Raw genomic sequence first — 144,179 nt, 5'->3', positions numbered from 1 at the left:
GACGCTGTTTTGACGTTTCACCCATAAGCTATAATGGGGAAGCACAAAACTGCCTATAACTTTGTCACTTTTTGGCAGATTTGAGTAAAAAGAGCAGGAATGGTAGCCCCTTCTGAGGGCATGAATTCTGCCAGCTTTCAAGGAGATAGGTACAGGGGTGGGCTTTCTGGGAAACTGCACCTCAAGCTGCTGACAAGGAAGACTCATGACATGTGACCTTGTATGTGCTATGGCATACTCTCGCTGGCGCTGGGGCCTCTACACAACACAGCAGCATGCCCCAATGAGGTCTCCTCCTCCCCTACAGCCTCAGTTCAGTCCACCACTTTAAATGACAACAGGTAATAGCTTAGTAAGCAACCCAATAGCACCAGCAGCATCTCAGGCAGCCAAACAGTCACAGTCAATTTCAGAGCAGTCCTTCCCCCCTCATACCTGTTCCTCTCCTTACTTTCTGTTTCCCTGCAGGCAAGCCCACCTCTGAAATTTTCAAAATGTTTTAACTGCCATTGTTTCATTTCAAGCCTGTTTTGAAGTCCTTTGTTTCATTTTGATTTCACTGTTCTGAGCTCAAAACAAATCTAAACAGTATCAAAACAAAACAGCAAACAAAATTTCACACAGCCCTGGAAGATAGGGCAGGAAGCATAAAGCAAAGCAGCAACTCAGGCATGGAGCAGAAAACAGAGCAGCAGATTGGATAGGAGATGAGGATCAGAGTGGCACTTGTGAAGGCTCAAGAATTTCTGGGGTCTGCTAAAAAGGTTGGCCCTACTATTCTAATTTACCTTTGCCTCTGATTCCACATTAGGCCAAGGTATTTCTGAATAAGATAACCATACTGTTTTAGATAACAAGGACATTCTTTATAACTCTAGCTCTTCAAATTTATATTTCTACAAATGATTCATTGCACAATGTGTAGATCTGTTCCCATGTTGCATTCTCATCTTGGAATGAACTTCTTTGTCTTAAAATATGGCTCCTGGTATTATTGTGATCTATTTTCTACTTATAAAAAGCCTAAATTATCTTACATAAACATCTTATTAAAAACACTGCTTGATTTTGCCTGTCATTTCTAGAAGTTGGTTGCATGCTACTTGAATGCTTCTATTTACATATTTTAAAGCACTGGAAATGTCCTTAAGGTGATATTAAAATTAAACTTTTTCTTTTTTAAAAAAATGGTTTTTCATTATTTTCTATTTCCAAAAGCAACAACAGTACAAGGAGCTCTATAAACAAACAATAATGTGCAAAATTTATCTCAAATGCAAGCTCACTGAGGTCAGTTATCTCTGAGATAACTTTAGTCTAATATTTGCCACTATAAGAAGAGCTGAGTATTATTAATTATATGTATTACTATTGTGCCTGGAGATTCCAAATGAGAGAAGAACCCTGTTCTAAAGAGTTTATATACTACAGAAGCCAGATAAAGGGTGGTAAGAGAAACAGAGGTACATAAAGATGCAATGACACATCCGAAATTACACATTTGTCAGAAATAAGAGTATAGTCTACGTTTCCCAAGTCCCTGTTCAGAATTGTATCTGTTAGACAAAGCTGACTTTCAAGTTTATCATATAAGGTCAGTCCAAAGGTCTTGAATTTTCCTATATTTTACATACTATTTCATATTCCAGTTCTCAGAGATTTTGCCACATGATGCATTCCCCCACTGTTCATTTATTGGTGGCCCTCTGGGCTTTCTGCTTTTGGGAAATGCAAAGTTTGTCATAGGAAAATAATACATGAAGCAATTTTGTCATGTTAGTACACTAGTTATCTAAATTACCTGGCACACTGCCTACCAAACAGTGATATCATATTTTGTTCTGTCCTCCATTCCCTAACAAATGTCACATCTGTCATCATCATCTGGTACCAGTGACAAATCTTGGCTTCATTTTCATCAGAATTTTAAAAAGAATCTGGATCTGGAAAGAAAGGAAGATGAAGCACTGATCTTTGTTCTCCACATTAATCAAAATTTCTTTGTAATTACTAGAAATTTGCTCACTACCATCCCCTTTCCTGGTTACAGTCAGAGTAGTTTGACAGCTTGGAGGCTTCTGCTGGATTTTATTTAACCATTTTGAGTCCTGTGCACCGCAAGAATTGAGTTTAAGAAAAGATGTGGGGCTGAGCAGGGATCCTTTTGAAGTATGGATTTTCCAAGTCTCAGTTCTTTTCTGAGGTAAACCCATATAGCTCCATTCAAGGAAGGTAATGCATTTTTTGAAGCAAAAGAATCTTCTGACATAACCAGAATTTAAAACCATTCTTCCTTGAGGGACTAGAGTCATCTCTCTGTGGTGGTGGTGGTAAATATCTTCTTCTCCATGTGTGTCAGATCATGTATGCATATATATGTATTAGATTCCTTACATCTAAAAGGAGGCCATGGTAACAGAGCAGATAAGGGGTTTTGTGACAAATCCAGAAGTGTGAGAAGTGTGAGTAAGAGGCTTACTCTAGACTTGTGCCAAAGGCTACACTTAACTATGAAAGAGTGCTTGGCCCTTTGTATGGAAGAGTTCAAGGCAGCCAAACATGAAGGTAACGACATAATTCCATTGTGTGCTGCTGGCTACAGAAACCAGTGTGTCATAACATGCTAGTCATTGGACCTTGGCAGGTGCAGTAGTGAATCTGTCCCAATAATACTGCACAAGCTTAACAAAGGTGAGATTTTGTTCCCAATTCCTTTTCTGAAGGTCTGTTCTTTGTTCTAGCCTGAGCTTTTATTTCCATGGAGAATGTTTTGAATGTATCTGTTTGTGAATGACTTTCACAGGGTACATGGTAAAGGTTAGCCAATTTAGAAAAGATCTGCATATTCAGTTTTCCAATGAATATAAACATTTTTGATACTTTGTGAGACATGCTTTTAGATGAGTCAGGAGGGAGCATTCTCATGCTATGGAGTCATGCCCATAAATAGGTTATTCGATTCCGATGTTTTACCTAGACTGGGTGTGGCTGGCTGCACTAAAGCAATTGAGAAACTATTTGGAACAGATTGGTGAAACAGAAATTTCAGTGAAAACCATTTTCTCATCATTTGTTTGTTACCATATCTATCATTTGTAATCACAGCCATATCAATATTGTGGACTTGTGGTCTTGATTTTTCCCTCCCCTTAAAGCTGAGTAGTTCCATATAGAAAAGGCCTCCTGATCTTATTTTTATCTGACATTATAGAGGAGTCTGCTATGTCCTTTCTTTGAGGAAGTAATTGCTCATTTCAATTTGAAAGAAAGTTTATCCATTCTACTTTGGAATAGTTTATCCTTGCTTAATATTTTATCCATCCTGCACACTTTACTGTTCAGATAGGTTCTTCTGTTTTGTGGTCTGTGTGGCTGAGAACCATACACAATGCCTCATAAGAAGTAGGTTCAATCAAAAGGCTGATTTCCCATAAGACTGTGTATTGACTACATAAAAGGTCATTGCTGAAATTGTCTATGGATCAAAGGTATACTCAATGGAGAAGGATAGAATGCTAGTACTATTCATTAATAGTCAATGATTCACTACAGGAACATAGGACAGCTAAGACTTAGCACAATGGAACCTTTGAAGAAAACTTGATACAATTGATTTCAGAAGAAAGCCTGTTTGGCCATCTGAGGTCGTATGATCACAAGTAGCAATTTAAATGGTGCAAAGGAAATGGAACTGGATTGAGACTCAAGCCCACCATCTCACCAGAATCCCTGATATTATTGGTTAGTTTAATCAGTTAATTACTTATAAACTTGGGTTCATATAAAACCACATTTAACAGATATATAAAAGACAATATCTATTGGACAATATTTTAATCATGGATATAAGAATAATATCAATTTGTCCACTTTAATACATGAGTAATAGTGCTAACAACAATACACAAATAAATAAATAAAGCCACACTTTAAAGAAAATCTGCAATCATGACTACAGTGACCTCTCTGTATAGATTATAGATTTATATAGTTGTAACTGGAATACTAGCCCAGCCTTCAATTACAAGCACATAGGGTTTGATTCTCATTTCACATAGGGTTTGATTACTCATTTTAATGCAATGTCTCCATGTTCACCAGTGGATTTACACAAACGTAAAGCAAGGTGAGTGAGAAGATAATCAGTCACCCACAGGATTCTGCTACACCCACTGATATTTTAATGGCTGTTAGAATACAGTGTGCTTAGGAAACGAATATCCACCAATCTCATACAAAACTGTGTAGCCAACTGTTACAAGTCTGGGGCCAAATGGCAGGCTGGCACCCTCCTCTGGTTCCTGTCCCCTGAGTGCTTCCTCCCACTCTCCTGCCACCCTTTGCTGTTCTTTTAGACAATGGGTGGGAGGTTTTCCAAAACTCAGGGACATCTACCAACAGATTCACTTTTCCTATGGTGCCTTATGGGCTGAATTTGGGGCCTCTGACCTCCCCTCCCCTACAGCTGTGCCCTTACCTCACAGTCTTTATCACTGCAGTGCTACTTCCTGTCGCGATGAACCCGGCAGAGCTGGCAAGCCAAGCTCGGGGTCGCGGTCACGGTGGATTGGCCAGGTGGTGGCTATTGGCATGGACAGGCGGGATTAGCAGCTTTGGAGTCTGAGAAGTACCCAGGCGTAGTGATTTAATAAAGATGGTTTATTTTACTCACGCTTTGAAGCGGAGGCACACAGTTGCTTCTTCAGTTACAGTGATAACGTACAGACAACAAAGGGGTCTGTTGGCCCATGAGGTTCAGTCCGAAGACCTAGTCCCAGGGCTGGTCAACAGCTCATAAATGGGTATAACATAAAACAAACTGTAACGTGTAGATAGTGAGTCGCGTGACGCCAGTCCACAGCAATGGACAATCAGGTGGTCGAATACGAAAAGCCAGGGTCAGTAGCCAGGAGGTGATGCAGCGAAGACGTCAGTTGGAGGGATAAGCAGAGTCGTAGTTAGTGAGGGAAGCCCAGGTCGATGATCCAGAGCCAGGTTAAACAAAGTCCAAAGGGTGATCCGAAATCGTAAGCCGTTAAGTCAGTTCAAAAGGTAAATCAGGAGCCAGATAAACGTAGTCAAAAACCGCAATGGTAACGAGTGATACAAAATACTAAGCGAAGGAGGCGAAGGAGGAGATTAATAGGCCCTAAAGCCTGACTCAGAGAGCAGTCCCTGCAGCAGCAGCCTCTGTCTCTAGTCCACGCGATCTCCACACACACCACACCGAGGGAGGGGCTCACAGAACTTTTATATCAATTTGGTAGCCAATCAACGTGCTCTCCGCAGAGAAATTTCTAGTCCGATTACCTCATGTCAGGTTCTGACTGAGCATACTCTCAGTCAGGAGCTGACCCAAGCTGAGCATGCGTCTGTGGGGAAAGTAGGTCAGCAATGATTGACAGCTCCGCAGGTCGCCCAGGGGGCAAGGACTGGGTGAGCCTTGGAAATTTCCACTCACAGCTTCAAACTGCGCATGTCAGTTTAACCTCTTCTGTGCTGGCAGCACATACTCAAAAAATTTCCATGACACTTCCCTGCTCCTGAAAGTACTCTCCATCCTCTAAGTAACTGTGAGTGCCTCGGCCCTCTTGGCCTGGGCTTCTTTTACTTGGCAGATCCTTTTTACCACAGGCCCACACAGCAGTTTTCTACTTGTTCCTAACACCCCTGCCCCCTGTTCAAAGTCCAGTGTGCCTTTCTGGCTCCCCACGTGGCATCTTCCTCACCATCTTCTGCCACACCCTTACCTCTTGTACTGCTATACAAAAAAAAGAAAGAATGCAAGCTGCTGCTTTGCAACTCAGACCCATCCCTCTTACTAGGGTAATAACTCTCTGTGAGCTGACAGCAGGATGCTTTAAGTCCCATTTTCTCCCCTTCTGGAGAAGTTTACTGTCTTTCCTAGGCTTCCTCCACATAGCTCCTGGAGTTCTGGCTTTCACCTACATCCGTCTGAGCTGTTGCCTTTCTGGGTCCCTCTTTCTCTTTGTCTAGGCAGATGTACTTCTAGCTCTTCCATCCTCCCCTCACTCCAGAAGTTCCCTCTTTTTACCTATCTCTGGATTGTCTCTGGTGACTCATCCACCTCTGCTGTCAGTCCTCAGAGTTAATGAATCACTGGACTCTGCCTCCTGCCAGCTGTGTTCACAGCTTATAGCCCTCATCTCTGTCTGAGTCTCACTCCCATGAAGAGTGAGAAAGAGAAAATGGATGGGAAAGAGAAAACTGAAGCACTTCAGCACTATTTTCCTTTTCCCATAGCAGGGCATTCAAAGCCATTGTTACGTACTTCCTCTTCTTTCAAACTGTTATGATTTAGTTAGGGTCCGTTTTGGTCTGTACTTCCCCTGCTTGTTGTCTGAGCTATGAACACCCTCCAGCTAAAATGTGTCTTTTGGTAATTATTATCCTCCTATCCTTCACTGGGGCCAGGCAGGAGATCTCCATTACCTGATCTTGTTTTTTCCCTGTGACCGCCTGGCCTCAAACATCTGGATGGCCAGTGATGTTCACCCTACCATCTCCTGCAGACTGTTGAGTAGATGTTTACTCCTGGAGTGGTCTCCCCCAATCTCACCTGCCATGACTTTAACTGTTCTATCATTGGAGGGATCCAACCACTTGGGGTCCCTCGGCAGTGTGTGGTCCATCTGGTGGTCATCTGTGGGGCTCCACCTCCCCTACACCCCGACCTCACACCAAGCCTCAGCAGATCACTTTGGTTTTCTGGCCATAATCCTGACACTGTTGTGCCCCCCGGTTATCGGTCTGGATAACCCTCTCTTGTCTAGAGTATTAGCTCTCAAAGGGTGACCCACTTGAAGAGTCCTGGATTGCCTGTGGTGTTTAACTTGGGTCACAGGGCTGACTCCCCTTCCCCCAGTGAAAAAAGCTTGACCCGGGTCCCAAGCAAAGATAGGGCTCAAAAAGCTCTGCGACCATCATCCCACCTGCATCACCTGGCCCTATTCCTCAACCCCTCCAAAAGGGGGAAAAACAAATACCAACCGAAAAAACCCTGACTATTGTTTCAAGGGACCTGCGTGGTCCCCTTCTGCCAGGGTACCAGTACCTGATTCTCTAAGAGTCTGTCAGGGGCTAAAATCTACATGTGACCGGGGTAGCTGGTGGTCTTTCACCCAGGTCATCTCCCCCTTTACCCAACCTTCTATGGATTATAGCCCCGCTCCTTGTTTCTCCTAATATTAGTGTCTCCCTTTGGGTGCCTTGCAGCACACCTCCGGGGACACCTGGTCACTTCTCACACTCAGGGTCAGCACCCCATCTCTCATGACCTCTCTGTGCCACCCTTCATGCTGTCCTTGCCCGGTGTCTTCCAGGGAGCGTCTCTTCTGCCTCTCCAGTGTCCTTGGTGATCCCACGTGTTATGGTGTTGAGAGCCACGTCTGGCTCTCCAGTCCTTCCATTGCTGGTGCTGGTGTCAGGCTCTGCATTCCCTCTGCTGCTGTCATCTGTGTCAGGAGCAGCTTCTAGCTCCTTGCTCCCTCTGCCACTGTTGCTAGAGTAAGGAGCCACTTCTGGCTCCCTGCTCCCTGTGCTGCTGTTGCCAGCATAAGGAGCAGCCTCCACAAGCTTTTTTCCCTGAAGGGACTTCCGGTGCCTTCACTGGCTCTGATCTCCCCTCCTCTCCACCTTCACCGGTGGTTTGTTTTATTCCCGCTGGCCGGTGATTGCTGATGACATCACTGGCTGGTCTCAGCTGTATAAAAGTGTGGCTGACATCCGTGTTGGTTTCTTCTCTTGTTTCAGCTGCATCACAGGTCCTGCTGCAGGTAAGTACTTTCCTTGTTTATTTTTCATTTTCTTTTCCTCAGGGGGGTCCTCATCCCTGGCAGTCTCCATGTGTAATTTGGGGTTCTTTCTCCCATTCTCCTCCGGGACATTCCCCAACAAAGATGGCATGTTCTCTTGACCCTCTCCTTCTATCTTAGACTGTTGGGAAGAGAAGTCTGCACTGGCATTTTCTCTCCCAAGACTATACTCTATAGAAACAATAAGGTTGTAGGCTCAGTGCCCCCCTCAAATTATATTTTTGATGACTGTAACCATCATAGTGGAGCGTGGTCTGTAACCAAAAGGAATTTGCTGCTTAATAAATTATATTGGAATATTGCCACATCCCACTTGGTGGCCAAGCACATCTTCTCAATGGTCGTATATGCCAGCTCTGGCAGGCATAACTTCTGACTTACATAGCTAATAGGTACCTCCACTCGCCTTCTTTTCTGAGACAGCATTGCAGCTACCATTATGTTTGAGGTGTTTATCTATACTACAAATGGCTGGTCGAAGTTAGGGGTGTTTTAATACTGGGTAGCAGCACGGGGCTTCCAAAGCCTTCTGGAATGCATGTTGTGTCTCTTGGGACTACTGTTCTCTCTGTGGTGTGCATCTTAGACAAAGATGTGGTTATTTCCAAGAACTGGGGAATGAATTTTCAACAATAGCTTGCTAGCCTCAGAAATGTTCAGTCCTGTTTCTTCATTGCAGGCCATGGATATGTCTTTAGGGTCTCCATTTTATTCCCTAGTGGATGTATATGCCCCTTACTTACCTGAAGCCCCAGGTACTGAGTTTCCTCTTTCCTCAGCATGCACTTCACCACCAATCCAGCTCTCCTCAGCTCCTGCAACATGGCCCTGAGCATTCACATGTGATGCTCCCACTAGGTCGAAAAGACAATCACATCATTACATCATCAGCAGTGTAAACCTGATGTGTAATCAATAACTGATTTTCAGGGATCCTGGTTTTCTCTGATTTAAAAATATACCGATTTTCATCTTAAAAAAAAGTAACCCCAAATCCACATTTTTCCATGTTTAAAATGAAACACCACTATATAAAAATATAAATATAGTGGTGTTTCATTTTAATCATGGAAAATGTGGATTTGGAATTACTTTTTTAAGATGAAATGTGGGGATTTTTTAGTCAGAGAAAACCAGGATCCCTCTTTATCAGTCTTTGAAAAATAGCCATGACCCTGTTGCTGGCACAAGGTGCCCGAGGGAGGCAACAATTGGGTTCGTTGCCTGGTGTGCGTCGCGCCAAATACGGGGGGGGGGGGGGGGAAGAAGTAGACAGAGTTTATTTGAGCTCAAGTAAAAGGCTCAGGGAGACTGTATTGTCTCAAATCCTGCGCACTTAGCTCTGCAACAGAGTACTTTTATACTTTGGTCAGTTCTCCACTAGTTGGCCCCCCTCTTCCTCCCCTTTCCCTCCTCCCTTCTCTCTCTGAGCAGTGCCTTTGCATTCCACAGATAACAGTTTTAGCTCGCCTGTTTTCCAGAAGGACAGGAGATTACAGGCGCCAGAGAAAGGGTTACAAAGGGTGGGCAAGGGGAGGTCCTGTCTCATCTGAGCCCTGAGCAGAAGGACTTCATTGACACTCGTGGTCTTCCATCCCTCTGAGTTACCTAGGGTTATGCCCAGTGACACCAACAACCCCATGTATCCTGAAGGGCATCCTCTTAAATTCAAATAATTCATGAGACATGCTAAATGCTGTTTTTTTTCTTGGTCCTCCATAGCCAGTGGGATTTTCCAATAACCCTTTGTCATATCCACAGTGTATATATACCTGAATTACCCTTTCTTCTCCACCATTTTGTCAATTGGTGGCACAGAGAACCAAAATCATTCCTGAAATTGCAACATAACCTGAGGTTCTCATCTACCTTTGGCACTCCTCCACTGGCTCCTAGATTCAGTTATCACCCCCTTTTCTATCATCTGTCTGGTCTTCATCCTAACAAACTTGTTCAGCTTTTGTGGTTTTTGACTACATGTTTCTCTCACTACAACCCTGGGTGGTGTATGTACCCAGTGTTTTCCTGGGAAATTCCAGGTTCCTCTCAGAACACATCCTTAAACTCTTCTACCAGCTGCCTCATTTGATCTTTCTGGGCCTCTCTTAGCTGTGCTGCCACCTACTTGCCCCCTTCTTTGGGGGTCTTAGCTCTAGTCTTGGCATGGTGCTACTTAGAGGCCCTCCTGCTCTCACCAAGTCTTTAGCAATGTCACATGATAAACTTGTCTTTGTTTCTTTCTATCAGGTTGAAGGTTCTCATAGTCCGTGGGGTCCACTTGCCAGCTTACCTCATAAGGCTATTATGACTTCAAATTTCTGCTTGCATGCTTTCAGATAAAAAGGTCTGTTTTTTGACAGTTTACAAAAGGCCCAAGAATATCACATGCCATCTTCTGAGTTACCTCCAGCCTTTTCCTTAGCTGTATTACCTATTCCATTGGGGTTTTTGCTTGAGTTACCTGACCATCCCATCCTTTTCTCACCACATCCAAGAGTTCTTGTGGTTGCTTCTCATAAAGCAGCTCAAAGGGTGAAAACCCCAAGGATGCCTGGAGTGCTTTGAGTGAACATTAAAGGAGGTATTCATTGGCTCCATTTCTGTGGCTCATCTGTTATGAACTCTTTCCGCATTCCCTTCAAAGTACAGTTGAACCACTCAACCTATCTGTTGGTCTGTGGGTGATAGACCAGTATTTATAACTGCTTTATCCTCAACATTTCATACAGGTCCTTCAACAGATTGGGCATGACATTAGTCCCTTGATCTTTTAGGATGTCTTTCAGGAGCCCTACCCAAGTGAAGATTTTCAGGAGTTCTTCATCATCCATTTCCAGTATTGACACTCAGAGTTAATGAATCACCAGACTCTCCCTCCTCTTGCCTTTGTTCCCAGCTTATAGCCCTTATCTCTGCCTTGGGGGTGGGGGAGGGGAAAAAGAGAAAACTGAAGTCCCTCAGCAGTATTTTCCCTTTTCCCATAACACAGTGTTCAAAGCCCCTGTTATACCAGCATATCCCTTGACTATAAAATAAATTATACCTGGTATGGTTTCAAGGTTAGTAGAACAAACCATTCCAACAAAATATATTTAATACAAAATATAAAATAAATCTATTGTTTCCTTTTATTTTGGATAATTTTATGCAATTGTAATGTCATTTTGGCAATTACAGAATTAAAAGACCCTGCATGTAATTATGCCCATTCTGTATGTCATAAGCTAATAAAAAACAGCACTGACAGAAATGGTTAGCATTAGCAGAAGATAGTTTTGAACAATTCAGTGCTTAAAAATTATAAATCCCTAAATTGATATTCTAATTGTGGCTAGAAAAGTGCTCAGTCCATTTAAACCAAGAAACATCAAGCCTAACAAGACCCATCTAAAAAACCTAACACCCATTTAAGAAATTATGTACTTGAATATATGCATTGGATCGCAACAGTAGTGATGAAATATAACAAAGGAATAAGCAGCGTAGTATAGCTTGCACATTAAACCCAAGGGTTACCATACAGATACCATCTTTCCCACACTTTCTTAGAGAAAGGAGATCTCCATGAGAATCTTAAAATAGGTGTTCTGATGCTGCGCTACTTAAATGATAACACTGACCTTTGGAAAATGATGCAGAACTTACTAGGCTAGGGACAGACATTCAAAAGGCCTGAGCCTGAATTGATTCAGTCTTTGCAGGTTAGTCTAACCTGCAAAGAGTGAAACAATTTGCAAGTGGATAGACATTCAGCACATGACTGCAGTGGCTGAAGCCACAAGCCCTGGGGTACTAGAGCAACCTTCTCTTCCATAGAAAAACTGAGCTGAGGAGTGTGGGGCATGGCCAGGCCCCAGCAGGCCTTCCCCTGTAGCTCCCTGACAGCCAAGATTCCCGGCACACAGATGCCCAGAGGGGAACTCGTCCCCAACCTCCCTCTCCCCCACTGCCACTGGGCTGGGAGAAGGGCCCTGTTTGGTGGGGGGGTTTCTCTCTCTCCTCTCTGTCCTGTGATGTGGTGGTATGGGGGCCTCTGTGAGGTTGCCTGTCACCAGAGGGGAACTCTTCCCCCCTACTTCTCCCCCATCACTGTGGAGTGGGGAGGTGGGGCTCTATGGGATGCTGCCCAGCCCCAGAGGGAGACTTCCCCCACTTCTCCATTCCCCAGGGCAGGAGGGGGCTCTGTTCCATGCTGGGGGGAACTTTTCCCCCTCCTCCTCTTCTCCACAGAGGGGCAATGGGGGTGTGGATCTCAGCTGGGCAGGGTGTATGTGTGTGGGGTGTGAGGGAGGGTGGGGGGGGTGTAGGGGTCCTCACACACTCCCCACACAGTGTGCAGCTCCTCCTTCCTGGAAGCAGCAACAGGCAGGGAGGCCAGGGCTCTTGTGTCTGGCTCAGGCGTGGCTCTAGCCAGTGCTGCATGGGGAGTGGAAGCAGAGCCTGCCTTATCCCTATGACTCTGCTCCCTGAGCCTGCAGTTCCAGCCCTCTCAGTGAGGAAAGACTTGCACTGGAACCAGTTGCTTTCCCCACTCCCTGCCATGTAGGTCCCCCCACTCTGCTAGTAGTGGAGGGAGCCCCGTTCCCTGCTTCCCCACAGAGTCCAGTGTGGGGTTTCCCCTATGTGAATGTCAAGCTGCAGGTGTACAGCACAGAGTCATGATAGAGGCAGCCAGCCCTGGACTGGGGATAAGGAGCACAGCCCTGTGTAGCCTGCCTGGCCACTTCTATTCCTGGGGCTCCATGCTGAGCACCTGCAGCTCTGCACTCACAGCAGGAAGCCCCCTACTCTGCACTGGACTCTGTGGGGAAGTAGAGGGCAGGACTCCTGGCAGAGTGTGGGGCCCTGAAGGCTCAGAGAGCAGAGCCATGGGGATAAGGCAGTCTCCACTATGTCCCCCTGTGCAGTGCTGGCTGGAGCCACACCTGCACCAGGCACAAGTGCCCTGACCTCCTCATCTGCTAATGCTGCCAGGCATTGAGAACTGCATGCCATCAGGGAATTTTGTGGGGGTCCCTACACCCTACACCCTACCTCACACCCCACACACCTACATCCTACCCAGCTGAGATCCATGCTCCTCCTGCCCCTCTGGGGAGAGGAGAAGGAGGTGAAAAAGTTCCACCCAGCATGGAACAGAGCCTCCCCCTGCTTCCCCCGTTAGCTCTGTGGCCAGGCAGCATTGCATGGAGCTCCCCACCTCCTAGCCCTGCAGTGGAGGTGGGAAAGGGAAGCAGGAGGAGGAGTCCCCATCCAGCACCTCACAGAGTTCCCCTCAACACCTGGGAGGAGGAGGGGTAAGACTCCCACCCAGCATGGAACAGTATCCCAGCCTCACCCTGCGGGACAATCAACTCAACATGGCCCCATTAAGGTGAAGGGAGCAGGGAAAAGGGTTAATTCCTCCCTCCATACCTTCCCTCCAGCTGGGATCTACCAGTTCCAGGGATCACCATTACAGCCCCCTCCTCTCAGCTCCCCAGAAGACAGGCTGAACCGGGATATGGTAGGGGAGAGTCATAGATTCATAGACATTAGGGGCTGGAAGGGACCTCCCAAAATCATTGAGTCCAATACCACTGCTTTAGGCAGGAAGCCTACTGGGGTCAAATGATCCCAGCAAGAAAAACATCCAGACACCTTTTGAAAGAGTCCAGAGTAGGTGCTTGCACCACCTCTGGAGGGAGTCTGTTCCAGACCCTGGACACGCAGACTGTAAAGAAGTTTTTTCTTATGTCCAATCTTAACCGGCCTTCCAGAAGTTTCATAGATTCATAGATTCATAGATGTAGGGTTGGAAGGGATCTTGCAGAACTTCTAATCTGACCCCCTGCCCTGGGCAGGAGAGAAAATGGGGCTGAAATGACCTCAACTAGGTAATCATCAAACTTCCTCTTAAAGACCCCCAAGGTAGGAGCCAGCACTACTTCCCTTGGAAGTTGGTTCCAGATCCTAGCCGCCCTGACCGTGAAGTAGTGCATTCTAATGTCTAGTCTGAACTTATGGCCGTTATTTTTTGTTACTCTGGAAGAACGTGGGGAGTTCTTGGGGGGAAAAGGTCTCTCCCATTCCCTGCTGGTCCCCCCTAGTAAGTTTATAGATGGCCACCAGGTCCCCTCTCAGCCTCCTTTTGTGAAGGCTGAACAGGTTAAGGTCCCATAGCTTCTCCTGATAGGGTCTTCCCTGCTGGCCCTGGATCATGTGAGTGGCCCTCCTTTGGACTCTCTCAATGCTGTCCATATCTCTCCTGAAGTGCGGCACCCAGAACTGGATGCAGTACTCCAATTGTGGCCTGACCAAAGTTGCATAGAGGGGGAGGATCACCTTCTTGGCCCTGCTTGTGTTGCAAGCCATTTGTGACCATTAGACCTTGTTATCCCTTGGAGAGCCCTGGTGAACAACTTTTCTCCCAAGTCCTGATACACCCCCCTTACATACTTGTTGGCTGCCTACAAGTCCCCCCTGAGCTTTCTCTTCTCCAGGATGAAAAGTCTCAAGTCCCTCAGCCTCTCCTCATAAGGCTTGCCCTCTTGTCCTTTGATCATATTCTCTCCTTTGCACTCTCTAAAGCTTATCCATTTCCCTGCTGAAGTGGAGGGCCCAGAACTGGACACAGTGCTCCAACTGTGGCATCACTAAGGCTGAGTAAAGTGGGAGGATGATGTCCCTGGTTTTGCTTGAGATGCATCTTTGAATGCATGCCAGTGTTTGGTTTGCTTTGCTGGCCATGATATCGCATTGATGGCTCTTGTTCATCTAGTGGTCAATCAAGACCCTCAAGTATCTTCAGTTGTGCTAGTGAGCATAACACTGCTGAGCCTATTAGTATGATGCTGGTTCTTCCTCCCAAGGTGGATGACCTTGCAGTTCTCTACATTGAAGGCCATCAGGTTTTGGTCTGTGCCCCTTGTGAGTGTCTCCAAGTCAGCCTGTATCCCCAGCCTGTCTTCCAGTGTGACTGCCTTCCCACATAGTTTAGTGTCATCTGCGAACTTCACCAGTCTACATCTGATGCCTGAACCGAGATCATGAATGAAGATCTTGAAGAGTACTGGCCCAAGTACTGAGCTCTGAGGGACATCACTGGTTACCTTGCACCACATTGATTTGCTCCCATCAACTAGTACTCCTTGGGTCTGACCCTGGAACCAGTTTCCCAGCTATTGGTAAGATGGTCAAGGCCATAGCTCCTCAGCTTAACCATGAGAACATCATGACAGACTAAGTCAAAGGCTTTCTTGAAATCCAGATATATGACATCAACCTCGTCTTCCTTGTCCAGGGAATGTGTCACCTGGTCATAGAAGGAGACGAGGTTCCTCAGGCCAGACCTGCCAGTAAAAAAATCCATGTTGGCTGGCATTCAAAAGTTTGCCTTCCATTAGCCTGTTGCTGATGGATCCCTTGATGATTTTCTCCAGGACCTTTCCAGGGATGGACATCAAACTGATTGGCCTGTAATGCCCTGGATCTTCCTTCCTTCCTTTCTTGAAGATTGGGACCATATTGACTCTTTTCCAGTCTCCCAGAACCTCTCCCAAGTGCCACAGAGTTTCAGATATCTTCACCATAGGGTAAACTACCATGCCCACCAGCTCCTTCAAGACTCTGGGGTGCATTCCTTCCGGGCCACAGACTTATGGTTGTCTAGCCTCTTGAGTTGTTCCCTCACCTGATCTACATCATTTGTGGGCCCATCACCTGTTTGCTGGGTGTTTTGTGTCCTGTCTGACAGTATGACACCCTTGGGAGGGTGGAAAACTGACACAAAGTAATCATTTAGGAGATTGGCCATTTCTTGGGCATCAGATGTCAGCTGCCCGATTTCATCTTGCAGGAGTCCAATGTTGCTTTTGTGCTTTCTGTGGCTTCCCCTATATCTGAAGAAGGACTTTTTGTTGTCCTGGATTCCCATGGCAAGTCTGAGTTCAGTTTATGCCTGGCTTTTCTGGACTGCTCGCTACACGTGCAGGCTAGTGCTGAGTAGTCCTCCTTGGTCATGCTTCCCAATTTCCATCTGGTGTAGGCCTCTCTTTTAAGATTCAGGAGTTCCCTGTTTAGCCAAGGTGGCATCCCTGCCTGCTGACTGCATTTCTTGCGGGATGGGATGGGCTTCCCTTGTGCTTTGAGGACTGTATTCTTAAGGAATAACCATTCCTCATGGACTCCCCTTTCTAAGGGGGCATGGCCTCTTGGTGCCTGACTGACCAATCTTCTGAGTTTGTGAACATCAGCCTTCACAAAGTTGAGGATTTCCATTTTATTGAGGGATTTGCCCACCCTGCGTTGGACAGAGAAAGTGATTAGTTCATGATCGCTGTCACCAAGCTTTCCCTTGATCCTCAGATCGCTCACCAGATAATCCCCTTTGGCCAGAACCTGATCCAGCAGTGCATCTCCCCTAGTAGGCCTGTAGGCCTCTTGTGTTAGGTAGAGGACATGAATGCAAGCAAGAAAGCTATGCAACCAGTCAGATTTGTCCATGTGCTCTTCCCTCATGATGTCAGGGAGGTTGAAGTCCCCTATGACGATAATTCATTGGGAGCGTGTGGCCTCAGCCAGTTCCCTATTGAATTCACGGTCCAGTTCTTCTCCTTGGTGGGGAAGTCTATAATAGACTCCTATGAGTATATCTCCTTCCCCGTGCTCTCCCCATATTTTAAGAGGGGAAGGAGGGAAGAATGACCCCCCTCCCTGCCCTCTTTGCCTTAACAGGGCCATGCCAGCCAGTGTCTCCACCAGGGAAGTCCCTGCTCTGGCTAGAGAGCTTAGGGGTGTGGTCAGTCCTGTGGCTGGAACAGAGAGCCCTGCCCAGCCCAGCCCAGACAGCATGCCAGGATGCTGGTGGAGTCTGGTTTATCTTAAAGCAGCAAGGGGTCTGGGACAGACATTACATTAACTGGTTTGAGCCAAATCAGTTAAGTGTGATACTACATTCAACCAGGTTTATCTCAAATCAGTTTTGGCCATTTTGAAAATGGTTTATGTGCACTGAATGTTCTGTTATGGGTTTAAACCAGTTACTGATCACTTAAACCAGTTCATATGTGTAATGTCTGTCCCTAGTCCTAATGAAAAACATATGTTTAAGAGCTAAGCATCTATATATATAAAGGGCTTTGTCTGTCTGTGTTTATGTCTTAAGAGAAATTTCATTGCTAAACCTTAGCATCTGTTTAGTGACCGTGTCAGGATGATCCCAAGTTCCAAAATTGGGGGAAAAAAGTCAGGGGCCAGGGCTGTTTCTACTGGAAATATAGCTGCTAAATGTGTAGGAGAAAGGATTAGACTGATATAGGCCTCATTATAGTGGTCAGAAGAACAGGGTCAAATAGAAGGTAACAAGTTCAAGCTAATATTAATTACTGATATGGGTGCCACCCAACCTGAAATTCTTCAAAAGAATTTTTTTTTCAAATGTGCTTTTGCAATTTTGAAACTGAGTGCCTTTAATATGCTTCATGCTGATTTCCAAAAATATATCTAGAAATACTACCAATCTCTTGACTATGAAAGCCTTGGCTACTATATCCAAACTTTTCTCAAAGAAAAATTAAGGTCAATGAAGTAATTTTTGTTTCCTTTGCCCGGAAGTGACAATTCACATGGTAGTTTTGCACGTCTCCCTGGCAGAGGCATATAACATTTTATGTAGTGAAGTTAGCTTCTTATCTAAGACAGTATTTCAATTGCCTTTTCAGTTACAAAAGTAACTCTCTCTGTGAGAGACATATAACAAGATGTTGCTTTAAAAGCTAAGAATTTGGATCTATAGGCTTTTGGCTTTTGACATGCACATTTGCACAAAACTATTACTTTCACAGCCCTGGAAACTAAATTTTCCATCTACTCTGCAGGTATACTATAGGGAACCTATGTTGATTCTCAACACTGGCACAGGTGAACTTTCTTTTTAGAACTGATAGGAGTAATTCAGTTTCTAACCTTGTCACTGTTACCATTCATGTCTTTGGCAGGGTGGTGTCCTTGGATGCGTTTGAGGGCCAGTGGCTGCTAGCCAGTGTATTCTGCTCTGTGTCCTTGCTTGGACCTGTACTCCTGTCCCTATTTTTGCATTTGTTTTATCCCAGAATCAGTTGTTGTTTCCCCTGTAGCCTCCCTAATTAAGGTAGTTTCTTGGTGGACTTAGGCAGTATGCCATGGTATAACAAATAAGCTTTCTCTGCCACCCAAAAGTTCCTCCTGGCTTCACCCAGACTGTCTCCTGGGGTGCCACACTTTCTGGAGACTGTGTATCCAGGTGGACTTTTTTTGTCAAATAAGGGACAGATTGTGCAATTTACTGCTTATCTGTCTGGATAAGAAGTTTCTTCCCTCATTTTCAGGTTGGCAGGGTATGTGTATATGCTGTTCCCTTTAGATGGAAGAGCACTCTAACTCAGGCCTCTGAATCTTCAGGGCTGCATGGAACTAGAGGCCTACTTACTCAAGGCTTTGCAGTTGTCTTGTTACTTCAGTAGTATTAGGAACAGCTCTGTGCTTCCCCAGCATTTTTCCCTATTTCTTGACTTATGAAAAAAAAGGAGGGGAATTAAGTAATCCTATCAAACAATGATACAGAGTTGAATCCATCCTACAAGTGTCAAGCCATTTTGGTAACTTTAAAACCTTCATTTCTGTGGAACATTTCTTATACAAGTAGAGTAAAATTAAGCCCCTTAAATTAGAGGCAAGATCAAAAGCTAACAAATAAATTGATATTCCACTGCCTGGATCATGTACAAACTTACTTAGTTTAGATTTGTGAAATCAAAAGACATGCACAGTTCTACTGCTGCACACAGTATATATTACAGTGACTAATACTGACAGACATCTACAAAGCATTGTTTTTTCCTTTTATTTGCAATCCAAGCAAAGTAGGCCAAGTCCTAGTTGAGGATTCCTAGTTCCAGTTTTTGAAGGAGTTCAACCAATAGCTAAACAGGAACAATTTATTTATTAACATATAGGTGGAGCTCTTTCTTTCTCTGTCTTTCCTCTAATGTTTGACAAGGAGAATGTAACATTTTTGCATATCAAGAAATGGAAAACTAAGAGGAAAGTACAAAAGGATATACCTGTGCTTGCTGAAAGAACAAAATAAAGTTGGGTCAGCTGTTTATAAAATGGCTACCTAAGGACTGTCCCTGCTTGTCTCTGACAAATTTAAAGGGACTGTATGCAAATAAGTATACTGGGGAATAGTTCCTTAAAAGGGTCATGTACTGGTGAAAATTAATAGGGACCAAGGACCAAATCAACAAAAGGACTTGAATAGCATAGTTCTCCTCATAACCCTCATTTAAGACATTTTAGTCCAAAATTGCTGTCTCTAAAATCCCTAGTCAGATGTTGACTAACCATGGAGACACAGAATCCAGAAGTGCATCAGCTTTCAACCTTTAAGTTCTCCAGAAATATAAATTTGTAAGTAGATCTAGAAGCACCTCAAGATTGACAGGGCAGATACTGTGTTTCCCCAAAAATAAGACACTGTCTTATATTTATTTTTCCTCAAGAAGACACACTATGGCTTATTTTCAGGGGATGTCTTATTTTTATTAAGTATACCGTGTTTCCCCAAAAATAAGACACTGAGAGAGACCCACAGTGCTGAGTAAAACAGCAGCCACAGCTTTATTCTTCCCCCTGAGGACACACAATACCTAAAGCAGAACTTCCTGCTCCTCACTTCACTGAGGAGACTTTTACTTTCACTTTCTATTTCTCCCTCTCCGGTCACCTCCGAGATAGCAGCTGTCACGATGGGGCAAATGAGAAGGGCTGCCCATCTTATTTACCGCTTCGCGCCGGTACGCTTAGCCACGCCTATCACTATGTCTTATTTTCGGGGTATGGCTTATATTGCGCAAATACGTAGAAATCCTGCTACAGCTTATTTTATGGGTATGTCTTATTTTCGGGGAAACACGGTAGGTATCTTGCTGTAATCTACAGCCCACAAAGATCTTAAAATATCCCTCCACTCATCTGAACTGATATGTTTGATCCAGTAGACAATTTTCAGAGAATACAAGGCAGATTAGACTCCACAGAAGATGAAACTCAAAAAGGAGGTCATGTTCTCCTTACTATTATTTCATAGCTCATTGATTACAGCTCTCACCTGGGATGTACCTTGGCCCTTAAATCCCTCCTCACCGTGTGAATGGAGTTTGAATTAACATCAAATACCTCTCCAGAGAATGCCCTGATTACCAGCTTATAGGCTTGTTTTCAGAGGGTAATTCTCTATTCCTTCTACTGAAGCTGTTCTGCTCCAGAATAGGCTGTAAAGACAGTGCACCTTAGCAAAGCTCTGAAGTGTGTTGGTCAGGCCATCCAATGAGGAGAGAAGAATCCTGGATTCCAAATCTTACTATTAACACAAGTCCTTGCATTTTGTTCAGTGACTTGTTAATGTAAAATACAAAGGCATTGTTGGGAACAAGGCCTGCTCCTCCCAATTGCAAGCAGTCTAACTATTTGGGCCACAGAGTCATTCAGTCTATATCAGGAACAAAGCAGCCTAAACTCTTTACAGCAGAGTGGCACAGCTTTAGCATGAGGGGCAGAGAGCGCTCCTTTCCCCATTCAGCCAAACTTATCTGGTGATTAGGGCACTCTTCTAGAAGAGGGGGGAGGAGGTTTTTTATCTCCTTAGGATGAAGAAAGTATCCTACTTTCTAGGAAAGAGATAACTGTTAGGCCAGTATCGAAATGATGGATGGTACCACCAGTTCCTCCTCCTTGGGTGGCTATATTTTTAAGTGAAAGGAAAGAAATCTGATCCATTTATTGAAAGAGAGGTAGACAGAAGATGCCTAAGCTCTGGACAGCTTAGGTGCCTCAAGTTGAGATCCAAAAATCAGCATACTAAGCAGGAAATCACTGACAGCTAGACAGTCAGAAACACTGATGACATGGGTGTTTATTAAATTCCATCCTTCCCTGTTGCTCAAGCACCTCTCTTGGGCCACAGGGAGTTGCCATTATTTACCTGGGTCTACATCCTGGAACCTCTTACTGAAAGCAGACACTCACTTCCTTTCCATTAGCTGGGAAGAGAATTGTATTTGGGTCTCCCATTTCCTGCATAGCTTTTGTAACTAATAGAAAAGGGATGAACCATCGCTAGTTGTATTTTAAAACAAAGCAGAAGCTTCCATTGCATTTTGTGAGAAGCTCAGGCTTTCAGTATGCCCTGCATTGAATCCCTCAAGGGTCTTAGGCAGAGGAATGCCTATTTCTTTTCAGGCTTAAGTGTAGAGTGACCACCCGTCCCTAATTGGGTGGGGCAGTCATAGATTTATAGATGTTTGAGTTGGGAGGGACCTCAGTAAATCATTGAGTACAACCCCCTACCCTGAGTAGGAAAGAGCGCTGGGGTTAGATGATCCCAGCCAGGCACTGTCTAGCCTCCTCTTAAAGACCCCCAAGGTAGGGGAGAACACCACCTCCCTTGGAAGCCCCTTCCAGATTCTGGCAACCCTTACTGTAAAGAAGTTCTTCTGATGTCTAACCTAAATCTACTCTCTGTTAGTTTGTGGCCATTGTTCCTAGTTACTCCAAGAGGCACCCTGGTAAACAGAGCATCTCCTATTCCTTGCTGCCCCACCTCCCCGGTGAATTTGTAGGCAGCCTTCTCTTGCAGAAGCTGAAGAAATTCAGGTTCCTCAATCTCTCCTTGTTCAGTTTTGCCTGCAGGTCCCTAACCATATGAGTGGCCCTCCTCTGAATCCTCTCAAGGTTGTCCACATCCCCCTTGAAATGCGGCACCCAAAACAGGATACAATACTCCAACTGTGGCCTGACCAATGCCGGACAGAGGAGAAGTATCACTTCCCTGGACCTATTTGTCATGCACCTGGTAGTGCATGATAAAGAGCGGTTAGCTTTACTGATCACTTTGTCACATTGACGACTCATGTTCATCTTGGTGTCAACAAAGACTCCAAGATCCCTGCTGTGCTTCTGAGAAGGTCCTCCCTCAGCCTGTAAGTGCATTGGTGATTGCCTAGGTGCAGAAATTTGCACTTGTCTTTGTTGAACTGCATCCTATTCTGTTCTGCCCACTTTTCCAACCTGTCCAGATCTGCCTGGATTCATTCCCTACCCACTATTGTGTTAACTTACGTGATAATTTAGTATCATATGTGAATTTGGACAGAGTGCTCTCTACGCCCTCATCCAAGTCACTGATAAAGACATTGAACAGCACAGGTCCAAGGACCGGGACTTGTGGGACTCTACTGCCCACATTTTTCCAGGTTGATACCAACCTGTCCACTCCTACTGTCTGGGTGTGACCCTGAAGCCAATTTGCCACCCAGCTGACCATGTAATCATCTACGTCACAGTCTCTCAGTTTATTTATGATAATAGGATGAGATACCATATCAAAGGCCTTCTTAAAATTCTAGTAAATGACATCTACCGTGACTCCTGTGTCAAAGCATTTTGTGACCTGGTCATAAAAAGAAATGAGGTTAGTCAGGCAGGATCTACCTGCTATGAATCCATGCTGGTTGCCCTTCAACATTATGTTTCCCACTGGACTCCCACAAATGTGATCCTTAATAATTTTTCAAAGGTTTTCCCAAGGATAGAAGTGAGACTAAGCTGTCTAAAGTTACCTGGATCTTCCTTCCTCCCCTTATTGAAAATAGGGACCACATTGGCCCTTTTCCAGTCCTTTGGGACTTGACCTGAACACCATGAGTGCTCAAACAGCCTTGCCAGTGGCTCTACTATGACACTGGCCAGTTCCTTCAGCACGCTTAGATGAAGATCATCCAGGCCTGCTGACTTAAACACATCCAGTCCTTGCAAGTGCTTCTTCACCAAGTCAGTGCTAACAGTTGGTGGGATGGTGTCCCTTTTGTGCCTGTCTGTTACCCAGCTGGAAGATTTGTCTTGATCTATGTTCAAGAATACAAAAGCAAATAAACTCATGGAAAAGCTTAGCCTTGTCCCCCCTATAAGTCACTGTTTGCCCTTCTTTGTCCTGTAGGGGTCCTATGCTACCCTGTGCCTTCTTTTTACTTCCTGTATACCTGAAGAAGGAATTTTTGTTGTCTTTAATTTTTGTTGTCAGGCTAAGTTCCATTTCTGCTTTGGCCTTTCTAACTGCCTCCCTGAAAGTGTGGGCCAAGTAGGTATACTCCACCTTGGTAGCTACTCCTTCCTTCCACAGCCAATATACCTCTTTTTTGCCCCTAGGCTTTCCTGGATTTCCATATTCAGCCAAGAGGGTTTCTCAGCCCCTTTTCCCCCTTTCTTGCCCAATGGGATTGTCTCATAGTTTCATAGTACCTAGGGTCAGGAGGGACCTGAACAGATCATCTAGCCTAACCCCCTGCCACAGGCAGGAATGAATGCTGGGTTCACAAGACCCCAGACAGGTGATCATCCAACCTACTCTTGAATTTGCCCAAGGTAGGGGTGAGGACCACTTCCCTGGGAAGCTGGCTCCAGATTTTGGCCACCCTAACTGTAAAAAATTGCCTTCTGATCTCTAACCTAAACCTATTCTCCATCAGCTTATTACCATTGTTCCTTGTCACCCACGGTGGTGCTGGGGAGAAAAGAGCTCTACCTATTTGCTGTTGATCTCCCCTGATGAGTTTGTAGGCAGCCACCAGGTCCCCCCTCAGCCTCCTCTTGCTGAGGCTGAACAAGTTCAGGTCCTTCAGTCTCTCTTCATAGGGCCTGTCCTGCTGCCCTCTCATCAAGCGGGTGGCTCTCCTTTGAACCCTCTCCAGGTTGGTCACATCCCTTTTGAAGTGCGGTGCCCAGTACTGGACACAATACTCTAACTGCGGTCTGACCAAAGTTGCATAGAGGGAGAGTATCACCTCTCTGGACCGGCTTGACATGCATCTTTGGATGCATGACAAGGTATGGCTGGCCTTGCTGGCTGCTGTCTCATTGCTGGCATTGGCGGCTCATGTTCATCTTGGAGCCAATAATGACTCCAAGATCCCTTTCTGCCTCTGTGCTTTCAAGAAAGGAACTCCCCAGCCTGTATGTATGCTGTGGATTCCTTCTCCCGAGGTGCAGCACCCTGCATTTGTCTACGTTGAACCCCATCCTATTCTCATCTGCTCACTTTTGTAGTCTGTCTAAATCTATTTGCAGCCTCTCTCTACCTACAAGTGTGTCCACCTCGCCCCACATCTTAGTGTCATCAGCAAACTTGGATAGTGTGCTTTCTACCCCCTTGTCCAAGTCGCTGATGAAGATGTTAAACAGTGTGGGTCTGAGGACCAAGCCCTCGGGTACCCCACTGCTCATATCTCACCAGGTTGAGTACAACCCATCCACCACTACTCTCTGGGTGTGTCCCATCAGCCAATTTTTTTACCTATCCAACTGTGTAGGCATCAATGCCACACTTGCTTAATTTATTGATGAGGATGGGGTGAGAGACAGTGCCAAAGGCTAGAAAGACTATGTCCTTGGTGACACCATCATCCAAGGATTTAGTCACCTGGTCATAAAAGGCAACCAGGTTGGTCAGGCAGGACCTGCCTTTGATGAACCCATGCTGATTGCCCCTGAGCACGATCTCCCTTGCTGGCCGTCCACAGATATGCTCCTTGATGATTCTCTCCAAGAGCTTCCCAAGCACTGCGGTGAGGCTTACAGGCCTATAGTTACCTGGGTCCTCCCTTTCCCTTTCTTGAAAACTGGGACCACATTAGCCAGTTTCTAATCCCCCGCCACCTGGCCAAATGACCATGAATGCTCATTCAGCTGGGCCAAGGGCTCCGCAATGACCCCTGCCAGCTCCCTCAACACACTTGGGTGGAGCGCATCTGGACCTGCAGATTTAAAAATGTCTATCCCTTCCACAAGATCCCTAAGTACATCTGTGCTGACTGAAGGCCTGACAGAGCTATACCTGAGATTGTCCCTACCTCTGGTAGGTTGGATGTCCCGGTCCCTGTTCAAGAAAACAGAGGCAAAGAAACTGTTAAAAATATCAGCTTTCTTGTCTGGTGTAGCCACAAGATTACCGTTTGCATCTTGTGGGGCCCTACATTGCCTGGTGCCCTCTTCTTGCTCCCAATGTACTTGAAAAAGGACTTTTTGTTGTCCTTAATACTGGACGCTAGCCTGAGTTCCATCTCTGCTTTGGCCTTCCTAATAGCCCTCCTACACTCACGGGCTGAGGAGGAGTATTGGTGATAGCTCCTCCCTTTCGCTGATTGTACGCCTCCCTTTTAGTCCTCAGGCATTGCTGAATGCCCTTGCTGAGGCAAAGGGGTTTCTGAACACTCTTACTCCCCTTGCTTCTCTCAGGGACTGTTATCTTTTGGGCCTGGACGATCTCCCCTTTAAGGTATGGCCATCTCTTATGGACTCCCATCTCCTCTACCTTCTGGGCCCTCAGTGCCTCCCCCACTAGTCTCCTAAGCTCATTGAAGTTGGCCCTTCTGAAGTCAAGTCTCCTCTGCACCTGAAGGATTGCTCTCTTTAGGAATGACCACCCTTCCTGGACTCCCATTTCAATGTTCCTGTACTTCAGTGCCTCTCTAACTAATCTCCTCCGCACACTGAAGTTAGCCTTTCTGAAGTCGAGCACTTCTGCCCTACTGGTTATCTTTCCCACTGTATGCCAGATAGTGAATTCAATCAAGTGATGGTCACTGTTCCCTAAGTTACCTTGTGTCTGTAGATCCCCCACCAGGTCATCCCCTGTAGCCAACACCAAGTGCAGTAAGGCATTTCCCCTAATAGGACCGTATACCTCTTGTGCAAGGTGAAGGTCCTGTATGCAGGTTAAGAACCTATGTGAATGGTTGGATCTAGCTGGCTGCTTCTCCTAGCAGATGTCAGGGTAGTTTAGGTCACCCGTGACAACCATGTCCCTTGACTGTACAGCCTCTGAGAGCTGCCTTGAGAGTTCCAGGTCCAGCTCATCCTCCTGATGTGGTGGCCTGTAGTATACCCCCACTATCAAGTTCTTTTCCCTCCATATCCTTGTATTCTGACCCACCATACCTCATTTTGCTCCTCCTCTGATCTCATCTTGATTATGGAAGATGTATATTGCTCCGTAGCATCGAGAGCAACACCCCTCCTCTTTACAGTCATGAAATGTAAAGATAAAGTCCCTGTCCTGGACTGAAGGACTCTGAGACAGCAGTTGTCCCACTTCCCCTTGACACAGTCAAACCATTGCAATATCATTGGCAGGGATCCAGGTTTTTTGCTTGCTTCTTGGGGGTGGAGGTCATGGGATGCAGGGTGTGCACATGCACATGTGTATGTGGCCGGTAATATAGCCAGGCAGTGGAGAGTAGCCCCCTCAGCTGCCTACAGGTAAGTCTATGGAGGGGAGGGAAAGGGAGAGGCATAGGCAATGCAGGGTGGGTTAGGGGCCAGATTGAGGTCCCCACAATGAGGGAGGATTGGTGGCTGGGGTCTGGGGTGAGGGAGGGAATGCCAGCTGCAGAGTCCAGCTAGGGAGCAGCAAAGAGCCACATGTGGCTGGTTTAGGGGGCAGCTGAGGGGCTGGCTCCTCACTGCTGTGCATACTCCTGGGGAGGGGGAGCATGGGGGGCATGTGTCCCCCAGATTTGTGCATAGGGTGGAGATGGATGAGGGCTGCCCACTGAGAGCTCATGGCTCCCCATCCTGCTGCCCTCCCCTGGGGTCTCCATGGCTGATCAGTGGGATCTGACATGGAGGGCAGAGTAGGGTGTGGGGCTCAGTGTCCTGCTTTTGCTTTTAGGAAAGGTGGTCACCCTATTTAAGGGTGAGTGAGGCTCTTATATGCTCAGACCTGTCTGAAAATTGTCAGAAGTGGAAATCTAGGCATGGGAGAACTTTAAAATGAAAAAGGAATGGGAGTCCTTTATGACTTTTGGGACCACATCCACACCCACACCCAGGTAGGCAGTAGCTGAAAAGCATATTCCAGGATTGCAATTTTTGACTTAGGCACCTAAATTCCACCTAAGTTCCTCATAAAAATCTATTTTTTAAAAAATATGGCCCATAAGTACATATGAAAATCCCACTATAGGTATCTAACTGTATCATTTGAAAACCTGGCCCTAAATTCTGATCTGATGCCACACAGCAAGACTGTCGAAGAACTAGGAGCTGGACCCAGATCTCCTTAAAATACCACCCTTCCTGAAAATCAGGAAGCAGGATTGGGTCTCTCTCAGGTATACCTCTGGGTATCATTTGTCCCTGTGCTATTTTGGTGTACCAGCTGGAACTTCTAATATTAGCTGGAAGTTGGGAATACATTATTAACTACATTTTACAGGACACAGAATCAAGGTCATACACAGATTGGGGTTTTTTTCTGTATTCATCTAAAAAATTCTCAGTATATTAAGGCAATACACAGCATTTCCATGATAAGACAGTGATTCAAAAGAGCATATAATCAAGTTCCTATTTTTCCTTTGTTCTTCTTATGATAATTGTCCTTCTTATGCCTCTGTCATAGTCAGATTAAAACCAAATTAATTATATGTTTTTATGTACCATTTATTTCTAATTGCTTGCTTGCCAAACTAAACCTCAAAGCAAACTTCCCATATTTAATTTTGGAAGCTGTTATAGGGACATCTGAAATCCCTGAGCTGTTTATTGGCGTTCCCTTAAACTGAAATCATTCAAGAATTTTGTCAGGTCCTTTAAAAAAGAATGCTATTCTATGGACTGTGAATTGTATTTGGATAGTAAAGCAGCTTTGGAAAGAGTAGCAGTTTGTACAGCTTAAGCAAATAAATAGTCTGTTATAGTCTTAAAACTTCATACAACCCCTACAAACACTGGTATGCAAGTGGTGCTAGCCATGATTGCTACTGAATCAGCTGCTACTGAAGCAGTACATAAATCTCAGTGTGTTGGGATTGGGCATTTCTTTAGGAAATTAGTGAAAATGAAGACTTATATATGCAAAGGTGACTTAAGCAGCAAACAAGCATTTATTTCTTGTGGTAAAAAATTTCCACCACTGGAAATGATTGTGGGAGAGGGAATAGTGTAAGTGTTCAACCCACTTCTCACTCCTCTTCCCCTGCTCCTCTTGTCTTCCTCAGTCCAGTGTGACAGGGAGAAAGTATGGGAAGCAGGACTGCAACCTCCCCCGACCTACTTCTCAGACCAAGCACCCTACTTTAAAGAGCTAGTAGGGAGCAAAAAGCGGCTGCTTCTCTGCTGGCCTCCCAGTGTCTGGAAGCCAAGCAGAGTGAACAGTATGAGAAACCCTCACCAGATCCTCAGATCAGGGATCCCAGTCAGAGGAGCAGGCCCAGAGACAGTGCTCCCAATTCATTCACCTGACTGGACAACCACAGGGAGCAAATAGGAGGCATTGTCTCATTGCTCCAGGCCACTTCTGCCCTGCCGCTTCATTTCCCCGCCTGACCAGGCCAGGAGAGAAGTGTACAAGTGCTAATTCTTGCTAAGAGGAGCTCTCTTGCAAGGGAGATCTTCCAGGCTGACATGGAAGATTTTCTTCTTGAAGTAGTATGTTTTCCCCAGGACAAATTGTATGAACGTTCCTATGCTTGTCATTGGTGCTATCCAAACTGAGATTCTCCTAGTAGAAAAGTCACACTTGGACAAAGCCTTTGTTACACTGAATAAGGTTTATGGAGCATTCGTGTTAAAGAATCTACAGAGCCCCTTGCATGGGTAGGTTATTAATAATTAAGCTTTGTTTCAGGGACAAGCTTGACTTTTAGACAGTGTGTTTTCATAAATAAAACTTCACCCCTGCTTCAGCTAGAGAATTTACAAATAATTTTCCCCCTTAAATTTTCTGCCACCTTGAATTGCAACTCTAAAAATATCACTGGACTCATAAGGGGTTTCTATTTATTGTCTCTTTCTGATATTTAAGTGCAAATTCTCTGTTCACAAAAACATCTTTTTGCCAACAATAATCTACCCTGGAATGTGTTGTGTGGCTTTGTGCATTGCTATGAGTCATAAAGATCTTGGAAAAGAAATTGCTAAGTATTTGGCTTGGACAGCACAGAATTTAGATCACTCAGGGCATTTATACATGTGCTCCAGGAGTCAGGGGGAGGCGCTTTAATTAGAATGACTTTAGAGAGGCTTGTAGCTTTTCTTTTTAAAAACAATAATTGTGCTCAATATGGAAAACTTGTCTATACTTCCTAGTATTTTACTTGCAATCATAGCTTCCTTCATCCAAGTGCTGAAAATTTAGCCTCTTAATTGACAGCAATTTGAAGTGTATTAATGTACACTTTGCTTTCCTCAGGCACTTGGGAACACCATTTTTTTCTTTTTATGGTAGTTTTCTTTTAGTTAAGAATGCTATAGAAGTGTATCTAACTATTGTGGTATAAAAACTCTGATCTGAATTTTTTCTTAAATTAAAATATCACATGAAAATTTTCTTTAGAAATAAATTCACTCTGTATAACTGATATTTCTAGGATAAAATGTTTAAAGCATATAAAGAATTAGGCCAAGATTTTTGAAAGGCATTCTGATGGCTAAAGATACAGATAGGCATATACTGGAAATTTCAAAAATGTATTGGCGCCTGAGTCCCATAAGAAGCTGAGAACATTCACTTTTAGATGCATTTTTGAAGTCTAAATACTTTTAAAAGTGTGCTGTTATCTGTCTGTGACTTTTGATATTATCTGTGATTTTTGTCTGACTTTTGGAAATGGAATTTAGATCTCTAAATCACTTAGATACTTTTAAAAATGCCTCAGATTTGGGAATAATGGTGTTGTAATTTCTGCTGCTTATTCTCTTTTTTGGTAACAATAGTTTATGGTAACAATAATACATTTAAAACAGGCCTGTTTTTAAGTGCTGGACTTTCTTTATGGAAGTGTAAAGCAGCCTCATGTATTTAGATTTTGGCTTATAGCTTCCTTGATATGGTTTGATAGTGCTTGTAGAAGTATATGTAATTAGAAGACTAAATTGGATTTGTGCAGCCAAAGACCAACTTAATTTACTGATAAATTTTCAGTGTCATTCAATGTACATGGTTATAAACAATTGATATGAAAAGAATGCACACAAATTATTGGCTTCTACAGTGAATAAAATATTGCCTGTTAACTCCAAGATTAATGGCAGTGAATTCTACTCTAGGAAATTTCTCCCTATAGAATTTTATAACACTCTTGAATCTGATTTATGTTTCTGGTAGTGATCAAGCTAAAAATCTGTGTGACCTTCTAAGTTAGGCAAGCCTAGGCAATATGATGGATACTAGCTCTCTCTAAGGCTGTCAGGAAAAAAGGTTATCCTGATATAGAACTTGTTCTATAAAATGCAAAGGGCCAAATTCCATATACAAGTAAATTGCAGTGCAAATGATATCCTCTATGTAAGTCAGGTAAAAGACAAGCATTATTGGTTGCAAGTAGCTTGTACCCATGCATCTTTCAATGGATATGTAAAAGAGGAGGAATAACCAAATGAGGCTATCAAGAATGGATGGAGGTGACATTATCTTTTGCTCTCCCACTAATTTCTTATTTTGCGTTCTTACCTCTTTTCCCCTTATTCTGTATGTGAGGGATATATTAGGGTAACAGCAAAGCCGATATTCTGTTAATAATGCCATGAAATTCAATGTTACATTGGTTGAAGTGGGGGTTTTTTGCTCCAGATCTGCACATAATATATGACAAAATTGTACCAAAGTAAGATAAAAATCATGCCAGAATGGAATCTCTACTTCTGCAGCCTGTAAAGTAATACAGAAATCTCTCTTGAGAGAATATAATTGTTCCTTTAGATGCAAGAGTTTTAATGCTAGGCCTCGTTGGTGATCTCAAGAGTCAAAGGACAGCTCTGTTTTGACTTTATTTTCTAGTACTGTTCATTCATAAATACATCAGGACAGGACAGCTCCATAGTGGATCAATTTGATTGAGGACTACATGCCTTTACAACAACTAGTGATTAATTCCTAGCTGAGCTCTTGAGGCTTCAGTGCAAAGTAGTGTTTCCATCTGAAACAGAAGGAGGAAACAATTAGATTTTTGCATTTGTTCTTCCTTGTAAAGCACTACTCAATGTCTGCTTTCAGTTTTGCTATCTGGTTAGTGTCAATATATTTATTCTTATACATGCACTTACGTTTGCTTGAAAATTATATGAAGGTGCATTTGAAATGGAATTTCCTGTCTGAGAGATCCGTTATGCTCAACCAAATAATGGTTTTTACTAGGGGTGTGCAAAGCTGGCCCTATTCAATTCAGATTTGGCCCAAATCAGGAATACTAATTTGATTAGTTGATTTGGATCACTGTCCTTGATTTGATTAGAGAATCAGCAATTTGGCCATATACACAGCTTTAAATGGTTTTTCTTACATACCTTGAGGTATCAGCACAGATTGCGAATGCTGCAGTGCTGGGGTGGATGGAGCATCCAACAAGAGCGCAAGGGACCACCCCCTCCCTGTGCCCTCGCGTACCCCTCCTGGCTCAGCAATCGGCCACAAGGATACCCCGTTTGTCCCCCCCCAGGAGATACCAGTTGCTGAGCTGGAGAGAGATGCGAGGGGGCCCCTGGCACACTCTCTGGCAGACCCGGAAGTGGACCGGAAATACTACTGGTCCATTTCTGGGTCTGCAGCTGAGTGCACTGGGGAGTCCCCTGTGCTTCTGTGGGGCACTCCATGCACCCCAGCATCACAGCATTCACAAACCGCCTGCTACCTAGAGGTATGTAGGAACAACATTTAAAGCCGCATCTATGTCTGAATGTTTGAATCTTTCTGAATCTCTCCAAATTGATTTGGTGGGCTCCGATTCAATTCAGAGAGATTAAAGGGTCCTCTGATTTAATTCTGATTTGGAGATTTGGCCACTGAATCAGGCCGAATCTCTGCTGAATCAAATCAGGGACCAAAGCTTAACACAGCCCTAGTTTTTACCCTCCACCCTTGATTTCTTTCATGTTTTCAGTAGGAAAGAACTTATGATCATGTGGGAATTCATGAGTTGTTCTGGCAGTGTGACCAAACAGGCCATACATGGGCTACTTTCTTAAATAATATAAGTTATCATAGTTCCACTTACTTCAGTGAGATTACACCAATCTACAGAAGCTGAAGACCTGACCCATGTGGGGGGATGAGATGCTCTGAATGAGGAAAAGAGCCTTGCAGAATGGCTGCTGAAGTAGTTGATTTTGATGGGTTTGAATATAACTATATAATTATATTTATGGTGAATATACCAGTAATGATAAAATATTTACAGTTACTTTTATTGCTAGTAACCATTCACTACGTGTGTTCATTACCAGAAGGTGAGACCTAAAACACCAGTATATTTCACTGGTTGTCTTACATAAATGGGGTAGTAAAGGCTGGCTATTTTGGGGAGGGGAAGGGGAAGGAGTTATGAGAACAGTGATTAATATGTTAAATTAATCTTAAATTAAGGTCTGTAGAATGATCAATTTTTGACTCATCTTGAGGAGGCCTGATTCCCAGCTGATATGTGCTAAGCACGTTCTGAAAATTAGGACTGAGTTCAACTACCTGAGAAATGAGATGGCCAAAGTCATTCTTAATGTTTGAACATTTCAGGAACTGACACCAAAGACATGGGAGTTAGAAGACTTTGGTTATATCTCTAGCCCTGCTGGAAATTCACTGTGAGATCATTGGTAAGTGATACCTATGCTTGTTTCTTCATCTGTAAAATGTGCAAGGCATGCTTATTAATAACACTGTAAAAGGCACATTCACCTACATAGAATACTTTGAATTCTAAGCATTTTTATATCCCTTCATCTGGATTTTGAGCAATAGATACCCAGGGAGATTACATGGTCAGTTCATATTAATTACATTGTTGTTTAATTTTATTTGAGCTGCTGTAGAGTAAAAAGATGAAAACACAGAACTCTGCCTTGAAGAATTTAGTCTAAGTTAAATTTGATGCTAGTGAGAAAATTTTAAAAAAGGAGAAGAGAAAAGGTGGGGCAGGAGTTACCGGTTTAAATTCATATGCGTATTTTTAGATACCTACATGGGGACACAAATACTGTGTGTGCATATACATGTAAACACATGTGCACAAATAACCATTGGGATGTGGTACATGCCATAACCAAGTAACTACCTGATTTTATTTTATTAACCTTGTTTCTGTCTCTTTCTTTCCTCTCCTCTTGTTCATTTTCTTCCCATTAAGTCTAAATTTAGATCACAAGTTCTACAGTGAAGGAGACTGTTTCCTGCTTGCTTCTCTAAAGCAACTAGAACATATTTAGGATTTTAAATTGATTCCTCATTAGACCTCCTATAGGAGTGCACACTCATGCACAGAGAAACTTGTGAAGCCATTTTTTGTAAGCAACCTGACAGAGGTACGGCTTTTGAAGCAGTTAAATGGGGAGAGGCTGCATGTGATGCAAACCGATTTTGAAAAGGCATTTTATATAAAGGGCCAGAAAGAAATTTAGTGCAAATGTGGAGGTGGAAGAAGGAAAGAAAAAGAATATGAAGGCTGTCATCAGTGTCAAGGTGGAATTAAAATAATGCAAAACAAAACTGGAGATATTATAGGAGCAGAAGGATATGAGGCCCTAGCATTAAGCACAGAAGTTGAACATAGTTGACTTCATTGATAACTATGTTTGATTCTTGATATTTTACATTAAAATGATTTAATAAATCTTCAGTCCTGCAATTCACCGTAAACAGGTGGATTGTCAGTTCCAGAGGATTCACCACAGAATTCAGGGATGCTCCATAAAGACACAAGGATCTGCTGACATACTGTAAATTGCAGGGAGACCCACTGTACCATAAATTTAGTAGTGATTAAATAAAATGGATGGAAGTTTCTGCCCCACTGGAAGCAAAGGCACAGGGGAGAATCCAAGGCCACATTCAAATGTGCTGTAGTCACATATGTGATTACCTGGTGATTTGCATCTAGTATATATGTAAGGAAATAGGATGCTGTAGTATGTTCTGCCGGTATTTTAAGAGAATACTCTGATGGAAATACTTCTTCCTAACCTGTGCTGAAGTGACCTGTACTTAAAAGAGACCTGGCATAAATTTTCTCAACTGTACCTAAGTAAGGAAGCAGCACCAGTTGGCAAACATATGTAAGGGCTATTTGACTAGAAAACAATGTTTTTTCTTGAAAAATATTTGAATTTATCAATGATATATTTCAACATTTGACTTGTAGAATATGTAGGGGTGGAGAGAAATCCAGGGACTCTTTGGAGGGATTTTCAATTTAGATTCTCCTTTAGGAATGTTTGTGTAAAACTTTTCAAAGTTTCAATACATTTAGGAGCCCAAGTCCCATCATTGACATTGATTTAGGCCTTTAGGGGCCTAAGTTGTTTTGGCTTTCAAACATATCAAGGATATTAAGGGTGCGGACAGAAATGCAGCTCCCCACTGTAACAGAATGATTTGCAGGAAGCATTTTGAGTTATAACAATCCCCTGGACAAAATAAAAGTTCACTGTTGGTTCCAGTGGGGAGGAGAATCTAGCTGCTGGCTGGGACCCTGCAGCTGGTTTCCCCTAGCAATGGCTCCTTCTCTCTTCCAACCTGTCCCAGTTTCAGAATGGGAGGGAGGAAAGGGAGCAGAGGGAGCTCATTCTAAGGGTTCCCCAGCCAGTGCTGGAAGGTAGGGTGGGTTAATTGAAGCCCTCCCCCACCATGGGGGGAGGAGCTCCAAAACATCACCTCATCCCCAGCGGGGACTGAAAAAAACCCAAACCAAACTCCCTCCCCTCACTTACCTTCCTCTCATTCTGCAAATAGCTCAAGGCTGGGAGGCAGCACAGACAGAAGTTACAGAAGCTGTTCTGTTTTGAAATGTCTTCATCTGCCCCTTCATACAATGAGGGGTCAGATTTTCACTTGATCAGCCATTTTTGAAGCTGTCTGCAGCTGTGCACTTGTGTTTGGCTATAAACTGCTTTCTGTGGCCAAATTGGGTGAAAATTGTCACTTCTGTCTGTGCTCTAGGTGCCTAAAATATAAAAAAAATTGGTTTTAGCTAAGTCACTTTGGCTAGGTAACACTGAGTGAAGCAATGCCAAAATACTTTTACAAATTTCAGTCCTAGCACCCCTATTTTTAGGTACTGAGTGGTATTGGAGTTAGGCCTCTAAATTAATTTTAAAATCTGGGCCTAAATTATTTCTGGAAATGGGACTTACTTTTAAAATTGTTACTCTTTATGCCAGATGCATAACTAAAGAGGGGCAAGTGATTGGGGCTGGAAAGAGGAGCAAAAGTAGCAGCTGTTGCAGCTGCTGATCAGTTATACCAGCAATGCCTAGCAATTGCCACTGCCTATGGTGCAGAGCTATCCTATTATGCCTTTGCTTCAGGCAAAAGAATTTAAATCCACTGACTTCAATCAAATTACTTCTCACTTACATGGTCATGTAGAAAATCAAACCCACTTCTTCATTTCTCAAAGTATTTTATACAAAATGGAGAAAGCTCACATTTTATCTGTGCTGTGTACTAGCAGAAATTAAAGGAAGTCTAATCCATTTTAAGATACCCCAATGAAAAGAGAAGGAAAAAAACCAAACTGAACACATTCCTTAAATTATGTGTAAATCCTTACCCTTTTGTTGTTTTTTTTCTTGGGAATTGAATAAGAAAAGATTTGGGTTTATAACTAATTGGTATCTTTGTGTAGAAAACTGTAAGTAATCTCAACTCATAAAGAAGACTTTGAGAAATCTGTGCCTGAAAATAAGGAAGTAGAATGGAATGCATTGGCATTATGGTGTATATAATATAGAAGCTAATTTTTCACCACTTATATAGTTCAAATCCCTCTGAATGGGATGTGCATATATGTAAAACAAGTTAGAGAACTTAGCTGAAAAGGCCTGATTTACCACTATGTCACTGTAGTTGAAGTGCGTTTATGAACCCGGGGATGAACCAAACCAACATGAAATACAGTGAATATGAAAAATCCATTTACAGCTGGTATAATTGTTTTATTGATCTGAATGGTTTACTCACATTTCCAATGGCACAAGTACATTATGCACATGCTCCCACAAGTGGTAAGAAAACATTCATATTACCACACTAAATATATGACAGTTTTTGCAGAAAAACTAAGAGGATTTATTTTGCAATTCATTTGATGTGGTTTAACAGGGTTTTTTTACATTATACCTCCTTTTATCAACTAGACTGCTGTGCTAACACATTAAGAAAACTGTAATAGTTTAGAAAACTGTATAGTGATAAAATATAATTATTCTGTAAAAGGTATTATTTTAAGGCCAGAGCACTTCGCTCCTGCTAGCAAAGGACAATGCTTACCATTATGAATTATGCCTTTTCTCTTATCCAAAGGAAAATAAATTATTTTAGCCTCTGGAATTAGACCATGAACCTGCTGCTGGTCTAAATTTGAATATTTGATTTAGGTTAATTCTTAATTCCTTCCTATCCTGGATTCACATTTGAAAGGGTAACAAAAGTAATAATTTGGAGGGCAAGTTAAATTAAAGAATAACCACAACATTTTGCAAACTGCCAGGTAGTAAAATGTGTTTATTACAAAATTGATTAAATTAAGCAATTTCTTCAATCAATATTACGATGATAAATCTGGTGTGTTTACTTAATAAATATATGGCATGCTTATTATGTATAGAGTTTGCATTTATTAAAGTAATGTTGGTTACCTCACCTCACTCTGCCCACATCTCTCCCCTGGGGTTTTTAATGTTCCAAAACTTTGATCAGCTTTCACATAACCACAGTTTTATATCCACTAATTTTAATCCAGCTTTAGTTAAGATGGAAATGACACAGTTTTTTTATTAGTACCACAACTCCCAAGCCATTGGGCTAAATGGTTGTAGTGTTCAGCAGTAGTTATTAGTTGGAAAACTGGAAGAACACTAGGAGGGAGGGAGGGTGTGTGTGTGTGTGTGTGTGTGTGTGTGTGCGCGCATGTGTGTGTGTGTGCGCGCATGTGGAGTGACTAATAAGGTGTGGGTCTATCAAATGTTTATAGGATTATACAAAAGTAGGACTGGAAGAGACCTCATAATGTCATCAAATCTAGTCTCGAGCCCAAGGTAAGATCATCCCTGACTACTACCCCAGCCATGCTAACAATATGCTTGTTCCTGGGAAAAGGAAAAACAGAGGGAAACCCTTGTAATGATGAAACTGTAGTACAGGTGGTATTGTTCCTTACAAAATTTGTCCTATGTCTATGCACATCCCCTTTCCCCAATCATCTCTTCCTTTTCCCTCTCCTAGGACCTGATCCAAAGCCTCCTTTTCCCATGGAAGCTTGGATTTTCTACATGTGCAAATAAGGCACCTCTGGTAAGAGCGGACAAGCATCCAGGCAGGTAATCTAGAGCTAACAATATTGGGAACGCTCATGTTGTGTTAATGCTTCTGCACAGGGGGTATTCCAAAGGCAGATGCAGAGTGGTGAGTCTCTGGTATCACAGACCCCCATAGAAGATCAACCTTTGTGAAGTCCATCCCTGTTCTAAAACACTGATGTCAAGTCAATAAATGTCTGAACCTATTTCCATTAAAGTCAAAGGCAGCCTTTCTCATTCACTTCAGCTGATATTGGTTCAGGCTATAATGCAAGGTACTGGAGAAATCTGAGTAGATAAACATCAGTTTTAGCATGAATGAAACCTTTTTTGATCCATTCAACGATTATGAACAGGCTCTCATACTGAATACATACATATATTGTATTTAAACCTGAAAAGGGATATCTATATCATGTTTCAGTTCTAAATCCAATATACATACAATAAAAAGATAAACATCTAAGGTCTGCTAAACATTCAGGACTGTAATTTTATTGAGTACAGTACTATCACTAGTTAATAAATCTGCTTCTAATAGTAGAAAAAGTAAAATATTTCCCCAAATGCATAAAAACAATACCCTAAGAATCTCTGCAAGTGTGTACAAAAAGATCTACCACTTTTAGCACCTAAAATGGAAACCTCCAAATGAAAATATGAGTATTTCCTGGAGGTATGCTGCAAAGTTGTCTAGGGCAAGAAAAGTGTAACGACTGACTTTCCAGTTACACCTGATTTCTACCAACTCGGGAGCTTGTGTGTGTTCCTGGAGAGTCCTGAACAACTTTTTCTCCCAATTATAAAAGAATGACTACTTACAGCAGAAACAATGTCAAATAATGGTGCTGCTCTCTAGGGAAGTCTGCCAAGTCCTAACTGACTAGACTTCTAATATCCCGAGGAGGCATTTTTTGTGTTGAAAGAATCAAATTTGATGTCTTCTCCATGGCAGCTCGGCTTACAATGAGCAAATTAGCACCAGTTTTAGTGAAGCTTATGTGCACTTCAAGTACCACAACTAAAGAGGAATAGAAAACTTTTGGCATAGAAGGTGATAAAGATCGCACCAACATATGATCAAGACAGAAGAGCTTTAGTTTCTACTAGCTATAAATATACCATCCCCAATATGTAATATTTATTGCTATTTTGCATTATTTTACTTAATACTGGGCATGTTTACACATGAATTTAAGCATAACTACATTTATTTTAACAAAATTTAACAAAAAATTTTTTGCCAGGTGTCTACATGTGCAGGGATTTGGCACTGAAGTTAGTGCCAAGTCCCTGCCATGTGCCCCTAGTGGCTGGGCAGACCCAGTGTTAAAGTTAGTGTTGGTCGCATCTACACATGCGTTAATGTGCTTTAACTAATCATGCCTAAATTTGATACCTGCATTTGCAGGTATCAAATTTAGGTGCAGTTAGACTAATTCCAGCATTTATAATGTGCATTAAGGGCACATACATGTAGATGTGCACCCTTAATGTGCATTAAATTAGAATAATGCTCATTAATGTGTCTCATGTAGATGTGCATGCTGTTCCCTGAGGTTTTTTTATTGTGTTTTAATTAAAGGCCTGATTCTGTCATTTGAAGGAGAACAGGACAGAGTTCTAAATGAGGCTTACTACATCACAATACAAAGACTCCTCCAGATTAAAGGTGGGAGGGTTTTAGCAGAACAAACAAGCTTCTGACCAAGCAGATGAACAAACTAGATCTAAAAAAAAAAAAGGATGAAGCCAGGGCCTTCAAAGATCCTTATGGGAACTTTTGAGACGTAGGATGAGGTAATGCCTTCCACATCAACCAGTGATGTTTTTAAGTCATCATTCTGACTTTATGTCCCCATCCATTGCCTCTGAAAATATAGAAATTAGCCAGGCAGGACTTGTTACCTTTGGGTTATATCTCCTTTACATTTCAAAATTACCAGTAATACTCAGTTAACTCCTAAATAATCATCTCCATATTAAATTGTAGAGGAACATAGGGCCTGACCCAAAGCCTAATGGAAAGACTTTCAATGCCCTTTGGGATTAAACCCTGAACATCCTCAGTCCTTACATCCTGTTATAATACCCCATAAAGTTTAACTGCTGTATAAGTGATAGAGCTGACTTCACTATGAAGAAGAACAATACAGGAGATGGAAGATGAATCATAAAGACAAAATTTAGCTGACCAAGACACTGATTTCCTATGTAGGAAGGAGAGTTGCCTCCTAAGGAAAAGCAACTATTCTCTGAATAATCCTTAACTAAAATGGATTGACCAAAAATGTATCTTCCTGGTTAGATTCTTGTATGATTTATGCTGATATAAATCAAGAATAATTGATGGGACTTATGGTACATGAATACTACAGTGACAGAGGTCCTATTTGTTTTGTGTCAGGCAGATAAAGCTTTGATCAATGAGCTCAGAGTCATGACCTCTCTGTCAATGCAATAGTGGTAATAAAGTTGCTGCATTTTTGAACATGGAATTAGTTATTAGTCCTGCTGTTTGGAAGGCTGCTACTCTGTACACCACTATAATAGTCTTGTTAAAAATTTCTCCCGATGAAAAGGAAATGGAATCAAGAAAATAATCCTGCTCTCATCTAAACAATTGGTTCAAACATAGACATTAATAAAGGGATGTGAATATTAAAAGACAGGATCACTCACGTGCCTAAATCTAAGACTACTCTCCACAAAAACACCGCCTCATTTCACAGGGACCTAAGTTTTTATTGGTAAAGTTTCCAAGCACCAAAAGTTGTGCTACTACACAGAGAGGGGTGTGACCTCATTTTGGGCAGAACTGAACATCCTCCTGCCATTCTCACACCTAGGTAGTTTTGAAATTCACAAATGAATATTTCTGTGCCTAAGTCACCTGGCAGTTGTGCCATGGACATGGCTAATACACACTGGGCATGTCCACACATACATTTATGTGGTCTTAAATTTACTGCACAGTAAGTTACTGCACTGTAAGTGGGAACAGGCCAGCGTCTATACATGCAAGCATTAATGGTATGTGTGGACTGACTTGGAAGTAAGGTTAGTGTCAAGTCAGTCCACACACAGTGTTACTGCACAGTAAGGCACCTACGTGTGTTACTTTGCTGCAACTAATCAGGCATAAATTTTATACCTGCATGATGCAGGTATCAAATTTACATTCAAGTTGGCATAAGTCACCATACTTACTGTGCAATACAGGCATGCACATGTAGACATGTGCCTGTACTGCACAGTAATTTCAGTGTAGAAGTGCCAAATGACAGCATTTACTACAGCACAAAACATAGCAGCCACAGTCACTTTCCTTCAAAAATGGCCCAGCTGTATTATATATAAAAGCCTAGGTGTTAAACAGTCAACTTGAAAGTAGGAAATTTGAGTTAATTTCCCTCCGTATGCTGATAGGGTCAAAACACACATCTCACACCTCCAGGGAGAGTGCCCAAACCACCTGGCTGGAGTCAAGGTGCAGTGGAAGCAAAGGCCTCTCCACCTCTTCTGCTGAAGCTGTGCCACTGTGAAGCCAAGAATTCAAGATACATATGGACAGAGGAAGAGCAAAGAAGAGGGAGTATAACCTCAGAAAGTTTGACTTAGATTCTAGCTCTGAATACACTGTATGAATTTTAGCGAATGCTTTCTAATGCAAAATGGATAAGCACTTAGGGCTTCTATGCATGTGCAGGGCAGTTTCTCCAATGCACTGTGCATTGGAGCAGATTTGATTAATCAAGTCTGATGGAGCATGGTAATTACCACACACCAGCAGACTCCAGTGTCATGTTTATAAGTGTCCTCATGCTGAAAAATGACAGCACAGTGCTTTAAACAGAAACTTGTTTGATGAACTTTAGTTCAAAGTACCCCACAGCCATTTTTCAGTGCTGCGACGCTGATACATGTGATGATCTGGGCACTTCAATTAGCATGGCTCTCGGAGCTGCATTAATTAAAGTGCCCACCCTCCCCCATCTCCTGGACCATATCTATACATGCACTTAGGGCACAGACAGAAGTGGCAATTGCTGCCCAATCTGGCCACAGAAAGCAGTTTATAGCCGTGACCAAACACAAGTACACAATTGCAGACAGCTTAAAAAATGGCTGATTGGGTGAAAATCTGGCTCCTTGTTGCATGACGTGTCAGATGAAGAGATTTCAAACACGGTGTCTTCTGTAACTTCTGTCTATGCTACCTGCCATCCTCAAGCTGTTTTCAGAATGTGAGGGGGGAAACAAATGCAGGGAGTTTGGTCTGGGGGCTTTCAGGTGTATTGGAGCCCCTAGAATGAGTTTCCTCTGCTCCCTTTCCTCCCTCCCGTTCTGAAACTGGGACAGGATGGTCATTGCTAGGGGAAACTGACTGCAAGGTCCCAGTAAGCGGCTAGATTCCTCTCCCCCCTGCAACCAACTATGAACTTCTGTTTTGTCTGGGGGATCGCTGTAACTCAGAATACTTCCTGCAAAGTGTTATCAGTTGCAGCTAGGAGCTGAACTTCTGTCTGTACCCTTAAGTACTCACTATCCCCTTGAGAGTCAATTTGTAAGCTGCAACCTTCTCTTTCTATTGGGTAGTTTAGACAACTTCTTACTTGGTGTGCTGAGTTTTGTGAATTATTTCCTTATTTGTCCTACTCTCTCAGTTATTGTATTAGGAGCCTAGACACCTCAACTTTGAGTTGTGAATTTTACAAAGTGGCAAGAATCCCCAAAAATCAACACTAAAAGGCTGAGCCTAAATCCCATTTGTGAATAGAGATGTCTACAATTTTTTAAAGCATATTACTGAAGTTCAAATCACAAATACATCTAGCAATGCTTACATAGAATTATTTCATCCAGAACTTTCTTAAATACTTATACCTGAGAAATGGAAATTCATAGACTAATTTTCTTGTTTAAAGCAGCAAATTTAAAATGCAGCAAAACTGTTTCTAAAGACACAATATTTGCAAGTGTAGTATAAAGTTAATTATATAGTTCAGGTGAAATTTCAACTGTCACCTACTTTCAAGGAATCCTGATATATCAAAGTTTTTTAAACAGCTGACACTATAGTCACACAGTCATAATAGTTTAAAAATATAAGTGGGTACATCATATCCTAGATAAAGTTCATTTTGATATTTGTGGGAATAATAATATACAAAGATTAAATGCAATATTTGCTACATTAAGTAAGGTTTTCCACTGTTGCCTAACGTTTCCATACTGTCTATGGAAAAAATTAGTGACAAGAAATAGCCTGTAAGAGGCTTTTCTAAATTAGTTTTAAAAGCTAAGTAACATGTAATGGATTGACAAGAGCACATACATGCTGAAAATACACAGCAGGCCATTTATCTCAGGACCACTCTAATTTTAAAGGACATATTTTTGAAAATATTATTGGCTGAAGTTTAAAAATAATCCTGCATCCTTTTCATACTTTCTTACAACATACTATACATACTTTTTGTTATACAGAAAGTATTTCAAAATAATCTTACAGTATTTATGCTATAAATATCTCCTTTAAAATTGACTGTAGATACATATTATCTGTAATGACTTAAGTGTAATAATTCTTGTGTCATCATGTAAAAACATATACATTAATTACAATGTTCTAACACCTGCAGAAACCCAAGTACAAAAGTTGCTCATTGATCAATTCCAGTTAAGTATTTACAACCTTGCTGCCCCGGCTATTTTACAAATAATCTTCAGTTCATTTAGGTCATTTGTTTTTGTGTAGCAAACTCCCAAACTTTTGCATAAATCCTCGGAGCTTGTTTTCATTAGGCTGTAATGGATGGTGTGCAGTTGAGTTGTAATTAACCATCTGATTACCCCTGGCATGGCTGTTCTCTAAGGGTTTGTTTTTCATTTCTGAGGGATATGAACTGCTATTTGTTTTGTTTTCTGAAAGTTGACCAGATCTTTCCACTTTACAGAATTGCTCATAGCGACTATAAACACGTCTGTCATTCAAATGAGATCTTAATAACTCCTCTTTGTGTTTTGCAGTTGTAAGCTGAGGCATCACTGTATTTACTCGTTTTGAAGGGGTTGAAATAGGTGCAGTTTCATGGGTAGCATTTGTTATCAATTCTTTCACATCTTGGTACTGGATCTGCTCAGTATTAAATCTAGGAGCAGATGCATCTCCTGCAGTTTCTATGAACTTATTTTCTCTGGGGCACAAAGGAGGACACTTTTTATTGCTTTCATCAGGTAAAGGTGTTGGTGACTTTGGTGACTTTGGAGACTTTGAAAGGTTTACAGTAACATCTTCTTTACTTTTATGCAAGCTTCCTTGTGAATTTGAAGATGTAGTCTTTTTTCTTCTTGGGAAAGTATCAGTTTTAGTCTCAGACTTTTTTGGCTTTTGATTCTCTTCACCTTCAGAAGTCAGGGTATCAGAACTGCTACACATTCTGTAAAAAGCAGGAGCTTTGTTTTTTGACAAATTTTCCGTCTTGTCTGGTGTGAGATTGAGAAATAATTTCAGTTTCTGGGATCCCTTTTTCAGGAAACTCGGGGAATTTTTATTTTCTTTCTTTGAAGTGAAATCTTTGCTAGGCTCCTCTCTGCTAGCTTCAGCAAGAGCAGCCATAGAAATTGCCTTGGCGGTAGTGGGGCTCTTTGATTCTCCTTTGATGCTTTTATCTTCAGGAGGTACATGGTTGGTCACATTGTGTAAGCTTTTGGAACTTTTAAGAGTGTCCTCGGGAGGCTTCATATTGACTGGTTGTTTAATTCTATGCCTAGTCAGTGTGCTATATACATAGCTACATTCCTGTTTTTTGACACCTGGATCCAGCATGAATTTTGAGTTGTCAAACATAGGGAAACTTCGCCTTTTTAATATATTTTCATTTTGTTGGCTCTTCATCTTTTCAGCTTGTTTATCTGCACACAGGGTTGTGTACAAGAACGATGATGAGTTCTTACTAATGTTTGGGTTTAAACTAGGTTTTTGGTCTTCTACAGTTTGCATTGCATGGTTTTTTGCTGCATCTGGTTGAGGTGGGACTTTTGTGCTGAGTTTTGGTGAGCTTTGGTCAATCACATTTTTCAGACTTGGGGCATGGTTGGATACTGCTTTAGGTGTTTCACTTCCCTCTGAATCAATTATAGTTGAATTTGAAGAACTTGCACAGCTGCTTACTTCCTGCTGCTCTGGCAAAGTTGGCTTAAATACCAATGATGACCTCAGACGAGAGTGAGAATAAAAGGCATGAGCTTTAATATTTTCAGCTGCATCATAACCATTATACCGGTCTCCCACTGCTGATCCATTAGAAGCTGCTGAATAATCTAATTGATCATTTAAGTATGACTCAATTCGCCAGTTACGTAGAAAAGACTTTGTAGTGTGTTCAAGGGTAGGCATTCTCTGTTGCAGATGTCGGATCTGATGATCTGTTCCATTGAAAGACCTCCGTATGATTGAATTTCTTTCTACAAGATTAATCTTTGGTCGGGCAAAATGGTCAGCAAAACTTTGTTGGGGTGTATTATGGTTATTTGTATAGCCTTCTCGTAATGAAGACACTATACTAAGGTTTTCAGGTGGCATATTCCAAGTATTTGGTGGATTATTAACCCAATTAATTGCTCTGTTGAGCAGAAAATAAGGAGTCCTTTCTGGTTTCTCTCCAGCATAACTATGTCTCTTCCAGTGCTCAGTTATTTCATTGGGTTGACACTGGTTGATTTGATTTTGCATATTCATACCTGAATGAAAGGGTAGCTTATTGTAGGTTTTATTTCTCAAACCGTATTTATCTATTTCATTAACTGCATATCTTCCTCGAGTTTTCAAGTATATTGGGTCTAACTTGTGAATTTTGTCTTGTCTACTAAACAGGTTTCTCTGGCTAGAAACTGAAGCTAAAGATGACAGTGAATGCTGGTATTTGTCATTCTCCCAGAGTATCCTGCGACTGTTTATCCTAATTAATTCTGGTGTGAATGAACTAGGAACAGATGATCGAGCATACAGTGTCCTAAACTCTTCATCAAAAGATTCAACCAGTTGTCCTGTGATAACTTGAACCATGCTGAGGTTGGTTTTTTCAAATGACCACATAAAGCTGAAAGCACAAAAAATGACAATTAGCAATAATGGAAAACTTTGGCCAAGTGGATCTTACCACCGCATCAAAAAACACCCCTCCGATTTTTCAAAAACAAGTTTGAAACATGCAAATAATTGTTCACAAATTAATTGTGGACATTTACCAAGGCTTTTGAATAGTGGAAGTCCTGTCTTGTTTGAATTTATTAGGAAATTTGCTTGATTTAGTGGGAAATGTATACGGCTTATACCTACTCATTTATACCTACAAACACTTATGCACAGAAAAAAGTATCCATCCATAAATCTGTTAAACTATGGGCACATTTATATGTGTGTACAAAATTATCCATGACAAAAAAGTCAGAGTCCATATTTGGAAATTAGCTCCATATATTTATCTTTGAGAAAGAAATGTAATTGGAGTTTACTCTGAAAAAAATAATTAGGAATATATACAGAAGTGCTTAAACAGTTCTGAATAAACTAAATAAATTATTATTTTATATATACAAAGAGAAAAAAGTACACTTGAGCTACATAGGCTCATTTTTGTAGTTAGGATATAACAAGTCTTATGCCATAATGACATTAATAAAAACAATGTCCTACAGATTAAATTTGTAACAAACAGATTCTTATTTTATGATTCCATGCCTGGTTTTGCTTTTGCCAAAACATTGCAAGAAAACTGAAACCAACATCATAAAGAATTAGGACTTGTATAATTGTATTTGTTCATCAGTGAAAAGGATTGTTGCGTAGCTTAAATATTTTACTATTTAAATCAGTTACTTTTATATATTCCAAGAAGAAATTAGAAAAATAAAATATGTTTAGATTTAAAATAAAATTATAATAAAGCAATATTTAAGGCTACTGCTTCTTGAAACATTAAATAACGTCTTTAGTTTGAACTGAGTTTACGGTGCAGAAATTGAAAAAAAAAGGGTAATCAGCTGTTGTAAAATCTATTCTTTTTCTTTTTTTTTTTAAAAAAAAAGATTAATTTCTGAAGGATTTGATGATGGGGCCTCCTACATAGCAGATTGAAAGAAGAACTATCTTCCAAAATGCTTCAAAATTACTTTCTCTTAGAGAAAGTTGCATTCTCACAGTGCGTACAGCCACTTGCCACTCCTGGGAACAGCACAGGGACACTGGTGTAAGAAACCTGGGTGGGGGGGTGGCCACAATGCGGGGTGTGGGCAGTGATTCCACAGTGGGGTTGGGTGTTGCCTGGTCTGGGGAGGGTTAGGGAGTTAAAAAGAACCCAGTCAGGGTCAAGTGGTGGGAATAATGCAGCTTTAGGCCTGGGGTGAGTTGTTGGGATTCCCAGCCCCAGGATTGTGCTGCAAATATATACGGACACGCATTCATGAGATCAGGTTAACCCTTTCCTACACTGAATTAACCAGATTTGAATTTAAGTTAGTGCACCTATTGTGGTAAATTAACTTAAATCATGTACACCATTTCATAGGTGTTTCAAACCCTCTGAGCACCTGCACAATCTGGCATTTAGATTGACCTAACCCTAGTTTGACTGATCTAAATGTAACACCTGTGCATACCCGCAGAGTCAAACTTACATTATTAGTTGGAGATATCAAACTACTCAGAAATCCTGTGACCTGGGTTACACTGACTCACTTAAGAACTTGTAATTTACCTTAGCATGCTTTATACATCTTTCCCACACTTGTCTAAGTATTAACAGACACAAATTACCTTCAAATAGTGTACATCAGAGGAACTCTATTGATATATAGTAGCATTTCCCCGACTTTTGATACCTGAGTCATATACTCTTTTTCTGGATTAAAATGGATGGTACACTTCATTCACCAATTTGCAAGTTGGATAAAGTCAGTAGGCCCCATGCCACCACACAGACCCTCTGCCCCCATCTCACTCATTTTTTCATGGCACACTCCTGCCACTTTCATGCCACATTAGTGTGCCATGGCACATCTTTTGGGAATGACTGGTATTGGGAATTAAAAAAAACAAAGGAAGGAAGATAGCAAGAAAGGTAAGTAAAATTTCTAGTTATGTGTTAGACAAATTTAGCCATTCCTCCCTAACTTAATTTACCACATTTTTACGGTTGTTCAGTATAAATTATGTCAGTTGACATGCTCTTAAGCATGCTTATATGTTAGTAAGTAGCTACAGGGAGATTTAAGGGAATCTACCTTAAGGTGAAAGACCCTACCTGACTTATACTATAGTTAGGCGGACCATATGGAATTCCTGGAAATCCAGGACATCATCTTGGAAATCCACGACACTGCCCTCCTCCCCCCATGCTCTCACAAGTTAACAGGGCATGTACCCATGTCCCTGCATTTCCAAGATGCCCATCATAATTCTCAACAGCCAGCTGGGACCAACTTCTGAAATCTGGGATTGATCCAGCTAAACGGGGACATATGGTCACCCTAACTACATTGTATAACACCAAATGTCAAGAACATTTTAGCAAAACACGTTATTGAAGGACTATTAGAAATAGAAGTTTAACAAGAGGGCTTACAAAATATACCTCGGCAATCTTCTTGAATTCACAGAACAATAGGAATAATTCAAAAAGTTTCGTACAAGTACTTAATTTTTACTGAGTTCTTTTAACTGAAAGAAAACTGAGTCTGCTTAATTCCCTGTTCATAGCCTCATATAAGATTAATTATTCAAAAAGCCCCCATGCCTTCCGTACTAAATAATGCATGACGTAGATGACATCAAGCATTACAATATGATGAAAAAAATAAAAAAAAACAAATTACTTATAATGAAGGGATGAATTCATATTGCCTTGATTGTATAGAAATATATTCTGCTGATAGCTCTGATCTTACCTGTAAGTACCATACATTACTTTCTTACAGTCAATTAGAAGAAATTTCTGTTCCATCTTTCCGTGGAATTTTGCTCCTGTTTTGGAATAATAATCTTGTCCCTTTACTGTTCGTACCCTCATGTTCTGAAAAAGATTACAGAAGACCTTTAATATCTACATATAACAGTCTACATTTAATATTTTATGTATCAATACTAAGGGGAAATAGGGAGAAGGGATTATTACTGCTACCTGTAGCCAAACTCCCACCTTGGAGCCAATTCCAGACTTGAACACTGAATACTGTTCCTTTGTGTCTCTGTGGAAGACTTTTGAGACTTCCTAAGCCACAAATAATGTAAGCTTCCTGTTTGGACTGTGCATAAATCCCCACTGCAAGAGCAGTCTGTGATACATTAGACCTTGGCAGGTAGAAATAGAGAGAATTTCACTAATGGCACTTACTGAAATGGCACTCACCTGCATACCTGCTGCTTGGGGCAGGTATGCACTGTTACAGGTGCATGTTCAAACTTCCAGGGGCTGGTGGGGAGGAAGGAGTCAAGAACCTGGTTTTTCATTTCCTGGGGAACTGTCCTAATCATTGAGTTACTGGGTTAAAACCATTAGGCTATTGGGCCCTGTAACAGGAGACCCCTACTCCTGTTACTGAAAGCAAGAGAGCAGGGCAGGATAGAGCGAGCAGAGCCAGTGGAGCTTGCAGAAACCCAGGATGCAAGGGATAGCAGGTGCAAGCAGTATGGGCCACAGGGGCAGTGGAATGCTGGGATGTTGATTAGGAGGTAACTTCACCTGGGAGCTGTTAACAGCGAGCTGGGTCACATGAGCAGATCAGAGGGAAGAAAGGGGCCATACAACCCTGAGCCCATGGCTAGAGGTTCAGACTGGTTTGGATCTTCAAAAGCTCTGTTGGTAGCCTCACAGTGACCCATGGTTTTGTGTTATGTACTTGATTACCATTGGCTTTTTGCTTACCAGAGGCTTCAGTTGTGGCTACAGGGGTGGTTTGAAGGCCACAGAGAATACCTGAAAATCACCTAGTGCTTTAAGCACTGCAAGAAGCAAGGAAAGGAAGGGAATAACTCTGCAAGGGTTAGAGGCCTGGGGCTAGGTAAGCTGACCTAAAGAGAGCCAGGGGCCCATTAACTGAAATCAGAGTAATGCATGTGAGACATGGATATAACTATGGGGGTGACTGAAGGCCACAAGTAAGCCCTTAAGGCACAGTGAGGGTCAGGAAGGCCAGTAAGACCAGGACTCAGCACGAAAGAGAAAGTACTAGAAGGGCCAGAGGTCAAGATGCCATGTTTGGGAGCAGAGATGCCCCGAGAGTCTGTGTTTGGGGACAGAGAAGCCCTGAGTACTTTGCCAAGGAGGAAGGTACCAAGGTAAAAGCTGCTCTGGCATCTAGAAGCAGTCTCTGCAGGTAAACACATTAACATCAAAGTGTAGCAGAAGGTCTGGTGAATGCGGTATTATCAGTGGGGCTGTTAGGGGTGCCACAACCACCTTGGAAACTAGGTCCTGTCACAGCACCATCTTCTTCTCTTCCTCCATTCATGGATTGTTACCCTCCTAAAAATTTGGACTAAAAAGACAGTTACATGGCTATGGAAATATAACTTGGGAACATTAAGCAAAATAGGATTCTACCCAGAGTTTGCAAACAAGTATAGCTTTTTTTGGTTTCTATTGCTTTTTCTCAGTAATTTAGTTTATCTATGATACTTGAGTGACTTTGTTTCTGGCATTAGATAGGTGACTAGTACTTGGACAGGAGGCGTAATAGTCAGTGAATATTAGATTAGAGAAGTAAAAATCACCAGAAAGATTTTACTTGGTCCAATCAACATTGTTGAGCTGAGAGATGGAAATTAAAAAAAACACATAAGTAGTCATAATTTCAAATACAATTTTCACCAGTGCATTAAAAAATCCAAACATTATATTTAAGGTAAAAAAGCAATATTTTAAAATCACCAATTTCTACCCATTATGGTCCCTTTATTCTTTGTCTTCTTCTCCTCTCTCTTGCTCTTTCTCCACCACTTTCATGCTGTTTCTCCTTTCCTATCCAAACATCACAATTCCTTATTTGACCACTTCCTTATTTAAAAAATAAGAAGATGGAGCTAAAGATAACTTAAGAATTATTTAGTGAGGGGCATTTCATATGGAACTCTTATTTCTTTCTAATGTTCACTTCTGTTTTTTCTAGATGGTGTTATATTTATGGCACAACTAAAATGTGAATTGTGCCATAAATTGCAATATGTCAGATGTTCATTGAATTTATGGTGTTATAAAATGGCAAAACACCAGAAAGATGTTCTGCATTTAATGTAGAATATCTTTGTGGATTGTTTGTGTCATGTTTTAATTTGAATGTATCACCAACAGCACTGGGCTACCTGGTATGGCTTTAGATGTCCCTCCATGGGAAACCTGTGTGGTCGCCACATGAATGCATTTAATGCTGTGCAGCCTGATTCTGGGTCTGTGACAAGTGGCCAATGCCCAATTGTACACATCCCAGGATGAAGCTTTCAGGATGAGACACATGCAGTTAGGCATTGGAGAGTTCCCCAGTGGAGGCAGTGTCAGGACCTGAGTCTAGGACCCAGAGGTACTCTCCCACTTGATCTCTCGAAGTGGCCCTAGGTCCCAGCTCCCTGTGCACTAAAAGACATGCTGTTGCAATGTGGTATTGGGGAACCAGTTCCCCAAATGCTGGGCTGCCCTGGCATTACCAGCATGGGGAGCCTGGAATAGAGGATTGGGTATCCTGTGCTGGACGCTCTGCTCTACAGTTGGGCAACTGGAATATGAGGAATGCCTGATCCCAAAAATAGCAATGTATGTATGTATGGCATAACAGAATCCATGATTTTTGGGATCAGGCATACAGTTTCAGATGACAATTGCACAATCATTTTAACAACTTCCAGGATCATTTTAACATCTTCCTTTATGTAAAACACTGAGTTTACATGTTCAGAAACACTATCCAAAGTCTATCTATATCTGTATTTGCAAGTTTCTTCATACACTTACCAGGTGTCTCCTGGGCTAGGTAGACATTACATTTTTACTGGTATAAGTGATTGGAAACCTGTCTATACCCATAACAGAACAGAAGTTTAGTGCACACAGACTGGTTTAAAAATAGCAGAACCCAGTCTAAGATTTGTCCAGTTCCCCTACCAAAGGGTGAATGCGTGTACTGTTTGCTACTGATGTAAAGTACATTGCTTACACAAAACCATGTAACTGAGAGTTTGCCTTAGGCTTTTTGAATGTCTGTACCTAGCCCTAGATACTGTGAATGCCTTCACAGGGAATCAGATATGGGGTAAATATGAATGGTACATGAATGTGGCTGTTGGATTGTGGATTGCAGCTCTGAGGAATAAACGCTAAATGCTGTGTCCACACCCTTAAAGCAAGCCCTGACAGTGCCTAAATCTTAGACACCACCGGATACAGTGACTGAGTCCTCTGGGAACAAACCGGTGTCAAAGCCATTGGTTTCAAAGTGTTGCATTTCATCACACTGTATTTGTAAAACCTGCTTTCAACTATGTTCATTTGCTCATCCTACACTTGATGTCAAGACCATGTACAAAGAACACGAGATGGCTGGCCAATATTGAGCTTGCCTTGTTTTTACGAAAAAGTCTGTTTCAGATAGAGTAGCAACATGATCTGACATCTATTGAACAAATCAGTTCACTTGAGTATTATAAAACATCCCCAGAAGTTGTTATGTTTATTTCTTTAAGCCATTATTGAGCCCTCAAATCAGAAGGGGTACAGCTCCCCAAGATCTGGGATGGTGGTATTTAGTTATTGTTTTCTTGTGTAAGTCAAAATTCCTTTTCTAACTGTGGCACCAGGCGATAAACCAGAAACAAAGGATTAATACTTTAAAAATAATTTTTACCTACTGTTTTCATAAGACATTTTTAATTGGATTCAGAGTACCTTTAATGACTCGGTTCCTTTCCTCACATATAAGATATTAAGGATGTCCAAAGGTCAGAGGTTTAAATAGAGTAATGGGGAAATTATTGGGAGAAAAAAATCATTCAGTGAGTGGAAAAGAGAAATAAATTGAATAATAGGAAATGAAGGGGAAATAAACTTAAAAAACTAAAATGGTAAGAGTGAGAAGAGTAGAAAAGCAAATGACTTCACGTTGAGTTTCTCTTTCAATTCACTTCATGTATTTATCTCACCACAAATTTTGAAACATCTTAGTTTGAAAAAAAAAAATGTTGCAAAAGATTTTTTCTGCCAGGGAAAAAAATCAAATTAAATCTCTGACATGTACATTCTTCTGTACACAGGCCACCATCCTTCAGTAATATGTATGCTATCACTTTTCTTGGTTATGCTTGTCAGTGGAAAAAGAAAACAAGTCCTGATATGTAGTCAGCTTACAAATGAGTTCAGTTCTCTGCATGGATATTTAATGCTGAGTGTTGAATAAATTCCTGTTCTCCATACATAAATTAGGCAATGGTAAAACATAATGTACCCCTGAACCAGCTCGCTGCTCCCACTGGTGGCTGTTGGGGGGGAGTAAGCTCCAAAGGAAAAGAGGATCAGGTCCCTCAGAGCTCAGGCCCAGTCCTCTGTTTCTGTGGGGTCCATTCCCCCATGCCACCTGAGCTCTGAGGGGCCTGATCTAATTTTCTCTGGAGCCACCCTTATCTAGGCTGCTAGCCAGCTGGGCACCACCTGAGCCCCGAGGGGCCTAACCTTTATTTTCTCCAGAACTCATCCTGCCCCCGCACCACCCCCTTCCAACAAACTACATGCAGACTTGCTGTTAGAGATACAAATGCAAATATGTAGGCTTCTAGTCCTGTTCCTGCTCACAAAGCCTCCAGTGGTTAAGTCATAGCTGTTCAGGTGAAGGACAGTCAGAGATGTTTTTTTGCCTTAATGTGTCACTGCTCCACTAAACCAAATAACACTAAGCTGACTAACATTTGTGCCGCTTTCAGCATAAGGTGGAACAGGGCCTCACTCCACCAAGAGTGTTAAGTGGAGTTGCTGGGATATACAGAATGGTAAATAGTGGAATTTTGTAGTAAACAAAACTAAAAATACAGTAAATATAACAATATAGTATATAGCCAAGAAAGGTAAATGTCCACGGATATTTGTTTATTGTTACGTTATTCTTAATCATACGTTTTGTTTCTTTTAAGTAGACTTTTGGGGCATGTACAGATGTTTGCTGCACCCAAGCTGCAAACCCAGCCTTGCTTTAAACCATGAGATGTCAGAATGGAAGTGGCATGTGCAAATCTTTGCCAGTTCCCAAAGCCACGCTGGGAACCTATTGTTAGTAACTTATGATGGGAGGTGGATGAGGCAGGATTGTGGGGGCTAGTGGGTCTACAGGGGGATTGGTAGATCAGCGGGGGAGGCGGGGCGGGGGGAGGGTTAGCAGGAATGCAGAGCAATTTGTCCATCCTGAGGTGGGGACATCAGGGGGCTAAAATTAGTCCAGTCAGATTCAGGACAGAGAAAGAGCACTCTGGGGCTGGGGTGAGTGGGATTTCCCAGCCCTAGGGCTATGCTCTGAATATATTCAACACATTGGGCTAACCCAGAGGTTCCCAAACTTTTGTTTATTATGTACCCACTTCCAGATCTGCCAGCTGCCCACTTACCTCTACCTGCATATGTTATATATTTTAACTCCTTAAATGCCAATTATTATAAGGAAAATTAAATCTGCCAATTATATAATTTCTCCCAGGTACCCCCAGAGATGTCTTGTGTATCCCCAGGGGTATGCATACCACAGTGTGGGAACACCTGGGTTAACCCATTTCCAATCTAAGTTAGTTCATCTGAGTTCACTAACTTAGATTGGGCTGGATATTTTTGCCCTCATGTAAAACCTCCAGGTGTTTACACACATAGGCATTTTGGTCAACCTAACTCTTCTTAAACTGATCTAAATGTAACATCTGCATGTACCTTTGGAGTCTATTATCCTTTTAGTGAATACACACACGATACCCAATGCTGTTAAATTGCCTTGTATAAAAAGTGATGTTACTACACAGGCCCAGCCAAGATACTTTCTAAACAGAACATCCCTTTAATCCATGCTAATCTGCAGTAATCTTCTTTGATTTAAATATATTCATTTTTTTAGCCACCATGCAAGTGATTTTGAGGTCTATAAAACCAAAAAAATAGAAAAACAAGCCTAAACCCTACTAAAACAACCATAACAAAACAACTGAAACAAAACCCAAATTAGAGTAAGAATAAGGAAAATACAAATAAAAAGATATAGCTGAAGTTTGCTAAGTCATAAATTAAGGAAAGTTTTGATGCTCAAAGAGCAATGTCCTCAGTCTGAAAGTAGAGACTTACACCTTTGTGCTACATCCTGCTTTCATGATGATATACAAAGCAACCTTGGATTAATTCATCTATACCTGTAGCCACTTCTAAAACTTTATTTTCTGTTACAGAAGCATCTAGTGAAGCTTTCAGTATGCCTTTGTATGAGCCTGCAGACATTTTTTTGATCCAAATGAATGTTTTCAAGATAAAAGTTCTTTCATATGAAAAGGGTTTTTAAAGCTAATCACATGCTACACATGTTTTAAAACATTTTCCTCATAAATGAACCTTCACCTTTCTAAATGTCCCTAATTGGTTTAGCTATAATTTTTAGACACTGTTTAGATTCAAGCACTAGCATTTGGTTGATGACAGTCCCTTTTAATGTTTTTTATCTCTTGTAAATTGAGATATTTCCTACAGAAACTGGAGCTTATGAAATTATTATAGATATTTATTTCTCAGAATTATACCCAAGATATGTGATATCATGGTTCCAAAAGTCCTCTTAAAATGTTGGCACTTATTTTTTATTATGTGATGACATTGTAAGTAATCTTGTAACAGTTGTAAATGTGCACATCATTTTTGTTTCTAGTAGTGAAAATCTCCATGTATATTTCTACTGGAAAACACTATTTCATGTCAATCACTATTAGGGTTTAGAAAAATGCCAGATTACCAAAATATGTGCGTGATATGTTAGCCATTGCTATTCTTAAGCACATCCCTTAGCTCTCTGTTAGCTAGCCACTAGAGGGCAGTATCACACATTCCTAAACATAAGTAAGTAGTATGGCATTACGTCAAAGAATACATAAGCTAATATTTCCCTTCAATATATAACAGAAATTGCTACATAATAGAAGTCTACCTGAAATTTTAAAGGAAACCTTAGGCAACCCATGTGGACATCATATCATACATCTCATTTTAGGACTGGGCTCTTGTCAAGCAGTAACACTGAATAATTTGGGGAATGCTAAGACCCTTTGCAACATTTTTGCCAGATGCATACATTAACCAATAGTTACAGAAATAAGTAATTGTAAATGAGCCTACACTAAAGTAAATTGTACAGAATCACAAATAAAATGCTGAAAGCTTTCTTGGAACAGCTCCAATATTTTTTAGCATTGTCCTTGGTATGACAGACTTATAAGTACATCAAATGTATTTTTATCAGGCCAAAAAGCGCATTGGATTGGACTGTGTTCCCAGTGATATATTAAGGGCATATAATCTGACTTCTGGAATATGTGGACTTTAATTCTCTCTTCATAATCTAACTGGAAAGAGACCATTTCACTCATCTAACTAATTATGGGAAATAGTTATTAAGTTAAATATCAGTCGTTAATACACATTTTCAGGAAGACACTAGAAAATAAAGTCCCACGTCTTCTCAGTGAATTGTAATTTTTTTAAAAAGTCTTGAATCTGTATTTTTGAACAATAACATATTTTGGTTTTCCAAACATTCATTTTAAGTCCTCATATCCTGCAAGACTCAAAATATATATATGTAAAATAAGAACACTCAAAAATATGTATTTTGACTGAATTTTTGCCAAGGCAAGAAAAAGAAAAAAATGTTTTGAAATTCACAAAAATAGTATACAGGATTCTTCTAACACAATAGGCATGTCTACATGAGACACTACTGTGCAGAAGCAACAAGCTAATGTGCAGTAGTGTCAGGAAAAAAACGTATGGCGATGGTACAACGCAATATTCCCAGTTCTGTGTAGTAACAACTGTGCATTCCTCCACTTATGTAGACGCTGCCACACTGCCATCTGGTATTGCTCATAAATTAAATTACATATTCAATAAAAGAGCACTATTAAAGGGTTTTTTATACCCCTAAAATAATAACATCATTTCACTGAGTTACAAAAACTATGCAGTAAATATGCGTTTTGTTGTAAAATATGAAGCCTTACCCTGAGCCTCTGGACTTGACAACCCTGTTTTTCTGTCATTTTAAGAAAGTGACTGAACTTGGACTCATCAAGAAGAAGATATACAGCAATTCCTCTGGTAGATGCCTCAACAATTTCTCTAAATATATCCACATCTGTAAAAATATCCATAACTATGGCAATGGCCTGTAAGAAAAGGAAGAGAAAATATTACAATATTTACGCAGTGATAACAAATTAAATATTGTTTATATAGTGCAACTAATGAATTAGTATGAATTTGTATTCTTTCCATACAAAAAAAGCTCTAAATGTGTTTTTAAACATAGGATACTCTTTAAGACAATTTGATCCTAATTTGAGAAAGGGGCCATGTGACCACCTGTCTGACATACTGGTGACATATCTCAAAAAGTGTGGAAAGGCTGTTTGTACATTAAAAAAACTATTAGTCAAGTATTACTGTAGTTTGGCTGCAGAAAAAAGACCCAAGAAATTATATTGTTTCTGTATAAGACACTAGCCAATCTTAATTTGAAATACTGAATACTCCCCACAGTATTTTAAGAATCAACAAGGATGACTCTGTTTCATCGCATAGTTCATTTTGAACTCTTAACTCAGAGGACACTCCCACAATTCAGTGAGGGTTTGGCTGAATAAAGAAGGCTGAATCAGGCCACTGCTAGACTTGACTAACTAAAAAAATACAGGTAAGTCTGAATAAGGAAATATAATGCCTAGCCTACATGTCACTTATACATTATTGATAATTCCAGAATTAATATTGAAGTGCAGAAGAGCAGAGAAAAAGAGAGTACTTGAATATCTGTAAGAAAAAATTGTCATTTTGAAAAATATTTCAATCTCTTTTCAATTCCTCTCTCTCTCTTTCTACATATATAGATTTATAAAGCCGTAAGATTGCACACTGGGTACAATGAACATCTGCGCATATCCCAAGGTGGGTTTTGGCACTACACATGATTTACCCATGTCATTAACTTTATTGAACCATCTGCAGTTTTGGTTTTTATTGTTATAATTATTATACTGCATTGGAAATGCTAAACTCATCCCCAAACCAAGAACTAAGACATTTAGAGGGTTGAGGGGGAGCTCAGAGATATTTTTGGTTTAGGTTTTGGGTTTGTTTTTTGGGTTTTTTTTATTGCTGTTCTTGCTTGGCTTCCTTTCTAAGGTAAGCAGAACTGAATAAGCAGGGTTGCCATATTCAGTTATCTGTCTGGTTTCACTAGCATCTGAAAAGACAGCTGCCAAGACTGGCTGGGCCTGTTGGGTGAAAAGATTAAAGGAAAACAGCTCATCTCAAACAACCCTGTTGTTTCAATATGGAACTAAGCCCTTTCTGTGTCTCTTACAAGTAGATTCTCATCTGATTTCAGACATTTGTTTAAAATAAAAGGACTGTATAATGAATGGGTTCATCAGTACACATTGAATCAACTATATAATATATTCAAAACCATCATCACATCCTTCAGAAATCACTCTCACCCACTTGTATGCAGTATCTTTGGTTACTGCAACCCAAATGATGAAGAGACTTACAATTGGAAGCTAGTTTTAAAAACAGTGCTTTAACCATGTTTTCATAAATGCAGAAACAAAATTGCAGCATAACAAAAGTGGTGACGTGTGTATATGTTTACCCTTTTTTTGTAAAAAGCCTAAATATTTTTTCTAAATTCCTAGAGATCAGCAGGATATTTTGTCCTTTCCTCCTCTCTAACATAACTATTTTAAAATACTTTTGTTAACTTTCACAGTGAATTTATTCACTTGACAAGCTACACTTTTTCAAGGAATGGGAAATCCTAGTTGAACATTTTCCACATGTGCTCTTTTTTGGTAGTGTCTGTGGGTAGCCTAATGCTTCTGACAGCTGAAAACTCAACTATCTTTAGTTTTAAGAATGGTAAAGATTGTTGTGGAGCTCTCTATCTTACAACCTTGGGCATATCCCTTTCTTCCATTCCTGCATGGCCATAAGAGGGTAACTCTTACCATATTCTCCATCTGACATGTGCATACCTGGCCATAGGTCATTAATCTTGCAGACAAAGCATATTTAGAAGTGGAATCTTGCCAAATTCAAACAATTAGCAAATTATCCATTTTTAATAACCAACTAACCAACCCTTAGAACATCCAGCATTATGATGGTTTCCCTATGACTTGAAATCTTTAAATCAAGGTTTCATAGTTTCATAGTTTCATAGTAGCTAGAGTCGGAAGGGACCTAGGTAGATCATCTAGTCCGACCCCCTGCCTTGGCAGGAAAGAGCACCGGGGTCAGATGACCCCGGCAAGGTGCTCATCTAACTTCCTTTTAAAAATCCCCAGGCTAGGAGCCTGCACCACTTCCCCTGGAAGCTGGTTCCAGGCCCTAGCCGCCCTGACTGTGAAGTAGCGCCTCCTAATATCTAATCTAAACTTACCCTCCGCCAGCTTGCGACCGTTATTCCTGGTCACTCCTGGCAGCGCATGGGGGAACAGGGACTCCCCCAATACCTGCTGATCCCCCCTGACCAGTTTGTAGCAGGCCACAAGGTCCCCCCTTAACCTTCTCTTGTGGAGGCTAAACAGGTTCAGGTCCCGTAACCTCTCCTCATAAGGCCTGCCCTGCTGACCCCTGATCATACGAGTGGCCCTCCTCTGAACTCTTTCCATATCGTCCACGTCCCTCTTGAAGTGTGGCGCCCAGAACTGGATGCAGTACTCCAGCTGCGGCCTGACCAGTGCCGCATAGAGGGGGAGGATCACCTCCCTGGACCTGCTTGAGATGCATCTGTGGATGCATGACAGGGTACGGTTGGCCTTCTTGACTGCCTCCCCACACTGCCGGCCCATGTTCATCGTGGAGTCAATGACGACTCCAAGATCCTTTTCCATCTCCGTGCTGGCAAGAGGGGAGTTCCCCAACCTGTAAGTGTGGTGCCGGTTCTTCCTCCCCATGTGCAACACCTTGCACTTATCAGTGTTAAACCCCATCCTATTCTCATCCGCCCACCGTTGCAACCTGTCAAGGTCAGCTTGTAGCCTATTGCACCCTTCTAGTGCACCCACATCCCCCCACATCTTAGTGTCATCAGCAAACTTGAACAGGGTGCTTTCTACCCCCTCATCCAAGTCACTGATGAAGATGTTGAACAGTGCGGGCCCGAGGACCGAGCCCTGCGTAACCCCACTGCCCACGTCCTTCCAGGTCGAGAAGAACCCATCCACTACCACCCTCTGGGTGTGGCCCTCCAACCAGTTGGCGACCCATTTGACCGTGTGGGCATCGACACCACAGTCTCCCAGCTTTTTGATGAGGACAGGGTGAGAGACAGTGTCGAAAGCCTTCCGGAAGTCCAGAAAGACTACATCCACAGCAACCCCTGCGTCTAATGATTTGGTGACCTGATCGTAAAAGGCCACCAGGTTGGTCTGACAAGACCTGCCACTGATGAACCCATGTTGGTTGCCCCTGAGCATGCATTCCCCCGCAAGGCCCTCCTGGATGTGTGCCAGGAGAATTTTTTCAAAGAGCTTACCCGGGATTGAGGTAAGACTAACTGGCCTGTAATTTCCCGGGTCCTCTTTTTTTCCCTTTTTGAAGATAGGGACCACATTGGCCCTCTTCCAGTCCTCCGGCACCTCACCAGAGCACCACGAGTGCTCATAGAGCTGCGCCAGGGGTCCCGCAATGACCTCGGCCAGTTCCTGTAGAACCCTAGGGTGAAGATCGTCTGGACCAGCAGACTTGAACACGTCCAGCCTCTCCAGAAGTATCCTAACTAACTCCTTGCTAACCCCTGGCCCAGGCGTGTCTCTCCCGGGGCCCGAGGGGGGCCCAGCAGGGAGGTGGCTGAACTGGTCCCTACTTAGGAAGACAGAGGCAAAGAAATCGTTAAATATGTTAGCTTTGTCATCTGGCGTGATGACTAAGTTGCCCATCGTGTCCTGCAGGGGCCCCACATTACCCGGGACCCTCTTTTTACCCCCTATGTATTTGAAGAAGGACTTCTTATTGTCCTTAATCCGGGAAGCTAGTCCTATCTCCATCTCTGCCTTGGCCCTCCTGACTGCCCCCCTACATCCTCGGGCAACTGTAACATAGTCCTTCTTGGTGATGACCCCATCTCTCCATTGGGTGTATGCCTCCCTTTTAGCAAGGAGACATTCCCGGATGCTCTTAGTGAGCCATGGGGGTTTATGTGCCCTCCTGCTCCCTTTGACCCTTGTTGGGATTACCTCCCTTTGGGCATGGAGGATCGTCTCCTTAAGGAGCAACCACTCACCTTGGACATCTGATTCCCTTCCCCTCTGGGTCCTCAGCGCTTTCCCAACGATCCTCCTTAGCTTGTTGAAGTCAGCCCTCCTAAAGTCTAGGGCTGTTGCCTTGCTGCAGCCCTTTGCCACCTTACGCTGGATGGTGAATTCCAGCAAGCGATGATCACTGTCTCCCAGGTGGCCCATCACCCGCAGCCCCCTCACCAGGTCATCACCCGTGGCCAGCACCAGGTCCAACAAGGCGTCTCCCCTGGTGGGACTGTGCACCTCCTGGGTTAGATGGAGGTCCTGCACTCTGGCTAAGAACCGACGTGAGCGATCAGACTTGGCTGACTGCTCCTCCCAGCAGATGTCTGGGAAGTTCAGGTCCCCCATGATGACCACATCCTTAGCCCTCACTGCCTCTGTGAGCTGACCTAAGAATTCCTGGTCGAGCTCTTCTCCCTGGTTGGGAGGTCTATAGTAGACTCCCACCGTTAAGTCTCTCTCCCCTGGACTGCCTTTTACTCTAACCCAGAGCACCTCAGAGTGCCCCCCCTCTACCCCCTTGCTAATTAACGAGGAAGTATATTCCTCCTTGATGTAGAGTGCTACTCCTCCACCTTTCCTTCCTATCCTGTCCTTCCTGTATAGCCTATAGCCCTTGACACTCACAGTCATGCGATGAGTCCCACCATGTTTCTGTGATCCCTACTATGTCAGGGCTGGTGACAGCTAGGAGGAGGGCGAGTTCCTCCTGCTTCTTCCCCATACTTCGAGGTTGCGTGTTTTTCTTAGTAGATTTATGGATGTGGGATGCAGACGTTGTACTGAATGACAGTAATGATTTCTTCTGGTCTTAATATTTATCAATCTTCCTTGCATTTCTGGTTCTTTGTCCATATTTTTCTGCTTCTTTGCACAATGGAAGGGAGTATGTTGTTCAAAGAAATAAGAAGGTAAAGAGTACCTCAGTTTGATAATATAACTAGGGATCTACTTAATTTTTTCTGAGACAAGAAAAATATTGTGGGCCACTTGCAGTGCATGGCACCATTTTCACAGTCTTTTTGCAGTGGACTCCAGCTGCTGATTAGTCCCAGTGCCCCTGCCCCTCACCACTGGTTGGCCAAGAGGGGTTCCCATGGTTTGACCCCACCTCTTGTTGCTGACTGGCGGGGAGGGCTGGGGCCGCAAGAAAGGCAGACTTCTGGGCCAATCGGTGGTGAGGGATGGCGGGGCTGCTCTTATCTTTGTTGTTCCCCTTCTTGCCAACATCTCCCCCTCCCCTCCCCAACCCCAGCACGCCGCTAGGCCAGGTTGCAGCATCCCCGAGGACCACTGGCTCCCACTGGGAAGCCAGCATTTTATTTTTAGTCCTTTTTTCCCTGGCAATTCTATGCCAAAATTGTGGGAACTGCCATTTTCTCAGGGTTTTCAGAAACTTCTTTGTTCATGGTTTCCATGAAAAGCTCAAAATTATAAATAGGGGATTTTTATATGTAACTAAAAAGATTGAGATTACTCTTGTGACTAACAATGAGCATTGAACATTTAATTAAATGTATGTATTTGTTTAAAGCTCAAATTGATAACATTTGCAGCCTCATTTACATACTACATCAATTGGGAATAGGTTTCATTACTGTGTTTTAGATGGTTGATAAACCATCTGTAGAAATAACCCGTATATTGATAGCTGTAGCAAGCAGCCAACATAACAATGAGATCTAATAAGGGAGAGGGCAGATACAGAACTATTATTATTTCACACTGCATACAGCAACTCATAAAATTACTCATTGCATAAATTCAGTTCTTTTGGTCTCACTGGGTGCATCTACATGAGACACTTTACATGAGATTAGAGCTAATTACTATATGGTAAGCATCAACATCTACACATGCAGACACTTACTGTGCAGTAATTTGCTCTAATCGTGAGTAAATTTGCTGCCTGTAAATACAAGTAACAAATTTATTCCCGATTACTTACTGCACAGTAGCGCATGTATAGATGGCTGACCAGGAGCAAATGTGCTCTTGGTCAGGCAGGCAGCAGAGGGCTGGAGATAGCTCCCTGCTGTGGAGGGCTCCACCACCAGATCCCAGGAAGGGACAATGTTCCCCTTTTCCTGTAGCAGAGAGCTCCCAATTTCCATTTCACAATCATTATCAGGCAGCGGGGAGATAAAAAGATATCTTTAGTTTTAAGATATTAGATATTAAGATACTTATCTCCCAGTCCTAGCTCTACAGTCATAGGGCCTAGGCTGGGAGATTCTCCCAGCACTGGCCCTGTGACCATGTAGCTGGCATATGGAGAGAAGAATTTCTTACCGTGGCTACCGCGAGAACTAGGGCTCGGAGATAAGAATCTCCTGTCCCTGGTCCTGTGATTGTGGAGCAGGGGCTGGAAGCTCCCTCCTGCTGGGACAAGGGGCCATTGTCCACACCTGGGCTTCAGTGGTGGAGCCTGCCCCAGCAGTAAGCAGCTTCTGGGGGCAGGGAGCAATGTTCTAGCCTGTGCCAGAAGACAGCTGTCTTCTAGCTCTGTGCTCTCTGCCACCTCCTGGGCTAGCACCCAAGGGGAGCCTAGAGCCTCCAGGATGCTGCAGAGGAACAGTGCAGGGACAGAGGACATGGGAGCACACTGCTGGCATGAGCAGCAAATCTGTTCCTACTTCCCCACACATGTAGATGCCTGCCCAGGGTGGGTTTACTCTAGAGTAAATTACTTTAAAGTAAAGCTACCTCAGAGCATTTGCACATATAGGCAGCCTATTAAGATCTACTCTATAGCAGTGAAATCTCCCATTATCTTTGGGTGTCTCTACACATGCATTGATGTGGGAGCAGTTTATTCTCTAGTAAACTACTTCTGAGTAAATGCTCCCAGGCAGGCTGTCTGCTGCCAAGGTAGGGACAATGTCCCCCTGTCCTGGCAGCATGTGTAACAAAACCCCCAGTTTTTCTTTTTTTTTAAATTTTAAAATGCATTCCCTCCCCTTCCCCAACCATTTCTCACTTTTTCTCTCCCTCTCTATTCCCTACAGATAAGTATAAGTAAGCTAAGATGTAGGATAAGCTTTAACATTTTATTTTAGGTAGTAAGTTTTATTATTCTCTCCCCTCTTTGCAAATAAGTGTCCTGCTATTTTGATATAGATACTCACTGTTTTATAAGTGATAATTATTATCTTTGTATTGATTTTTTTACTGCTTTTATATTGTGTGATTACTATTTTAGTATGTAAGTTAGCATAAGTCATGTCAAGTTTCCATCTTGTAATGTCAAGCCTCCATCTTGTGTCCTCTGACCTATGACTCATACCTATCCGTCCTATGTATCTTGGTTCCTGAATGAAGGGGATGAATGCGGGTGCTTGAGAGACAATGGCAGTAGGTCTAAAAATAGCTCCCTCTGAATGATCGAACCATCAACACCAATACCTGGACCAATGACCCAGTCCTTGGAACTACTTTCAGCATTCAAGAAACAAAAGATGAGGCAAACCATCATTGTGCCAAGGCTGCACATGCTCAGTAAGAACACCTGCAACCCTCTGGAACAGGACTGACATTGCCTGGACAGGCCCTCCCCATAGGAGATCAGAGGTAGTCTGCCCCATAAAAAGGGATAGTGAAGACTGGCTCCTTAGGACGCCCTCTCCATCTGGACCAGCACCATGCCACACCACCTATCCACCCAGAGGCCTTGCTGGTGACCCCCACCTCTGGACAACACCTACTGGACAAAGACCCCTTTCCAGCCTGGATAAGTAGCTATCACCCCCACCCCTCTTCAATCAAGGACTTCGACTCTGTTTCTCTTCCCTACCTGGAATGCAACCCTTTCACTGAGTCTCTTTCTCCTGCTGCCATTGTGAGTGCTTGTGTGTGTGCATGTGTGTGTGAACCAATATCTTCATGAGGCTGTGTAGTGTCTTGTCTGTTTAATAAAATTGTTATTTGGACCCCTGAGTTGGATTTGCTTTACTACAGTCTAGTCTTGCTCCAGTCTCTGCTCCTCACCCCTCTAACTTCTGTCTCATTTCTCCCTCTCCTGCTTCTGGCTCACTGCCACCTCCAACACCTGTCCTGAGCTGCCTGCAAACCCTCTGTTTCTTGCCATTGTCTTATCCCCATTGCCTTTTCCCCTGAGCTCCCAGGTTTCTGCCTCGGTTTCTTTCCTGGCTGTCTCCTCCTTGCCACCACTTATCTGCCCCACCCCCAAATCTTAGCTGTCTGCCTCAGTTTCCAGCCCCAAGCTCCCAGGTTTCCACCTTTCTCTCTTTTCTGGCTGTCTGCTTCTTGCCACCAGGCTTTCCCCCTTGCACCCGTGACCTTGAGTAACCCTGGCGCCACTTGATCTTAAGTAAACTCAGTTCCTCAGCCAGCTTCTCTCTAATCCACTGGTTCTAATCCTGGTTCTGGCAACTTTAACTCTGTCTCTTACCTTAACCTTCCCCCAAGTATCCCAGGTACCCCAAGCACACACATACAAACCATACCATACAAATTAGAAACTTATCTGTGTAGGTGAGTTGTGTGTGTGTATATATATATATGTCATTGTGTGCATGATATACAAATTAGTGATCTGTGTATGTGTACTGAGTGTGCAGCTATGGACAATTGATTTTGGTCTAACTTGGGGTGTATAGTGTTTGACTTGGTGATAGGTATGCATGTGCCTAGGCTAGTTTGCATGTGTATGTGCCTGAGTTGGTGTTGTGTGTGTGTGTATGCACCTAACTGATTTGTGTGTTTGTATATCTGCAATTGTGTCAAACCCACCTGTCTAACAGTGCAATATTACGATCCTGAGAGTTGGCCTGACCCCACAGGGCAACACAAGGAGTTCCTGGTCCTGGCTCCCCCTAGCTGCCCCACCAGTGGATCAGGGCAGGAAGCTGGCAGCTACCCCACCCCTGCAGCTCTTTCTGACTGGGAGCAGATTAACTTTTGGTCAGGTGTCTACATGAGCGCTACTGTGTAGTAAGTAATCAAAACTAATTTGCTACTTGATTTTGCAGGTTGCAAATTTACTCATGATTAGTGAGGTTTACTACACAGTATGCATGTGCATATGTAGATGCACACACTTACTACATAGTAAACTGCGTTACTGCGCAGTAAAGCATCTCATGTGGACACATTCTTTGTGTACTACTCAGATTATCTGCTACCTTTACCTATAATTTTTCTTTGTTCTTTAAGGAAATAAGAAGTCTGGCCTAAAAGAGTGGTACTGCTTTGTAAAATTTATTCACATCCTATGTAAATACTGAATCATTAAAAAGTAGTTTCTAGTCAAATACTGCCAATTTCAAGCCTCCAGGAGAAATCTTTACATGCCCTTTCAAAATTATCACCCCATAGCAATCACATGTAACCTTAAACTGAAAATGCCTCAAAATTTTTCACTGCCAGAGGTGGAAGGTAATTGACAAGGCAGGAAAAACTGCCCCTGCAAAAAAAAGAAAAGTGAACTAGTTTGATTAAATTAAGATTACATAGAGCAACTCATTTCAGTGACATGTCTAAAGCAGATGCTATATTAAATATAGTCTTTATAGTTATTTTCTCACTTAATGTTCACTAAATGCCCACTTCCAAACTTAACATTATAGGCTTTTGTGGAGGTTTTTTAAACTAATTTGATTAATTTGGTAATCTAAATTCTGATCTAAATTATTTTCTCTAACCATGTAACCTAATGAAGTCTTTAGGCTCAAAACTGTTTCCACTTTAATCAACAGTTTTTTGTGTGAAATACTAGCAGACCTGTGTTTTATGATCCACATTTAATCTGACAAAATACAAATAATAATTTGACTCAGTAAATGGTAAAACATTATACACTGCATTAGATAAATTTTTGATAAACTTAACTAACCATAGATTGATAAGCGAAAACAGTTTAATTGAACAGAGATTTTCTTAGGACAGAGATTAAATATATGATGTTTACAGAAAAGTAGATGTTTTTAAAAGTATATACACTATCTGGAAAATAAACATATTTAAAGCTCAATATCTCTTAAGTACTAGTACACAATGATTAAATTATTCAAAGGCTTCTTGATTAAAAGAATGTCTTTAAAAATTCTGGGTATGTACAAAATAATTTCTTTTTAAATAATATATGAGCTCTAAAACCCAAATACTATGACTAGTATACATGATTATGCAGTGCTTTAGGAACCTCAGAGAAGTGAAATATCTGTTTATCAGTTAAAAAGTCAGGGGAGTAATTTTGATGAGGAAAGACTGCTGGTCTGTGTTGGTTCTGGTTTCAGGGTAAGCGAAGATAGCCAACAAGAGACAGCAGATTAGGGATTCAAAGACGTCAAAGATGCATCTTAATATATACAAGAGGCGTCTGTGAATTTATGTGGAACTGAATGAACCATGAAATCTTGGAATTGGAAAGAGATTTCCTAAATCTTAATACTGGTGCAAGAGTGAAGTTGTGGCTAATTCCTCATTTTATGGTTATATTGGAGGAGTTCTGCATGAACCAAACCTATCCCCATGTCACCTTGATTGACCTGTTGATAATGGGAACAAAATTAAAAAATCAGTTTGTTTGACTGTTTATGTTTAACTGATGCCTTCCCTGACAGCAAGTCGTAAGATTGGTTAACATTTCCAGGAAGAAACTAAAGAGTTCAGAACTCCAGCAAAAATGTTATCACAGCAACAGTTCAGAATAGGGATTTGCATACACTGGACAGGGATATCCCCCTTTTTACCTTGCTCACCTACACAAGACACTTACTGTGCACTAGCCTAATAACACTGCATGGTAGTGCATCACAGCAGAAACCATGCTAACAGCCTACTGCAGAGTGTTATTAAGCTAATGCACAATAAGCATCACTAAATAACCATGTGCCGGTGCTACTGCACAGTAACTCTAGGTACCATATGTTTAGTTAGTACTTTATTAAGGAAGTGTTAAACTAAATGCTCAGTATCTAAGGTGCATTAAAGAACATGTAGCCATTCCCAATGATGGTCCAATCAATCAACTTCAACTGGACTAGTGTGAAGGGAGGACTAGGACATAAATAGCTCCCTTACCACACTAGTGAAAGTGGTGAGTAACTTTTGCATTTCAATAATAAAATTGTATGTTCTTTACAGCACATGTACAGCCCCTTTAGAAACATAAGAATATGTTTAAAATGCTAACAAGTAAGAAGCTTTATTTTAGATTGTTAATTTTCTAGTAGAAGATACATATTATCTAATCTTAATACTCTGTAAAATTAATGTGCATCGAAGTGATGGGAAGTTTTGGCTCAAATGGAGTGCCAAATTTGAGCTTTTAATTATCTTAATCATATTAACCTTTACTTTATCATAAAGTCAGTATGGAAACAAGGTCCATAATTCCTTATATTCAGTCACAACTAAATCAGGAAGTGTGAAGTTACACTTCACTCTTAGACCATACTAAGGGGACTTAAAATGTGAGCATTTGCACATTAAAGCTTGTTGACTTGTGCTAAGTGCTGTTTGGGCATCTCAAAGTTAAACCACTTTAGGCAAGGATTGGATTGTGCTACCTAGCTCAGGTTAGGGTAACTTCTGCTCCACAGAGATAAAATGAGTAATTTGCAGTATTCCAGCATCTCAGGATGCACTGCTCTCAACCCTTCCCCTCAGAGTAAAGAGCCAAGGTGTCCTGGTTCCTAGTCATACCACGCTCACCAGCCCTCTAGTGGCGAGACAGCTGTGCAAGCAAGAAATGATTAACAACGCCTCACAGCACATTCTAACACTTACAGATTTAACATTCCACAGATTTAGTATGGTCTAAGTGTAATGTGTAAGTTCACCCTTGTAAGTGCTAGTTTTTCAAGTAGCTGGTCAAAAAAATCTGTTATATTTCTGTACAGAATAAACAGTTACTTAGCTATACTTTGGGCATTTTAGTCGCCAAGTGTGAGCTTATGCTCTTTTTTCCTAAGTAAGAAATAAACTCTATTAGTCCATTCTATTACATTACAAAAAGAACATGTTTTTTTCTGTTACCACTTATTCTTAAATAACCCAGAACTGGAAGCGTAACAACCATTAAAAGAGGTATTTCCAATAAAAATGGCATTGCAGGACATGCAGTGAAAAGTACAATCATTTTCTTCTGCTAGCAAAATTGAAGCTAAAGGCCCCCAGGAATCACTTGGGTGGGAACAGTGCCCATGTCTACATGAGTGATGGACTGCACAGTTGTTAGCAAGTACTAAATGACTGTGCAGTAACCGGTGTTATGGTGCAGTACCATCACAGCACATTTTTTCCCGACATTTCTAAGCAGTAGCAATGAGCCTTAGATGGGAGATTCAAACAAAGATCATGGATACAGTCAAGAATCTGAGTCTTGGAGACCAGGGGGGACATTGGATCCACAGAAAAATGGACTGTAACAGGGCACTGGGGACTCCCCTAAACTTACAAGAACTCCCAAGCTTTTGACAGAGATGGGACTGTTGTTATTTTAGACTCATGTCTCTTGCTTGTGACATTCCTATGTATACATAGAACATATCTGATTTTTAATATGGTATTTTCCATCATTGCATTTATTAGCTGGTCACTGTTACTGCAAAAAAATTGGTAAATGGTCCTCAAACCAGTTGCACCTGATGGATTAAATATGATTGGGAACACTGCTTAACTCCCTTTTCCCCACTGTCAGTCTTATTTAGCTCTTCAGAATGTTTGTAGGGTGGCTCTTTGGAATATTCTTTTGCAGTAGTTATTTTGGTAAACTGCCAAAATGTTCCCACGGAAAGGAAATTATAGTTTTTGACGATTTGTAAATCAGCTAAGCCAGAGTTAAATTTAATAATATTTTTAAAAGATCTTTTAGCTGAAGCTTTCTCCAGATTGAATTTAAAGGGCCAACTGCCAAAAAAGAAAGTGAAAGGGGAGTGGAAATGACTAAATAAAATAAATTAAGTTATATGATGTATTCTACATATATGTGTAAGAATCATTTGTGTCTTATTTGGATTTTTAAAACTAAACCAACATGCATAAGAAGTGCAATCTACCTAAAAGAATTTCAAATTTGATTTTAAATGTTTAATTTTATCTCTCTCTAATTTTGGATTTTACTAAGGGGATATTAAAAAATATATAATGATATATATCTATATTATAATCTTTGTTATAAATTAACCAGAGTTGCTAATGTATTTAAAATGTACTATATCCTAATCCCACATCAAATGTAAGCTTTGAATTTACTATAGGATTGGAGAAATATAACCAAAAAACCCCAAATGCCCCACCATCTAGTATTAAAGTACAGGGTAGTTGGATTTGTTCATTATATACTTTGAAGGACTAGAAAGCTTTGGTGTTTTGGTTCCCCCCCCCCAGTTAAATCTCTGGGTGATCTTTAGACCATTTACTAAAATTAGTGGGTGTTTCTCTTTCATAATTCACTTCTGAACAACTGTTACTCACCACTTAGATCTGAGTTTGAAATTTTAATTCAAGTTACTGATTTTTTAAAAGTGATTGCAGTTTGAGTCTTTTAATATAAATCTGAATGATATTGAATAAAAACTATAATAAAGGCCCCCGTTTTTGCAAACACATATAAACCTGCTCTTTACTTCTAGAAGTCCAGTTGATGACAATGGGACTTGTAATCAAAGAATCATAGGATTAGAAAGGACCTTAAGGGTCCTGTCCAGCCCCTGAATGTATAACAACACATATTTCCAAAATAAAGCCTATGTGCCTTAATTCTTCTTTAAATATTGTGTAGTCTTACTAAAGTCAATATTGCTACTGTGGTGCTTGTGCATCTTCGTCAGTTGGGAGTATGGGGCTCAGTTTAATATGAATTAAATACGTAGATATTTAAACATATTTCATCTTTTTATATTTGTATAGTGGTTTATGCTGTTTTAATTAATATAACTAGAATATTGTTTCATATGAATATGCAAGTATATTTTAAGCCAGATGCTTTCAAACCACAGAACAAACTTCACAACAGACTCCAAATCTGATAATAACACAGATGGTATGGTAATAATTGGCTGACAATACAGAGGTCCGATACCTTTGTTCAACAACTTTCACCAAGGGATTAACCTGCGGGTTTGTGTACATGCAAGCATGTAGGTGTATTAGGTAGGGCAAATCCCTTGCCACAACACAAGAATTCATTGAGTGAATTAAAACTTCTGGATTTTCCTGTTCTCCGTTTGGGTAGTGGCTTTAAATGGAAAATGATTATTTTGAATTCAGACAAAATAAAGTAATAAAAATCTACAATGCAGTTGTAAAATCAGGTTGCAGTATTCATCCCTTATCACACTGCATACCAATATGCAAAGATATAAACTGAGTCTACAATCACAGTGCTAAACAACATTAGTAGATGATAATAAAGCAGCATGCCATTAAATTAGTTAACTGCAAATGCAAGCATTTGCTGACTAGCCCTATGAAAAACACTAAAAGCTTTTATTTAATTGGTTCAAAAGCTGATTCAATGAATGAAATTAAGCAGCACAGCCATTTTTCCAGACTCAGGACAATTTCTCTTATGGTTTGCTTATGCTACGACTATACTAATGATTGTCATCTTTAAGGCTTTAGCAGAAAACAGACGTTTCTTAAATTACCCAGTAACAGCCTAACATGACTGACTTTTATAATATTTTAGTTAGCAACATATTTATAGTGTTATATTCAATGCTTGGTGCTGGTGTCAGGGTATTCTCTTTGTGATACTTCTTCATTTAAAACAAATAATACATTCAATTATAAACTGGAGCCTCTCCCATTGTTTTATTCTACAGGGGTTGGTTTCAGGTTTTATTATATTCCAGCAGGCCATCTGCCCCTCTCTGTTTTACAGAAATAGATTAAGATTCCAAAGTCTCAAGAGTACTACATTATTACTACTAAAACCAGAGAGCAAATCAGAGGGAGAAGCAACGATATGACTTCCTCCTTTTCTGAACAGACATAATATTCTCAATTAAAAAAATACTGGGTGTCCAAGAGCTCCTAGTGAAAAGTACGCTTAGGATAAAATGGGAGAATGGCATCTCCATAGTTTTAAAAAAAGGTCATTGAAGTTAAAGGCAGCTTGATTTTTGTGGCTCCAACACCCTTGCTCCTTTTATAGGTTTTTCATTTTCTCCCCCATAATGAAATGTAAATTTTGTACTTTACAGATCAGCTTTGGTCTTCCACACATCAGCGATAATAAACACTACTGCAATCTGATGTTCCAAATGTTTCAATTTGTGCTTACTATAGGTAACATGCTCTACAGTGCTTTGGCTTTGAGAATGATGTAGAACATTAGGCAACAGCAGAAAATATCTTTAGAATTACTGCTAATTAGAGATGGATCTAGAAAGGATATGGAAAGCATATGGATAGACAGAGCTGTCCCTTGAGGGCTTTGGGCAAACTGGGGCAACTGCTCTGGGCCCTGCACTTTGCAGAGCGTTGCGAACAGTGCTGTACAGGTCCTGCTTGCCACCGTGCACTGCTAGCTCCACGCTCCTGCCACTCACCATCCCTCCTCCCCCAACCCCCTGAACAGCCTGATATACCTGACACACCCCTAGGGGTGGCTTTGTGGATAGATGCATTGACTGGTAAAGTGAAGGAGGTCTGTTGCAAAGTACCAAATCAAAACAAAGAACAAGGGAGTTAAGTTATCTCTTTGTAATGTATGGAAAGGATCTTTACATTGTTATGGGAAATTTAAATTTGGGAGATGTATGCTGGAAAAATGGCTATAACCAGTAGTAAATCATAATGAGAAATTACTCTAAAATTTAAGTAGTTATTCTAAAAAAACTTAATTTGAAAATTATAGACAATGATTTCCTAACAGTAAAGGTAATCAACCTAGCATCAGGTAGGTATGTATTTGAACTTCACAGGGCACGTGTACATGAGATGGTACTGCACAGTTGTTTCTGCACATTTATTTAGTATTTGTACTGGCAAATACTAAATGCTCAGTAACTAGAGTTACTGCACAGTAGCGTTGGTGAATGTCTTTTAGGTGACACTACTGTGCAGTAGCCTAAGAATATTACGCAGTGGTGTATTAGCACTGTCTGTGCTGTGATGCACAGTGTTTTCCAGCTACTGCGCAGTCAGCATCTCATGCAGACATGCCCACTGTCAGGAAAAATGAATCAACCATTAAGGAATTTAATGCTAAGAAAACAAAATTACTGAAGAGATTCAGTAATGGGAAACAGAGGACAGTCCCAAACAGCAATATTACTGATTGGAATATAGGCTTATACATAACTGATGTTTTAAAAAAAGATAAGTTCATTAAGCTGAAGAAAATTACTAGTGAGATTGACCAAGAAAAAAAACCTGGGAACAAAAATGTGAATGATAATGGGTATTCCTAGGAAAACAGTTTATTATATAGTCAAACCTCATGATGTTACAAAAAAATGAAATAGAAAAATTTTGTTTTAAAGCCTATCTATTCCAGTAGAAAAGTGAAGGCAACGATTGAAAAAGGGACAAATAATTAGTAGTAAAAACAATAGTAGGTATAGAAAAGAAGCTAAAGACAATAAGCAGGTCTAATGACAACAATATTTATGTGAGCGTAGCAGGCTTACCTTTCAGAGCTTGGGTTGAGTCCCAAGCTTGAGATTCTTCTTTTTTGATTCTTGGAGCCCATCCACCAATCAGGAGAGGGCAAGAGAAATAAAGTCATGCCCCTTTCCTGAGGGGAGGGGAGAAGAGCTCCCCCAACCTGATTGAAGACTGCAACACTGTCAGGTCCAGAAGATTTCAGGGGCGGAGCCCTGAAGAGTATAAAAGGAGCTACGTGCTCAGCATGAGGGAGGAAGCAGTAGCCCAGAACAGCCCCTGAAGACTTCTATTGGTGGGGAGCTGTGGACAGCTCCAGCAGTTAGGCTCTTGGTGCACAGCACGGTGCATGGTGTTTAGACCCAGTGAGCTGTGTGAGGTGGCTTGGATCTGCAACCTTTGGAGTGAGGCCAGAGAAATGATGCACAGGCCGATGCACAGAGAAGGATCTTTGGAGCCATTTGGGTGGCTCAGGTCCCCAATCTCCACATGAGGCCAGGAGCTCAGTGCAGGAGGTGCTGCATGGAGGGTGAGAGACCCTGGGAGCCGCTTGAGGTGGCTCAGATCTACAGCTGCTAGCATGTGGCAGCAGCTCGGTTCAGACGATGTTGCATAGAGGCTCCAGGCGCGGACTGAGCCTCAGTCCTGCATAAGGCTGCCCAGGCCTCCAACCCTAGCACAAGGCAAAGCACCCACTACACACAACAGTGCATGCGGCCCTAATCTGGGCCAGCAGCAGCAGAGTTGGGTGGTGGGAAAGCCTGGTGGGGAACAGAGCTTGACCTGGAGAATGGGAGGCAACTGTCCGGGACTGTGGAGTAGTAAGTTACCCTGGCGAAAGGGTCCCCATAGGGAAGGAACCCCCAGGGTTGTGAAGGGGCACATTGTGGGCTGCTCCTGGGTGATAGAGGGGGGGGCTTAGGAGTCTTTGGGGTCTCCATTTCCTTTTCCTTTCCCCCCACCTCCTTTCCTGTAGTGATACCTTGGGAGTGGGGCCCCTGCCCTGGAGGGCACCCACGTAGTCTAAGGATTATTGGTTAGATTTGTAGACTGTGCATTATAGCTTATGTGAATAAGCTGAAGTAATAGTTTGTATATTAATAGAGTTATAAGGTTGTTCTATTAGTATCCTTTGTTCTGGGTTGTTCTGTTGTTCAGCTGTATTTTTGAATAATAATTGCATGTGTGTGTATGGTATAGGGTTCATTGTTTTGTAAATTTGTACATATATATATATATTTGTGTCCTTACCCTTTAATGGTTTTGTTGTAATAATACATTTGTATATAGTTAAGTAATTGATTGACTGAGCCTGACTCCATAAGGGATGGAGGCGGCCTCTGAGCTGTAGTGTCCCTCTGCAGCACACTGCCCCGCCAATAATTCCCTCAATTGGAGAGGGGAGTACAAACCTGTGTACATCTGGGGTACATAAGTGTATCAGGAACAATATAAATTGTAGCAATTATATAGAGCTATAACAGATAAAAAATTAATAAAGAAGGAAAAGTAGTTTTAAAGTAAATATTCTGTTCTGTATTTGAAAGGAAAAAGAAAGATATGCTTGCTACAAGTAGGGATTAAGATATTTCTGGTCCATCAGAAACCAAGGATTTTTGACAACGTCTGTTAAAGAGAAACATTTTAAAATTTCAAGGCCCAGATACCTTGAAACTAAGAGGCCTAAAAGAAAAAAATCTCTTTCTACTGATGTTCATTATTAGTAAATCTTTTTTATATGTCTGACTTAGTACTAAATGTAATTCTGATTAAGAACATTTGTTAACTGGCTCAAATCTCCAAACTGGCCATTCTGGATAATCATCACTGCACTGGAGTTTCTTGTGGGTTTCTGTTATTTCATGGGATTGGTACTTAGCCTATTGGTAGCCCATTCAAGACTTTCAGCACTGATCTGGATATAAATGTAAAATCACGGTCGGTGACACTGAAAATGACACAGTGAATGGGAGAACAGCAAATAATGACAAAGACTATAATACAATACAGATACGATACACTGCAGATCATTTGGTAAACTGGACCCCTTCAAACAAAATGTTTTACAAATGAATGTAAATTTGTTAATTTAGAACTGTGATTCTCAACTGGATTGCCATGGTCAGATATAATTGCCCTGCGTGCTTCCTGTGGAGCTACATTGGGAAGTAGGCACTGGTTCAGCACCACACACTCTTCCCAGAACACAGGAACATGGGGCAGATGAAACTGCCCTCTGTTTCTGGGAGGAGTATGAGGGGTCAGACTGGGGAGGGCTGTGGCAGGAGGATTTATTAGATAACTGTAATGCAGGTAGGAACATGCACTCCTGCTGCAACCAATTCCCAATCTGGTTCTACAAGGCATGTTCTACATCACTGCTGTGGTGGCAGCAGTTGTACGTCGGTTAAGAACTATAGAGGTAAGCTGTGGCAGGAAAACAGTGGTTCTCAGCAACGTGGTTCCAAATTCCAGAAAGTTATGGAGGAATGCCTTCAAACTAAAGAGGATGAGAACCACTGATTCAGATACAAGAAATCTTGGCCATGACTAGAAAATGGGGACCATATCATGGAAAGCAATGACCCTGAAAAGGATCTTGGGGTCATAGCAGGCAAACAACTAAACACTAGTTTGTAATATAATGTTGTAAAAAACAGGTTGGAGATTTTTGGGTATATAAACATAAGCATTATCTTTTTAAGACTGAAGATTATTAATCACTGGAACTAGTTAACAAGGGAAGTATTAAATTATCCATTCCTTGATGTCTTCATATCAAGACTGAATATGTTTCTGGAAGACATGTTTTAGTCAAATTCAAGTTAGTAATTAGTCAGATATAATAAATTCATACAGTAGGTCACACTAATTTATCTAACAATCTCTTCTGGCCTTAAATTCTGTTGACTTACTTTAAGGAATTATTTTCCCCATTTTTATATAGGTTTTGGGATAATTTCCAGCATGAAGAGGTAGATAGATAATACCTACAGAGCTCAAGGATTTGCAGATCCCTAAATCTTGGAATTCAGATGTTTTGCAAAATTTGTTTGAGCTTATAAACTTATTTTTTCTTCAGTTTAAACCCATTTTTTTTCTTCAGTGAGGTTTTATATTTTATATATTATAATACTAGGCAACTGTCAATCCTTTGAATCATGTTGTATGCATAAGAGACCCAGTCAGGTGCCTGATGAATCCACTCATATAGAGTTCTGTGACCATTACTCCAAGACTTTAGATGCATATGCCTAGGCAAAAGTATGGAGTGGAGGCTGTCCAAGACGTGCTATCCCCCCATTTTGATCCTTGGGACAGAATCCAAAGGCCAGACCAAGTCCAGGTGTTCAGTGCCCCAGTGGCTATAGCTTCTGCCAGACAGCAACAGATAACTCTGGTGCTGACTGCCTAATGCCTCAACAAAGGTGTGTTTCTGTCAGGGTGATATCCTTTAGCCTTTCTTTGACCAAAGAATACTCATAAGTGGATGGGGCAGGGGGGAGGGCTAGGATTTTGAGGTACCCTATACCTTATGTGGAGGTTGCAACATTGTGGTATTTTATAGGAGCTACCCCACTATGAGTAGTCCTGCACTGCCACCAAGCCCTCCAATAGGATGCAGTTTACAGTTATACCCAGGACCATTTATATATAATGTACTTCTAACTAAACACAAGTTTGTGGTCAGAATTAAGATGGAAGAACAGGCCTAAAGTTAAACACATATTACATATTACATTTACTTTTATTCATTTTTTCCATTCCACTTATGCTTCCTTAGCATATAGACACTTTAAAGTTTCCCCATGTTTGTTTTCTAGTGTTTATTCTTACTGACCTCTTTTCCACTTTAATTTTTCTCTCTTTTCTATTTCTTCTCCTGTATTCTCTCTTAAGTATAGTATCAACCCAATTATATCTGAGACTGAATCAAACTTTCAAAAGTATAATGAGACCTTAATATAGGTCTTTGACTTACTGTAATGGGGGATACAAAATTTACTGCTACTAATTTTAAGTCCTGTGGATATATCTGTTTGTCTTTATGGTCACTTACAGCAGAAATACAGTTTAAAGACCAAAAAATTGTAATATGCAATGATTACAGTCATTTTACATTTCAGAGCTATGTGTCTGTTATGAGATAATAAATTGGAAACAAAATGATCTGTAAACCCATTTTGTTTTATAAACACACAATAACTCTCAAGCTGTTTCCTTATTTTTTATTCCAGCCTTACTCAATCCTGACTTTAAAATGTGATCCCTTTATGGTTTACATAAAGTTTTCCAACCAGTTAATGAGTTAATGGTCAGCAAATGTGGCCTCTATAAGGTACACATAGATATAAAAACCAAAAATATTTCTGACTCTAAACAAAGAACTTTTGTCAATAGTTCTAACACCAGATTGGAACTCTGGAAAATAGCTGTTAGATATCTAAATACTGTGCTCTTGGACAAAGGGAAATCTGCTGGATGTAGTGGTGCTGGTAGATATTTTGCTCCTCACCCATTTTTATCCCTCTCCACTGGCTCAGGAAGGCACGAACAGGACCTTTATGTTACAGACTGTCAAAAATATTTGTGTGATTTAGGTCTGATCCTGTAAATACTAGGAAATTACAACTCAGTGGGAGTGGCACAGCAGCATCACTTAAAAGACATCCACTGGTGCTACTGTGCAGTAACTCCTGTTACTGTGCACGTATTTAATACTTGCTTATACAAATACTTAAATGTGTAGTAACCACTGTAAAGTAGTGTCTAGTATAGACATGCCCAATAAGTAGCATTTTAAAATAAGATTCTTCAAAAGAGGGGAAACCATTTTGCAAGCAATTTTTCAGTCACCTCATGCAGCTCAGTTTTTTTTAAACAACATTATATTTTAACTAAAGTTTTATGAAAACACATTTTCAATTTTAAAGTTTATTGTAGGACTTTGTGAGGAAAGGTGATCAGTTTTTCCCTGGAGGTTCAAGTTCTCTGGTTGATTTTGTGTTTGATGGGTAAGAAGCTGCTGAAGGAAAAGGAGAAAAGAGTAGAAAACACTTTAAAAAAACCTTAAACCCATTCCTCGCTATACCAGGTTTTTGTTCTTCTGATCTTTTGATCTTAGTGTGAGCTGAATTTTGAGTGGCCATGCCTATCATATTGCAAGTTTTGCAGCACAACAATATATATATATATATTTGCATTTACTAGGCATGGCATTTAATTCCATCCCACTGATATTCACACAGATGCATACCAATAGAAGTAAAATGAACATAACTGGCTCATCATTTGTAACTTTTTGCTTTAATTATACAAAATTACAAACTAATATCCTTTGCCTGAGTATACATGTCAGAGTATATAATTACTGGTATATAGCTCCCTTCTTTAAAATCTAGGAATCTATATTATTTAGATACAAACCTAGTTAATATTTAGAAGTTTTTAAAAAGAGCTAGAAGTATTTTTCTGCCCATCCAAGTCTTATAAATTGCTGGTTGCAGTATGATGTCCTGTGGATAGATCTAAAATAGAAACTTAGTTTAACCACAGAAGAGCAGTGTGATCTTCATTAAGTTGATGTCTCCTTGTGAGAAAGCAGATATTACAGTAATGAATGCCAAAGAATAAGCAATACCATATTTTTTGGCATACCACTTACTCCCAAATAAGACCCATATCTTATTTTTGATAAGACAGAATGAAGAAAAAATGATTTTGTCCAGAGTCATGGTTGCTTTCAGCAGGGACAGAAAACAATCTTTAGCTTCTTTTCCTGCTCAGGCAAAAACTACAGTTTTAACCCTTTTACACCCGAATAGGCTGCTTTTGCCTGAGCAGGAAAGGGATGGTGAGTGAGCTGGAGATTAGCCTCTGTCTGTGCTCCAACTCAGTGGTGAAGACTAGACTCCACCCTTTCTTCTAGGAGGCTGCTGAGGGAGGAACGTAGAAAAAGAAAGAGCAGCCATCTTACAGGGTCTCCTTGCGTGCCTGTACAAGAGCAGGGAGGCTGCTTTGACGTGCTGTAATTAATCGATTAATCAAGTCTGCTGGAGCATGGTAATTACCACACTCCAGCAGCCTCCCATGCCTTGTGTATTAGTGTCCCCATGCTTCAAAATGGTGGCGGAGGCACTTTATCTGAAGCTCATCTGACGAACTAGAGATAAAGCATCCCCACTGACATTTTGAAGAGTGGGGATGCAGATACACAAGATGCTCTGTGTTCTTTATTAGAGTGGCTCCAAAGGCACCTTCCTTCCCTTCCCTCTCCTGGAGCATGTACCTAAATGCCCCGTGCTTCTGTTCAGCTTCCCCACATACTCTAGTTTTGGAGGACATATTTTTGTAAAACAGGCATGTCTGGTATGTGAGTAAATAGGGAAAATAAAATAAATATGTCACCCTTCTCAGGGCATTCTGTGCATTAAGCAGGCTATTACCAGAAGTGATAAGTAAATGGGTACACAATAGGGGTGTGTGAAGCAGGCCCTATTCAATTTAGACTTGGATTTGGCCCGAATCAGGGACAGTGATTTAAATCATTAATTCAGATTGCTCTTCTTGATTTGATGTGGTTGAATCCAAATCTGAAGATTTGATACTGATTTGGAGAATCAGAGATTCACACACAGACAGAGCTTTAAAAGTGTTTTCTACATACCTTGAGGTAGCAGGCATGGCTTGTGATTCCTGCGATGCTAGGGTGCATGAATCATCCTGCAGGAGTTTGGGGGGGCCCTCCACGTGCTCAGTGGTGAAGTACTTCCAGTCCACTTCCAGGTCTGCTGGGGAGTGTGCTGGGGGGGCCCCCCACACCTCCTTGGCTTCATGATCAGCCACAGGGGGACACTGGATGCCCCCCCAGACCCAGGAGGCACCAGTTACTAAGCTGGCGGACCACGGGAGGGCCCCCAGCATGCTCCCCGGTCGACCCAGAAGTGGACCGGAATTGCTTCTGGTCTACTTCCGGGTCTGCTGTCCAGCGTGCTGGGGAGCCTCTTGTGCTTCTGTGGGACACTCCATGCACCTCAGCATCACAGCATTCATAAGCCCCTGCTACCTAGACATATGTAGAAAAAACATTTAAAGCTGTCTGTATGTCCAAATCTTCAAATCTTTCCGATTCGATTTGGAGGGTTCCAATTCGATTCAGAAAGATTAAGGGGTCCCCTGATTCAATCTGGATTCAGAGATTCGGTCACCAACTTTTTTTCCAAGAATTTTTCCCTTCCACCCGTGGTTCTGTACCTCTGAGTTGCATGCTATGTTTCCTGCCCCTTTCCCATCTGAAAGGAAGAATACAATCATGGTTTTTTTCTATACCCTTGCTCATCAGACTGTCTAGTGTTAAGTCAATGTTAGGCAGGTTTGAGACCGTATTAAGCCTTAACCCATGACTAATCTGAAACTTATAACTTTTTGACAGCATTACGTTCCATGGACTTAAAATGTTCTAAAGGTAATCTGTAACAGAACCTGTAAGAGTCAAATACTGAAAAGGGCCATGCTTGCTTCATATGCATAGTTCCCACTAAAGAAAATGAAAGTGCTAGGTTTCATAGATTTTACAGACATTAGGACTGGAAGGGACCTCGAAGATCATCAAGTCCAGCCTCCTGCCCCAGGGGCAGGAAGTCAGCTAGGGTCAAAGGATTCCAGCAAGATAAGCATCCAAGTGTTTCTTGAATGAGTCCAGAGTAGGTGCCTGCACCACTTCTGGAGGGAGTCTACTCCAGGTCTTGGGGGTTCACACAGTAAAGAAAATTTTCCTTAACCTGTCCAGCCTAAAACAGTCTTAGAGGAGTTTATGGCCATTGGTCTTTGTTTTTCCTTGAGGCGCTCTGGTGAACAGACATTCTCCCAGACCCTGATGTACACCCCTTATGTACTTATAAGCAGCCACCAGGAACCCCTTGAGCCTGCGCTTTTCCAGGCTGTAGAGTCCCATGGTTCTCAGCCTCTCTTCGTAAGACCTATTGTCTTGCCCTCTGATCATGAGTGTGGTTCTCGTCTGGACTCCCTCAAGCTTCTCGACATTGTTCTTGAATTGTGAAGCCCAGAATTGGATGCAGTACTCCAGCTGCAGTACTCCAGTTGCAGCCCCACCAAGGCCAAGTACAGCGGGAGGATGACATCCTGTGATTTACTTGAGAAGCATCTATGAATGAAAGCCAGAGTTTTGTTTGCTTTACCAGCTGTGACATCACATTGGTGGCCCATGTTCATTTTGTGGTCAATCACGACCCCCAAGTCTCTTTCAGCAGTGGTGCTAGCAACTGTAGGTAGCACTGCCGAGCCTATAAGTATGCCGCGGGTTTTTTCCCCCCAGATGGAATACCTTACATTTATTGGTGTTGAAAGTCATCAGGATTGTATCCACCCACTTACTAAGTTTATCCAAGTCAGCCTGGATCATTAGCCTGTCCTCAGGTGTGGACACTATGCCCCAAAGTTTAGTGTCATCAGTGAGCTTGGCCAGTGCACTTCTGACACCAATGTCCACATCATTGATAAAGTTGTTAAAGGGAATCGGTCCAAGGACAGAACCTTGAGGGATGCAACTGGTCACAGAGCACCATAATGATTTATTACCATCAACCACTACTCTCTGGTTTTACCTCGGAGCCAATTTCCCACTCATTTGACTGTGGTGTAGCGAGGCCAAAGTTGGCCAATTTTTCCATGAGGAGGTCATGGGGTGCCAGATCAAATGCTTTTTTAAAGTTCAGATATATGATGTCAATCTCTTCTCCCTTGTCCAGGTGATATATCACAGGTCATAGAAGGCGATGAAATTGGTGAGGCAAGAACTACCTGTGACAAACCCATGCTGGCTGTCCCTCAGGATGTTGCCCTCAGCCAGCTTATCTAGAAGGGTCTCCTCGATAATTTTCTCCAGAATCTTCCCAGGGATTGAGGTCAAGCTGACTGGCCTGTAATTCCCAGGATCTACTTTCTGTCCTTTCTTGAAGATGGGTACTACATTGGCCTTCTTCCAGTCTTCAAGTACTTCACCTGACTGCCACAAGTTTTTGAATATTTTTGCCAGTGATTGGGCTATCTGCCAGCTCCTTAAGTACTCTAGGGTGTAATCTGTCAGGATCAACTGACTTGAAGATGTCCATACTCTCAGAGTGATCAATTACTAGATCAACACCAATGCTGGGTATAAATACGCCCTCACCCTGGCCATCCCATATCTTGCTAGGCAAGGCGGTCCCATTGGACTAATGAAAGACCAATGCGAAGTACCCATTGAGCAGATTGGCCTTTTCCTAGGTGTCAGTTATCAGCTGTCCCATTGGGTTCAGCAGGGGTCCAATGTTACCCTTGCTTTTTTTCTGACTCCCTACATATCTGAAAAAGGACTTTTTGTTATCCTTGAAATGTGAAGCCAGATGGAGCTTGGCTGCAACCTTGGCTTTCCTGATCCACTCCCTACAGGTATGGACCAGAGCTGAGTACTTCTCCTTGGTGGTAATTCCAGCCTTTCATCCTTTATACATCTCTCTTTTGAGGCCTAGGAGGTCCTCAAGTTCCCTGCTGAGCCAAGGGGGTTGCTGTGCCCTTTTGCTACCCTTCCTCCAAGATGGGATGGCCACCCCTTGTGCTGCCAGGATCACTCCCTTGAGGAGCAACCACTCCTCTTGGACTCCTTTTCCTGTCAAGTTTTGGTCCCTTAGGGCCTCAACAATAAGCCTCCTGAACTTGTCACAGACAGCTTTCCTGAAGTTGAGGACTTCTGTATTGCTGACTGACTTGCCAGCTTTGCGATGGATAGTAAAGGTGATCAGCTCATGGTCACTGTCACCCAGCTTGCCATCGATTCTTAGGTTATTGATGAGGTCATCCCCTTTGGCCAGTACCAGGTCCAGCAATGCTTTACCTCTTGTTGGCCCATAAACTTCTTGAGTCAGGTAGAGTTAGTCCACACATGAGGAAGCTTTGCGACAGATCGGATTTGGCTGAGTGCTCTTCCCATAAGATGTCTGGGCAGTCTCCCATGACAACCATGGGAGATCATGCAGCCAGTTCCCTGGTGAATTCCTGGTCCAGCTCTTGTTTCTGGTTAGGAGGTCTGTAGTAGACCCCTACCATGATGTCCTCTGTGCCACATTCCCCAAGTATTTTAACCCGGACAGACTCCAGTCATCATTCCTGGGTGCCAATGTCAATTTTCAGGGATGTGTAGCTCTCCTTGTCATAGAGAGGTACATCCCCACCTTAGAGATCATTCTGGGGCTAGGGTAGGGGTGGGTTCCCTTAAGTGCCTTAGCCTGCTGGATTTACAAAGGTTGCCCAGTGGGCTTTCAGTGGTGGTTATTCCCCCGTCCACCAGTAGGCTTAGTTTAAAGCCCAGTGAAGCAGGTCAGCCAGTCTGGAGGCTATCTCTCCCCAGCAGACCACTGCCTCTCTCACCAAAGAGAGGACTGTCATCATGGAAGCTGAAGCCTTCACGATGACACCAGTGCTTCACTCTTTGGTTAACTACCTCAACCCATCTCTCCCTCCTCAGCCCATGACCCACAACTGGGAGGAGTAAGGAAAAAATCACCTGCACCCCCAAACACCTAAGCCCCACTTCCAGAGCCCTGTAGTCTCTCATGACCCAGCTGGGATTGCTCCAAGCCATGTTGTTCATGACCACATGGATAAGGAGCATAGGGTAGTGATCGGAAGGCCAGATAACCTTTGGGATCCTCTCTGCTAAGTCCTGGATGCGGGGCCCCAGGCAGTAGCAGACGTCCCAGGCTAGGGGTCCAGGGCGGCAGATTGCCCCCTCAGTCTCCCTCAGGAGGGAGTCTCCCATAATGACCAGTTTGCGTTTCGTCTTAGGGAGAGTAGGGATGGGTAATCCTCCCTTGCCTGCAGGAGCTGGCATCTCTGTAGACTCTAATGGGGCTGCAAGAGATTCGTACCTGTTGCAAAGCCCCAGAGGGGAGGGGACCTTGGTGCAGTGGGCCTTGGGACTCATGACCACCTTGGTCCAACCCCCTGGCTGGGCAGTATGGGAGATCCTCGAGTCCTCCCTTGTCCTGGAAGGTGACCTTGGTCTACCTTCCACCTCTGGAGTCTATCTCCCGCTCACCATCCCTGATGGCACACACAGTCTCTGGACTGTGGCCTGGAGCTCCTCTATCTGGTGCCCCAGAGACTCCAAAGTGGAGCAAACCTTACAAGGGGAGGTGGCCATGCTCCCAGTCCCATGAGCCTGGAAACATGCCAGGCAGCCCGTGCAGCCAAGAGCTGGGTGGAGGCCTCTGAGGTGCCAGATGGGGAGGCCGCAGACTCCAAGGGCACCCTCTGGGTGTGGCGTGTGCCTCTCCGCATCGTGCCACTGGTAGGCTGGCTACTAATGGGACTACCTTCCCTGGGGCTCACTGGCAGGGCCTTGGGCCCTTCCCACTCACCCTCCTGCACAAACTCCTGCACTAACTTGCACACCAGGCCCAGAAGTGCACCTGTTTGCATGTCCTATTTGTGAGGTGTCCACTCTCTTTCAAAAAATCTCAGGAATCACCTGGAAGGAAGAGAAAACTCATCCCAAAAGCACCTATTAAGTTTAAATATGATTCTAAAATAGTTTTGTGTTGCCTATATTAAAAAGCTGCTGCCACAAAAAAATTATTTATACTAAATAAATCCGTATCTCAGGAAAGCATACCCTGACAGAGAGAAGAGAGGGACTGGAACCTATTTACTTGTTTTCCCATTTCAAAGAGAAAATCTCACGTAGTCATAAGAAACAAAGGTAGCAGCAACACTGAGCAAACCACCCACGGACTTGTACTAAGCTACTTTTTTGTACGTTTTGTTAGAAACTTGTTCTTGAATGAATGGACAGCATAACATAGTACTCAACATGACACTGGAAATACGCATGGACATGAGAAACTGAAATACCTTGGAAGCTATATTATTTTAAGAGCATTTTAGAAATAGCTGTCTTTTGATGCAAATACTCTCCTTCTAAGGAAATATTTTCTCTCCTGAAAAGGTTTTCTGATCTCAAGATATATAATCTCATGAGTAACTCAGCCATCCCAAACCAATGACATTACAAAACTTCTCCTATCATGCACTATTAATATATATGTGTTTGCTTATATATGCATGAGCATTATATCATTTATAAGCACTAAGTATGTGTGTACCTATGTAGATGTATTTCTGTATACACTCATATACACACACCAGTATCCATACTACGTGGAAGTGATAAATTAAATTTATCATAAGCCTTACATAGTACCTGGCCATTAATCTTTCCATAGATACACCTGTAAAGTTCTGAAACCTGGAGTGACACTTAAAACATCAACCTGCCAGAGAAATACATTTGTCCTTCTATGTGGAATTTCCCACTAAATCATATTAGCCAAAGGCACAAGGATAACTGATGTTCGACTCTGGTATAATATCATAGTTTCATAGTTTCTAGGGACCTGAGTAGATCATCTAGTCCGACCCCTTGCCATGGCAGGAAAGATTATTGGGGTCACACGACCCCAGCAAGGTGTTCATCTAACCTCCTCTTAAAGACCACCAGGGTAGGAGCCAGCACCACCTCTCTTGGAAGCTGGTTCCAGATCCTACCTGCCCTGACTGTGAAGTAGCGCCTCCTGATCTCTAGCCTAATATTGTTCTTATTCTAATTAATAAAAGGCACAGTGAATTCTAAATGTTCTCTTTTGTTCCTCATTTTCCCCTTTCTTTCTGTTTTTTTATTCTTTAACTGCTGCATCAGTGCCATCAGTATTCACTGCAGCACACTTCGTGTGTAACCCTCCAGCAATCATTTTTCTAAGTAATTTCTTTGACTTTCAAGCAGGCCGTCTGCAGCTTTTGGAAGTTCCTTACATATCTGATGAACTAATGACTACTATTTTGGTAACTGGCAGACATTTCAATCCCCTCTTGTAATGATTTATAATATACAGGATCTTAAGTGATCTGGAAAGGTTCTTTTTTATAATTATTATTATTAGCCTATAGCAGGGGTGGGCAAAATATGGCCCACAGGCCAGATCCGGTCCACCAGGCAATTCCATCCAGCCTGTGGAGCCCCTCTGTATGCTGCCTTGCCCTGGGATGCCCCTTTGCAAGCCACCTCTGTGCAGGAGGTGCAACTCTAAGCCAACCCCTCCCCACCCCCTTGGCCTGTCCTACCCAACCCCAGCCCCAAGGTAGGAGACACTAGAGACAAGAAGCCTCTATCTGGCATAGGCTTTTGCCTGGTCACCCCATGGCTGTTCCCAATCTCCCTGCCTGTGAGCCTAGAAATGCAAGTAAGGGCTTCACCAGGCTGAGACAAGGGACTCCCGTTAGGGGAAAGGGGACAGGAGCATGGGGAGCTATGTGCTATGGAGCCCGGCTGGGGTGGTTGCTCACGCTGCTGGAGCAGAGCTGCATGCTATATGGCCAAGTGGAGGTGGGCCTGCATGCTGCCACCATGAGCTACTGGGGACTTGGGTGGGAGCACTACTAGGCTGGATGGGGCTGTCCCCACATGCTGCACTCACCTACAGCTGGGGACTCAGGTGGGAGCACAGGGAGCTTCATGCTATGGGGTGGGGTAGAGCTGGCTGCACACCCTGGCACCATGTGCAGATGGGGACTCAGGCAGGAGTGCTATTGGGCTGGCCCCACATGGTGCTGCCATCTGTAGTGGAGACTGGTGTGAGGGCATGGGGAGCTGTGCACTATGGGGCCGGATGGAGCTGGCCCTGTTTGCTACCATCATTTACAGCTCCAGGGGGCACACTCTGGGGACTCTGAGTACCACCTCCAAACACACACATGCACACACCCCCTCTCATACTCCATACCCCCCACCATACCCCCAACAAGCACATACACCATCCCACAGCCCCCATATACACTCCCACACCCCACCATTACTGCACAGCTGACCACACATACTCACAGCCTCCACACACACTCCCCAGCATCCACCATATCCATATACACTCCCACCCACCCCATCCCCCACCATAACCTCCCACACAGCCACATCCTCCCACACACACTCTCCCACCCCAAAGCCCAAGATGGTGACCAGGAGCAGAGCACCTGTCAAGGGGTAGGGCTACCCTTGTGGCCCTCAACACCTCACCAAAACTCATTAAGTGGGCCTCCAGCTGAAATAATTGCTCACCCCAGCCTATATAATCTGAACAAATCAAAGTCATGTCATGTTTGAGATACTGAAGAATACTTTGCTATATGCAATTTGCAGAGTTCAGATTCTTCTGAAAATCCCACTGATGTCTGCTGGCATGCTGCTGGCTTTTGACCAATATAGAAGTGATTCAAAAGACTTCAGTACTGCAATGGTACATTAAAGCCATGATTTGCTTAAGATCACATTTCTATGGTTGAACCAGGAGTAGATTCTAGATCTAGCTTAACCAGAAGACTATTTTTCCCAAGAGTCAGTTCAGAATTTCATCTCTGTTATTCAGTTGTATAGTACTTAGAAATATAAGAAAGTGCTCAGTGGGTGTGTCTACATATGCATTTATGCAGGCTTAAATTTACTGCACAGTAAGAGGGAATAGACTGGCATCTATACATGAAGGCGTTAAAGTGCATTAGTGCTGTGTGTGCCCACACACACAGTGTTACTGTGCGGTAAGGCATCTACATGTGCATTACTGTGCAGTACTTATCAACTGTAAATTTGATACCTGCATGATGCATGATGCAGGTATCAAATTTATGCTCTAGTTAGTGCAAGTTGCCATATCTATGGCACAGTAATTTCAGTCATATGGCAAGTTGTTATATCTACTGCACCAATAAAGACTTTTTTGGCCAATACCAATGGCTGATTATGAACAAACCATATCGGCCAACACTGATCCAATTTCTGATATACAGCCTAGCAATTTGGTGTGGCGGAGGAAAGAAGAATGTGGGTGGCAGATTGAGGCCCCCATGGTGAGGGAGAAAGTGGGGCTAGGACAGGGGCAGGTACTGCCCAGGTGGGTGACAGCATGGGATGGAGCTGCTGATGCCTTTTCCAAGAGTGTGGAGGGGTGGCTCCTGGCTGCTGCTCTCATCCCTGGGGGAGACATGTGGGGCATGTTCCCCTTGGATTTGTGCACAGGGCAAAGGTGGGCTGCCTACTGTAGGCTCAGGGCTGGGGGCTGCACTGGCCTCTTCCCAGTAGGGAGTGCTGTGCCTGGGCTACGCTAAGGTCAGGAAGCAGCAGCACTAGGATGGGGACTGTAGGATGGGCTATAGACACCCCAAAATTTGCTGTAGCCCCCACTCTAGCACTGCTGCTGCCTGATCTGCCCTCACCCATCCTGAGCATAGCTCCAGTCCAGCCTCCCCACCTCGAAGAGACTGGCGCAACCCCCAACCCCAAGTCTGCAGCAGGCAGCCTGCCCTCACACCACTCACAAATCAAGGGGGCACATGCTTCCCATGCCTCTCCCGGGATGCACTCAGTGGTGGGAGCCACCCTCCCTATACCCTCCAGATGAGCCATCCGCGGTTCTGTTTTGTACCCCTCCCTGCCTCAGCTGGGCAGTGCTTACCCCTGCCCCAGCCTCACTTCATATGCCACGCTGGGGGTTTTGATCTCCCCCCGCATGTCCCTTCCCTCCCCCATGACCCTTCCCCTCCACAGACTTACCAGTCAGACACTGCTCTCCAAGCTGCCGGTCTGCATTCCTGACGGTGTGCATGCATGCGGCATTCATTGGTGACATTATTGGCCACATCAGTCAAAAAAAGCCGATTGACAATAATATCAATTTTCCTTTTGTCACTGCTAATATGATATGGACCGATAAATCGGTGCATCTCTAATTTTGGTTACTGCACAGGAAATGCACATGTGTAGACATACCGAGTGACTCTCAATTGGACTGTCTCTGCCAATTGCATGTCATTGAGGAGCCCCAGGAAGAACAAGCTGACCACAAGAGGTGACAGGATTTCAGTGGAGCTGGAGAAGTTAATAAGATCCAAGTGGCTCAGAAAGTTGTGACCTTTCAAACTTGCCAACCTTTTGGCTTCCTAGTGAATGTGTGGCAGGATGATATCGCAGAACACAGCCAAACAGGGTGAAGGCATGGACTACAGAGTCCTTTATGTGATGTCTACAATCTCATGAAGCTGAATGTGGGAAACAACCATGTGTTGAGAGACCCACGCTGGACTTACTGTTCAGGTGCTAAGTAGCAGAGCAAGAACAGATGTTGGAAAAGCATGAATATTAGGTCCTTTCATACAGCTGACAAGCTTGCCAGTTATGCTGATAGAGATCTTGATTTTGGCAGCCAGTTTTATCAGATGGTCATGGTAAGTTAAAGACCTATCAGGAGTAATGTTGAGATAGACAAGACAAGAAGAATGTGTTTCCGACGACACTCAGATTGATGTTTAGTCCCTAACTTCAAAGGGCATTATGGAAGCAGAAACTGAAAATAAACTGATTTTGAAGTGCTACACTTACAGCAACCACTGGATATATCTACCAGATCAGAATCAATGTATCAACAAGTCAGAAAAGACTTGACATTGAGTACCCAAGCAGATGTTATTAGCATAGATAAACTTAATGGATATAGTTTTAAGTAGATTGTTGATGTATAAGTTAAAAATCAACTTTACAAGAGAATCTTTAAGTAGGTCACTGAGTTGGGGTCTTCAGGAACTGGTTGTGTTGATCCTGTGGACCCTGAAATGGCAGTTGCAAAAAAACCAGTGCCACACAGAATAATCCATGATCATGTTATATACTAAAGGCCAGCAGCCTTTAACAAGCTACAAGCCAGAACAACCCAGTGTTGGTCTGACACTGCCAAATGGCTTTGGTGGCATAATAGTAATAAGCCAGGCACAGCTGGGAGCTGTGCCTGTACTTCCACCACTTCCTCCAGCCACCTGCACCCCTCTCCCCTCCCTCCCCGCTCCCCCATCTGTGGCTGTAGCTGTGACAGATTCCAGATGGTGAGGAGCTTCTCCAGGGATGGGCAGTTGGAAGCCACATACTCCCTGCTGCTGCTTCCCCCCGCCCCTCAACTTCTCCTGCCACAACCTCTCAGCTGCAGCACTGCTCCCCCACAGCAGAAGCTTCACCCACACCACAACCAGAAAAGAGGCTGGAGGAGGCAGCAGTAGCATGGGTGAAGCATCCAGCTGCCCAGCCCTATTGCAGCTCCTTGCTACTTGGCTCCAGTGTGGGGAGTCACAGGCAAAATTCTCCAGTGCCACAAGCTGGATCCAAAGGTTCCACAGGCTAGATATGGCCCCTGGGCCTTATGTTGCCAACCCCTGTTATAGACAGTTTCACGAGGAAACTAGTATGCCATATGGCTGTTGTAAGTAGGGTCTAACACAAATTTTTCATGCTATGTAGAGTCAGACTTTATCAGATGTTTGGTTGGAAGTGCTCCAAGTGCCTTTGAAGTGCTCCAAATGGCAAGGGTGCAGACATTCCTATCATGCTCTGCTGAAGGATGAAAATGTTTCAAGAAGTGTTTCAAATGTTTTTCTCTCTTTTTGAGGGTCATTTCTAAAGAGGCAGTTTGACCACTTTTGAAGCGTTTCTTTTGGGCAGTAATTCATAGATTCATAGATGTTAGGGTCAGAAGGGACCTCATCAGGTCATCAAGTCCAATTCCCTGCTCTTTCCTGCCCAGGGCAGCTGGTTCCCTCTAAGTTGTGTGGCATGCGTGGCTGCACAGGCAACTCATGCCATGGTGCCAGGTGCACCTGCATGGCCACACACGCCACACAGCTTAGAGGGAACGCTGCTCCCTACTCTTTCCATGCAGGAGAGCAAAAGATTAGGCAGAGGGGTTGACAGCCAATAGGTGCTTGACTGTCCTCAGGAACCTTTACAGACAGAGACATGTAGGGATTCCCGCTCTCCAGATCCACCAATACAGGCTCTCACAATCAGTTTGATGCACTCCAACAGAGGGAAGAGGTGAGGGAAGAATGGCAAAGAAGGGATATACTCTAAATTAGAGTAGGAATTTAAAGTGCTTATAATGAATGTCTGTCCATACTCTTACTGGGTTTAACTATATTAACTATAACAGAAACCAGGGGTGCCCAACATATGGCCTACAGGCTGGATCCAGACCACATAGCCGTTTCCTCTGGCCCAAACCTAGGAGGGGCCAGGAATTTGTGAACAGGACAAGCTGGGGCAGGTGTACCACTAAATTCTCAGCTACAGAGCCCAGCTCAGAACCCATATTTGTAGTGGGGTTGGGGGAAGGGAGAAAGTGAGAGATGGCTGTGTTAACCCCTATGCAGTTGTTTAACCTGCCACTACTACCACATCTGGATCTGGCCTTGAAAGGGCCCCACAATCTGGACCAGTGCAGTAACTCAAGTGAGTTTAACTTCCATGGCATTGAAGCAATAGTATTTTCCTGAATGAAGGCCTAATGGACGGAGTAGAGTGGAACTGTAAGTTTTAGGATGTTAACTGGGGAGTCTGTTGCATTTTATCATGGAGGTTCTTTGTCATGTAAGCCAATATCTGAGCCTTTCTGGATAGGGCTATAAATCTAAATAACAACAATAACAACTGTTATTATTGGCAGTTGTTGATAATGATGATGATAAATCATAAATGTGTGTGGGGGCCCCTGCAAGATCCTCTGGGCAATCTGGTGGTTGTGCCAGAGGAGAAAGCAGACCTCTTTAACCAATTCTTCACCTCTGTTTTCGTGGGCAGGGACCAGGACTTCCCCACTGTGATGCAAGATGGACTAGAGGGGAACGCCTGCAGAACTCAGGTTGGGGAGGACGGGGTTAGAGAGCTTCTAGAGGGGCTGGACGTGTTCAAAACAGTGGGTCCAGATGCTCTCCACCCCAGGGTGTTGAGGGAGCTAGCAGGGGTTATTGCAGTGCCCTTGGGACAGCTTTACGAGCACTCGTGATGCTCGGGCCAGGTGACGGATGATTGGAAGGTAGCCAACGTGGTCCCCATCTTTAAAAAGGGGAAGAGGGAGGACCCGGGCAACTACAGGCCCTCAATCCTAGGGAAACTCTTTGAGAAGATCATCATGGAGCACATCTGTGATGGGCCGGCCTTAGAGATGATGCTCAAGGACAACCAGCACGGTTTCATAAGGGGCAGGTCATGTCAGACCAACCTGATTGGCTTTTATTATCAGGTCACAAAAGCCTTGGATGCAGGTGTTGCCGTGGATGTAGTCTTTCTGGACTTCAGGAAGGCCTTTGACACCGTCTCCCACCCCATCCTCACTAAAAAATTGGGCAACTGTTGCGCTGATGCCTACACAATCAGATGGATTGCAGATTGGCTGAAGGGTCGCACTCAGAGGGTGGTGGTGGATGGGACATATTTGACCTGGGGAGAAGTGGGCAGTGGAGTCCCCCAGGGCTTGGTCCTTGGGCCTGCACTGTTCAATCTCTTTATCAGCGATTTGGATGACGGGGTGAAAAGTACCCTGTTTAAATTCGGTGATGATACCAAAATTTGGGGTGAGGTGAGCACGCTAGTAGGGAGGGAAAGACTGCAGCAAGACTTGGATAGATTACAGGGGTGGGCTAGCAAAAACAGGATGCACTTCAACACTGACAACAGGGTGCTGCACTTGGGCAGTAGTAACCAGCAGCACACTTACAGAATGGGAAACTCCCTTCTTGAGAGCACAGAGGCAGAAAGGGATCTTGGAGTCATTATTGACTCCAAGATGAACATGGGCCGACAATGCGAGGTCTCGGTTGGTAGGACTAACCGGACCTTGTCGTGCATCCACAGGTGCATCTCAAGTAGGGCCAAGGAGGTGATCCTCCCCCTCTATGCGACACTGGTCAGGCCACAGCTGGAGTACTGTGTCCAGTTCTGGGCGCCCTACTTTAGGAGCGATGTGGACAGCATGGAGAGGGTCCAGAGGAGGGCCACCCGTATTATCCAGGGACTACAGGGCAGACCCTATGATGAGAGACTGCGGGACCTGAACCTGTTCAGCCTTCACAAGAGAAGGCTGAGGGGGGAGCTGGTGACAGTCTATAAACTCACTAGGGGGGACCAGAAGGGTTTGGGTGAGAACTTGTTTCCCCTAGCGCCCCCTGGCATAACAAGGAATAATGGCCATAAGTTGTTGGAGAGTAGGTTTAGATAAGAACTACTTCACAGTTAGGGCAGCTAGGATCTGGAACCAACGGATCTGGAACCAACTTCCAAGGGAAGTGGTGCTGGCTCCTACCCTGGGGTCTTTAAGAGGAGGCTTGATGCCTACCTAGCTGGGATCATCTGAGCCCAGTTTTTCTCCTGCCCAGGCAGGGGGTCGGACTTGAAGATCTATAAGGTCCCTTCTGACCCTACTTCTATGATTCTATGATTCTGTGAATCAAAGGAATTCTGATTGAACCATAGTTGTGAAAAAAGGCCTCAGTGGTGGACAGACAGAAATGTATTACTCACTGCTCTCTTCACATATTAAAATTGCTGAATTGCTTCTGCTTGACTTCTCTAAAGTAAATCGTTTTCCTTGGGTGCACTTCATTTCAATAGGAGTTAGACACCTGCATATCTTTGCAATTCTGGACTTAAGTGACATGCTAAAGGCCATGCAGGAAGTCTGTGGCAGAACAGGCACTCAGACACAGGGATCCCATATCCTAAACTAACATTTTAGTCACTGGCCACATACTTTTCAATTTCAAAGCAGGAACCAACTGTACAGAACAGTACAACTATATGTTTGTTATGTATTACATCACATAATCTGTGTCTGTATGTGTGTGTGTGTGTACATATGTGTGTGTGAGATATATACTTATCACAGACAAGTATACATATATATACACACATATATGGATGGATGGCAAAACACTGCATCTAAATATCAATATGAAATGGTATATGAAGTACATATAATGTTAACTTAGCCCCAAAATCAATTAGCATAGAAATAGATCTTTTACAAGGATAGACATTATTTATGGCTTTTCAGGTCAGATCATTCACAGAATAACTAAAATATTTGAAGCTTATAAAAGTCTTTTTTCAGATTTCTATCTTACTCTTCCAGTGTTATAAAAGTCTCAGAAAAAATCTATATGGAAAACAGCAGGTTTTCTTAATCTATTTAAATTATATATACCACTTTTTGAACATATATGGAGCTCTTCATCAGTAGAACTCAATTTTATAAATTTGACTAAAACATTATATGTTTTTTAAGATGAAAAACCTAAAAACTCACAAGAGGTTAACGGCCTATTGAGCACTTAAAATTTTCATTGACTGCAACAAAAACTATATAGGTTAGCACTAGCAAGTTATATAAAGTAACAGAGCAGGTCAGCAGAACAAAGTGAAGAACAAGGATTTCTTGATGCTTTATTTTATATTCTATTTACTGGACTCACTTTGCTGCCAGTTATATGCATAGTGTTGTAGGTTATGAAGTTAGAGACAACTAGTAAAAGAGGCTTTAACCCAGGATACAATTTTGCATTCATAATATCTACACATAGTGTGTTTACCTCATTGTAATTTCATATGAAAGAAAATATGTACCTAAAATCAGGCAGAAGGTAGGGTAGGGTGGCACCATAGAGACTAACTGGTTTAAAGAGGCAACAGCCTACTTTATCAAGTGTTGATTTTGGCTGATTATGGATGTGAGTCTGTAAGGCCCTCAGTACAGCTGATACTGATCCCAATCATGTAGTGGCTTATCAGTCCTTGGGGAAAAAAAATCATCCATTCATGCCCACAGTTGTTTAGTATTCTGAAATACCCCATGGCTGACAACTGATTATGCTTATCTGGTATGGTATATTTTTATAACTGTCTTTAGTAGTCAGTAGTGATAACATAAATGTTATGAGATCAAATGTATTTTTGGTGATACAAGATTTGAAGATACGATATTTTTAAGGCCTGTTATGCAAGAGGTCAGAGCTGATGATCACAATGGTTCCTTCTGTCTTAACAAAAATATATCTATGAATCTAACCTAAATAATCTGAGCTGATGTTAGGCTCTGGAAATGATTAAACAAAGACTTATCAGGAAAACACTGGGCATCAATAATAACCTATAAGAATTGAATAGTTGTAAATATTGAAGCTAAAACCATATTATGGCAGCAGTCTGTAAGAAGTCTTCCTGGAATCAGTTATGATTAATCGCTAAAAATTAATTATATGACTGGATGAACACCTTGCTGGGGTCGTTTGCCCCCAGTTACTCTTCCCTGCCATGGCAGGGGGTCAGACTTGATGATCTATCTGCTCAGGTCCCTTCTGACCCTACCAACTGTGAAACTATGAAACCAACTATGAAACTATGACTGCTCCTATGGAGAGAGATTATAAAACAGTGCAAGTAACTGGAGAAAATCAAGAAAGGAAAAAATAAGTCTAGATTGAATATTAGTGGAAAAATCTATATTTTGTACCCCATTACTAGAATGGGAAGAGGATCCAAGGGCACCTGGCCCTTTTCCCTTCCTTCACTATCCCTCTATCCACCTTGTCCTCTTTTACCTTTGGTGTGTTTGCTGGTTCATCCTTTCCCTGGATTTCATATTTGGGTACCCCCTGCTTTCCTGGTTACATGGTTCTCATTCCCCCCTCCCCCCCCCTTGCTTCCTTCCACTTCCTCTTTGTGTCTCCTGCCTGTGCCCTGGTGGTGCTGCTGGAGGCAAACTCACAGGAGCCTGAAGCAAGATAGCTGCCACGCTCAGATGCAGACAGAGCCTCATAACCCAAGGGACAGAAGTAGAATGGACATATGACCCAGAGAGCCCTGTATAAGCCCAAGCTTCTGGCCAGGGTGGGTAGGCTGGCTGTGGAAGCTACTGGGGATAAAACCTTCTCTGAAAGGCATGAGGACTGGAGCCCAGGCTGTGGTAAGAGGACTCAGGAGGCAACCCGGAGTAAAGAGAAGCTGGGGACATGTGTAGAAAGCAAGATAAGTACCCCGGACATTTTCTGTTCTGTTTTCCTTTCTACTTGGAGCCCACCACCAAGGGGTGTGAGAAACCCTGTGCAGGACATTCCCTTCAACCGGGATTGATGCTTGTATTTGGTGGCTTCATTTTCCCCTGGAGGGTCAGATTGTGGCTGTTGGGAGGTGGAAGCCACTGAAAGGGGGTGACTGGAAACACCCCAAACTTGAAATTCCACTGGGTGGACAGAGGATAAGGGATAGAGCAGTGGTTCTCAACCTATTTGCCATAGTGGGCCACACTTGCAGCTCTGAATGTGTTATGCGGGCTGCACCTGCACAACTTACTTCCTGTGTATCCATTTAAAAAATATTTTAACAAGATTTTACATGGGCCACAGCAGTGTGCTGATTGGGCTGTATGTGACCCATGGGCCACAGATTGAGAACCACTGGACTAGAGTATTTTATGTGGCCAAATGAGATTGAGCTTGCCTGGACTATGAGGCAGGAGGTGGCAGGGACAAAACAGGACTGAGGGCCCATAGATACCTATGTAGCAGATATTGTGGGTTCTGGAACCTGTGGTCATGGGGCATGACCAGAGCTGAGCCAGGAGCTTGTGGTTCTGAACAGTGCCCCTGAGCTAGAAAGCTCAGTGAAAGTAGAATTGGGACAAGGCCGGGGGAAGCCTTGGAGCAGACAGGGCCCACCTCTTCAAAAGCATGTCTTGTCCTCTGTGCAGCCTCCCATACTAATGTTGAGATCAAGACATGGAAGGTGAGACTACTGAATATGGGTAAGAACAGAGGATGTAGGTACTAGTAGGCCTCTAGGGGCAGGTACCCTGTAGCGGAACTCATAAGCAGGTCTATGTAGGATTAGAATCAGTCTCCCAAAGGAAGAGGTACGTATCACCTCAACTAAGAGATTTAAAATGTAAAGTCTAGGATTTTTGAAAAGGAGCATAAGGGAGTTAGGTGCTCATATTTCAAGCCTTTCAAAATCCCAGCCAAAACAGACAAAGCAAGCAAAACCTTTATAGAAGCAAAAGCCCGGGATAAGGGGAAAGATGAACTAAGAGTTCTTTTTTGTGTCTAATCTGCATGATTCTATGAAGTACTGAGAAACACAACACAAGTTGAGTAGAAATAAAACATTTACTCTGGGATTTTCTTACTTGGTGAATTTTTAAATAAATCACAGAGAAGAAATAAAAATGACAGCATGGGCCTCTAAGTATAATATTAATATCCTTCTGTCCAAGGAATTGATCCTGGTGTGTTTGAACAGTCAGCACTAGCACTGGCCTTGTCTGGAATTACACATACATTAAGGCTAAGGCTGTATGATTCTATCTTAACTGAAATTACAGTCTCATTTTCATTTGTGATCTTTTAAAAGGCAGGGTTATAGCTTACAAATTATGTAAATATTTAGACTAAAATGAATTTTACAGAAGTTACACAATATACCAGTTCAGTTTAATGAATGGTAAAAATCAACCTAGACAGATTTTTTTCCTAACAAATCTTCTGTCAATAAGTATTCTGCATCTCAGCAAATGCTTAGTAACATGCACTGTTGCAGCTGCTTTAGGTGACCTTTTTAATGAAACCCCAGAGGATGGACATGGTTAAATGCCATGCAACCTGTTTGTACAAGCAGATTTGAATTATTTACTATCAGTTTTTGTTGAGTAAATAGATTTTCTCTGTTGAGATATTTCATCTTCACAGAATTAAATATTCAGATTTTTTTTATTTTAATGCTGAAGACTGGAAATCTCGGGCATTTTTACACATGGTCTGGTGGGGGGGAGCAACGCTTCAAAATGGCTGCAGGGCACTTTATCTAAAGCTTGCCAAATGATCTTTAGTTAAGGTGCCCCCACCACCATTGTGAAATGTGGGAATGCTGATACACAAGGCACAGAGGCTGGCTGGAGTGCAGTAAATACCATATTTCAGCAAACACAATTAATCAAGTCTTCCCAGCTCATGTATAGGTACCCCTTGGCTCCATCAATTCAACAGTTCAAACCATTTTTTATAGGCAGAAATTCGTATGGACTTTACTTATTTTGCAAACTTGTAAATTATATGTGCTGGCTTGAAAACAAGACGAAGAAATTTAAACTCATACTATATTATTAATGTCAATGAGAACTTTCCCTTCAAAAGGACTGCTATTTTGATTTAATAAATAATGCTAATCTCCACCCTATACTGAAATCCCTCTAGTTTCAGACATACCATCAGAACATAATCCCATTTATTTTTGCTGTAATTTTCAAACTTTCTCAGAGAAAAGTACTTGCCATAATGGTCATAAGTATTTCTTCACACAACAGAAAATGAAATGCTAAATCAGGCATTTTGCATAGTTTTTTACTATATTATGCACCTGATTTCAGTCCAGGTTGGTCAAAAAGCTTACTAAAAAGTTTTAAGTTCTTTTGGGAATAGCCCAGCTGAATTCTGAATAAAAATAGTCCAAGATTTTAGGAAAATCTAGTAATATATTCAAGGTGTCTGTCCTCCCATGCAAACCAGATGCAGCTCTGACTCAATTTTATTCTGGATATTTTGTATTGCAAATTCAAAAAGGATAATCAAGGTTAAGTGATGTGAACTGAAGCAAAATTTCATGTTGTATTTGAAATGCCTTCAAAGCAAGACCAGAGAGTGGGGCTTTGTTTATGCCTTTAATCTGTGTAGGACCACTTTTAAAATAGCATGTTTGTTATAGGGAAAAGAACTCACCTTTAATTCTCACTTAGCATAATTTATTCATATTTGTGCATAATGTTATATAACAGATAACTAGTAGGAACAAAAATGTTACGGCATTTAAGCTGATATTTTTGCTGGCAGTCTGAAAAAAAATTAAAATGTTTCCCCACTTTGCTAACTAATTAAACTGACTGTGCTCCAAATACAACAAAGTGATCTAAGACGTGCAGTTACAGTACTAGATTCCATATCAGCTGTATTGACCAAGATCCTAAACTGAACATCTATACCTGATTTAAAGCTATTTCATAGAAATGTCAACAATTGAACCTCTTGTAACATTTTCAAGGTTATATGTACTTCTTGGAATTCTGAGATAAAATTGTTATCCCACTTGGTCTGCTATTCTAAAATTAACACTACATTAGCTATAAAAGGTAGTATTAAAATGTAGTCTTGTTTTTCTTTGTTGATCACTGTATACCTCAAAACAGATCATTTAATTTATTTCAGTGTTTCAGTTTAGATCCTCACTTAGTCTAAATGAGTGTAACCTTTAATGTTAACACAGCTTTACAGACTCTGTTTAGTTTCTCTTTGCATTAATTATTATTGTATTAATATTAATTGCAATTAATATTGAAATATGGAGCAGGAGTTTTGAATCACACCATATACAGTTAGTTTTGGCATTAGAATATTTGCTCTTAATTCCTTCTTCATCTTTCTCAGTACAATTAACATTTGTTCTGACTCTGGAACTGGGCTTTTAAAAATGAAATGGCATATTTCCCCCAATGGTTGCACATGCTTTACATTTATACAATTGTGTTATGAAATGCTTGCAAGAAAAAGTAGTAGTATTCGGTAGAACAATAACAGGGAATGGGAAAAATAGTAGTCTGTACAATGTTAGATTTAATTTTCCAATGTGAAACTGCCACAAACCAGTAACAAATTATGCATTTTTTAACTTTTTGCACTGGTATAATCAACCTGAGATTCTTATTCATTTCCCAGGAAACAAAATACAATATATAGCAACATGTTTTAAGGGAAGGATTTCATTAAAATATTTTAAACCAGACCGCTGATGTTATATATTCCAATCCTTAGGCATGAAAAGTCAATGCAATTTCTCATGTACTTAAATTTTGGAATACTTAGAGCGCCTCCCTGCAATATAGGCACCTTTTTTTTTTAAGTGAAGTGTTTTTGCATGGTAAAGATAAAAACCACTACTTGTCATCACATGTGCATAAATGTTTTTTTCCTTTATTAGATGCCCCCAAAAAATTGATTTCATTACATAAAAAGCTGAGAAATCAGTTATGTGCAATTAATTTTTGTAGTGAAATAATTCCTGTATTTCAGTTTCTGCTAAATTAATTTATATCACTAAACTTACAGTTTATATGCGAAAACAATTGGCCAGGCTCGGAGCTGTATGCACAGATCCCTGCCAGTACAACGGGGTTGGTGCCAGTGGCAGCTGGAAGAAGCCACTACTGTCACCTGGGCTGCTTAGAAAGGCATGGGGTGGGCTGGGGCCTGACTGGCCCATGGGGAAGTCTCAGCTCTTATGGGGGGCTCTTGTCTGTTATGGGGGTTGAGCTCCCCTGTAATTCAAACCCTGACTTTAACCTCACCTAAAATGTGTTAATCCAACTTAATGTTTGCAGCACATGTTCCCAGCAGAGCCCAAGGACTGTGAAAGCCCAACTGCTCTCCACAACCCTGGGGCTGTGTTGGTTTTACAGCCTACCCCCCACTCCCAGCCATGACCCAGCTATTTTCCTCCCCATCAACTAGCCACTTCCTGGATTGAGCAACTCTGATCCCACCCCCACAGGCCAGCCAACACCATTCACAGATCTGCCAGCTCCCTTCGAGCTGCCAATCCCTCTCCATGGATCCACCAGCCCACCCACTGTAGACCCATCCATCCCACCATCTTACTTACCTCCAGCTTCCCACATCTTCTCCCAGCAAGCAGCACTTCAATGTGGCAATCCCAGCAGCCCTTTAAACCTGAGATCTAGTGAACATGTGTTTGCATTCTAGGGGCACGTCCCTATTAGTGGGAACGTGCATTTCTCTGGGGACAACTAGCAGTGGCACATATTTGTGCTGCTGCTAGCTGTACCCGGGAAATGTCCCTACATGCGTACTCTGATGCATAGCAAGTTGCCCCAGGTGGAACAGGGGAGGCTGGGGCCAGCACCTGGGCTGTCCCCAGCAGCCTAACCTAGTGTTCTGGGGGCCTCCCAGGGCTGCAGCAGTGGTGATCAGGGCACACAGAGTCTGGCCAGCACGGCTCTGGCTATCTTGTTTCTGGTGAGGGTGGGGGCTTCACTTTTTCCAATATGTTTTTTTTTTTTGAAACTGGGATCGCCAGTGTCAAAAAAACCTGCCACTGCTAATTAACAGCATGGCAAACATGTGCATAGGTGACACCACAGACAGGTTTGCAGTGCTGCAAACCATATGTGTGCACTCATCTGAATGAGCCATAGGTGTTCAGCTAAGAATTCCATGACTGTAATACTGATGGCTTGCTGCAGGTTCACTGCTTTAGGTTATATGCTCATCTTTGGCTGTTATGGGGGGGCAGGGGGAACTATACACAAAATTCCACATAGAATTGCTTCAGGATGCTCTCTTTAGGGGGTAAGGCTTAGAAATCAAGCTCCATCTTACAGATCAGTCAAACGACAGGATTCAGGCACAATGAGTGAGATTCTTTTCTCACCTACATTGAATTTTATGGAGTTACTACTGATTTATACTGATATAAAATAATAGAAAATCATCCAGGATGCATTCCCATCTGGGCTGTTATGATCTGGCAGCATAGCTCTTAAGAAATCCATATTACCAATAATTTCATCCTGCATCTTGACTCCACCCTTTTGTAAATGGAAGTGCAGGGAACAGAGATTAATAATCATTCAATGGCATTATCATGCAGATGCTTAATCAGAAACCTGAAGTTTTATGGGTAGTAAAGATGTCTGCTCCTCTAACATGCCTCTTAAGCCCCCTCTACACATTACACTTAAAATGTGATTAACAAGTTAAATGACATCATAAGCTGTGACCCAGCCACACATTCAATCAATTAACAGTGTGATAAAACAAGGAATAAGCCACAATGTTCTTCCACAAAAAATGTGTAATAACTTTGTAGCTTGCTCTTACCATGCCATTACTCGAACGTGTGGTCAGGTGCTCCCCCATGGCTGGGAGCTCAATCAGGTGATGGGACTCCTAGATGCAAGGGTGCACCATTTACTGTGAAACCTGTAGCTGATGGGGCTTGCAGCTGCAGCAACCCATGGAGTGCTGCTGCTGCCATATGTCCTGTCAGCTGCAGGGGTCCCAGCCATGGGAACTTGCTACTTGCTGGTGCACAGGGAACCCAGTATCAAAATGTTGGAACTGACAGTTGATCCTACAGTCCCATATGGACGTGGCATGGCGTGAGGCACGATGGTGCAGATCATGCAACAGATCCTATCGTGTCTTTACCTGAACATCTAAAAGGGCCTTTAGTGTCTCAAGATTAGCAAATCCTTCCTGCCTTTCCTCAGAAAGCTTCTAAAGCCCTAGCTAAACAGAAGTTTACACTTAAATGCTTCTATGGGGTTGTCATCCTGATGTTCTTTAACTCCTTCTGTACTTCAAATGTACAGGAGTCATATAAGCAAGATTTCCAAAAATGCAAAGTAAAATGCTGCAACACTTTTCTTCAGATCAGAATAACAGTCTCATCACTTAAGTTGAACTAAGCAAAAAGAAAATAAACAGTTTGATTACTAGATTATAACAGCTGCATCTCACCAGATTTCAATAGGGTTAGAATCCATGAACAAAACGGACAACTGAATCATTACAACATTTTTTTTATATATATATATAAAAAATGACCCTTTCTCCTCCTCCTTACTGTCAGACCCTGGTCTCCCTAAGAACATGGAAGTGAGGAACACATTTGAAAACATTGCTGGAGGCAATAAACATGCCTGGAGAAATCTGCATCCAGACAAACAACTACGAGTACCCATAGACTTAGTTCAGCCAGAATTGAGGTGTTTCATGTTTTTTGAAACCGCTGCAAGTTTTAGCACAGGTATTCTATCAACTAACTTCAAGTAACATTTTTGTACCTACATAATTCAAATCAGGTGCATATACATGTGCATTAATGCACTTTTCCTAATGCATATAAAATTTGGTACCTCCAGTGTGAGGTACTACAAAAATAAGCATTAGGCTGCCCTGATGCACAGCAATGCAAGTGCATGCTTTTAAAGTGATGCTTAATGTGCAGTAGCCTATTTTACTGTGCATTAGTTTAGCAGCATGATTGTTTATGCTCTGCTTTAATGCGCAGTAAAATAGGCTACTGCACATTACAGTACATGCGCAGACACATCCATTAACAATTATACTAGTCCAAAGCCAAAAGGCTAATCATTTATCATATAGCTCACTGGGCTGGTCCTCAGCAGAGCCAGCAGCATTTCAAGCCATGGTGACTCCACATCTTAAAACTGTTCAGTATGTACGTGTACTCCAGATCCCTCCCCACAAAGGAACCATGTGCTCAATAGCCTCCCACTCATGACCGGAACTGGGTGTTCTTATTATGAATCCCAGGAGCCTCTAAAAATGTGTAGGCAGATGAAAGGTAGGGCATCCTGGTCCAGTTCCACATCATGGAGGGCAGAGCCACAATAATCATATGCAAAAGGTTGAGAGAGGGGGCAACAGAGCGATTCTAGGTGAACTGTTTGGGGACCCATTTCCTGATGTTTAGCAGATATGTAAGGCTAGTGAAAAACAGGAATTACTGGAAATGGGAAAGGCATAGCTCAGCTGTGGAAACAAAGAGGAAGTCAAAATATATTCAACGTAGTGGTTCACCATGACTGTGGGGGCACACAATAGGTAATATCAGATATCTTATGCAAATGGCAGTGGTGGCAAGTAATCATGTGGTGGTAAAAGAGTTGAAGAATGGAAATGAATATCTGGAGACAGATGAAGAGTGGAAACAAATATAGAAGGAAGAAAGAAGGTGATAGCAGGAGCAATGGCAGGGGCAGCAGTGATGACAGTGGAAGGAAGGAAGGCAGGAGTAGAGGAGAATGTGAGACAGATCAGGAGCATTAGGAGAAGGTACATCAGGCAAGAAGCAGAGGATGGCAGGAGCATGATGACAGTGATATATAGGATGTTTGAGAGCAGGCCCAAAAGCCCACAAAGAAAAATACTGCTGAGAGGCCACAAACAGGATAATCATGAGCTCTCTGTATGCAGTATGACAATTGGAATGTGAACTGATAAACAGGGATGGTACAAACTGAACCTACCTTGAACCCACTAGCATAAGTAACAGCGCTGAAAAGAAAGTTGCATGTTTGATGATAAGGAAGATGCTTATATGTAAGAACTGCTCAAAGCCTCTTACTGTGTAGCTGTAGAAATTAACTAACAAGACCATAGATAATAGTGTAGAAGTTAACTACAAAGCAGACTCAGTGCTTCAAAGACACAGCTGAAACAATCAAGGATGTAGTCCTCCTCCCTATTACTTAGTATTTCAAAACAAGCATGTAGCCAAAAGCCAGTTTGAACTAATTAGGAGTTTTCTCACACCGACCTGATATCTTGTTTTCTTTCACAGTGGAAAATTCCCACCTGCGTGCGTATCTTGTCATGCTCACTAGAAGTTTCTAACTAAACATGGAGGTTGAGTCAATTAGGTATAGAATCTGTGATGCAAAACTGTCTATATAACTTGCTTACTTGTTATCAAGGGGGGCTGGTTCTTGGAGGAGACGGGCTACTCTTTGTTGTTGTGTGCATGCTTCAATAAAGAGCTTGAGATAAGACCTTGCTGGTGTTGCCTGTCTCTTGCGGTCAGACAATGGACCTGGGAAGCTGGGGTTCGAGTACCTGACAACAGGCTGGCCCACTGGGAGGCAAGAGGGAGGCAAGAGGGTTGCATGGCAAGAAAACACAGAAGAGTCACCAAGAAAAACTAAGGAGGAGTAGAGGCAGTGGATAAAGGCAACTTTAACTGGTGATGGGACGCAGACTGGATCAACAATGAACAGATATGATTTCCTGGAAAAGTTTCTGTTTGAGATTTCGGAGGTGCAGGCGGAGCATATCACCAGCCTGATTGCTTTCTTGAACTGAAAGGCTTGGGAATTGACTTGCTGAGATGAAGAACTTTTGGAGGAAATATAAAGAGAAATGTGGGAGGGTTGAATTAAGAGGGATAAAGTTAATACCAAGGGAAAAGTCAAGAGAAAGAATGATTATAGTTTGAATGTACATGGATTTACTAGAAGCAGAAGGCATAGAAGGCTGGAGAGAAAAGTGCATCAGAAGAGTCATGTCTTGGAGGGCAGGAGTAGTGTTACAAGCAGACAAATGGAGCTCAGGTAGGGTGCTGCACCTCCCATCAGTGATTCAGGTTGGGGCACACCAAGGTTTTCTAATGTACCATAGGTAACCAAAAAGGTGCATCAGATGCAGAAAAACGGGGCAGCTGTCTGCATACTGTCCCCTCATGGTGTACTACAGGTATAATGGGATGGGGCATAGAGCAGCAGTGTGACAGGAGTCTCTAAAATTCACTATTTGTAAGGGAGAGGGACACTTGTATTGTAGGTGCCCCAAAACCTTTGCAAGTATAATCAGACCCCTGAGGCACAGCAAAACCCAGAGGATGATAGTAGAGAAGAAGAGAGGTTAGACACTGAGGCAGAAGTAGTGGGAAAAACCCTGCAGGAGGGTGAAACAGAAGGAGGGAGGCAAAATTTCTGTGAGTGAGGCAGTACAGGAAGAGATAGGAGATGGAATGGAAGGGAAGGCACGTACAGCAAACAGCTCGGATTTGGATGTGGGCGTGAGGAAGAAAGAAGACACCCTATAGACAACAGAAGTGGAAACAGAGCAAGAGAAGAACCAGAAAGACCAGTTAGGAAAAGAAACGAATATGCAGAGGCTGAAAACCAGGAAGAAGAAACCTGCTAATGAGGGAGGTGAATCAGAGGAAGAGCCAAAGAGCCATTTTCTGCTGCTAATGCCTCTGGGTTACAGCCCAGAGTTGAGACCAGAAGGCAGGATGTGGCAGGGAGGTAGGCATACTCAACCTTTCTAAATGTGAAAGTGATCTGGCAACTTGCAAAAGCTACAGGAATGCAAGTGAGGCAGGGGGAGGAGTTGACCACCCCAAGCAGTAGCACAGATGAACTTTAAAGGGAAAGATGTGCTCATTTTACAACAATCATAAATGGCATTGGCAACAGTTTCACTTAATGTCAGGAATACCTTAACATGACAAAGATTTAAACATATTGAACTGGTGCTGAACCAAGTAAGGGCAGACATAATCTACTTACAAGAATGTGGTATTCCAGAGGAAAGAGATTATAAACACTTTGAGAAAAGGTGGAGATGGGGACCATCTTGGTGGTAAGGGACAAATGAGAAAAAAAAGTGACAAGAACCCAGAGCTGAGAGCAACACAGGTAGAAAAAGTCATCAGTGGAAGATTGCAATGAATAATGCTAGCAATCAGGGAACAGAATTAGAAATTTTCAATGTATATGCACCGCCAGAGAGGGAGGGGAGGAATGTACAGCTTAGAAAGCTAGCAGTTTATGTGATCGGAGGGAGACTGCACATAATAGTGAGAGATTTTAACTGTATCATCAAAATGGGCAACAGAACAGGTGAAGAAGGAAACAGGACTTTACACAGCTCACCCAGACTGTTCACAAATATAATGTAAGAAGAGTTGTGTGGACAGGAGAGGAAGTTTTCACTATAGCAAACTCCAGTGGAAAGAAACAATTAAGAACTGACTTTGTGAATGTATCAAAAGAAATATGGATAAAGAAGAAAGAAACCATACATGTGGCTTTTAATGATCACCAGATGCTGAAGGTGGTAATGAATCTTGGTAAGTGCCCCATGAGTGGGAAGGAACTGTAGAAGTTAAATGTGCAGCTGTTACAAGATGAAGAGATGTGTCAAACATACATGAGGCAGTATGAGGGGGTGGCAAACACTGAAGAAATATTTTCCAAGTACTAGAGAATCGTTTATGATGGTGAAGAAGAGAACAGGATAATTATTTAGAAAGAAAGGCCAAAGGTGTGAAGGGAAAAGAACAAAAGAGCTAAGACAGCTGCAAAGAAAGATGCAGAAGCTGCTAAAGGAAGCCGCAGAAGGAAGATAGATATGAGAAGAGCTAGAATAAATAAGGCAAGAGTTAGAAAGCTGTTTTAAAAAAAAAATGATGAGGGTTGGGAGAAAAGGAAGAGTGGTCCTGATACTTATTGGCCAGAGTAAAGGAAGCTAAAGGAGAAGTAAAAGCGGTGCGGGAAGAAGGTGATGTCCAGGTGGAAAAGCAGGAGGACGTGTTGGAGGTGATAAGGAGATGTTATAAAGAGCTATATCAGAAGAAGGAAACAGAAAGGAAAAAGATGAAGGATGTCTTGAAAGAGATTGAAGAGAAAATAGAAGTGGAGAAAGCAAAGTAGATGGAAGAAAACATAAGTTTAAAGGAAGTAGATATGTATTTAAAAACCTTTTAGAAAGGAGAATCATCAGGAGCAGACAGACTGCCTAGGAATTTTATGAGAAGTTTTGGGCATGGGTAGGGAGGGATATAATGGAAGTGTTCAAAGAAATAGGAGAAATAAAAGTGGCAGGGAAATTTTTGTTACAAGAGGTGCTGTACTCCTACTCCTCAAAAAAGGGGAGAAGGAACTCCTGAAAACTTGGAGACTGATTGCACTCCTTAATATGGACTATGAGTTAAAGGCCAAGATGCTGGCTTTGAGGATGAGGAAAAACTTCCAAAAGATAAAACATGAAGACCAACTGTGTTCAGTACCTGGTAGAAAAATCTCTGATGCCATCAGAGTGATCAGAGATACACTGTCCCACATTCAAAAGAGGAAAACAAACACAGTTATAGCAGATGTAGATTTAGAACAAGTATACCACAGAGTGGATCATAATTACTTACTGGAGGTGCTAGAAAAAATGGGGTGCCGAGAGAAATTTATATGTTGAATAAGGTTAATGTATACAGAAGCAGACAGTCAAGTCCAAATGAATGGGCACCTAAAAGGGACCTTTAAAATCCATATGGGGTGAGACAAGGATGCCTCCCATTGCCACAACTATTTGTGTGCAGCGTGAACCCATTAACACAAAGAATAAGAAAAGAGAAGGTCAAAAGTGAAGTAAAGATACTGGGAAGGGGTGAGTTAAAATGTGTACCATACATGGATGATATAAATGGAGCAGTTAGAGTCTTTCAATGGAAAGGGTGCTAAAGCTGGAAAGCTTACAACAGATTATGGAAAAGGAACAGGGGCTAAACTAGATAGATCAAAAAGTGCTATAATAGGAGTAGGGAACTGGAAGGACTTGGAGAAGTTGGGCCTTCAAATAAGAGAGAGAGGAATCAAGAGTGTTGGGATCCTAATAAATGTTGAAGAGAAAGGTGACAGCAAGACTGGCAAATATGGGAAAAGTTGACAGCAAGACTCCAGCAAGTATTTTGGTTATGGTCTGGAAGGATGCTGGTGGCACTTAAGATTGTGTTACTGCCAACACACTATATAATATATATGGGAATTGTATTCCCCCTGATGTGGCAGCAGAGAGCAAAAATACAGAAGAAAATATGTGTGTTCTTCTCAAATGCCAAAAGAGAATGGTTAGCTAGATCCTAACTGTACAAAGCAAGAGGTGGAGGAATGGGGGCTGCGGGACTTGGGATTGTTCACCTATGCAAAATATGTAAGCATGATATGCAAGGTGGTAACAGAGGGAGAGGGGACAGCATATCACCTGATTTCACACAGCTTCAATTTTGAGGAAATGGGGAGTATATCAGACCTCTTTGAAGAGTCCATGGGTGTGGCAACCAACAATTCATTACATTAGGATGGAAGGATTCATGCAGAGGTATAAAGTAGGGAAGGTAGGGATGGAGGTCCTGAAGGATCATAAGAAATTAATGAAAGCAGTAAGGAAGAGTGGGAAACTTTATAGAATGACAAGTGAAGAAGATGTAGGGACCAGTAGCAGGTAAACAACTAAAAGTGGAGCATGCTGGCTGAGCATGGATGCTTGTATGAAATATCTTGCTGATGAGAGACACAACACAGATGAGGCTTGACAAGCTCACTGAGGTGCCCAAGGGAGAGTTGTGGTGAAGAAGCAATGGTGTACAGGTTTCCCTCGCTTTATGCAGGATCTGTATTTGCAAATTTGCTTTTATGCAATGACTCTTTTTATACCAAAAATATGTTATATGCAAGGTAAATTCACTCTTATACGATCGGTGTGGTGGAAACCCACAGTCAGCTGCTTTGTGCAGTGCATTGTGGGAGTGGCACACACCAAAATATAGTCCCTGTGTGGATCTGTGCTCCTTGCTCGTTGTCTGTGACACATGTTTCTGTAGTTGCCATCCCCATTATGATAGTACCCTGTGCTTGTGTGTACTCTCTGCTGTTGGTGACTACCAAAATTGTCTTTTAAAAGTGGTAGAAATGGGTCTGGGGGTCAGCAGGTGAGGTCTTAGAACATATCCCTATTTGTTACATTATAAAGTGGGGTCTCTTTATGCAAATATGAGTTATGCGGTGTTTTCCAGGAATGCATGTACAGCATGAAGCTAGGAAAACCTGTATGCATGTACACCCATGCAAAGGGGATGTGGGAAAGGGTCCACCACTTTCTGTGACCAAAATAAACCTGTCATTAGCAAGGGAGATGGTACAACATGGACTCATATCAAAGGGACTGTAGGAAACATTATTAAGGACTTCATTCGCATGTGTTAAAACTAGTTTATGGAAAGTAAGAAACCTCTGGAAGAGATCAGAGAGAAAGAGGCAAGGAAGAACTGACAGAAAAAGGACTGGACACTTGTTTCACTAAACCAAAATGGAGGACTGATGGGAATGGACGGGAGTTTCAGGTGGTTACTAAGGTAACAGTTTTTTCATGGGGTTTTGCATGAAGAAAAAGATTTCTGTATGGATTATTTTGTGGGAAGCTGATGTACATTACTTAAGGGTTTAATATATGCAGCAGTACATTTCTGATGTGTAGTTGATTCTGTGCCATGAGGTCTTGGTAAAACAAAGCTGCTTGGTATATATAGTTTTATAGATGTAGGGTGATAGGTGTATTTTTAATAAAATTTGTAAAAAAAAAATCCCCAGGAAAAAAAAAAAGGTTCCCATCAGCATCTCAGCCTTTTTCTAAGATCATATGTAGCACATGATGGTTGATGCACTGATCATTAGGGCACTTGGAGCATGGGACCCTAGAAATGACAGCATCCTGTGCACCTGCTGCATATCATGCCACTATGCCAAGCTGATGCAGCGCCTCATGGAGTCCAACACTATCCACTGGTCCAGTGACATCTACATGAAGCCTATCACAGGATAGTCCCAGTAAATGGACCCCACCTGATATCAACTGGAAGTGATGCAGTGGAGACCGCCTGACCACCCCCTGCTCAGGGCCAGCTTCTCACCAGCAGGAAGGGGCTTATTTAGCCACCAGCCCTGAGCACAGCCCCAAGCTGCAGCCCTACAGCAGTGTGAGTGGCCTCTCTGTGCTCAGGGCAAGGCCCCTGCTTATCCAGCTGCTGACACCACAGCTGGGTCTGCCCAGCCCGGCCACAGGCCAAGCTGGGGGGAATAATGGAGGAGAGCAGCCAGCAGCTGGGAGCCCAGGGGCTGCAAGTTAACCCCTCCAGGACCTGCCCCAGCACAAAATGAGCAGCAAGCGCCTGGCCCTGCCCCCAGCTGGCAGCTGGAGTGGCGAGCAATGAGTGAGGTGACAGGCAGCAGCCCAACACAGCTTCCCAGAACATGAGTCCCTTCCTAGCAGGGGGGAAGGAGCATGCTCTGGGACTGGCAGAGCTGCTGTGGTACGTGGCGGCCTTGCAGGGGCATGGCCAGACAGGGCCCTGGGAGTGCAGGAGGTGGAGTTATTCCTTCAGTGAGAGGACAGCCAGGGGCCTGTTCTGGGCAGGGAGTGAGTGCTGCTGCAAGAGCCAGCAGACCCAGCTGCCAGTGGGAGTACAAGGGAAACTAACACTCCTCCCCACCCCCATCTGCCTCAGGGGCTATGGGGCCCAGAGCTGTAGAAGGACAGGGGAGCAACTGGCAGACCTGGCTCTGGTCCCTGCTGGTGGCACAGGGAGGGGAGAATTAAACCCCTCTCTGGCCAGACCCCTGCCCCTGTCTGTCTATGCTCAGGTTGGGGAGCAGAGGGGCAGAGCCAGCCTGGCTGAGCTGGAGCAGAGAGCCCCTCCACCCCAGAAAGCTTGCCAGGATGCTGGAGGTCTCTGGTTTATCTTAAACCAGCAAGGGGTCTTGGACCAGTTTGACCCAAATCACTTAAGTCTGATACTGCATTCAGCCAGGTTTATCTGAAACCTGTTTCAGCCATTTTGAAACTGCTTTATGTGTAGTGAATGTCTGTTCTGTTACAGGTTTAAACCAGTTTCTGATCACTTAAACCAGTTTATGTGTAATGTCTGTCCCTAGTCCATATTTTCTAGGAGAACTTACTCTATGTCTACGCTTAGGCCCCAGACCATTCCAAAGTAACAGTCTTGTTACTGCCTTGACTGTAAGTAGTTTTCTATACAAGTTCTGGTATATAAACTGTTGTTTCAACATCACAAATTTCATCAAGATACTACCAACCCCTCACTTGCTGCTCAAGCAATAGTTTGGCCAATAGTTATATGTAACAGTGATCCAGAGGGCTCCTGTTACTTAGGAGGAAATTGCAGCAGGGTGAGTTGGCTCAGAGAATAGCAGGTAAGGAACTAGTTACCTGCTAGCTGAGATGTTACCAAAAGCCAGCAGTAACAGGCACAGGGAAAGACAGACAAGCTTCTCATGGGATAAGAGTTGCAAACAGAAGCTAAACAGCTACAAGGGAGGCAGGCAGAGCCTTAGGGTTCAAAACTGAACACACCTGTGATAGCTACTGAATCACCTGACCAGAAGGGGACAGGGCTTAGTATGTATATGAACTCACCACCTGAGCCTGTAGGATAAAGGGTAGCCCTGTTGTACAGACAGGTAGCCAGATTGGGTTAGTTGGTGTTATGGCCAGAGAACTTATTCCTTTCTTATGGTTTACACCAATGGTTTGGGTTGGACTGTGAGGAGTGCTTTTGGATGTCCCACTGATGCCTGAGGGGTACATGACTGTTCTGAGCCCAGCCAGAGGCCAGACAGGGTACTGACTGGTGGCATTTAAGAAGGGGTAAAGCCAAAATTTGAGAAAGCTGCCACTTGCTGTGGCTAAGCAGGGGCAGGGACCCACCACCCAAGGGGGTTTGCAATAGGGCTAAAGGCCCAAAGCCTGAGAGGCGTGGAACAGTGTTGAAGAGGAGCTAGGATCAGGGCCAAGGACCTGAAGCCTGAGAGGGGAAGAACCAGTGCCCAGGAAGGACGAGACCCAGAGCCAGGGAACCCAGTGCCCACAAGGGGCAAGAACGAGGGCCAGGGGCCTGAAACCTAGGAGTGGCTAAGCCAGAGCCTAACAAGGCGAGACTAGTGCTAGAGCCCAGAAGCCTGGTCTGACACAATAGATCAGAACTAAGTGGCCCAGCAAGAAAAAAGGGGGCAGAAGTCAAATGGGCCAGGTTCCCAACAAGGGAGACTGATTGGACAAGAAACATCTGCAAGGATTGGGTGTGGCTAAAAGGGGAGATAAGGAGGCCATGAAATTGCCCTTAGGCCCTAATTGCTTACTGCCTTATCTCATGAGCAGATGAGATGTCACTCAGGGATCCCTGGGCCAGGATGCTCAAAGGATAGGATGAAACAGGACTAAGTGGCCACCAGGACATGTCAAGGCCACCCTAGAGCTGGCCTTTGTTACATTATGGTTGTAAGAGGGTTACCACAGGACTCCGCATCTTCAGTTTCCTGCACAGTGTGTTCAGGAATGCTCTTTTTCCAGTCAAGAAATCAGTTCCCCCACTTAAAACATGCACCCCAATTTGGGGGGAAGGGGGGGGAGGGGTATGATATATTTAAGAAAATATGGTATTTTTCCAGAAGAATACAATGTAGCTATGAAAAGGTTCCAAGAGGAGTTGGATCTACAGTTTGCAAAAATCCTGGACAAGAGGTATATTGTTATTCACAATGCTTTTTTAATACAGCCAGGTTTCTGCCTGTTTGTCTTCCTGATGAAAAAAATATGTTTTTCCATGTTCTGTCTATAAGAATTTGTGCTGACTCCTTTATACCTCACCCTTTGGGTAGCTAGTGTGGGCATTCCTGATAGACAGAATACTCCACATCCATCTTGATAAGTACTACCTATCTAAAGATAAGATGGGGGTTTATACTTGCACAAACCTTTTGAAAAGGAAGTCCTATGAAGTCAGTCAAGCACCAATTTAAATGTTTTGAAGGGACACTGATGCCCTATTTGAATTCAGGTTTCTGTGTTGTAAATACTTGTTGAAAAGCTTGGCTGTATATCAAAATTACAGGCACAAGTATATAAGTCCCCTCCCCCCATGGAAGCTGTCAACGTAAATTATGCTTGGGATTTTGGCTTACATTTTTTTCATTCCTATTGATAGCTATAGGTGTTCATTTAATGTTTCTGTGGTTCAATTTTTAAGGATTTGGGGGGTATTTTTTAATACACTGGGTGTGTCTACATGTGCATCTGTGCTGGATTAAATTTATGGTGTAGTAAGTAACTGCGCAGTAAGTGGGAATAGGTAGGCATCTACACATGCAGGTATTAAAGCGCATTAAGGCTGTGTGGACTGACTAGGGACTAAAGTTAGCCTCAAGTCAGTCCACACACGTAGTGTTATTGCACAGTAAGGTGTCTACACGTGTCTTACTGCACAGTAACTACTCGGGTTTAAATTTGATACCTTCATGATGCAAGTATCAAATTTACGCTCAAGTCAGCATAAGTTGTCATATTAACTGCGTAGTATGGCATAAGTTGCCATACTGGCCATAAGTACGGCAGTATGGCATAAATTGCCATATTTACTACGCTGATTGAACTCTCTTTTCTAAGATAAAAAATGTAGGGTGAAATTTTTCTAAAGAGCTTAGGACTCAACAGTTCCTATTGCGTTGCATATTTTTTGAAAAATCTATACTTTAAATTTACTTAAAAGAGTAACATCTAATAGTAGTGGTAGTACTAGTATATTTTATTCTTCCTGACAGACTAAAGGTGAAAATCTGGGTTCATGGTACTCAATAGTAACATATTTTTATTTTAATGTAGAAAGCCCTGGAGTGCAATTTGATTTGAACTCTTGTATTACTTGCATGGGAGTATTTGCAGTGTGCAGAATGAAGCTCAGAAAGTATTTTGATATAATTTGAAGTAAAGAAGATATTGGTAACATGATCTTTTATGTGAGAAAACATAATAAAAAGAATTCAATGTTATCATGTAATCAATAATCACTTTCTCTCTCTTAAAAGCAGAATGGGAGATTCTGTACTGTGAAAGTCCCCGTTTTTCAGGAATGTTTTTCTCTACTTCAGTTTTCCAGATATTCTCTACTTCCCCGTTTTCCAGATATTCCATGCTGTTCTGTTTTATGCAAATATTATTACAGTTAGGCTGTAGGTATGATACTGAGCAAAACTGTTTTTAAATGTTATCTTTGATATTCTAAGTGTGTCAACATAGTATGGAAGTGCTAGTAAGCAGCAAATGGATTTAAAATATGCATTGTGCAAGTGTGGTTCCCCAGAGCATTGCTTTCTTGACAGAGGGTGACTACAAGAGTTCAAAAAGACTCATGGCAAGAAGGAAAGGAAGAAGGCTTACTTACAGTTCAGAATATATTTGGGTCAGACTGTTCCCGCTGCAAGGTAAGAAAATGGGAAGAAAAATGGGGAGAAGGAGCAAAAGTATAGAAGAGCATAGTACTTCACCTGTATTAACTTTCTTCACCCAGTAGAGCAGAAATGCTGCAATGGATGTGCTAAACAGAACAGGGCAGCTTCCAGTGAGACTAAAAGGCATGATCAAAAATAAGTTAAAGACCAATATTTTTTACTATGTGTCTGAAATGTTCCAATAATACTTAATATACTCAATGTACTAAAAGCCCAGATTAAATCATCAAAAACTTGGCTGGAAGGGGCCTAAGGAATGTATCTAGTCCAGCCGCCTGTTCAAGATAGGATCACCTTGGTTTAAACCTTTCCATGTAAGTGCTTATTTGCTCTGCACATAAGAGTTCTTAATGATAGAAAGTCCATAACCTCTCTAGGTAGTTTGGTCCAGTGCACAAATTATTGCTACTTCTTGTCCTCTGCCCTATGGACAAAGACAATTGATCACTGTCCTCTTCATAACAACTTTTTTTTTGTATTTAAGGTCTAGTGTCTCATTCCCCCTCAGTCATCTCGCTTCCAAACAAAATAATCCCAGATTTTCCAACTTCCTTTTTACATCATCTTTTCTAGACCTATGATTAGTTTATTTTTCTCTTGGCATTTTAATTTGTCCATGTTTTTTTTTTTAAGAGTGGTGCCCCGAACTGGATTCAGTACTTCACATGATTTGCATTATACTATTAACTTTTTGGTAATGATATTCCATATTCTGTTTGTGATCTCCTTTAGTTCCCAGGCCTTCTTCTGCAGCACTACAGCCTAGCTAGCTGTTATCTCTTTATTTTTGTGCTTTTGATTTGTTCCTTCCTACACGTAATATACTGCATTTGTCTTAACTGAATTTTATTTTATTTCATGCCACTTTTCTAATGTATCAAGGCTATTTCAACTGGGAATCCTGTCCTCCTTGTCTGTTCTTTCACATAGCTTGGCATTTTCCATAAATTTAATAACTGAAGACTCAATTTCATCCCTTAACTCATAAATGAAGATACTGAATAGTCCTGGATCAAGAACAGAGCTGTGAATAGCCCATATGAAACTTTTTTTCCACTTTGATGCTGAGACCCTGATAACTATTCTTTGAATCTAATTATCCAACCTGTCATGCACATACCTTCATTTCCTCTGTCCTGTATTTCCTTAGCTTACTTATGAGAATGTCATGGACACCATCAAAAGCTTTCTAAAGCTGGGATGTATCTTGTCCACTATCACCTGATCCACAAAACCTGTCACCTTGTCAAAGAAGGAAATCAGGTTGGCTAAGCATGACTTTCATTTAATAAATCCATTAGCTCTTCCTTATCAGCTTGTTATCTCCTAGGTATTAACAAACTATTGATTCTACCTAGAGTTAAGGACTGTTTGATTATATGATTGAGTATATTTCCTTGCTAGCTGTAAATAACATTTTAGTAGCAGAGATTTTTTGAGTGAACATGACGACTCAAAGAAAAAAGATTTTTAATACATATCAAATTTTAGCTCCTGCTTCTGTAAAACTTGTTCACAAGCTTATTAACCTTAAGCATATGAATAGTCGCAATGACTGTGAATTGAATATGCACGTTAATAAAGTTAACCGTTTGCAGGTCCAAGGCTTTATTCCTTCTCTTCCTCCAGGTATTTTTTTTTGTACTAAGGCTATAAAATAGAGATAAGATGCTGTAAGTGTACTGGCATTTAAATATAACACTATCTAGAAATTAGGCTGTTATACATTTTAGCTGGAAGTAGAAACAGCATACATTTTAAAATACTTTTTAAAACTTTAGGTGATTTAAATGAATGACTTGCAAAAAACCACATGATTTAAATCATAATGCAAATCAATTATTTAAATCAGTCCCAGCAACACCTTTCATCTTGCCACCTCTTAACTCTAGAGATACTCATTAGTAAAAGCCATAGTATCATCCACCCACTTTATATCCTAAACCTTTTCCCACATAATAAAAGAGTTATCAGGAGAAACTATGAGGTTAACATTAGACAGAGAAAGCATTTTACAGGCTTCCTAGCTTTCTCAAACAATTCTTCTTGAATCTTCCATTAAAAATTACATTTTGTGGTTATGTTCTTTTCACATCAAGGGCTCTTTAATGAAAGACTTTCTTAAGCCAGTGTGACTGAATCATCTTCTGGAGCTAATAGCTCAGAACTGTCATAAAAATTGTATATTCAGGTGATACTTGAGGTATTTAAAAAATGCAACCAAGCCAGAATGTCCCTTATATCAGAATGAAAGTTTTAAAAGATAGAGAATTCCTTATTCTCCTCCTACCTTTTGGACAGTTGATTACAAAAGTCTACTTAGAGTGCATCTAGAGGAGATGCTTTACTGGAAATTAGACCAAATTACTGCACAGTAAACATCACCTTCTACATGTGTATATGCTTACTGCACATTAATTTGCTCTAATCACAGGTAAATTTGCTAACTATAAATACAAGTAGCAAATTTACTCAGGAGTAATTACTGCACAGTAGGGGTGATGTGTAAGGGGTACACATGCACCTGCCAAGCATGGTGGTGCACTCCCTACAAAAAGGTGCTGCTGACACTGTCAGCAGCTCCTGCAGGCAGTACCGGCTCACCACTACCCCCCGCTGCTGACACCGCCAGTGGCATCTGTGGGTGGTTAGCGACACTGCCAGCAGCATCTGCGGGAGCTCCCGCTTACTGCTGCTGCTGCCACACTCCTGCCATGTTCCCGCCACCGCTGTGCCCCCCCCCCAGCTGCCAAGGGCACATTTTGTTCATGCTGTGCAGTATGACACGTGTCATCAGCTGTTCAGCAGGGGACAGAAGATTGCTCCCTGCCCCCGGGAGCTACCTGCTGCCAGGGCAGTTTCTACCACTAGAGCTCAGGTGGAGACAATTTCCCCCTGGCTGCTGCAGCGGATTGATGCAAGGCCAGTGGAGGCAGGGGCAGACTGATGCCTGCCTGTAGCAAATTTTCTTCTGCTTCCCTGCATATACTGACACCTGCCCAGGGTGGGTTTACTCTGGAGAAAATTACCTCAGAGCATTTGCACATATACACACACTTATTTACTAAATTTTTGTTAGTTACTATTAGTTTTGTATTCACAACAATGGGCAGTTGAGAAGATAGCACAAAGATTTCCAAAACAAATCAAAACAGACAAAATGCCTGAAAAGGTTTTATCACTAGGGAGGATGAAGGTAAATAGATACTTAAGAGACTGAATATCTGAAAAAAATTTTTTCCAAAAATTAAAAAAATTATAATGATAAAATAGAGCCTAATATTTCAGAGAGGAAGTACCAACTTCTTAACAGAGCCTGAGTAATTGTGCATTGGGTTTTAGATATGCCTTGAGTGGAAATTAAGTAGATAGAAACTCCTATAATTTAGAAGGTAACCTTTTAATTAAATACTGACAAACATGACTCAAAAGGACATGACCCACTGGGTTTTACAATCTAAATGAAAGAGTATACAAGGGAATAATGAAATGACAACCAGGCTCACTCCATTCCTTCCAGGAGGGTTTCCTGCCATGGTAGCCACCTAAGCACAGCCGTGCCCAATATTCCATTCTACATAGACAAATCTGAAATGATTGTTTACCAAACTGCAGCTTCACAGCATCTTGTATGTCCCATAATCACCTCAATTTGTAGAGGAGTACTGTAAAGGTTGAGCAGGATGGAGGGACCTTATCCAATAACTGAATCTTACTCTAAATGACTAGAAAAGCCTCTCTCCCTCCTAGCATCCCAAAAGTCTATAAAAAATTGACAATACACATTTTACCTGGAAGCTGGGGATATGATTGCTATGTCAGTTTTCAAATAACAGAAGATCATTTAGTAGAAGAGAGGTGAACTGAATGATGAATACATGTTTAATATGCAAGTTTCATAGCAGTTGAATCCACAGAGCTCTTGCTGAAATTCAGTATTTGTTGGAACATTTTAACAGAGTTGAATTTTGACTTGGCTTACATTAAATCAAACTCATTCGAAGTCAATGGCAGTTGCAATACTGGTAAGAGTTGTTACTAACAGTCTGGTAAAGATAAGTTTACTAGTGTTTCTTACATACTGTACAAAAAAACTGGAGAACTTTTCAGTTGACTAATTAGCTTGTTTATGTATTACTTTCACTATATTCAGTCTATTTCCATACCTTCCATGAACCATCAAAATGGCATCTTTCTCCCATTTAATAGGACTTTTGCAATTAATGAGCCAAGACAAGCATTGCCTCAAGCTCAGTTCCTTACTACCATTCCAGTCTTTTACCCCCAATTATACTGAAAGCAGCTGGCAAAGTGGATTGCTGAGAGGTGAAAAAAGTTTCTCAGTCCAGTCTCCCATACCTTTATGCTATAATCTTTTTTTCCCAATAGGTAGGTAACGGGCTTGCTATTGTTTTAAGTGTCAGAAAAAATCTTGCATTAGCCTGTGATAATGACTAGTGGTATACTCATATGCATTACCAAACATGATAAGGAACAGCAAATAATCAGTTTTTCTCATAACATAAAGAGCATATACATTCTCTCAACAGGGTTATAAAATGTTGCAATTGCTTGGATCTACTTAATTAAGCATAGTGAACTGGAAGACAGAATAACTGACAATTATATTTTGTGCATACTAGTATTTTTCCACAGGTCAACAAAGAAGGCATTCGTTTTTCAGCTCAGTTTACTTTCATTCATCATGGGTCCCATACAATTTTATAAAAATCATTTTGTAGTGGAAGTTAATTGTTTTCTAAGGATCCGGTTTGGTTTTGTTTACCTGGTACCTTACCAAGGTAGACCTGAAAGCTACTGTCACAATATTCAAACTTGGGACTCTAAAGTCAATTCATATTAGGGTTTTCCATAAATAGCTCTGTTTTAAAAAGAGCAGAATTCCTTAGCTTTCATTAATATTAGAAACCCCTGTTTGAAAGAGAAATAAAATAACTAGCTTGTAACTAATGCACCAACTCACCTTCTCCACCCACAATAACGCTAAAGAGAAGGCTCAAATATATAAGCCTTCATTAAGCTGAATTTCTAATTTTCCTTACTATAGCTATTTTCACCATTTTGTAATGTTAATAAAGTATGTATTCTGTTATACAAACATCATAATTACAATCACTGTATCCCCCACATGCGGTACACTGATGTGGATACACTGATAAGGAAAACGTTATTGGTAATATTCTTTTCTAACATCGTTTTTATGGGCATTGTTTTTTCTCCAGCACAGCTTGACCTATCATCTTCCTCTAGCTAAGTGGATTCATCACCAGTCAGCAATCTGCCTAACATTATTTACAGAACACACCTCTGTAAAAAAAAAAACAGAGGCTAGTTATTTTAAGGAGGTACTTTTTGCATCAAGCATTGAGGAAAGAGAATGAGTCAGAAGAATGAGTTCACCATTAAAGATCATCAACATCCTCCCAAAATTTCTAAGAATTTATGTTATTTGCTGAATTGATCATAATCAACATTCCTTGGGCTAGTATACCTTGAATGGTAAGGGCAGAATTCTATTCCACCTAATGGATGACCAAAGTACAGTTTCAGACTAACTCTGGGTTACCTGAATGAAGTGCAGGAGCAATTCTGTTACCCTCATGGATGTGTAAGTGCCCCAATTTTAGGAACATGATCACCTTTTGGAGAGAGAGACACACACATACACATATTCCTATAATAGAGGGTACTAGGTAAAATAGAATTCTGTTGAATATGTCTTCTGTTCCCACTAAGGTTATCGGAAGTTCTCATTAATTTCAACAGCAGTGGGATGAGGCCCCGTGTCTTTAGTTGTATGGAGTTTGCTGAACACTGTGTTTAACTTCTTCTTTCTTTTTTTATAACTCCCCTCTGAGGAGTGTTGCCTCCTTCTTCCCTCGCTGACTGACAAACAGCTAATTTTAATGCAACTATCTCATCATAGCTTGCTCAAGAGAAGCAGACTGCCCTGTCCTTGTCCAGTATTCTAATTCTTGCAAACTGTTTGAGATAACCTGCAATAGAAATGTTTTGAGTACTTTGCCTGCAGTCCACCTTCCTTTTAAGCTTAACTGTATATGTGACATAGAATCACAGAATCATAGAAAGTTAGGGTTGGAAGAGAGTCCAACCCACTGCTCAAAGAAGAACCACCCCCAATAGATTATCCCAGCCAAGGCTTTGTCTAGCCAGGTCTTAAACCTCTAAGGACAGAGCTTCCACCACTTCACTAGGTAACCTGTTCCAGTGTTTTACTACCCCTCTAGTGAGAAAATTTACCCTAATATCTAACCTAAACTTCTTTTGCTGCAACTTGAAAGTGTTGTTCCTTGTTCTGTCATCTGCAACCATTAAGAACTATCTAGCTTCATCTTCTTTTGAACCCCACTTCAGGTAGTTGAAGGCTGCTATTAAATCCTCTCTCAGTCTTCTCTTCTGTAGACTAAATAAGCCCAGTTCCCTCAGTCTTTCCTCATAACTCATGTCCCCCAGGCCCCTCATTATTTTTGTTGCCCTCTGCTGGACTCTTTCCAATTTGTCCACATCCTTTCTGTAAAGGGGGCACCAAAACTGAACATAGTACTCCAGATGTGGCCTCTCCAGTTGTGAATATAGTGGAATAATCACTTGCCTTGACCTACTGGCAACACACCTAACACTGCAGTCCAGTATGCTGTTAGCCTTCTTTGCAACAAAGGCATGCTGATGGCTCATATTCAGCTTATTGTCCACTATTATCCCCAGGCCCTTTTCTGCAGAGCTGCTGCCCAGCCAGTTAGCCCCCAGCCTGTACTGGTGCATGGCATTGTGCCATCCTAAGTGCAGGACTTTCTACTTGTCCTTGTTGAACCTTATGAGACTCCTTTTGGCCCAATCCTCCAATCTGTCTAGGTCACTCTGAATCCTAGCCCTACCCTACCAACATATCTACTACTCCTCCCAGCTTGGTGTCATCTGCAAACTTGCTGAGGGTGCTCTCTATGCCATCTTCCAGGTCGTTGATGAAGTCATTGAACAAAACTGGCCCCACATCTGACCCCTGGGGCACTCCACTTGATAACAGCTGCCAACTAGACATCGAGCCATCGATTACTACTCTCTGAGCCTGATGCTCCACTGACATATATCAGTGAATACCAAAAGACACAGTCAAATATCACTGCTGCTTTCAAGATGAAATAATGTCCTCCTGAAGCAACCAAACCATATCACCACAAGAGCCCAATTTTATAAGGCTGCTATTTCATTTTTACTGTTTGGTAATGTGTTGGTTGATTTTTAAATCCATTCTCCTGTCTCATCATTGCAGAGTGATGCCATCACCAACCAGAAATCATTCTCTTAATTAATATGGAAGTGACCTAAATAAAACATTAGGACAGAAATTAAACATAACTGGTATAAATGATCTGAAACTAGTTCAAATATGTAACACAAAAGAAGTTCAGTGCACATAAAATACTTTCAAAATGACCACAGCCAGTTTAAGATAAACCTAGACAGATGTAGTATCACATTGAACTGATTTAGGTTAAATCAGTTTAGTGAATATCTGTCCCGGATCCCCTCCAGATTCTAGTTAATTCGTAGTCCCCCAACATCCCAAGATGTTTTGCACCTACCCTACAAACCCTCAATCAATTCAGCCTCAGGCTTTCTGACTGTGTGTACTTAGACAAAAGGTTTAAAATACTATGAACTAGATCTCCTTTAAAAAGGGTTAAAGGCTATGTCTAACCTTTACTATATAATAATGCATAAAACACCCTGAAAATACTGAGCCTTCATCTGACAGCATTTCCTCCATAGGATAGGAGGAGTGGCAGAAGCATGAATTGTAGGCAGGTAGAAAACATGTAGAAAATTTACTGCAAGAATCATTGCCTTTTGTGATTTTGAAGCTTAAGATTATAGACAGTATATCTTTATGGAGTCCCAAACGTCTCTCAAAAGGAAAATAAGGGTTGGAAGGGACCTTAGGAGGTTATAGGGGTAGCACTGGACATAGTCTTCCTGGACTTCCGGAAGGCATTTGACACTGTCTCTCAGCCCGTTCTCATTAAGAAACTGGGGGACTGTGGTGTCGACGCCCACACAGTCAATTGGGTCACCATCATAATTGACTCCAAGATGAACATGGGCTGGCAGTGCGGGGAGGCAGTCAGGAAGGCCAACCGTACCTTGTCATGCATCCACAGATGCATCTCAAGCAGGTCCAAAGAGGTGATCCTCCCCCTCTATGTGGCACTGGTCAGGCCGCAACTGGAATACTGGGTCCAGTTCTGGGTGCCGCACTTCAAGAGGGATGTGGACAGATGCACTCGCATGATCAGGGGACAGCAGGGCAGGCCCTATGAGGAGAGGCTACGGGACCTGAACCTGTTCAGCCTCCATAAGAGAAGGCTGAGGGGGGATCTTGTGGCCTGTTATAAACTAGTCAGGGGGGACCAGCAGGCATTGGGGGAGTCCCTGTTCCCCCGAGCACTGCCAGGAGTGACCAGGAATAACGGTCACAAGCTGGCAGAGGGCAGGTTTAGGCTAGATATCAGGAAGCACTACTTCACGGTCAGGGTGGCTAGGATCTGGAACCAACTTCCAATAGAGGTGGTCCTGGCTCCTACCCTGGGGGTCTTTAAGAGGAGGTTGGAGGAACATCTTGCTGGGGTCGTTTGACTCCAGTATTATTTCCTGCCATGGCGGGGGGTCGGACTAGATGATCTGTCCTGGGACCCATACTGTTCAACATCTTCATTAACAATGTGGACATTGGAGTCAGGAGTGGACTGGCCAAGTTCGCCGATGACACCAAACTTTGGGGCAAAGCATCCACGCCAGAAGATAGGCGGGTGATCCAGGCTGACCTGGACAAGCTCAGCAAATGGGCAGATGAGAACCTCATGGTGTTTAACACCGATAAATGCAAGGTTCTCCACCTTGGGAGGAAAAACCTGCAGCATCCTTATAGGCTCGGCAGTGCTACGTTGGTTAGCACTACAGAAGAAAGAGACTTGGGGGTCATCATTGACCACAAGATGAACATGAGCCTCCAATGCGATGCTGCGGCTAGTAAAGCGACCAAAATGCTGGCTTGCATCCATAGATGCTTCTCGAGCAAATCCCGGGACGTCATTCTCCCCTTGTACTCGGCCTTGGTGAGGCCGCAGCTGGAGTACTGCGTCCAGTTTTGGGCTCCACAATTCAAAAAGGATGTGGAGAAGCTTGAGAGAGTCCAGAGGAGAGCCACGCGCATGATCAGAGGTCAGGAAAACAGATCTTACTATGACAGGCTGAGAGCCATGGGACTCTTTAGCCTGGAAAAGCGCAGGCTCAGGGGTGATCTGATGGCCACCTATAAGTTTATCGGGGTGACCACCAGGATCTGGGGGAACGTCTGTTCACCAGAGCGCCCCAAGGGATGACGAGGTCGAACGGTCACAAACTCCTGCAAGACTGTTTCAGGCTGGACATAAGGAAGAATTTCTTTCCTGTCCAAGCCCCCAAGGTCTGGAACAGTCTGCCAGCGGAGGTGGTTCAAGCACCTACATTGAACACCTTCAAGAGCAAATTGGATTCTTATCTTGCTGGGATCCTATGACCCCAGCTGACTTCCTGCCCTTCGGGCAGGGGGCTGGACTCGATGATCTCCCGAGGTCCCTTCCAGCCCTAATGTCTATGAAAAAAAAAAAATCTACTCAGGTCCCTTCTGACCCTAGAAACTATGAAACCCCCTGCTTAAAGCAGGACCATCCCCAACTCGATCATCCCAGCCAAAGTTTTGTCTAGCTGGGTCTTAAAAACCTCCAATGATGGAGATTCCACAATCTCTCTGGGTAACTTGTTCTATAATTCTATGATTCTATGATAGACCAGACCTGGTAGAATGGCAAACCGTTCTGCCAATGGTCTCCCTAAGGTGAATATGTATACAGCACAAAACATTAATGGGGGAAGCAATTCATAGAGTATGCTGGCAAAATAAACACTGCTAAAAGCAATGATCATTGCTTTTAACAGCATTTATTTAAAATACGTGCAGTAGAAAATGCTGAGGAAAATTTGGACTAATTCAGAAAAAAATAAGCCATGATGGACAAATCTTCCTAACTCTTTCCTTTCTTGAAACTGGAGGTCCTCTTTCAAATGTATAGCAAGTTATCATATACCCTAGCCAGGGTTTGTCCTGGGTGGGAGCAGCCCCTGCAACTTTTCTGCCCCCCTACCTAACTCCCTGCTCAAGGAGGGGAGAGGGCAGCTCTTGCCATGGTTTGTTCTCTCACTCAAATGGAGAGCAGAGGTTGTGCCCATGTCCTGTGTGTTTTAAAACCCACTCCCTCCACATCTGAGCATGAGAGCCCTGGGCCAAGGTGTGGCCATGCCCTGCCTCCACTAGTGCAAGTAGGGAGGGGAGAGAAAAAACCTAAATCTCCTTCCTCCCTGATCAGTCTGTGAGGCCCTGTCTTGAGGGTGTGGCTATGCCCTCCGCTCTCTACTAGAGGTGGGGGTGGGGGCAGGGGCCTGGCAGGGACTGCTCGCCCTCTTCTCTGAGACAAACCCAGGCTGTGATCCTCTGCAGTAAGGGAGAGGGTTTAAACCCCGTCCCACCCTACCTCAGCCTGGGAGCTGCTGGCCAGAGTGTGCCCACACCCCCCTGCTCAACGGGGAAGCACAACCCTAGTAGGGCCTGCCTCCTACTAGGTGGGCAACAGGGGACAGAAGTCTGCCAGAGGCTGCCACCCCAGGCAGACAGGGGCTGGGAGTTTAAACCCCCCTCCCCCACCTTAGAGTACTGGCCTCAGGCCACAGTCTGGCCAGACGCCCCAATCTGTGCTCTAACTGGTGGAGTAAAAGCCTGGCAGAGGCTACTCCCATTAAACCCTGGCTGGGGTCCCGTGTGGACTGGGAGGGGTTTATCCCCCTTCTCTCCCACTTCAGCGCGTGAGTCCAGGGCCGACGTGTGGCCACACTCCCAACATTCACTGCTTGAGGATGGGGGAAAAGCCTGTCAGGGACTGCCCAACCTCCCCACAAGCAGGCAGATTCCATTTAGGGTACATTGTGGGCCACGGATGGGATTTAAATTGTCCCTCCTCCCTTTTCAGCATGCTGGCCTGGGCCACGAGTAGGGGATAAGCCTGGTCCATAAGGGCCAGAGAGTGGGGTTTAAAGCCCCCCTCACCCTGGCTTCAACATGCTGGCCCCAGACTGGAGCCTGGCTATGTCAATGGCTGGAAGGCCTGCTCTAGCATCCCCCATCTTCTGGCCTGAACCAGAATGTGGCTGCATTTCCAGAATTGGAAGTGAATGTCATCTGTTCACTTGCTTATTGGTTCAATCTATGCACTTTAGACTACCATAGGATGGGATTCAACACAGACAAGTACAAAGTGATCCACCTGGGGAGGAACAACCGGCACCATACCTACAGGTTAGGGAACTCCCCTCTTGTCAGCACAGAGGCAGAAAAGGATCTTGGAGTCATCACTGACTCCAAGTTGAACATGGGCCGGCAGTGTGGGGAGGCAGTCAGGAAGGCAAACCGTACCTTGTCATGCATCCACAGATGCATCTCGAGCAGGTCCAAGGAGGTGTTCTCCCCCTCTATGCAGTGCTGGTCAGGCCGCAGTTGGAGTACTGCATCCAGTTCTGGGTGCCACACTTCAAGAGGGATGTGGACAGCATGGAGAGGGTCCAGAGGAGGGCCACTCGCATGATCAGGGGACAGCAGGGCAGGCCGTATGAGGAGAGGCTACAGGACCTCAACCTGTTCAGCCTCCATAAGAGAAGGCTGAGGGGGGATCTAGTGGTCTGTTATAAACTAGTCAAAGGGGATCAGCAGGCACCGGGGAAGTCCCTGTTCCCCCGAGCACTGCTAGGAGTGACCAGGAATAACAGTCACAAGCTGGCGGAGGGTAGATTTAGGCTGGATATCAGGAGGCACTACTCCATGGTCAGGGCGGCTAGGATCTGGAACCAACTTCCAAGAGAAGTGGTGCAGGCTCCTACCCTGGGGGTCTTTAAGAGGAGGTTGGATGAACACCTTGCTGGGGTCGTTTGACCCCAGTACTCTTTCCTGCCATGGCAGGGGTTCGAACTAGATGATCTACTCAGGTCCCTTCTGACCATAGATACTATGAAACTGTGAAACCTTGCAAAGACTGAATCAGTTCAGCCTCTGACTTTTTGACTATCTGTACTTAGCCTGCCTGTTAGGCACAGCTGGACTCCAGCTCAGACTGGGTGCCGTCCTGTGCATGGAGCACATGCCACGTAATTAATATAAACAAAGAACCTTAAAGTTATGCCTTTTGTGTGGACATTTTACTTAAGTTACCCATTAAAGAAACATTTGATAGGCTCATACATCGCACCGTAAACACATAAGCATTTTTATGTTTCTGCTTTCATTTTAAAGACTCTAATTAAACTGTAAGGAATTTATATTGTACAGGTACTTCTGTATAACTTTACTACAATACACAAAACCATGATAGAACCATCAGAATGGAAAGAACCTCCTGGTTCATCGAGTGCAGTCCCTTGCTGTACATTGATCAATCTCTGTATTAAAATTACTTAGGTTTTTGTCCCTGCTACACTCATGGGAAGGCTGGTCTAGAAGCTCATTGGTCTGAGATAGAAACTTTTTTTTAACTTCCAGCCAGATGTAAGCATTTGTTCTGGTGCCAACAACATCCTTTAATAATCAGTAGGTTTTTTCCCTCTTTTGTTTTACATGCAGCTACTTGATGGATCTTGTCTATAGATCAGGAAGGATTTTTTCCCACTGTAAACTAAATCAGGCAGTTTGCAGAACACCATTCAGCTTTCTTCGATGTCTCATGTATTACCTATTTCTGGAGGCAGGATACCAGCTTTTATCATTTCTGTTTCCTAAATTCATATTAACATAATCCTGTTTATATTTACCTCTCTTTTATGCTTTTCTGCTCTGTTTCTATGACCAAGGTTGGTATGAAAATAATAAAGAAGTCTTACTTCTTGAGCACCTGAAATATAGGACTCTAATGCACATGACATTGTTGCTTGCTTATAAAAACAGGCCAACAGACAAATCCTATGCATGAATGATCCTATAATTATGGGGGGAGGGGGGGATGTAGGGGAGAAAGTGGGATGATCTTGGAGCTAGACTGAAATACACCAACTGAGAATCAGGCCAATTTGTTTTTATAAAGTCATAGGCAGGAATGAGGTCAAAGCAAGGATCCACCAATAAGATATGGATTTTGCAAGCATGTATCAGCATCACACAGGGGTCCCCTTACAAGAATTGCATCTTCTTTTGGTCCTTTTATAAGTAGAATTACAGGATATGTGGCCTGTAATAACAAGCAAGTGGAAATAATGATGCAAGGTGACCCTTCCAACTTTACGTTTCCATGATAAACTTTTCTTGCAGCCAGAGATCTTTTTTCTACTGATATTATGAACAAAAATATTTAACATATCAACCAAGGTATTTATTGCCATAGTCTTTAAATATAAATTATTTACCTTTCTTGCTTCTCTTATCATCTTCCTAATGGTTTCCTTTATTGTGAAAGGCTGTACTCGTGGTGGGTGAAAAAGCAGATCAATGTTTGTGCCACCAGAAATACCAGGCATGAGAAAGGGCCAACCCAAATCAAGGTTTGGAGCTTCTACATCTGATTCAATAGGCCAATAAGTTCCCGAGGAAGAAGCATCATCAACTGAATTGTCAGAGGAATAAACAGTGTTTGGAGGAAGTTTCTGAACAGTGTTCAAAATATAATTAATTTCCTCATCTGCGAGGAACTCTGTACATCTCTCCTTGGAAAGAAATTCTTTGTAGGCTTCTAAACCTCCTTCAATTAAAGCATCGATGGCTACTCGGTACCATTCCTTGTAATGAGGTTCGATGTAGTTCTCTGATCTGCAGTCTTCATGTAGGGATGAAAGCAGAGATGAGGTTTCCATTTTCACAGATATTTAGCAACAAACCTTTTAAACTTCCATTCACGTACTGATGAAATGTATCTAAAAAGATATAAAAAAATGAAAACAGTCAGAGTATTTTTTGCTAATTTGCAATCCAGAGAAATATAAAAATAAATGTAACGATGTACGATTCTAATGATATTATATTAAAACTCTCTATTCCACCTAGGAGTTTCAATATCCTTTGAAAATTGTCTTGAAGTAATTTTCTCAGACCCAAGTTAAGTATTTATTTTTGTCCCTTTTTACTGAAGGAGAAAATATCTAAGTGATTTGGTTATGTTCAGATGTGAAATCTGTGGTAGAGTTGACACTGTGTCCCAGATTTCCCAGTTCCATAAACCAAACCATACTCTATGAAAAGATAATATATTCAGTTGGCATTCATTTTTTATGTTTCAAAACTTTATCTGTGGTAATTGGAACATTGCTTGAACAGTCAAGAAAAATGTTTCACAACCCTCACCTGTCTCCCATTTCTTTACACTGTTTTTCATTCCTCCCTCACACACATACCTCCTCTTTGGCTTCTCTGAAACCACAGTCGTTGTCTTATCTACTCTTTTTCCCATGATGAGCTAATCCTTGTGTTGCTTATAACCAGGACTAGCCTGCCTCACTTCGATGAGTTATGAGGAACTCTAGAGAAGTTTCTCCTCCCACATCTTGTATCAGGCTCTGAATCAGCAATTTGATCGCTAGTTTCCACCCAGCTCACTCAGTGGAGTTCCTGTTTTTATCTTACCATGTGACCAAGAAGAAAAAGAAGAAAAGAGATTTTTCCCTTTTTTATTTCAATTAAATTTAAAAGGAATGCTAGTGTTACTCTCTTAAAAACTCAAAGATGTGCAGGAATAAAGGATCACATTATCTTTCTTCATTTACCTACATGAAGAGCCACCGAATTTTCATAATTCCACAGTTTGCATGAAATCTGAAGTCTAACCACATTCACGCACTGCATTGTATGGAGGTAAGTAAAAACCTGCAAATTCCATGAGAATGACAAAGAATTTGCCAAGCATAACAGAGAGAAGCTAGATAGAAAAAACTTCCTATTGCCGATGACAATGACATGGGAGCTCACCTCATAATGAAATTCAGAGAAAGTTATCCTGAGGGGAACAAAAGCATCGCTCCCAGCTATATAATTGATCCAATAAATGATAATTACAGAAAGGCCCCATTCTTCCCTCAGTGTATGATGAGCAAATTAGGATACATGTACACAAGCACCAATAGAACATTAATATGAAAACCATCATTTGAAGCCAATTTTGCAATAGTAAATCATTTAGGCATGTTGAATACATTTACACAATGTGTAAATATATTTTCTCTTTATATGCAGATATTTCAAAGATGTTTTTACAACTTGTGAAATGTGCATTTTGGTCTGGAATCCATACTGGTAATATCCTAACCAATATTAAATGAAATAGAAATTGCTTTCATTTAACATTTGAGCTAAGCCTGGTGAGAAAAAAAGTTAAAAAAACTCTCTACAGAGGTCTGTGAAAAGTGAATTGAATTCCACTGAATTCCAAAATTCAATTCAATGTTCAAATATACCGTCAATTCTGGATATTTGTATCTATGGATTTTCTGATCCTACAACCAAAGTCTTATGATGGAGAAAAAGATTACTGAATAGCTAAGAATAAGATAAGGGCAAAAATTCAGCCAAGAACACTGATGAAGAGTTTGCAAAATCTGAGGTTTAACAAAAAAATGGAAAATGGCTAATTTGATATTGCCGTCAACCTTTCACATGAGGGATTAAATCTGAATCATATCTCTGAGCCAGCAGGAAAAAAGATTTCTCCTGCACCTGGGGGAAGGAACATTTCTGTTTGCTGCTGTAATGCAGAAGCAAACTAAGGGGGCTTGATGGCTTTCTAGAGTGATAATTTGGATCTGTTAGAAGATCTGTCCATTCATTGACATATGAAGCAAATACAAAATGTTATGAAAGATGCACAGTAGCATTTACATACACATTGCATGTGTGCAGATGACTATACAGGGTGTAAAGGGTGGAGACTCAATTCTGTGGTACATAAAAGAGTACAGTAATTAAAAAGGACAAAATGAAACATGGAATGAAATTGTAATATTGAAATACTGAAAACAATGCCTCATAAATGAATTAACTGGAACAATTTGTTTCAAAATTATCTGAGACTTAAGAGTTAAAAATTACTGAGAAAACAGTGATCAGACTCAGTATTTGGGCAATGTACTGATGAGGCAATGAATGGATATTAAGCTGAACACCTATAAAACTCTTCTACAAGAAATCCACTTCTTGTATGATATTAACAACCCAGTCCAGTTTCCACTGAAATTAGTCTATCTCCATTATTTCTAGATCTGATTATACTGTGGCATAGTGCTCCTGGGAGTGGGAATTTTGCCACTGATTTCATGAGCTGCAACATGATTTGTGGCTGAGTCTGCAAAGATATGTGGGAAAAGAAATCCATTTTATATTACATAGCTATTGAGGCAATTATTAACTCTGTAATACCCATCAATAAGACAAGCATTTATATTTCTGCTAATATATTTTCTCTACAGCTCTAATACTTGTCAAGATATTCTGTCTTCAATTGTTTTTGTTAGCATCCATTGCTATTCAATTTATTCTGAGTACTCCAGGCATGGTGATTGATATGCAGTATATGAAGCCCCTGTTCTGAGGGTTTCATTGAAGGTTTGGTTTTCTTTTTTTTTTACTTAAGCATTAATGGGCTATATCTTCATTGGGTATTGATTTGTAATACTGCATTGAAGTTAAGGGAACCTCAGGATGATATATTTCCCTATTTTAAAATTTGAAATGAAGTCATAGTAAATTGACTTGTGCTTACTGTTTTTATTGAAGAAAACGAATACATTTAATGTGGCACCCAGGTCAAATGAAATAATCTGTACTCAGACATGAAAGAAGGATGTGAATATGATACAATTTTTTATCCAGAGAGAGCTACAAACTTCTGCTTTAGTGAATTCTGTCCTACATGAGAGTAATTACTTTCCACAGAAAACAAATTCTGCTTGCAAAAGATATCAGGAACGGTATATATTTATTTGAGAACCAAGATTTCCTATTTATTATCAGGAAGAAGATAGACTGCAAGACAAGTCAGACCTATGGAAAATTATAGTGCTGCATTAAGAACATGACTGTATGGTATGGTATATGAATTTAGTCAAAAAAAATCTCATATAGAAGTAATAGTATCAAATAAATATGGTACAAGGTCTAACTCCCTTGAAACCCTTATTTTCTTTCCTGGAAAATAATAATTACTTTGTGTTATAATAAATAAATAAATATTAATATTATTTTGTGTTATAATAAATAAATAAATATTATTGTGTTGAAGCAATATCCTAATGGAACTTTTATAATTATTGGAAGGTAAGGAAGAGAGAGAATGAGGAGATTTAGGTAGACCTGTTGTGTCTTGTAGTTTAAATTTCACAATAAAATACAGGTATATTTCAGCTGTCTTTATGAGGGGTTTTTTTTACTATCACTCATGATAGAGATACAATTAAGAAACACAGTTTACTAAATTTTTGACAGTTGTCTTTTATTTTTAATTTTAAATGCACTTTTTCAAATCTCTCTCATCATGTATATTGATTTTTGTACAGCAGCCTTGATTCTTGAAACATATACTCTCCAAATTAATATTTTCTCACATCAGCAGCTTTATTACTAATATAAGTAAGGTCCAGCAGAATCAGGCTGATGGTTTGAGGTTTCAGTAATCTACTTACACCCATCTATTGCTTTTTGGAGGTGCTGTCATGACTGTAAATTTGCAGACCGCACGTATGTATTTATATGGTTGACCAGCTGCTAGAAATTTGATGTCAACTACTTTTTACTCCAACATCTTCACTGTATCTGTATAAGTCAGTGATTTTTAACTAGGGTGCCATGGCACTCTGGACTGCTTTGAGATCCTTTCAAGGGTACCATGGGGTACCAAGTAAAGCAATGTTAGCACTGTTAGGTATGCAAACATGATTCACAAGATAAACCCAGATATTTCAAATAGGAATCTTTAGTGTTAAAAACGTTTTGATCCATTGTGGTCTTTCTCAGTTCTTTGCAACAGAAAAATTGCTCTATTATTTTTTCCATATTCAAAAAAATGAGTGAAAACTAAGAGCTGGCATTTTCAAAGGGGAGCCTCAAGTCTGAGGGATGCCATAGTCTAAAAAGTTTGAGAACTACTGATTTAAGTAATCCTGATGTCCACTGCATCAGACATCTTCATTTTGTAGACATGGTCATTATAAATATAATGATGACCAAAGAAGTATTTTCCTCCACAGAGTTGAAATGCACATATAATTGAATGACAAAAGGATTTGTGCTTCAGAGCATGTGCTCAGGCTAAAACAGTTGGTAAGCTCTGCATGGATCCTGCACAGACTTGCTCATCACTTGCTTTATATTAGCTATGTGCCCTGCCCTTTCCAGTGCTGATACAAGGAATATAGCAAGAAAAGACCTGCACTTTGGGAGGCAAGTAGAATTGTGTCTTTGTGGGAATGAATTTCCCCACCATTTTAGCTTTCAAAAGGGTGACAAATGAGTGACAAACAACCACAAGTACACCCAATGGAAAAAAGTCAAGAGTTCTACCCCTGCTTCAGTCATGCTGACTTCTATACACTGCAGTCCAATTTTCTATGATTGTATGATTCTATACACTAAGGTAGAGATGGGTGGGAAATGATTTTCCTATCCCACAAAGAATTTCAAGATTTAAAAAATGCTCCTGTTCTAAATTGGGATGATTCCTGGAACAGTCATTTGAAGTCAGAATCATAGCATCATAGACAATTAGGGTTGGAAGGGAGCTCAGGAGGTTATGTAGTTGATCCCCCTCCTCAAAGCAGGACCAGCTCCAACTGTATCTTCCCACAAAAGGCTTTGTCCAGCTGAATCTTAAAAACTTCCACGGATGGAGATTCCACAGCCTCTCCGGGTAACCTGTTCCAGTGCTTTCCTACCCTCCTGGTGAGAAAGTTCTTCCTGATATCTAACCTAAACTTCCCTTGCTGCACCTTGAGACCATTGCTCCTTGTTCTGCCATCTGCCACCACTAAGAACAGTCTAGGCCCATCCTCTTTCAAACCCCCATTCAGGTAGTTGAAGGCTGCTATTAAATCCCACCTCAGTCTTCTCTTCTCCAGGCTAAATAAACCCAGTTCCCTCCGCCCTTGCTCAGACGTCCTGTTCCCCAGCCCTCAAACCATTTTGTTGCCCTCTGCTGAACTCTCTCCAGTTTGCCTATATCCTTTCTGTAGTGGGGGGTTCAAAACTGCACACAGTACTCCAGATGTGGCCTCACCAGACCTGAACACAGGGTAATAACCACTTCCCTTGATCTGCTGCCACTGCAGCCAGCATATCATCTCCTATATCCAAAGTGAAGCCTTAACAACTAGCCACAAGCAAGCATCTCTCCCGCTTTCTCTGCCCGCCCCAAGAAAGACATAAATTTCAGATAAGTTCCTGCCAAATGTATCCATTTCGGTGAAATCAGCATTTTCAGAGGACAGTATGCCCACTGGTAGGTCTGAAGGAGACACAGCAGGCACAAACCTGTGGCTTGCCCCCTCTCTCCCATGTGGGTATGTGGGGGCTATTCCAGCAATATGCTATCCACCTCTGATTTGTGCAGTGAGAACCCTGGGCCTTGTCCAGCCTGTTACGAACAGAATTAACGGGTTTGATGTGCCCTCTGCTCTACAGTCACAATCAAAAGGTGCCGGGGGCACTAAACAGCACAGGAACACTTGCCTTCCCAATCCCTGCGGCACAGGGTTTGAATTACTCTTTGACTCTTGTGGGGGGAGGGTCTGAAAAAAACTATGCTGCCCATCATGATGCCCTAACACAATTGGAGACACCCCCCCAGCAGCACCATACCTAGACTCCTGGTGGCCCTGGGGTGAACTTTTAGTATCAGGCTCCCCTTCACCAGAGATAACAACGATAATAATTTTTAAATTACCATTTTGGGGCCCCCTTTGTGTCTGGGCCCTGGGTGGCCGCCTAGTTTGCCCATGCCCATGTCCAGCCCTGCCATCCAGGTTATGATTTTCAAATCTTATAGGGGAACTTTTGTCTGTTATTGGGCGGGCTCAGCCCCCACCCTCGAGCTCCCCCATCATACAAACCCTGCTTGTGGCCCAGGGCAGTGGTGGCCTTAGGGCTGTTGGGGCTCTGGGAGAGATCAGATGGGCATCGTAGAGGACAGTCCGGTTTTCTGCGGCTCGGTCCTCTATTGATACGAAATCCAACGCCTTTATGCCCTCTATTTTTCTCTTCAAGAGAATAATAGAGGACATAAAGGCATCTGGTTTCGTGTCAATAGAGGACAGAGGACAACCAGACTGTCCTCTGATGGACCACCCTAGCAAGAGTCATTTGGGGCCCCTTCCAGGTATGTGCTCAGGTAAATATTACCTCACCAGTTGTACCATGACTCTTTTTGCTATTCTTTGGGGGAATCAGATAAATGAGTGTTAAAACACAAATGCAGTCACATCCTTAGAAAAACTGCACCTCTTCCCACCCCCAAAATCTGGGCCACCTAAAGTGTGGGGCCCCGAGCGGTTGCCAGCTTGCTCTCCTCTGCCCAGGGCGACACTGTCACACCTCAGGTCCAAGAGCTTCCCCTTCCAAGCCAGAGAAGGGGTGAAGCGAAACTTTGTAAGCCAGGGCACTCTGAGGAGCGGGAAACAGGGGGAAGAAACGCCAAGTGCTGCCCGAGTCCAGACCTCTGGCGACACGGGGATAGCGGCTGCCACGCGGGGAGGGAAGAGCGGGGCAGCCTGCTCCTCAGCTGTGGGAGCGGGAGAGGGCACGAGCCGCTTCTCTGTGCCATGTGGCGAGGGGGGACCCCGGCCCCGGCCCTCCGCGCCGCCCGCGCCCGCGCCCCGCTCCCGCCCGCGCCTTCCGCAGCCTCGCTCCCGGCCGGCGCGCGGCAGCGGCCCAGGGCAGAGGGCGGGCAGCGCAGCGGGCAAGAAAAGTCCCCACTTACGGTGCTTGTTCCCTGCAGTTGCAAATCGCCTCTGAAGCTTTTGGTTTTTCCCCCCCCCCACCAGTTTCTCCCCCTCCCCAGCCCGAGCCGGCGCTCACCCCGGGCGGCTGGGACTCAAGCTGAGACACAACCCGTGGCAGGTATTTCCCGTCGCGCTCGGGAGCGCCCTGGGTGTGGAAACCAGTCGGAACATGTCGGCGCGGCGCGGGGCAGCGGGGCGAGGACTCGGTTGAACTCGGCAAGACACGGCGCGGCCCGCTCTGCGCCGAGCAAAGTCCAGGGCTGCTCGCACGGGGCTTGTGCGTCTCGGGGCCAGGCTGATAAGAAGCGGCGGTGACACCCTGGCAGTCCTGAACCTGCCTGGCTTGTGCCTGGCACGGAGCAGCAGGCTGGGAGGGTACCTGCAACAGGCTGCCTGGCACATGGCTGCTGTCCCCCTGAAGAGAAGTAGCCCTCCAACCTCCAGGGCCGGATGAACGCATAGGCAAACTCACTGTTGCCACCTCACCTAGGCCCCTAGGCATGTGCCTGGTTTGCAGCATTGCCAACTCTCATGATTTTTGGTGTTGGTCTTCAAGTCTATGTTTCGGGAATGCATTGGCAATGCATAGGGAGTGCATGCGGGTGCACGTGTGCCCCCAGAGATAAACCCCTTCAAGTGGCCACTGCTGCCGATGGCACCTGCAGGCGGTCATCACTTGCCACTCCCCAACCCCACCGCTGACCACCGGTGCTCGCCACCCGCAGCCACCACTGATACCACCGCTGCCACCCGTGGGGTGGTCACCCAGCCTCCAAGGGCACATGTTATTCATGCAGGATGTGAAAAACTTAGTTCTTTTCTAGATGGATAGATAGATTAAATAGCTATATTAGATAGATAGATAGATAGATAGATAGATAGATAGATAGATAGATAGATAGATAGAAGAGCTAAGTTTTTCACATTCCCAAAGTGTAGACTTTAAGAACAAGGCCAAAAACCTGCAATACTGCAAACTAGGTGCATGCCTAGGGCCCATAGTGAAGAAGGGGCCCAGTTGTGCTTATTTTACATATTATAACTCTTGAGTGAAAAAAGTAATATAAATATATACAGTATTAAGTATGGGCCCATGAGTTTGTTTGCCTTGGGCCCACTAAAGGGTTAATTGAGCCCTGCTCACCTTGCTGTCTGCACCCTGAAATGCCTCACGCCTGTCTTGTCTTTTGAATTATGAAATGTGTTGATTATATCTAGGCAGGCAAGGTTCTTTAGGTAGATGTGATATCTTTTATTAGACCAGCTAAATAGTTGGGAAAAAAGTTCTTTGCAAACTTTCAGGGACAAACAAACAACCATGCACTTATCCCAATGTCAGAGGAAGGGCTCAGTTTGCTCCCAATGGGGGCGCACATGTAGACAGAAAATTCAGGATCATCAGTTGCATGTATAGACATGTCCAGTGTTAACCAATGCACTCCAGATTGTTTTTCTTTAGACCTGAAATGTTTGCCACAATTCACTTAGGTGTGTGCCTGTTTTTGTGGCTCCTTCATTATCACTGATTGTTCCTGTGCCTTCTGAGCCAGTCAAGACTTCCTTTATGGACTTCCTCCATATCTCAGCAGTGAATCCTTAGACAGCATTGTTTCCGCAGCGTCACAGGGGCCAGCAAAGTATAGGTTTAAAATCGATTAAGGTATAGGAAGAATTTAATGTAAGCTAGCATTCACACAGGAATACAATGGAAGGCTGCAATAGAATACCAACGATGCTACTTCACCTAGGAATTGTGGCCTTCCCTGACTTGAGAGTTCAAAGCGAAGGCATTGGTTTGGGATTTGTTTTTTTTCATGAGTGAACCTTCCTGCTCCTTATAGCTTCATACAAAAAGAGAGTTGGAAGGGAGGTCATCTAGCCCAGCTTCTTGCTCAAAGCAGGACTAGCCCCAATTATATCTATAATCCTAGCTGAGGCTTTGCCTACCTGGCTCTTAAAAACCTCTAAGGATGGAAATTCCACAACCTCTCTGCATAGCTTGTTCCAGTGCTTTATTACTCTCCTATAAGAAAGTTTTTTTCTCATATTTGGGGGCACAGGGAAATTTGAACTTCTGTATGAACTTCTTTCTGTGAAGCACTACGCAAGTCACAGACTATCAGAGTCTAATATTTAATATTATACATACGTGTGTGTGTATATATATATGTATGTATGTATGTGTCAGATAAATATATGTCTATATCTATTGCAGCAAACCCCTGCAGTATCACACACAATCACTGCATACATTACACTATAGACAGATATACAGATATCATCAGGGTTGTTGGTTGTAGCCCTGTTAGTCTAAGAACATAGGCAAGCAAGGTTCTTTGGGTAGATGTGATATCTTTTATTAGACCAACTAAACAGTCGGAAAAAAGTTCTTCACAAGCTTTCAGGTACAAATACCCATGCATTTCTCCCAGTCTCTGAGGAAGGGTGTTTGTCCCTGAAAGCTTGCAAAGAACTTTTTTCCATCTATTTTTAGTTGGTCTAATAAAAGATACCACATCTACCCAAAGAACCTTGCTTGTCTATGTTCTTAGACTAACAGGGCTACACCCAACAACCCTGGTTATATCTGTATATCTATATATCTGTCTATAGTGTAATGTAAGTAGTGATTGTGTGTGATACTACAGGGGTTTGCTGCAATAGATAAAGTTATATATTCATCTGACATATGCACACACACATATGTATACTATTAAATATTAGACTCTGATAGTCTACAACTTGGGTAGTGCGTCACAGAAAGAAAGTTTAAATTTCCCTGTGCCCCCAAATATGAGGAAAAACTTTCGTACAGGAGAGTAGTACAGCATTAGAGCAAGCTATGCCAAGAGGTTGTGGACTTCCATCCTTAGATGTTTTTAAGGCCCGGGTAGACAAAGCCTTGCCTGGGATGATAGATATGGTTGGGGCTGATCATGCTTTGAGCACAAAGTTGGACTAGATGACCTCTCTTCCAACTCTCTTTTTATATGAAGCTATAAGGAGCAGGAAGGTTCACTCATGGAAAAAACAAATCCCAAACCAATGCCTTTGCTTTGAACTCTGAAGTCAGGGAAGGCCACAGTTCCTAGGTGAAGTAGTATTGACGGTATTCAATTGCAGCCTTCCATTGTATTCCTGTGTGAATGCTAGCTTACATTGCATTCTTCCCATAGCTTAATGAATTTTAAACCTATACTCCGCTGGCCTCTGTCACGCTGTGGAAGCAATGCTGTCTAAGGATTCACTGCTGAGACATGGAGGAAGTCCATAAAGGAAGTCCTGACTGGCTCAGAAGGCACAGGAACAATCAGTGATAATGAAGGAGCCACAAAAACAGGCACACGCCTAAGTGAATTGTAGCAAACACTTCAGGTCAAAAGAAAAACAATTTGGAGTGTATTGGTTAACACTGGGCATGTCTACACGTGCAACTGCTGCTCCTGAATTTTCTGTCTACATGTGCATCCCCATTAGGAGCAAATTAAGCCTCACAGTAGCAGCCCATCCAGGGTTGTTCCTGCCCTGCTCTGCCCCCTGCAGCAGCAAGGTGGAGCTCCAAACTCCCCTAGGTGCCAGCCCTGGACTGGCAGGAGGCATGGGGTCTTAGCCCTGATCCCCAGAGAAGGGGAGCTGTCCCAGCTCTGTGAGCAGCTCCAGCCCAGCTAAGGGAAGATGGGGCTGACCCTGAGCAGAGGGAGTTGTCCCAGCTGGGTGGGCAGCTGCCTTCCAGCCTCATTGAGATACCTTGACCCTGCCCAATTTGTTGCTCTGCTTTCTGCTCCCTATTTTGTGCTCCCTGCCCAATCTCCTGCTCAGCCTTCTGTTTCCTGCCCTATCTGCTGCTATGCTGCTAACTGTCTCCCTCACCTGCTGGCATGCCACACAGAAGCTGTCTATGCCACTTGTGGCACACATGTAGCCTATGAACACAGAAAAAAACCCCAACAACATTGATAACATTTTCTGTAAAGAACAGGTGCTGATAAGTTTAAGGCCAGCTTTTGGTTTGGGTGCCACAATCTGACTGTGATTGAAGAGTAATCACATCCTAAATAGTAGTCAGCACATCCGACCTTTATTTCCAAGCTGTGCCATTGGCTTTCTAGTAAGTCATTTGGCTTTTGGATAAAACACCTCCATAGTAGGGTATAAATTAGAAAGCTAACCATCATTAATAAAAAGTTTTGTTTGAAAAAGTTTTTCAAACAAAGATCTCAGAACCTTATTCTCCTTTCAATGTGTACTTTGACCTTCAATATTACCAGCCCACACAACTGCATGGCTTAACACTTAAGGTCTGGGTTATTTTCAATTTAAGATAATGACATTATAAAGATGTTTAAAGTAAATTATCTTTGCAGTCCTTTGTCTTAATTACACTTTGCAACACATACTGATGTGTGTAAATACAGCCAGGCCTTTTCTTGGTGGGATACGCTGATATTGTGTCATTCTGGGCATGTCTACTGCTAATGGGCAGTAAAGTTTCACCATCTACACATGAATAGGATTTACTGTATAGTGAATTAGGCTAATATGCTGTTTGCTAGTACCAGGAAATATAGGTATTAGGTGAATAGTGCATTAGCTACTGCACAATAGCGCATGTGTGGATGTTGACCAGGAGCAAGCTGTCTGCTGGGGACCCACTGCTGACTGGCTAAGCCCTGATGCTCAGGGTAGGGAGCTGTGCCATCTGCAGGGGCAGCTGTCTCCTGTCTATGTGGGGACTGGGACCCATCTAAGTGGGAACAACTCCCCTGGCCACATGGGGATTGGGACCAACTCCCATACTATCTGGCAGCCCCAGGCTGCTGCAGGGGGGCAGAGCAGGGCAGGAGCAGCTGTAAACTGGGCTGCTCCTGTCTGGTGCAGTTTGGTCCAGATGGGGGTGCACATGTAGACATGTGTTTCAGATCACTTCAATGAGTCTGAATTTTCTGCAAAGAAAATTCAGACACATTAATTCCATATGTAGACGTGCCCTCTGACAAAGATATTTTATCAGCAGTAATTCATCATGTCTGTCTTGAAGCACAAACGTTTCCTTGCAACCTTGTAACACTCAGTTTTAAATGTAGGATATGGACAAGCCAAGAATGATTCAATAGATACATTTCTTGGATGGCAGTCTTTAAGGAAAAAAAATAGGGCAGTAAATGTGATAAAGTTACCTGACTTAATTTTATCAAAATAAATACCTGAGGCAGGGATCCAAAGAAGTGACTGGCAGCCAATAAATTTCTGCTGAGTAAGTATTTCAGTTAATGGCATACTTAAGCAAAAGTAGACCTGTGCTATAAACATGTGTCAACTACTAGCACTATAAACGCCACTAATAGCACCCTTTGTACCAAACTCTGCTCTCAGTTGCCTCTGGATGAAAATTCCATCACTTTTTATAAAAAAAAAAATAGCATTTTAATTAGATCCATATTACTTAATACTTAGCTTTGATATAGTGTGTTATATCCCTGTGATCATTTGCGATGAAGAAGGTGAATGATTTTCTAGGCAAACTCACTCAAAAAAGTATAATGCTAAGGAGTTATTTTCTACATTTATACAAAAATGGGAAAATGGCAATTAAAGCCCTTTCTATAGCAAGTAAATTGTTTAGATCTCTTCTTGTTATATTGTTCTTATTACTAAGACTTCAAATGAGATAAATGAATCATTGAACATAAGCACAGCACTAAAAGAAAAAAGGGGGGAAAAGGCTATTAACTTCTCAGGATCTAGGGACCTGGATGAGGATAAAGGAAGCAGGTTTCTTCTGCTACCAGTCTTCTAAATGCACAATTAAGGCTTACTTGTTATTAGGTATGTGTACAATGCCTAACACAATGTGACACTGATCCAATATTGAGGCCTTAGGTACCACAGCAGGTAATAATTAATGTCAACAACAACATATGTTTTTAAAGACATATCAGATTCACAGTATTTAAAATCAAAGAATTTTCTATTTAAGACAAAAGTACAGAGTTTTGAATCAGCTCTCTTAGAGAAAGAGAAAAAATGTTTTTATAGATATCTTTTCATATAAAAAAGCTATATCTTATTTATGTTAAACTTTTAATACAGTTGAAAAAAACAAACTTTCATGAATATGTAGGGAGAAGAATTACTAGGGAAGAATAAAAACAAATCAATATGGAAACCAAAAATGAAATTCTGTTCTACCTATTAGGCATCTAAGTGGACTTAATACCTAAGTGCTATTCAATTACACCCTGTTCAAGTCCTGAAAAATCTATCAGTGTATCATTTCTGACACATGATCATCTTATCCTTAAGACTGAGACACAAAAAATCAAAGCAAAGCAAAATCAGGGGAGAAGATCCAAAAAAAGATGCACTTACCTTATGCATTACTTCTTTTTCAGGACCTGGAAAAGAATGGAACAGAATTGTACTTAGGCTCCTAATACCACATACCAACCTGAAAGGTGGAATAGGATCTGGCCTTAAGTGTCTTATTTTCAATACGTATCATTACAAAATAAAATAAACTATTCTGTCCATGATACTTTACTGTATCTCAGTTACCTTAAAAAACATATCTTTGTCCTGAAAAATGTGTTATCTTAAAAAAGGTTTCAGAATTATAGCTGTGCGAAGCTTTGGTCGCTGTTTTGATTTGGAGCAGATCTGGCCTGATTCGACTGCTGAAACCCAAATCTGAGTCAAATCAGGAGACCCATTAATCTCTCCAAATCGAACTGGAAGTCTCCACTTCCATTCAGAGAGATTTGATGATTCAGACATAGACGCAGCTTTCTTTGCCTTTTCGACATACCTCAAGATACCAGGTGGCTTATGAATGCTAAGATGGTGGGGCAGATGGAGCATCACATGGGAATGTGGGAGGGCCCCCAGTGTGGTCAGTGGTGGACTCCAGGAGTCGACCAGAAGCACGGGGGACTCCCCCCCAGCTCACTGACTGGTGCCTCCTTGGTCTGGGGGGGTACCCAGGTTCCCCCTACGGCTGATCTCCAAGTCGGGGGCACGGGGGGAGTGCCCCGCAAGCTTGGCGGCAGACCCAGAAGCGGACTAGAAGTACTTCCAGTCCACTTCCAGGTCCACTGCTGAGCACATGGTGGGGGGAGGGTCCCACCAGTCTCCTGTGGGACACTTCATCCTCCCCACCATCTCAGCATTCACAAGTCATGCCTGGTACCTCAAGGTATGTAAAAAATTCATATAAAGCTGTGTCTATGACTGAATCGCTGATTCTCTGAATGCGACTTAAATCTTCAGATTTGGATTTGGCCAAATCGAATCAGGACAGCGATCTGAATCAGTGAATTGAATCACTGGCCCTTGAATTGAGCTGAATCCAAATCCAAATTGAGTATGGCCTGCTTCGCACACCCCTAGTGCATAATAGTACCTGAAAATGGAAGCACTTTGGAAACTAATTTAACACTAGTTCAGCTGATCATTTTAGGATTTTTCACAAAAAAAAAAACAACCCACCAAAAATATAAGCAAAGAATTAAAGCTGAGATTTTTATAATTCACTAGCCTGAGTTGGGCATATACCCAAATTTAGATACCTAAAATTGCCTAACTTTTACCAATGTCACACATCTAGCAGCAGACATTAAAATGAATTAAACTGATTATTTGGGGCTGACGTGGTGCAAAGTGGCTAAATTACTAGAATAAAACAAGTGGCCAGTATGTACAAAAGCTAAATGGAATCCTTGTTTACATTCTACTAACAGCATTCAGAAATACAGGTAATCCCTAGACTGCTTTATTCCTTGCACATGTCACTATTTCAAGACAGTCCATCAGACAAAATGATTACCTTCCATATATCTGTGGTGAACACTGGAAAAATTACTATAACTCAGTGATTTCACAAGATTATGAGATGTGTTTAGGACTGTGTAATTGTTGTATTCTATTACTTTTGTGGTGTTTTTCTGTACAAATATGCCTTTCTCAAAGAAGTTCTCACAAACTGCAAGTATCAGACACTTGGCATTTCTATCTCTTGGAATGGAATTCCACAATTTATTTACTCTAAAACCAGAACTGGGATGTAGTCCCCTTGGGTCGTAACACTGAGTAGTTCAATGTGCCTAA

At 42.4% G+C, this 144,179-nt stretch overlaps 1 protein-coding gene across 2 annotated transcripts; it reads right to left on the bottom strand.

The window, feature by feature from the left end:
- Positions 1 to 35,688: 35,688 nt before the first annotated feature.
- On the bottom strand, positions 35,689 to 136,277 carry SACK1B (scaffolding CK1 anchoring protein B). Of its 2 annotated transcripts, none has more exons than XM_090034014.1 (5): positions 136,153 to 136,277; positions 128,511 to 129,014; positions 56,473 to 56,637; positions 48,147 to 48,271; positions 35,689 to 45,301 (listed from the first exon to the last, which is right to left on the bottom strand). In XM_090034014.1, the coding sequence occupies exons 2-5, from the start codon at positions 128,952 to 128,954 to the stop codon at positions 42,940 to 42,942; spliced, it is 3,096 nt and encodes a 1,031-aa protein (XP_089890140.1). In that variant the 5' UTR covers positions 128,955 to 129,014; positions 136,153 to 136,277; the 3' UTR covers positions 35,689 to 42,939. The 2 variants fall into 2 exon arrangements, with proteins under 2 accessions (XP_089890140.1, XP_089890130.1); XM_090034004.1 differs by lacking the exon at positions 136,153 to 136,277 and adding an exon at positions 136,055 to 136,109.
- Positions 136,278 to 144,179: the final 7,902 nt, after the last annotated feature.

The sequence above is a fragment of the Crocodylus siamensis genome, chromosome 1, assembly GCF_052110815.1.
Source record: "Crocodylus siamensis isolate JL-2025a chromosome 1, ASM5211081v1, whole genome shotgun sequence".
Lineage (NCBI taxonomy): Eukaryota > Metazoa > Chordata > Crocodylia > Crocodylidae > Crocodylus > Crocodylus siamensis.
This window is presented reverse-complemented; position numbering and strand designations above follow the sequence as displayed.

Coding starts and splice junctions, on each gene's coding strand:
- SACK1B (XM_090034014.1), bottom strand. CDS start 128,954: ATGGAAACCTCATCTCTGCTTTCATCCCTACATGAAGACTGCAGATCA. Junction 56,638..128,510: donor TGATAAGAGAAGCAAGAAAG/GTAAATAATTTA, acceptor CTTTTCTTACAG/GCCATTGCCATAGTTATGGA. Junction 45,302..48,146: donor GTAATGTATGGTACTTACAG/GTAAGATCAGAG, acceptor TTGTGCTTTCAG/CTTTATGTGGTCATTTGAAA.